The 106,301-nt window shown below is 35.5% G+C and overlaps 3 protein-coding genes, 1 long non-coding RNA gene and 1 pseudogene across 6 annotated transcripts; 1 reads left to right on the top strand and 4 right to left on the bottom strand.

The window, feature by feature from the left end:
• Positions 1-10,921: 10,921 nt before the first annotated feature.
• Positions 10,922-15,745, bottom strand: LOC115974646 (tryptophan aminotransferase-related protein 4-like). The gene is made up of 5 exons (XM_031095088.1): positions 15,462-15,745; positions 14,998-15,292; positions 12,958-13,259; positions 11,976-12,256; positions 10,922-11,112 (listed from the first exon to the last, which is right to left on the bottom strand). Exons 1-5 carry the CDS (start codon positions 15,743-15,745, stop codon positions 10,922-10,924), a joined length of 1,353 nt encoding a protein of 450 aa, XP_030950948.1.
• A 10,946-nt stretch (positions 15,746-26,691) lies between these two features.
• Positions 26,692-41,216, bottom strand: LOC115975509 (S-adenosylmethionine carrier 1, chloroplastic/mitochondrial-like). 3 transcript variants are annotated; one of them, XM_031096304.1, is made up of 12 exons: positions 41,047-41,216; positions 40,234-40,341; positions 39,442-39,524; positions 38,845-38,921; positions 37,690-37,780; positions 32,229-32,282; positions 32,048-32,143; positions 31,756-31,845; positions 31,375-31,430; positions 28,141-28,222; positions 27,980-28,060; positions 26,692-26,996 (listed from the first exon to the last, which is right to left on the bottom strand). In XM_031096304.1, the coding sequence occupies exons 1-12, from the start codon at positions 41,084-41,086 to the stop codon at positions 26,862-26,864; spliced, it is 993 nt and encodes a 330-aa protein (XP_030952164.1). In that variant the 5' UTR covers positions 41,087-41,216; the 3' UTR covers positions 26,692-26,861. The 3 variants fall into 3 exon arrangements, with proteins under 3 accessions (XP_030952164.1, XP_030952166.1, XP_030952167.1); XM_031096306.1 differs by having other exon boundaries at positions 28,141-28,202; positions 31,379-31,430; XM_031096307.1 differs by having other exon boundaries at positions 26,913-26,996; positions 28,141-28,202.
• A 6,132-nt stretch (positions 41,217-47,348) lies between these two features.
• On the top strand, positions 47,349-51,027 carry LOC115975508. Its single transcript, XR_004088124.1, has 3 exons — positions 47,349-47,563; positions 49,726-49,792; positions 50,701-51,027. It is a non-coding gene; the product is annotated as an uncharacterized LOC115975508 (long non-coding RNA).
• Positions 51,028-57,917: 6,890 nt separating this feature from the next.
• Positions 57,918-61,452, bottom strand: LOC115974120 (annotated as a pseudogene).
• Positions 61,453-72,366: 10,914 nt separating this feature from the next.
• Positions 72,367-73,441, bottom strand: LOC115977872 (transcription repressor MYB6-like). The gene is made up of 2 exons (XM_031099897.1): positions 73,312-73,441; positions 72,367-73,094 (listed from the first exon to the last, which is right to left on the bottom strand). Exons 1-2 carry the CDS (start codon positions 73,439-73,441, stop codon positions 72,367-72,369), a joined length of 858 nt encoding a protein of 285 aa, XP_030955757.1.
• Between the last annotated feature and the right edge of the window lie 32,860 nt (positions 73,442-106,301).

Below are 106,301 nucleotides of genomic sequence, written 5' to 3'. Positions count from 1 at the left end.
TCATAATAGCTAGGTTTGTTTCATAGTCAAATTTGAGACGTGTTGGTTGCATGTCAATTATAATTTGATAATTGCTTTGTTATTTTCATTCTTGTTTTGTTCTCATAAATCAATTCACACTTCTAATCATATTATCTAGAGAATTATCAGCAACTTGATTATGCTAGTTTTCCCCCAGTAGTTCTGGATATTCAGAAAATTTGAAAATCGATTTTTTTTTTTTTTGCTGAAAATGATGGAAGTTAAGTTGGAAACACGAAAATCATTTCAAGGTACCTACTTTGCATGCAAAATTTCTGCAAACCCTAAAGTAATATTACAAAAAACACTTTAAGAAAATATATAGAATTTCCTATATCTACAAGAAATCTGGATTTAGGCGACGTTTTTTTTAGCGACGTTTTTAAATTCGCCACTATAAATAGTATATTGTGACGTTTTCCAAAAACGCCGCTAAAGAGTGATCCTTTCGCGACGTTTTTCCAAAAACGTCGTTGTAACCCAAAATAATAGCAGCGTTTCTTAAAACACCGCAAAAAGTACAGTTTTAGTGACGTATTTTTTGTTTATAGCGACGTTTTTAGAAAACGTCACTATAGTTTTTAAAGAACTCAGACCATATTTTTTGAAAAATTTTGGGGAAACAAATAGCGACGTTTTTGAAAACGTCGCTATTTGGGGAAAAACGTCGCTATTTGTTTCCCCAAAATTTTTGTCCTTTTCCCGTTCAAAATTTCACTGAGTGGGAAAGTTCCCACCGTTTCTTCTTTTTGTTTTGGATAAACATATAGCGACGTTTTGGATAAAGATATAGTGACGTTTTCAAAACGTCGCTATATGTTCCCCATTCAAAATTTCACTAAGTGGGAAAGTTCCCACCATTTTGTCCTTTTTTTTTTTTTTGGTCTCCTTTCCTTACACGTTTTTTCAGTCCTTTTTCTTTCTCAAACAAACTTCCCTTCCTACTTCCATTTCTCCCCCCTCCCCCCCCCCTATCACTTCTTCACACTTAGCCATTGCCGCCACCGCCAACCCAATGATGTACGAGTTCTTCCCTCTCTAGCCACCACCCACTGCCACTACCATTCTTTTTTTCCCTCTTTTTTGGTGTTCAAGTTTCTTTAAAGTGTAAGTCTTTGTGTTTTGGCTTATGGGTTTGCTTTGATTTGGTTTTTCTTTAATGGGTCATGGAGTCTTTGTATTTTGGCTTATGAATTTGCTTTGATTTAGTTTTTCTTTAATAGGTCATGAAACTTTTGTGCTAATTTTTTTTGTTTGCTTGTTTTGGTTGGAGTTTGGTACAGAAAACTCTTATTCAAATTTGGATTTTTGAGCAAAAAGACTTGAGCATCAAAGGCTAAATCATTGTAAGTTTATGTACAAGTTTGTAAATCTTGTTTTTTTTTTTTTTTTTTTTTTTTTTCCTACAATTTTTCTGTAGTATGTAGATTTTGAATTTTTTTTGTTATTAGTTTTGTGGTTTAGCTAGCTTGAAATTAATTTTTTTAAAAAGCTCACTACCCACTAATGTGTAAATAATCTCAACTAAATGCTCTTTATATGTGTGTGTATATATATATATATATATTTTTTTTTTTATTATTGTTACTAAATTCTCAACCACCATGACTCATTAACATTGGACATTTGATATTGTGGAATAACGATGATAGGTCTATTTGATCTATTACAAGCTTATTGCAAGCATATGTTAGTTATTATTGCATTTTCAATAGTTTTATATAGCATTTTTAATATTTTTTTTTTTAAAAAAATGAGTAGGTTTTGCGACGTTTTAAAAACGTCACTAAAAAGCAAAAGGATAAATGCTTTTGTGACGTTTTTGAAACATCGCTATTGGTGTGATTATTTGCGGCGTTTTATAAACGTCGCTAAATGTAAGAATAAATGTATTTTCTTACATCATGAACGAAAACGTTATATTATTTAGTGACGTTTTATAAAACGTCACTAAAAGTTTCTGAATGCCACTAAAGAGTACCATATAGTGACGTTTTTCGAAACGTCGCAATAGACCTATAGCGACCGTTCTATTGCGACGTTTTCGAACGTCACAAAAAAAAAAAGTCGCTGTAGGCCATTTGTGGCTATAGTGACGTTTTTTGGGTTTTTAGTGACGTTTTACAAATGTCGGCTAAACCCAGATTTCTTGTAGTTATATAACATGGCTAAGTCACTTAAAAAAAAAAAATTGTTTGCCGTTTCATAGATTAATACAATCATATATTTTTTGAACTTTTTAATTGGGAACCTAAGGTAAATTATTGAAGGAATGTAACTCAGTTCTTGAGATTGCATCGTGTAGGTGTTTATCTTAGGTTTGACTTTTCCCATGACTTATTTATTGATAATGCTATATGTAATTGATTTTTTTCACCCAATAAAGTTTGACTCATTAACATTGGACATTTGATATTGTGGAATAACGATGATAGGTCTATTTGATCTATTACAAGCTTATTGCAAGCATATGTTAGTTATTATTGCATTTTCAATAGTTTTATATAGCATTTTTAATATTTTTTTTTTTTTTAAAAATGAGTAGGTTTTGCGACGTTTTAAAAACGTCACTAAAAAGCAAAAGGATAAATGCTTTTGTGACGTTTTCGAAACATCGCTATTGGTGTGATTATTTGCGGCGTTTTATAAACGTCGCTAAATGTAAGAATAAGTGTATTTTCTTACATCATGAACGAAAACGTTATATTATTTAGTGACGTTTTATAAAACGTCACTAAAAGTTTCTGAATGCCACTAAAGAGTACCATATAGTGACGTTTTTCGAAACGTCGCAATAGACCTATAGCGACCGCTCTATTGCAACGTTTTCGAACGTCACAAAAAAAAAAGTCGCTGTAGGCCATTTGTGGCTATAGTGACGTTTTTTGGGTTTTTAGTGACGTTTTACAAACGTTGCCTAAACCCAGATTTCTTGTAGTTATATAACATGGCTAAGTCACTTAAAAAAAAAAAAATTGTTTGCCGTTTCATAGATTAATACAATCATATATTTTTTGAACTTTTTAATTGGGAACCTAAGGTAAATTATTGAAGGAATGTAACTCAGTTCTTGAGATTGCATCGTGTAGGTGTTTATCTTAGGTTTGACTTTTCCCATGACTTATTTATTGATAATGCTATATGTAATTGATTTTTTTCACCCAATAAAGTTTGAACCTCACAGCATTCAGCAAATATAAAAAAAAATAAAAAATAAACCTCACAGGAAATACGAGAGCTCTTCAAGAAAAGGAAGAAAACAAAAACCTTACTAGAGGTTTGTATTCGTATTCGTATTCTGCTTTGTTCATATTAACGTTCCGCCAACAGTGATAGACAATGTTTTTTTAAGTGAGCTTTGAGTTTTTAAATTAGTGATTTTATTCTTATTATGGTGTAAGAATTTCACAAAAATGTTGTAGCTATTAATATATTGTACGTTCAACATTTGTGTTTTTATGGTATTATTATCTCTTTACATCATGATAATTGGGTAACGTATGTTGTCACAACTCTAACGATGGTTTTTTGGTTGTTGTTGGTGTTGCAGGCAATGATGGTTGTTCTATGGTAGCTGAATCCTTGAATCCTATTAAAAACCTTTCCTGTAACCCCTAAAATACACATCTATGTTAAATTATCTATTCTTGAACATCGATTTGCTGTAGAACTCAATAGGTTTTTGCTATAGGTTTTTTGAATATTGAATTTATGTTTTTGCTTCTACTCTCTTTGAAATTATGTTAGAGTATTTAAGAGGTATTTTGAATCTACCACAAGTTTAAATTTATCGTATCTAATTTAATTTTTTTTAATACTTATTCAATTTCTTCATTATGTATTACAAGATTTGTTTCTTAAGTGTGATTACTATTTATGATATTTTGTTCTTGTTAAATGTTTTACAATTTTTTGGTGCTTGTGATTACTACTTTCTAAATATTGGAATTCACCTTAAATTTCTGTTTTGACTTTGTTTTAGATTTTCTTGATGCAGAGGAAATTCAATTCCTTATGAGAAGTAATTGATATTACATGTGAAAGAGCAAATATTGTGTTCCTTTGTCCACTAGGGAATAAATATTGGTGCCTTATATATTTATTGATAGTACTTTAATTAACCAGTTTTAAGGTTGAGTTGTTAATTAGATCTATTATAAAATGCCTTAGGTTAATCAAACAAATATCAATATCATGCATAATGAAATAGTAAATAAGATATTACTTAGGAAAACTAATGAAACAAACTAGTTTCATAGTTGAAAACTTGGGCGAAAACCTTCCAAAAGGCAATTACTATAATAAAAAGAAGTTTAAGAACTAGTGCAAACCTTTGTCTCTAGACTCTACAATACCAGTAAATGAACTTACAATAGAAACCTTTTACCCCTTCAAGACCTTTGAATTCATTAATATATGAACACTCCATGGATGACGCACACATAATCACAATTGGAACTTTTGACCGACTCCAAAAACTTTTTGAAAGTTTTCTTCACGACAACAAATTTGTGGTGGTTGCTATGACTTCAGCTTCTTCAGTACCAATTGAATTTCATATTTACTTGAAACTCACTAGTATGGTATAATTGAGATAACTTGGTTACAAAAAGCCTAACCGAAAAAACAAACTATTTCTCTCTCTAAAAAGCCTTCTAATAGATGACTTGTAATGTCCTTTAAATGTAGATTCAAATGGATCTCAAATCGAGCTTGAAAAGGACAAGTTATGAGCTTTTTTACGTTGTTGATTTTTGCGGAAATGTGAAGCTCGATAGATTGATAGGTATCGAGGAGGTATCGAGCCTACTATCGAAGGGACAAAAAGTGGTCTAGAAGGGGCTTGAGGTATTGAGTCACATGCTAAAAAATCTCTTTTCTTGAGCTGTTTTTGAGCAAACTTTGTGTCTTTAACTTGATTTTCAATTACCATTTTAAAACACATTAAAACTCAATAAAAGACACATAATTTGGCACGGTTTGACAACCCTAAAAGACCTTACAATTGTTATAATCCTTGTTAAATATAGTAGACTTGATTTGTTTCTCCACGGAAATTGAAAGGTGGGAATTTATTTAAAATTACCTCAAATTTATATTTTAACTTGGTTTAGAATATTTAGATTCTATTGATGTGAAAGGAAAGTCTACTGACTATCCAAGGGTACTATTACGTGGAAAGCAAATTCGTCTTTAACAACAAGGACATTAGGGGAAGTTCTAGGCCAAAATTGGCAATTAACATTGTTTGCCAAACAATATAATTAATAGGCACTGTTTTCAAACTATATTTTTTTATCAACATCTCGAGTTTAAAAGACTCAATTTAGGGCCTATAAATCGAGTCTCAAAGACTCGGTTTCCATGGTCTGATCACGTCTAATGTGGCATTTTTTCCATGTGGTGACCACTTGGAAATCGAGTTTCTAAGACTCGGTTTATAAGCCCACCCTGAATATTCGGCCTCCTTACACACATGTTCAACTTTCTCATGTACAAACCATTCCCCCCACCCCACCCCACCCCGCCTTCTCATCAGACCATGGCAAACCCCCACGCCACCACGCAGACCTGACCAGAAGCCAAAGAACCCACAGTCGCCCGATCCAGCTAGACCACGCCACCATCGCACCACCGCACCAGACCCACGCAGCGCGACCCAGGCATCAACCCGGCGAGGTGAGGTGAGCTCTCTCTCCTATCTGATTTGGGTCTCTAGATTCTTTCTCTTCAATCTAATCTCGGTCTCCTCAGATTCTTTTTCTCTCTGATCTGATTTGGGTTTTCAAGTTCAGTTTTTAGTCAAAATAGAAAAACCTAGAAAAATTGTTTCATTGTTGAATAAATAGCGAATGTGTTTCATTGTGCTGGGATTGTTGTGTTTCTGGGATTTCTTAAATTTTTTTTTGGGTATTTCTGGGAATGGCTTGTACATGAGAGACTTCGACTTAAATTTTTTTTGGCTTATAAATACAGTCTTAGAGACTCAATTTCCAGGTGGACGCCACGTGGAAAAAACGCCACATCAGATGTGATCAGACTATGGAAACCGAGTGTTTGAGACTCGATTTATAGGCCTAAATCGAGTCTTTGAGACTCGAGATGTTAGTAATATATATAGTTTGAAAACAGTGCATACTAATTATATTATTTGGCAAACAATATTAATTTCCAATTTTGGCCGAAGTTCTACTACTTGGGATTTAGTACGACTAGATTATATCACCCAATTACTAAAATAAATAAAATATCAAGAAAACAACGTCAATGAGTGGTGTTTATTATACATACTCTCACATGCACACTCAAAATGCACAGAAATTGTGAATTTTTATTACGCACTCTCTCACACGCACACACAAAATGCCCAGAAATCATGAATTGAGTTTATGATTTTTGTGCATTTTGAGTCTCTGTGTGTGAGTGTATATAATAGGGTGTGTGAATTAGTTTTTACCTAATGTGAAATTGCCTCTGAGTCTCTGACCACGTAGAAAAGTTGCAGATTGCAATTAAAAAAAAAAAAAAAATGCATGCAATGGCACTAACTAGATCAAATCATAAAATTTAGACGTAGTGAAGCTTATTTGAGTACGGCTAGTCTCTATGAAGAATCACAATATCAGCTAACGGTTAGATTTATATTTAATAATTTTAATTCAAACAGAAATGAAAATGTACAAGTTCAATATTTTAATTGATTCTAGAGTTTTGATGTCCCAATTCCAATATAGTAACCTAAGAAAATGAATCTAAGGAGAAAGCCAACATAATGATTGATGATGCACAAAATCGTCAGTAAATTAATTATCCACATGTGCAGTGACTAAGGGTACTTGAAGAATGAAAGGTGAAAAACTTACAGAGAGTATTGGTAGGGTGCGGGCCAAAGACCTTTCGAAGGTTAAGTCAGTGACTGAATGATCTTCTATAACTTTAAAGTATGAGAGCTAGGAAATTCTTCATAGACCCCCTTACCTTTTTTTTTTCCTGGTTGGACCTATTACAACGCTTTCCAAGCGCTGCTGCAGGCCTTGTGTTTAAAAATGCCGCTATAAACCCTTAAAAACGCGACTATAGACCTACCCTATTCCAGCTCTCCTAAAGCGCTGCTATAGGGGGGATTTTAGCGGCGTTTTTTGAAAACACTATTAAGAAAAAAAAATGCCGCTATTGCCAGTGTTTTTTTTATAGTATATGGACCTTGGAGAAGATGGGGCTTGGTGCTTATATAGCGATATAAAGCAGACTAAGATCCTATGAATGTAGACTCTTTCCTTAGAGGGAGAGTATGAAGTTAATGCTCTGAGATCCTCAGGCTTAACATCCCATATTTGGAGGATAAGAATATGTAGTAGATTTTTTGGGCGTGGCATGGAAATTCTTTCCATATAAACATACTTGAGTGGAGGGCACGTAAAAGATGTAGAGCTAAGGCTTGACAGACTCATCCATCACATGACATGGCGTCAGGCGGATTAGTGTCTGACCGCTGCTCTAGGAGTCACTAGATGCATGGAAGGCTTGACTATCCTTTATTACTTGACTAAGCCAAGGAGGCGTGACGCTCCTTTAGGTACTTGACGATGCCTTAGTCCTTGATGACTCTAGGGTGTTAGACAAATTTTGAGATGGTGAAAATCTTCTCTATCAATGTGTTAGGAACCTGGTGGTTCCTAATGGAGATGGATAGGAATTATAGGGGAATTGATGAGAATTGTAGGGAAATTGACTTAATTTGAAGTAGTCACCCTCCATAGAGGAATATTAAGAGAGAGAGAGAGAGAGAGAGAGAGAGGGGAAATGCACTAAGCAATGAGTTGGTTTATTCTTCATTGATATTTAATGTTGAATTACAATCATGTATTTATAGGAGACTAGTTCTAATGTCATTGGGCCACATGGCTCAAAATAATTGGCTAATTAATTCAACATATGCTCTATAAATTAAGCCTTGTGTTAAATGAGTTACATGTGCTCAAATCCTAACTAATTCATCATAGTTTCAACCAACTAGTTAACTACCTAATTAAAGGGATTACAACAATTATTTCACATTCCTAACACAATGATTTTCTTGATTGATGAAGCAAAGCATTAAAGAATTGCAAGTGAATTGAGCTATTAAGATAAAAAAAAGAAAAAAGAAAAAGAAAAAAGAAAAAGAAGAAAAATCAAATTGATGAGCTAAAGTTGATCTTTGAAAGGGATTGAGACAGCGGGCGCTTTGGGGCAAGCATTTGCCTTGTCCTTTCAAGAATACCAAAAAAAAAAAAAAAAAAAATTGAATCCCAAATTCCTTTCCACAAAACTCTTGGCCAATTCCCTGCAGAAAACATAAAAAAGAATGTCACTTTTGCCAGCTATTAATCTATTACGTGTTATTTTGTGAAAGCTAGGATATTGTATTGATTTCAAAATGTGTACAAAAGATTACAATAAGTCATTGATCACAGCAGGGACTGATATTCTACCATGTTCTGTCTAAACGACAACCGAGAGCAAAATGTTCCTACTTTTTTAGCAGCATTAAACCTGACAGTAGATGACGCAGCCCATGAAATAGATTGGACAAGTCCTTTCTATCAACACGTACTTCCTCTAAAATGTGACCCAATTAAACGAGATACACTAGGAGTTTGACAAGTAATCCTTGATTAGTTGCTGAGAAATTCCTTCCAACGCAATCAGTGAAGATGTGATAAGGAAGGCATGGGATTCGGGTGCTACTGGGACTGATACTTAACGTCCATGAGCTGCTTAAACAATGTGGGGCCTATTTGGTAGTGGAGTGGTAGAGACTTTGGTAATGTGACCGGTTTGTTGAGGGAAAAAATTTGGCAGCAAAGATCAAGGTTGACTTGACTGAAGCATGGGTATCAAAGATTCAAATACAAAGTTCTTCCAGGCATATGCTCTACCAAAAGGCAAAAGGATAAAATTGGATCAAAAAAATCCAAGACAGTGATTCAGTGAAGGTGGGTGGCATGTAAAGTATCATTATTAGGTTAAAGACAACTGGTGTTTGTTTGTGATACTGGAGTATCTCATCATAATCAAGTAAAAACTTAATAAACATTGAACATCACAATATCACATGCATTTGTAAGTCTTAGCAAAACCTTAGTCACGACCACCACTCCATTTAGATAATAAAGATTTTTATTTTGAATTAAATTAACCTTTGGCTTTTGAGAAGATGAATTTCTTCTTATTAAACTTTTTATCTTTTGGTGAATACTATTAGGTTGTGAGTTTCATGTCCCCTATTTTCTTTGATTCTTAATAGCGATGAGAGGAGGAGGGGCTTGTGGGTTTGAGCTGTTGGGCTGCATAATAGTATGTACTCCTAATATTGTAATATTTCTTACTATTCTTAAAAAAAGTGGTGAGAGTTTCTATCTTTTACTTTGTATTTCTTGGTAGGGCAATTTTTTTTTTTTTTTTTTTTTTTTTTTTTTTTTTATTTTTTTTTTTACATTTTGAGTGTGTTCTAGTGTTTCCTATTTACTCTAAAAAATAATGTATCAATTTGTGTCAATTGAATCATCATATAATATTGTACAGTTTAGTTGTTGGATGAAGTGGCTACATTAATTTGCTAGTTAAGCTATTTGGAAGTGTTAGGCTTTAAATGTTTAGAACAATTGGCAAATCGTGAACATAAACTTGTCTAGATATAGATCTTAGAGTCTATAGGTATTATCAGACAATGCTCAAGGTGATTCAAGTCAAGATACAAGAACATACAAGCTGCAGGAAGAAGATTTCATAATCTGTCTGGTTCAATCGATCGAAAGACAGGCTCGATCGATCGAAAGTCATATCTGCAGAATTTTAATTAAACCCAAACAGCAGTTCAAGCCCATTAAGGATTAGGGTTTCTAATCTACTTCTCCCAGTATATAAAGGAAACCCTAAGCACATTTTTATGTGGCTTTTCAGAGAGAAAAGAGTGTGCCTCTTTTGTATTTAGGGTTTTGTTCCTAAAAAGCTCTCTTATATCTTCTACCGGTGCTATTCTTTGAAGAATTTCAAGATCCGGTATTGTAGAAGTTGCTGCCTTCTCTAGTCATCAAAGGTGTTGATGATCTAAACCTTCAAAGGTGGTCTTGGAGTCACAAACAGGAGAGTTTGTGTTGCTAAACCTTTGAGTGAGATCTCAAAGTCACAAACGGGGGTGTTTGTGTTTTGCAAAGGCCAAAGAAAGAAGGAGTCCGTGGATTTGGAGTTTGCACGTGGTCGTGTCAGTAAGTTTTACTGGTTGGTAGCAATAAGAAGTCGAGCGTGGGGGCTTGTAACTTTTATTGTATGAATTTCGATTCTTTCAAGATAGTGGATTCAAGTTTATCTTGAGGATAGCTAGGTTAAATCCTCCCCAGGTTTTTACCGGTTTGGTTTCCTAGGTGATCATATCTTGTGTTATTTATTTTCCGCTACTTTGCATGATTTGATCTTTGTTATTGTGATAACCTAGACTTGTTAAATTGGACTAAGTAACAACTTGGCTAATTACCTAAGTTAAATCAATTGTTTTAAGGGGTCTAAAAATTAACAGGAAGGATTTGGTATCGGATTTAGTATATTTTGGCATATATTGCAAATTACGTTTAAGAATTCATTGTATCAACATATGAAGCTCCCAATGATGTTTCAAAAGGGTATAGCCTAAAAAAAAATTATAAGAATTTACAATGCTAACAAGGCAGCAATTACTTTTCCAGATGCCAGGTTTTTGGAAATAGGCTGAACTGCTGGCTTAATCCAACAAATTCGATGCAAATGGTTCAATGCAGTGTCTCTCAAGAGTATGACCCCAATAACAAGCATCCAACAGCATCGACTGATTACGTTTGTTTTCTCTTGAAACAGATGGAGCCATACTACTTTTGCTAGCATATTACTCAGTCACTAACTTTTCTATCCGTTGCAGTAATAAATCGAAATTATCTTGGCTTCTAACCATGCTGAGACGTACATAGCGGCTTTCAGCACCAAACAAACTACCATCACGGCCAGTGATATGGGCTGCTTTCAGTAACTCATAGCAATGCTTATCTTCTTGTCTCTCACACTTCAGCCACGCAAAAGCTGCATGCAATTTCCATTAGTTTATTAGGCTTGAAATATCATGATTCATCAAATAACAAATTTTTCTTGTTAACTAGCTTCAATATATCTGAATTGAAGGTGGCAGCTATCTTGCATACTTGAAAATTCTCTTAGAATTGTGTTAGAGAGAAGAGACATGGAAATGAATTCTACTGATCTCATGTGGATTTGGACGAGTCAGGATGGACATTTTCCATTAAAAAGCAAATTGAGGGGGTTCGTTTTAGGGTTAAGATATATTATTATTATTTTACAAAGGGAAAGTATTTTTTCATAGTTTGCATCTATTATTTCATACATATATTCAAAACTGATTAAAAAACATCCACATTTTAAAAATGTTCATATATTAAAAATAAAAATGGATGCGAAATAGCTAACGTGAACAAAGTAATGTAAGAAAATAAAAACCCTTTACAAATATAAAGCAATAAATCACATTATTATTATTATTTTTTTTTGAGAAGGAAATAAATCACATTATTTAACATCTAATTTTATCAAATAAATAATAATATTCGTTTTTATATTGATGACCAATTATATCTTAACAATAAAATTTCTCCTTTCCGTTTTATATGAAGAGGTTCATAACACAAGGGCTATTCGGGTATGACAGGGCAAGGAACGCCCATATATATATATATATATATATATATATATATATATTCTCTCTCTCTCTCTCTCTCTTTTTTTTTTTTTTTCCATGTTCCATTAAAATGTTTTTCTTTGCAGTTAAGAAATTAATTATATTAGCAAATTTTTGTTTTTTCTAATTAGGTTACAGTTACTAAGCAGCCACGAGTCGAGTTTAATAAATCTTATGGCTTAAAGAGAATTACCTGGAGAAGATTTCTTAACTTTTCCTGAAAATGAACAATAATGAGGTTCGAGATCCTGGATGGAAAAACGTTTTGACAGTGATACAGATTTGCTCAATTGATCCCATCGGGTTTTCATGGTCTTGTATCCAAACTCATACATTTCCCTTCCTTTCCCTTCGATGACTACTTTTAGCAGCTTCAAAACTCTTAACTGAGTTTCTCGAGAGACACCATAGGTACTTAGACTCATATATGTTAGCATTCTTTGGTATACAGCCTCATCTTTTATTATTGCCCACCTGCATCAGAGAAACCAATGTCATAACTTATTTTCATCTTCTTAATTTCATAAGAGAAATCAAGTAATAAATTTTTGGCCAGAACAGTTCGTGGTAATAAAAATTATGGTCAAAATAATTGTTAGAAGTTACTCCATTAAATTCACTATTTCTTAGTGGTTTAAACTTTTGAGATAGTAGAAAATTTATTATGATATTAAAACATAAGTGGTAATGAGATTCAAGGAAAATTATTAAGTACTTCTGGAGTACTATAAATGTGTACTCTTTCTTCTCACATGAATAGTGGGTCCCACCATGAATTTAATTAATGAAACCCACCATTCATGTGAGAGGAGGGAGTACGCATTTATGGTACTCTGAGAGTACACAATAATTTCCCGAGATTTCAAATTACATACATGGGACACCATAATGTGTATCATTACTACATGAGTTATTACTTGAACCCCTACTGGGTTCCTTTAATCATATAACTATGACCATTGCACACCCTTGGTGCGATGGTTACTTTACAAGTATAAGTTCTTGTGGAGTGTAGGGGGCAAGAGCCGGAGTTCAAGTCTCCAGGAGAGAGCTTTACACACATATACACTTAGATTAGGTTAGAGGAGAATTCTATCTTGTATAAAAAAAAAAAAAATCATATAACTATGTCATAAATAATAAATATTATTTACAAGCAAATAATAATTAGATACCCGAATCGACTGCCAGCATGACCGGTGAGCTTAGAAAGTGTAAATATTGTGAGATCTTCATCCGCTGGAGCAGGGATAGCTGTGAAATGTGGCCAGTAATAGGCGAGATCATGAATCGTCTTAACAAATGGCCCTCTAAGAACTGCCTTCTTCAACTGACCATCTGGATTGTTGGGTGAAGTCACAAACTCAATAAAATTCTGGGAAGATGAGGAGTCTATAGCACTGCTCTTCCACAGCGAAGTATCTCCGCTGAACTTATAATCCTTAGAGTTCAAAAACTCGGTTTGCTCTTTATAAACCTAGATGAAATTTTAATTTAGAGTTAACATACAAGCTCATGTAAACATAAATTTTTTTAAAAAAATAGAAATATTATTTCCTAGAGGCTCAAATCTATTGTAGAGCAAGCACACTAAATGAAGATTAGTCTAGGGTTAATATAGCGTTCTTTAGTTTATAAACCTATATTAAGTGTAAGATGAACAACTCAATAGCAAAGAAGTCTAAATATATTGTAGACTCATGTATTTATAGAGTCAGCACATTAAAACTAGGTTAGTCTAGGATTAACTGATGGTTTTTTAATATATAAATAATCAGGGGTGGCTTTGCTGCCAGCCCAGGGGGTTCAAATGAACCCCCTCACTTGGGCAAAAAAAAATAAAAAAAATAAAAAAATTTATATATAAAATTTTTATTTAATTTTTTTTTTTTTTTTGTTTTGATCCCCTAAAATAAAATTTTGAACACCTAGCTTGAACATAAATTTTGTTTAAATCTAGCTGAAATAAGCTTGAATATGCTTAACTTAGTGATTCTTTCACAATATTTTCATAATAATTTTAAGATAAAGGTCAAGTGGTAAGTTGTAATTGATTTTATCTACACTCACAATTGACATCACTTTTTTACATACCTTTAACAACTTGTTATCTAGATTCTGTTGTGAATGTGTTGTGTAGTAACACTACTCTTAAAATTACTCATTCATTTTAAAATAAATAAATAAATAAATTTTATCTAACTCTGGCTTACTTTATTGTTGACGGCGGAATGAAGCTATTTTTCCTTGCAATTTTCTTCTTCATCAGCAAAAGATTACACCACTTTTAGTAATAAAAAAAAAAATTACACCACCGCTACAACAAACCTATTTGTATCTGTGATTTTTTCCTCATTGTCTTTATCTTTCTTTCTCCCTTTTATGTTTTCTTTTTGTCTAATCAAATAGGTTGATAAATGCTTTATAGATTTCCAAGTCCAAGAAGTTTTTTAGTGCTTGCTCCAATTCCAAGAGAATGACCATGTATATGATTAAAAAGTCATATACTTCAAAAACAAAAACTTATATCAATTACTATTTTTTTTCTTAGTTTCACAATTACTCTCAGACCAAATCTTATGTGTGTTACTAATCTTCTTTATCATTTTTTTTAATTAAGTACATATAAATATAATAAATTATTATAAATTTGGAATTTTTTTTAATTAGTTATTTAATTATATTTATTTATGCATTCAATGGTTGTAGTCTTATCGATGTTTAAACTATTAATAATTTTTTAGACTATTGTACAATACAATTTGTATACTAAATTGTATTCAGAATACTATTTTAGATTATTTTATATAATGTGAAAGTTGTATATACAAAAAAAAAAAAAATCATTTTATTTTTTACTCCTCCCACAACAAATTTATAGCTTCCACACTATTGACTCCTTTGAAAAAAAAAATCCTAGAGCTGTTACCGTAAATAATACATTGAGTTTATCATAAAATGAACACTTCAATTGCAAAGATATAGCTGTTAAGGGTTCCCTTTTTTTTGGACATAGGTTATATATATAGATCGAACTACTCATTAAATTCTTGCTCCCACTTTTTAATTTTTTCCTCAATCACTTAACAATTTATCTTGGTAACTTCGGTTAGGATGCTTACATGGACATACAATAGATTTGAGGCTTTCAAACATATATAATATCTTCAACTAAAAAAAATAAATAATTAATAGTAAGTGTTAAATAAATCTACCGGGTAGTAAGGGGTTGAAGCCACAACTTTTCCTGGTGAGGATGAACCCTCTGGGGAAATAGCACGCACGGCTGCGTTAAGAAGTTGGGTGGCACCAGCACCAAAAATGATGAATCTTCCATCTGTAACTGCATTACCAACGATGTCATGCACCCGTCTTATATGTGTTTTGAGCTCTTCTGAGATGAGCGAGCCATCGTTGAACTCATAGCTCATACGATGCCATCCAGCCATCACTATGGCACTACTAGCCGCATGCTGCTCCCAAAAGGGCTCCAAGAATGTAGGATCTCCGCTGTTTGCAACAATATCGAATTGAATCAAACATTAATATTATTAATTTCTACAAAAGTATATAAAAGAGACATATATGGGAAGGGAGATTGAAACCCTAGACGTCTTTGATGTTTTGTACTAGTACTAGTTAATGTAAAGGTCATTCGCGTGTGCATTTGGTTTATTACCTATCAGCATCTACCACACAGTCAGACAAGAAATCCGAGCAGTCAGGACCGGCGAAGCAAGCATTACACTCGCAAATGGGTTTTCCATTAACAACTAAACCATCCAAGAAGGCCCTTCCATGGCCCGAACATGAAATAGATGCCACAGTTTCAGCTTCTGTGGCTGCCATTTTTGTCCAACTTTGCTCCCACCTAATTCGCAAAAATACATTGGCAGAGAAGAGATTTAGAATTATGGAAGAAATTAAGATCAGTGCATATTTGAAGCTTTGAACCGTAGCCATTGTTTTTCCTTAGGTTCTCTCTATCACTGGGAGAATACCTATGCATATATATAGTACTGAGGGGCTAAGAGTTAGAGACTAGAAATGGTGGTACTGATCATAATAATATGAGTAAGTCTTTATTTAAGACTATCCTAAAACAAGTTAAACAACTCGTGTCAAAGGAAAAACTACTTCTATATTAGTGGGAGGATGAATACAAACATGGCTCCAATGGGAATACGCGGAAAGAGGACAATTCAAATAGAGATGAACCCGAAAAAAAAGAAAGACTTATAATCAGTCAATTTAAAAAAATGCTACAACTAGTAATGAATTGACTTAAAACCATGTGAGCCCCGACAAGGTCCAGAAATCCCCGTCTTGTTTCCCTGTTGGAAAGATTTTAGGCTTATACCTTTTTTAATTTTGTTGAAAATAGACAGTTATTTTCTGTTCTAAATTTGCAAGTTTATTCAGAAAATGTAGTTGTTCATTTTGTTGATAACATCATACTAGTCAAGACTCAAGTCTTTAATAATTAATATATCCTAATCCAAGTTCATTGTATTAGGATTTAATTCTTTTACAACCAAAGTAATATTAATTAATCCTAGATTATAATTAAGTATTGTAATTTCCCCAAATTTGTACTCTAGGTTTTATTCTAGGTTTCCTGTGGGGGATATTTCTAATGTCCAATCACGTATTCTCTCTCTTTTATTTATTTTCTTAATTTGTAATAATTTTCATACCACTCATCATGTGTCAAAGTTATCTTTCACATCAATTTTTATCACTTTTAAATGCTTAATTAGATTATGCTTATTTATATAGATGATCCTACAATTTTATTTATTATTAATTATATACTAGTATGTAACCATGCAAACGTATGGATGCATTTAAAGTTAAACGCAATTTTTATTATAAAAATATAAATAATTAGTCAAATTACTAAAAAAAAAAAATAGTATGTAATATATGCATACATATAAATACATTTAAAATTAAACATAATTTTTATCATAAAAATATAAATAATTAGTCAAATTATTATTTTTTTTAAAAAGTAAAAGTAATTAATCACATATTAAAATTCTTACCTAAATTCTTGTGACCTTTTATTTATTGAATTTTATTTTGTACCCTAAGAAAAAATTCTTAAATCCACTGCTACCTCGGACGAAGCATATATATATACATACACACACACACACACATATATATATATATATATATGAAAGTTTAGATAAAAAAAAAAAAATTGATTCTCTTATAAGGTTTTTGTAATAAAATATAAGATGATCTTTTGAAGAATTATTTGATTTTTTATATTGAAAGTGAAATTGTTGTAACATTTAGTATAGAGTCAACCATAAATAAATTTATTTATTTATTTAGAAGAATGTCAAATTCCATTTTGAAATATCACAAATTAATTAGTACGTAGGAATACATTAAGAAATAATCATTTTATATCTTTTCTTTTTTTAGATTTTGTTATTATTGAGTAGATGCTAGTGTTATCTTTCATTTATTAGTTTTTTTAGGTGAGTATATAGTTTTTAGTTTTGAATGGTCTTTTCTTTTCCCCTGCTCCCCCCTTCCCTAAAGAAAAACCCGGGTTTAAAAACTGATATGCATGAGACTCAAAAGTCAAAACACTGCATTTCTGTATTATGCAGTTGTTCTAAATTCTCAAGGTTTTATTCAGAAGAAGCAGTTGTTCTTTTTGTTGATTTGATGATAATAGTAAGCTAGGGTTATTAAATTAACCTGGGTTTAATAAAACTAATATGAGACTCAAAACACACTTAACTACACAACTGTCTCTTTGACAGTCCAAATCCTTGTATGGATTTGTGTGGATTTAAACTGTAAAAACGTTATGTAGGCATGCGTCGAATCGCATATCAAACATGTATTAAAGTCGATCTAGGGTATATATAAATTATATATAGATAATTACGGAAAACTCCAATTATGACCAACCACAGTTTTGGAGTGTAGGATAGATTTTAGCGTGTAGTCTAATGGTACCTACTAGTATTGACTGACGTTCAACCTTAATTTGTTTATTAGCTAGCCGAATATGATGACATAAGATTGTTATACGCAAGAAAGAAGCATTGCTGTGCAAGTGGCTCTCAATAAGAAAACAAATACTAGTATTCTGCGGACTTCATTTTCTATTTTTGTTTTGGCTATAAAAATCAGGTGAAGTAGAACATGCATCCTATAAACTAGCAAGTGAATGTAATTTCATGGAACAAACGTCTGTCTTAAGATTTAGGACATTTATATAGCTCTAGCCATGAATCCATCTTTTACTTTCCTATTTTACTACGTTTCTTATTTTTTCCCGCTATTTTACTTGTTGAGGAGATAAACACGGAGTTTCTTTAAATAATTAATATAAAAACATACTTTGACTCAAAATGCCTAAACCCAATTGGTATGTACTCAATTATGTTATATTAACTATTTATTCTTCTATGGGTTTTAGTTAGTTTAACTGGTAAAATTTCTAATGGTTGAATAAGAGATTTAGAGTTTAATCCTTGTTTATACCAAAAACTGATTAATGTTTTGATATAATGATAAAAAACTATCATTAGGAGCGGATACCATATGTTGAAACTCTCTCTAAAAAAAAAAAAAAAAAGCTATTTATTCTTCTCATCATTATTCAATGTGAAACTTCACTCATCCGTGTATACCCAACATTACTTTATTGATTACACATGTAGGATTCTTGTGAACTTGATGAAGAAAAAACAGGTACAATGCATCGCTTGTATAAAGAGCCAAGGCCATATGCTGAAAGATGATCAATGTGTGAGTATTTCTTTTTTGTGTGTAATGATCAAGTTCTCAAATTAAAAGATGATCAATAAAATAGTATCAAATCATCAAATAGCCTTTATGTCATAAGAAACGTCATCTTATCTTATATAATCAATATAGCTGAACGAATATGGACTTGCCAGTGTATAATTTCTTTTAATTAATGACAATTAACTTTTCAAAAAATTAACTTGAAATGTATTGTGTATGATGTATAAGATTATTGGTGAAGATTTTTGTAATCTGTACAATCTAATAGTGAAGGAGATGTAATTGGAATTACAACTAAGGCAATGAGTTCAAGCAAGAAATAGTTATGGAGGAAAAGAGATTTGAGAGAGTTTTATCAAATCTAGAAAATACTTTGCTTGAATGAATAATCTCATAGTTACAGAGTATATATGCTATCTATCTTGACACTCATCAACTGAATAAAATATCTAAATCACTTCTTACAACCATAACAAACTTTCCCACTTTTTACACTAAATAATCTGAGTTATAACTAACTTTGAAATCCAACGGCTTCTTTAGGAACGATTCCGTTTATCAAATTTGGCTTTGTCACTTGACAAAACTTTACCATTTAGAAAGAGCTGCATACACATGAGAAGATTAAGAGGAATGACATCGTTTTAGCTTATTGTCTATGGACTAGCTGAAATGTTGTCGTTTATCTCTTCTAGTTTAACATCCCTCCTCAAACGAATGGGGGATGAAACCGCCATAAGTTTTCTTCTAAGTAACAGAAACAATGGTGAAGACAAAGGTTTGGTGAAGATATTTGCAAAATTATCTTTCCCAGAGACAAATCAGACACAAAAATCATGACATATAACCTCAATGTGCTTCCTCTTGGCATGAAAAACTGGATTAGAGGCTAAGGTAATGGTAGAGACATTATCACACCAAAGAATAGGCACATGAGAAAGAAATGAACGAAGCTCTTTGAATAAAATCTGTAGCCAAGCCAATTCAGCTGTTGTAGTGGCCAGTGCACGATACTCGACCTTAGTCGAGGAGCGAGCAACAGTAGTTTGCTTCTTAGAAGACCAAGAAATGGGATTAGAGCCCATAAAAACAAAGAACCCTATGGTGGACTTTCTGTCTGAGGAGTCCCTAGCCCAATTAGCATCAGTGAAGGTTGATAGAGTAAGAAGGCTTGGGGAGAAGTGAAAACCATGGATGAAAGACCTCGAATGTATCTAAGAACCCTCTTGGCAGCCTCTAAGTGAGTGGTTGTGGGAGTATGCATAAACTGACATAATTGATGAACACTAAAGGCTAAGTCAGGCCGAGTGAATGTTAGATATTGCAAAGCCCCAACCATGCCTTTGCATTCAGTTGGATTAGAAAGCATAGTATCACTGTAAGGAGTAAGTCTAGAAGAAGGATATGAAAGTGTTTTGGTGTGTTTAACATTATCCACAAGAAGATGATGAAGAATATACATTGGATTAGAAAGTATAGTATCACTGTAAGGAGTAAGTATAGAAGAAGGATATGAAAGTGTTTTGGTGTGTTTAACATTATCCACAAGAAGACGATGAAGAATATACAAGGCATATTTGGTTTGAGATAATGGCCATATTTGGTAGGAGTGATAAGGAAGTAGTGTAGAGAACCAAGATCCTTAAGATCAAAGCTGTGACTAAGAGCTTGGATAAGATTGGAAATATGGGCAGAACTATTGCCTGTGATGATAATATCATCAACATAAACTCAAAGGTAAATGATGGTATGAGAAAAGTGATAAATGAAGAGAGAAGAGTCTGCCAAGGATGCTATGAAACCTACATGGAGCAATTGAGAAGTGAACCTATTAAACCAAGCCCTTAGAGCTTGCTTCAAGCCATACAAAGATTTTTGTAACTTGCAGACATGATGAGGATGATTAGAGTCAATATAACTAGGGGCTTGTTGCATATAGACATCCTCCTTGAGATAACAGTGGATAAATGCATTAGATACATCCGACTACCTCATGGACCAATTATAGCTCACTGTAATTGCTAGAACCAACATGATTGTAGCTAGTTTAACTATTGGATTAAATGTCTCAGTATAATTAATACCCGGCTATTGATGGAACCTTTTAGCTACAAGCTTGGCTTTGTATTTGGAGATAGAAACATCACTATTAAGCTTTAGTTTATAGACCTATTTGCAGCTGACTAAGTTCACATTAGAAGATAGAGGGACAAGTGACCAGGTTTGTTGTTTTTGTAAGGCTTCAAACTCAGCATCCATGGCTTTACACCATTGAGGGTATTGAGAGGCTATTTTATAGGTAGGTGGTTTAGTGTATGTGTTGTCAAGTGTAGCTTTGTAGCAAAGCTTTGATTTGGAAATTCCACTTTTGGATCTAGTTTGCATAGGATGTTGATTAGACACAAGTAAGGGTTAGGAACATCATGCAGTAGGTAATGTAGGTGATGATGTGATTGTGGATGTAGGATGTGATATAGAAGGTGATGCACAAATGGAAGGAGGTGCAGAAGAGGATGGTTGTGGTGATTCATATTGTACTTGGACATTAGAGATAGTAAAGGAAGAAGAAGTAGAAGAATGATGACTTGACAAAGGGTTGAGACAAATCTGGTGAATGATGAAAAAGTATGAACCAATGAGAGATAAATTGTAAAATTGTAGTAGACAGAAGATTAATGAGATAGAGGGCAATATGAATAGTTAATGTCTAGTAGGAACATGGTAAGGCAGCTTAAGATAGAAGGTTTATTGTGATTTCTATGAGATGTATGTGATTCCTTTCCACTAAACCATTATGTTGTGGCATATAAGGACATTAAATTTGGTGCATAATTCCATTTGATGACAAAAGAGACTCAAAAGCCTTTGAAGTATACTCCCCCCACCCCCCCTCTCCCCCATCTGATCTAAGAACTTTAATTTTAGTTAAGAATTAAGTCTCAACCATAGCTTTAAAAAGCAAGAATTTGTCATAAACTTCAGATTTATTGACAAGCATATACATTCATGTAAAATGAGTAAAATGATCTATGAATAAAGCATAATACTTGAATTCATTTATTGAATTTATAGGTGCTTTAGACCTCAAAGGTCTGTATGTACAAGTTCAAAAGGAGAAATAGCAATAAATTGTGAGTGTGTGAATGACAATTTATGCATTTTGCCTTGAAGACAATGTATACAAAAAGAAGTAAAGTTTGTACACTAATTATTTGCAAGAAACTTAAAACTTGGAAAAAGAACTTGGTTTTGTGTGTGACCAAGTTTGTTATGCCAAAGGTACTAGCTTGATGAAGTGGAGACTGTGTTACAAAGTTTAAATGAAAAAGAAAGCTTAGAAGCTTTGTGAGGATAGATTGGGTAGACACTTTGTTTACTCTTGCCCTGGTAAAGAACATTCCCCATAGCCAAGGCCTGAATAGAGATTATGTTTTCGTCAAAATGGCACCAACATTGATTATCATGACAAATTTTGTGCACAAATGCTAGATTAGAAGCTATGGATGGAAATCTAAGAACATTGTTTAGATGCAATGTAGAATGATGAGAAAGAAAAGTGATATTACCTATATGAGTAATTGGTAAGTGTTGACCATTGTCAACAGTAAGGTGATCTTGACCAGGGCCAAAATTGGAAATTAACACTGATTTCCTAACAATATAATTAGTAGGCACTGTTACAAAACTATATTTTTTACTAACATCTCGAGTCTAAGAGACTCGATTTTGAGCTTATAAATCGAGTCTTTGATTGTTCTGATTTAGCTGATTTGGCATTTCTTCCAGGTGGCGTCCACCTGGAAATCGAGTCTCTAAGACTCGATTTATAAGCCCATCCGAAACAAGTAAAATGTTTTATTACACACATGTTCAGCTTCAAAACCCCACAACCACAACCACGCTTCACTACCCACTTTCCCATATCCTCCTCCCTCTTCCAAACTCCTCCTCTAAACCCATCATTACCAAAATCGAAAAGCTGGGACCAAGCGACCGGAGCTCAATGTCCTAACTCTCATCCTCCACTTGCACCCAAATGACATTTTTAACTCCCCAAAAGCCTTGGACTTGGTTGACAAGGTCATTGCCAAGTGGGTTCATGTTGTGGTCCTCACTGGTGATGAATATAGTGGTGGCAAGCTCTACGAGGCCGCGCGTTTGTTGAAATCCGTGGTTGGTGATTGCGTGTATATGCTAATTGACGAGTGCTTCGATGTCGCTGCGGCTGTCGGTGCTAGTGGGATTCTGCTCTCTGATCAAGGTTTTTTTTTTTTTTTTTTTTTTTTTTTTTTTTTTTTTTTTTTTTTTTTCAATTACATCAGATTGGTTTTACTGACGGGTCGTGGGTTTTGGGGTTTTTATTTTTTTAATCTGGATTTTAGGTGGTTGTTGGGGGTGGATTTGGTTGGATTTGTGCTAAATCAATGCTCGGATTTGTGGGTTGTATTTGATTAGTTGCTGGTCTGTGCTTGTATTTGATGGTAGTTGATCTGTGTTTGTGTTTTGTACTCCAACACTTGGGAAAATCTTTTCAATGCATTTTACAGATACAAATTGAGTATTTAAGCATCGATATATAAGTTGAGTTTCTAAGACTCAATTTTCAGGTGGACAAAGTGCCACCTTAGACCTGATCAGAACGTGAAAACCGATCCTCAAAGACTCGATTTATAGCCCAAAATCGAGCCTCTTAGCCTCGAGATGTTAGTAAAATATATACTTTCTAAACTATGCCTACTAATTATATTGTTTGGAAATCAGTGTTAATTCCCAATTTTGGCCTTTTAACTAGTGTAGGGCTTAGGAAAAGGAAGATTAGTGAGGTTGGGAGTGACATGGTCAGTTGCAGTTTATGCATTTTTCCATGAAGACAATGTATACAAGAAAGAAGCATAGTTTGTACACTGATTATTTGCAACAAACTTAAAACTTAGAAAAAGAACTTTAAGAACTTGGTTTTGTGGGTGACCAAGTTTGTATGCCAAAGGTACAAGCTTGATGAAGTGGAAACTGTGTTGCAGAGTTTAGGTGAAAAAGAAAGCTTAGAATCTTTGTAATGATAGATTGGGTAGACACTTTGTTCACTTTTACCCTCGTAACGAACATTCCTTGTGGCCAAGGCTTGAATAGAGATTATGTTTTCATCAAAATGGCACTAACAGTGATTATCATGACAAATTTTGTGTATAGATGCTAGATTAGAAGCTATGGATGAAATACTAAGAACATTGTTTAGATGCAATGTAGAATGATGAGAAGGAAAAATGATAGTACCTGTATGAGTAATTGGTAAGTGTTGAACATTGCCAACAATAAGGTGATCTTGACCAGTATAGGGCTTAGGAAAAGGAAGATTAGTGAGGTTGGGAGTGACATGGTCAATTGCAGCACTGTATGCAAGCTAGGGTTGATCTTGGATAATAATTCAGTTAGATGCTGTAGCCATAGTTGCCAATTTTGTGGGTGGATGCTTTCCTTGATAAGCATAATCCATATAATGATAGCAATCCAAAGCTAGGTGACCAATCCTATCACAGATCTGGCATGTAGGTCTCTCAGATCTAGGAATTAAAGTTTGATTTGGATTCTATGAATAATGACTGAATTGATTGAAGGATGGAGATTGTGAAGTTGAGCATTTTCCTCCTCTTTTGTTATTCCCTCAACCTCTACCTATACCAACGATTGATTGTAGTTGTATGAACTACCATAGCAAAGGTCTTCTAAACATCAAGAGAGTCATTCATTGATTCCTCTTCTGCATTCAGCATTGTAGTAAGCTCATCAAAGCTTAACTGTGTGCTTCTAGTGCAAATTTCAGACCTAAAGGCATTGAACTCCTTTGGGAGGCCTTTAATTGAAATGTGCAACAATTCTTCGTCATCCAAGATCACACCAACAACCGTTAGTTTATCCCTTAGGACTTTGATCTTTTGTTGATAGGTATCTATAGAATCAGATCCCTTTTGAATATTATGAAGTTCTCCTTTGAGATTCATAATATAAGATCATGAAATAGAAGAGAAATGGTTCTCAAGAACCTGCCACACCTCCATTGCTAAGTGACATCCCATTGTTAGAGCAAGAATTGAAAGTGTGAGTGGAATTGATGAAAATTTGAAGAGCTTTCTCCTTTGAATTTTAGATTTGATAACTTGGATTGAGAATGGTAGTAACATTTCCTGAAAGATCCTTAAGCAACTTCTCATAAAGTAGTTGAGCTTGATCGAGTAACTCGAACATAGAATATGTATCAAGCACTATAGTAATTTAGTGTTTCCACACAATGTAATTGGTGCTATCTAGTTTGACTGGCATCATGTTAGCCATATTGGACAACAGTAGAAGAGGTTGATTCATCAGATTTAAAGGAGCAGTTGAAGTTGAAGGTGCCATTGTTGAACTTGAAGAAGTGGATGCCATTGTTGAAGACATTGAAGCTGAAGTTGAAACAGTCGATAGCTTTGATACCATGAAGATTTTTGTAATCTATACAATCTAATAGTGAAGGAGATGTAATTCGAAATTGCAATTAATGCAATGAGTTCAAGCAAGAAACAACTATGGAGGAAAAGGGATTTTGAGAGAGAGAATCAAAGAGAGTTTTATTAAATCCAGAAAATATCTTGCTTGAATGAATAATCTCATAGTTATGAAGTATATATACTATCTATCTTGACGCTCATCAACTGAATAAAATATATATCTAAATCACCTCTAATAACTAGAACAAACTTTCCCACTTTTACACTAACAGAATTGGAGCTATAACTAACTTTGAAACCCAACAGATTCTTGGGGAACGACACTGTTTATCAATCTTCACTTTGTCACTTAACAAAACGTTACCGTTTAGAAAGAACAGCATACGCGTGAGAAGATTAAGAGGAACGATATCGTTTTAGCTTCTTGTCTGTGGACTAGCTGAAACGCTGTCGTTTATCTTTTCTAGTTTAATAGTGTGCACCATTCATTATATGTTTAATGACCAAATATATAAAGGGTACTTTTTGTGACAGTGTTATGTACTGTTAAGCTTAAATATTTAATATCTATAATAATCATTTGTTCATCTGGTGGTCAAAACTCAAAGGAGCAATTTTTCTTGGATGAAGTTTCTTGTTTGAGCTAAATTAATATTATTCCCAGTTTTAAAACTCAAGGAGCAACTCAGCCCCTCTCTCTCTCTCTCTATTGGAGCTTTTGATCGTAATCCATGGCCGATAAAGCCTAGCCTCTCTCTCTCACTCTCTCCAGATTAGAGTTTCTAACTAAAGATGATCTTAGATCTCATATCCCAAGCCATTGGCTCCAAGATTCTAACAATTTGTTTTTTCTTTTGTTTATGTGAAATTTGGTATGGCTTTTGTTGGAGTAATATGTTTTTACTTATTTTTGGTAGATTGCAGCTGTTTGGTTGGTGAAAAAGTGTGGGAAAGTTCAAGGAATTTGTTTCATTATTTATGGATCTTAACTTTGGTTGGTGAGAAAGGGGAAGAAAATAAAATAAAACTATGTTCAATTATTTTGAGGTTTTTGAATTAAAAAATAAATTTTTGTTTAGTTATTTAAAATGATATTTTTGGGAGTTCATTGAAAATTTGTTAATTATTTTTGGAATATTAGGAACCAATCAAATAAAGAAAACAATACATTACTATGATGTGATGAAAGTGTAACTTAATACCAAACATAATAATGATAAAGAGTTATCATCAGGAGTGGACGCCATAGGTTAAAACTTTCTAAAAAAGAAAAAAAAAAAACATGATAATGATATATTGCTGTAATGTGATACTATGAATCTAACATTTTAAGAATGTAACATTACAACTTGATGTGATATCAAACCATATACCCCCTTAAAGTAATAAAATATCATGAAAATAATTTCAAAATGCCTTGCAACTCTAACCACGCACAAGAGCTGCAGATTGCAAGTTAAAAAAAAAAGAAAAAGAAAAGAAAAGAAGAAGGCATGCAGAGCCACATGATATCATAAATTTAGACATAGAGAAGCCTATTTGAGTAGGGAAAGTCTCTATAAAGAATTACATCATTGACGAACAATTATATTTTATTTAATAATTTTAATTCAAACAGAAAAGAAAATTTACAAGTTCAATATTCTAATTGATTTTAAAGTTTTGATGCTCCAATTCCAATATAGAAAACTGAAAACTGAATCAAAGGTGAAATCCAGCAGAATGATTTTCTTGATAGATGAAACAAAGCATTGAAAGAACAGCAAGTGAATAGAGCTATTAAGATGACAAAAATAAATAAAACTGGTGAGCTATAGTTGATCTTTGAAAGGGATTGAGTTTTGAGACGGTGGGCGCTTTTGGGCAAGTATTTGCTTTGTCCTTTCAAGAACACCAAAAAATATTGAACCCCCAATTCCTATCCACAGAACTCTTGGCCCAATTCCCTGCAGAAAACCAAAAAAAAAGTAGGGTAAAATCTGTTACACGTTGTGTAACAACCACCACCCTAAAGAATCACATTTTTGCAAGCTATTTTAGTTGTCTGCTACGTAACTTTCACAACCTTTTCCTATACACAAAAATTCCTATTTTTGTTCAAGTTTTGATCAGTTATCAGTGTACTAATATACAACTTTCAATTTCTAATAAGTAACATATACCACAGTTTTTTTTTTCACCATCAACTCAAGGAAAGATCCATAAATTTCACATCTTTTAACTACATATAGCAGTCCAACTAAAGTGCGTCATTTATTTGTTTGTAAATGATCTGAAAGAACATTTTCTTGTCCATGTTATAACTCATTTTACTCTTCCTTTCACTCCATTAAGATGGCATGACATAATTGGTTTAATATTCTACAAAGGTTAAAAAAAAGGGAAAAAAATCAGAAATAAATTTGGTGGCCTGATCTCTGCCGAATCTTGGCGAAAATGTGTTAAAACCGTCTTTGGCATGTTCCAGCACTCTCAAACATTCTAGTCTATACTGCAAAAGTTTGGCATACAGCTACAAGATGACCATTATATCATTTTGATGAAGGGAGCATTATATTTACTCAGGGTATTAGGAAGAAGACTGGCATGTGCTATGCACTGTCAAACACAAGATATGAATTACATATTTCATTTGGATCAAGTTTCAATGTGATGAGCATAAGAAAGAAAGTGAGGAAAACACTGAAATAGTAAGATGAAAATAAAGGCTTTAGAACTGCCAAAGCTTCAAAAGCAAAGGGATTCCATATCTCCAGAGTTTTTCTATTAAAGGAATAAATTTTTTAGTAACTCTGACATATTAAGAAAAGCAATTGAATAATCTGAACAGAATTTTCATAATTTCTCTGTAACAATAGAAAAGAAACGACTACTCCACTGTAATATCATAATTTTGAGACACAAAAAGAATGAAAAAGATTGGTCAAACCTTCAAAAGAGCATGAGTTCCTTCTTCTTTCACGATGGTCCTAACACAATCACAAATCCCTTTGTACTGATTTGCTGATCCCTGCAAAGGTTCACAGAGAGAGAGAAACTCTTTACTAACTTCCTTCAGAGAAAAGAAATCACGAGACAGATTTCCAGTACCTGAATCATTAATCTTGTTTTTATCACATCCAGAGGAGTAGTTATAGCTCCAGTTATTGCACCTGTAGTAAATGAGATTTTACTAAAAGCAGAGCAGACCATATATGCATGATCAGTAAAATTTATACACGAGGAGACTTTTATTTAAATACATCAAGACTTCTTTTATTCCAATTATATAATGGAATAGGAGAAGATACTGATTGGTGCCTTTAGATGAGGTTCCATGTTTTATGATTTTAATATTGCTAATACTAAGCTATGGTAAATTGTGCTGAAATTCTAAAATTCTTGTGCTTTAAAACACAAGCATGCAGTTTCTTATCTGGAGAACAACCACTGGGTAGTGGTCTCGTATGGTGTTGAAGAAATAGCATAACATGAATCAGATGAGGCTGCTATATCTAAATTATTATCTGGAAAGTAGCAATCAACTGAAAAACAAAGCCACATATCATTTGAAGAAAAGTAGAACCGTAATTACAAAAGTACCTAAGTTCTCAGGCTGTGTGCACAAGTACCACAAACTTGGCGTTTTTCTTGAGTAATAATTTTCACAAAATAAGGGATTTCCAATATTATTTTTAGTATCTAACTTTCAAATTCTGAATGAATTCCAAAGGTCCATTTGTATTCATAAAAATAACATTAGTAAAGAGATGTATCAAGACTGGATAAGGCACCTACAACATGATTGTTTGAGATTGTTGAGAGATTGTCATACAAAAGTTGGATATCAAGTTTGTAGCCATTTACTAGCCAAAAATAAAAAGGGGATAATTACAAATTACCTACTTGAGGTTAGGCCCGAATTCACGTTGCCTGCCTATAGTTTAAAAAATGTCACTTTACTCACCTAAGGTTAGTTCCATTAGACAACTGTAACCTAGAAAGCATGGACGCGACTGGGAGGATGCCGCACCTGAGTCCGACGTAGCCTGATGCGGGACATGGAGTCCGATGTGGTTGCCCACGTGTCAGTGCCGCGTCTAAGATTTTTTTTTTTTTTTCGAATTCGCGCCAACTCGGCTCAATTCACGCCGACTCGGCTTCGATTCATGCTGAACCGGGCCGATTCGGCCAGAATCGGGCCGTATTGACCATATTGGGTTGTATCGGCTGGCGACCAAAACGGCTGAAACGGACCGAAATAGGCCGAATTCGGCCTTGAATCTAGCCGGAACAGCTGAAATTCCCACCTCAGAGGCATAGTAATGTGTTTCTTGCCTTCTTCGTTCTTTGTTTGTGAATCAAGGCATAGTAATGTGTTTTTTAAGAATATTTTAATAGTAAAAATATATAGAAAATATAAATAAAAATATTTTTAATAATTTTTTAATCGTCGAGTCCTGCCACACCCGCACCCGCACCCTACTTTTTCAAAAATTACCAAGTCCCACACCCGCACCCGATTCCCGAAACGCACCTGTGCTTCATAGGCCATAACCCACCTCACTCTTTTCCATTAGAAAAACAATTTTAAGACATAAAACATAAAAGAAAATGGATCAAAAAGAAACTCAAGAAAAACTTTACCTTACCATTGTGAAATCCAAGATTGTGACCCCAAATTCGTTTGATTGAAATTTTTGGGCTGTATTCACTCAAGATTTAGGGATTTATAATTGTTACGAGCAAGAAGATCCAATTTCTATAGACACGTATCTCACAGGTATGATTGTGTTCTAGGGTTTGAACTTTTTAGAAAATTGATGCCAATGAGAGAGATATTCACCTTGGGGATTGAGAATTCAGTCATTTTCAAGGAATGTTTGCAATCTATGGAAGATTCTTCACTAGCTCTGTTTGCAGTGCAGTTCAAAAGAGCTCCAACAATGTTTGTCTGAAACTTGATTGTATTTGATTTTATGACTAAGTTATTGTTTTTGGCTGTATTTATTTTTTTATTTTTAATTTGGCTCTGTACAACAAAATCCCACTATAACTTAACCAGAATTCCACAAATCTTGATAAATTTCAACAAAATTCCAAAAGATTTCAGCTGCGTTTAGTTGAATAATGTTGGAGCTAAACACCCCGATCCCAAACCCAAACGTTGGCTGCTTCATACACCAAACTATTTTTTCTTTTTAAGTAAGATATAGAAATATTATTATGACGAAGAAAACTATAAGATGTTACACAATATTCCGCAACATTGGTGGGGCTTCCCCCAACCATGTTTGCTCAAATGAAGTTAAAAGACCCCATTAATTAGCAAAGCATTTGGCTTCTTGATGCATGGGCTGTTAGCAGTATGCCATTGAATTGATTGAAACTTATCTTTGAGGTCCCCTAAATCCTCTATCTAGGGCTGGCCCAACATAATTTGGGGCCAACGCGATAAATTTATGTGGGGTCTTTTATATGTAAATATTAATTAAATAAATTTATTTAATACTAACCATATCAGGGTTAATTTGATGCATTAAATACATAGTGTGATGAAATAATACTAACTAAACCAAGGTCAATTTCATATAGAAAACTGGATATCATAATTAATGAATGTTCAGATATAAATTCATGGTACAATTGTGGGAATTGGGCTTGCAAAGAAGTATTGCGTTTCTCTGAACATTGGAATTGTCTTGCCACAGTTCACATCACTTAAAACCCTAGCTCTTTGATCCATTTTATATTATGTTTTATGTCTTAAGAGTGTTTGTCTAATGGAAAAGAGTGAGGTGGATTATAGCTGTTAAACGGAATTAACCTTAAGTGTAAAGTGATATTTTTTAAACCATGGGTAAGCAAAATGAATTTGGGCCTACCCTGAGGTGGGTAATTTGTAATTATCCCAAAAAGAAAAAAAAAGGTTTGTAGCCATTCTAGATTGGGGAAATTGACCAACTAGAAAATGTAAAGGAAGCTGTTAGGGTTTGTGCAGTTAAAGGTGAGAAAAAAACGAAGGGGGGGGGGGGGGGGGGGGGATATACAGGTGAACTGTGAACATGACCTTATGTCCTCACCAATTTATTGGCAACCTGGGCAATTTTGAGAATTTATATTTACTTCAAAGCTCATGATAAGAGACAAAGATGTTTTTTTTTTTTTTTTTTTAAATGATGTGGAACCTCACCAAAGCAGGGGCCTTTGGAATAACAAAGAAAGATCTTATATTATCTCTAAACTCTAAAAAGGAAATAAATATGAGAATAATCAAGTCAAACAGAAAGAACAAACGACTGAAGAATCATAAAGATAAACTCAGAAATTTTTTGGGATGTATACCTACCAGCAAAAGCACCAATTATTGCATTCTCAGGATCATTCAGATCTCTTCGTGCCTACAGAAAAAGGTAAAACTAAATCACTTCTATGGATAGATATCATGTACTTCTATGCTGACCGATTAGCAGACCACAAGGGAAAAGAAAATGTAATAGAATGAAGTTAATTATTTTGGGCAATGTTCAAAAATTTTGTACCTCTAAGTTTTCATTTTGAGGTTTTTTCACTTTATATAATCTTTTTTGTTCTCCATAGCAACACATTTGTCTAGCCTTTTTGGATGCTTTTAATTTTCTTTATTTTGTCTAATAAAATCCATCCCACCAAGCAAAGAAAATCCATCTAGGAGTAGACCCAGTTGGATGTATATGTTAAGCTTACCGCTAGCCTATATCCGATCCGGATCTGCTCATAGATGCAGAACTGGATGGCATCAAAAGGCAAATCTCGCAGTAAGAAGGATCCATACCCCTACAGTCTCAAAAAAAAAGAAAAAAAAAAGGGCGGGTGGGGTGTCAGTATTTATGCATGAAACAATTCATAAATTAACAGCATCATGCATAGTTCTGCATAGTATGTTATCCCCCAGAAGAAGTTTGTAAGCAAAAACCATATAGCTTAGAATGAAGACTGGGATTGCAGATCTTAAATTAGAAAATTGAGCATAATATACCACATAAAGGCCTTTAAAACCCTCCTTGGCAACAATGAGGCGGACTGCATCAGGGGCTGAAGCAAATTGCCCAGTTTGCAACCTTTGTTTTACGACCTGAGAAAAATTCTAATAATCACAAACCTAGAAAGCAAGAAGGGATTCAAGGGAAGATGGGGATTAAAGAAGTAAACTCAACTACCTCCGTTGGGACACGGACAAGAGAAGAAGCAGCACCTCCAATTGCACCTGCAGTCTGAAAGAAATCTAAATACCTATTAAGATAACAAGAAAGCTCTATCCAGTACATTGAAAGTGAAAGTTCTCTCTATTATCTCTTTTACAAGCAAAGGAGACTGAAATGCGGCAAAATGATTCAACCACCTAACTAACCAATCAAATAGTATGTTTAAGCATGTTAGCAAAAAAAAAAAGTATGTTTATGCAACTATAAAATCTCTGTTAGCACTTAACAGGCCAACTAATAAAGGCAAGAAATCAGCATGAAAATAGTTAGGACTGCTAAAAGCCTTTAGTGACTGTTCACTGACCCTAGGATAACAAATGAGAAAACAAAAATGGAAAGAACAGATAAATATTTGAGCTTCACCTTCCATAAGACCTTGAACACTAGCATGCAGTAAAGTGACATCCAGTTAGGTCTCTAGGGGTTGAACCAAAGACACAAGACTCTTTCCATCATCAGGGTTGAGCCTTTATGGACTGTAGGACAGAATATGGGATAACTTGTTGTCATTTGCTAATGCAATTTTAGGATTTTAAAAAAGAAAAAAAAAATTTATTTTATAATTTTTAATTGTTTTAGGATTTACATAGTCAAAACAGGGTCCTTATGGTAGTATATTAATTAGGATATATTTGAGAATATTCTTCTTGAGAAATGGGTTCTCTAAAGCCTATAAATACGCCAGCAATCTGTAAAACTAACATAACAATTCATCTTTCAATAAAATTGAGATTTTCCTTCTTTTTTGGATGCCAAAGTTCTTTTGCTTGTAAATCCAAGGAAACTCTTACGGATTTAAGAGTTTGCATCTAGATAGAACAAAATCTCAGCACCAGTTTGTATCAAAGAATCCTGATATCAAGAAAAGAAAAGATGAAACAACCATCCAATTGACAGTGATTGTGGGGGTGCAAGCCTTCAAGGCAGAAATTCAAGCCAACAGTGAGAAGATGACTCATGGACTCCAAAAGTTTCCTGACATGCCCATTAATCTGGGTTTAAATGCCAATAAGAATCATGAAGATGATAGGAGTAATTATCAAGGATATTATACTTACGGCCAACCTATTGATCAATGTGTTTATAATTTAAATGATATTCAATATTTTGATGTGTAAAGAAGATTTTATTAGTTGGATTCTTGATCTTGAAGAATTATTTGATCAAAGGAAGATCCTGAAGATTGGTATAACTTGTATCAAGCTTGAGAGAGATACAACTAATTGGTGAAATGATATAGGGTTTTCCACAATACAAAGACATAAGTCTAGATTTTCTTAACAGTCAAGAACGAAAGGATGATGGTAAGTTTTTTATTCTTCATGATTATGATGAAATATTGTTTTATACAATCATAAACGTGTATAACTGTTGGCAAAGGTTTTGCCTAAAAATATGAAAGGGGTGCTCGATAAACTTATTTCAAAGGCACAAAATGCTTTTGTAGGCAGTAGGAAAATCCTTGACTCGATCTTAACTGCAAATGTATGCTTGGATAGAGTGAAATTTTGGACAGATCGGTGGTGTGGGGATCTTCCTCTTCGTTTGGCTTTTCCGGTCTTATACAGTATTGCAACTAATAGAGCGGCCTCTGTTGACTCTTCTCTGATAAGGCAAGGAGCGGGGGACAGGAGAGGTTGGGATGTTCGTTTTATTCAGAGTCCAAATGATTGGGAGGCGGAGTTGGTGGATGATTTCTTTCAATTTTTGGCAGCCAATTTACCTTCAACAGATGATGGTGATCGTATGAGATGGAAGTTGATGAAGAATGGGGATTTTAATATCCGCTTGTTTTATCATAAGTTGCGTGGTTCTCTTTTCATTGTTTTTCCCTAGAAAGGTATTTGGAAGGTTAAGGCATCCCGGGTGTGTCTCTTTCTTTGTTTGGACAATCGCTTGGGATAGGATTCTCATGGACAATAATTTGCAGAGTAGGGGTTTTGATTTTGTTGACTGGTGCATCATGTGTCGTTGTGGGGAGATAGTGGATCATTTGTTGCTACATTGTGGGAAGGCTCATCGTTTGTGGAGCTTTGTCTTTAGAACTTTTGAGATTTCATGGGTTCTCTCAAGATCGGTTGCAAATTTCCTTTTTGGTTGGTGGAATTGGTTGGGGAAGCATTCATCTATCATTTGGAATTTAGCTCTATTGTGTTTGATGTGGACTATTTGGAGGGAATGCAACCCATGGACTTTTGAGGACTTAGATAGATCCAATGACCAGTTGCTTGCTTTTTTCACTGGTTCCCTTTTTGACTGGTCTAAGGCTTGGGGACTCACATCAAGTGAATCTATTTCTTTGTTCCTTAGCTCTTCTATTTTTGCTTCTCTCTTTTTTGGTAATCTTTGATATGCTTTGTGCTTCTTTGCATAAAGTAGTTTTTTGAATATACTTTTTTCTTACTTGTCAAAAACAAGAAAAAGAAAAAAAAAAAAGAGTAAAATCAAGAGTTGCACTCCAGGGTTGATTTGTAAATTGGATATTGATAAATCTATGACCATGTTAGTTGGGACAGGGTTCTTATCTGTTTGGCAGGATGGGGTTTGGAGAGAAGTGGAGTTGCATTCATACTTGTATAGCTACGGATTGGTTTACAATTTTGGTAAACAATTCACCGGCTGGCTTCTTCAGTAGTTCACGGGATCATATTCTTTTTTTTTGATAAATAACGTAAGAATATTATTAATAATAAAATTGCCAAACCGAGTACATTGGGGATGTACTATGGGGGCACAAATTAAAAAACAAGAGAACAACGATCAAGAAAAACAGAAAAGGAAGAACAAGAAAAATGAGAAAAAACCACACTCCATTCAAAGAGAGTGCGTAAGAAAAAGGATTTAATCTCCAGCAAAGAGCGTTCGCAACCCTCAAAACTTCTAGCATTCCTTTCACGCCAAATGCACCAAATCAAGCAGTGAGGCAATAATTTCCAAACATCAATATGACGATGTCGCGCAAACTTTCCTTGCCAAGCCTCAAACAACTCAAGCACAGCTAGGCTTTATATCTCCCATCTCTTATTTGCTAATGATACTCTTTTTTATTTCATGGATGCAAATGCTGAAAAATTTCTTTACATAGTGTTCAATTGCTATGAAGCTGTTACAGGTCTAAAGGTTAATATGGGTAAAAGTGAAGTGGTACCAATAGGTAATGTGAGTAACTCAGTAACATGGCAAAATTAGCAGACATCCTTTGTTGTAAGATTGTGAGTTTACTGATGACATATCTTGGGATGCTGCTGGGGGCTTCCTTTAAGGTGTTGTTTATTTGGAATACTAATTTGGAAAAGATGGAACGCAAACTGTCTAGTTGGAAGAAGATATATTTGTCCAAGTGAGGGAGGCTAACGTTGTTAAAAGGTACAATTTCTAGCTTACCAACCTACTACCTCTCATTATTTACTATTCCCATTGGTGTGACAAACAAGATGGAGAGGTTGCAGAGGAACTTTTTGTGGGGTACTTCAGATGAGGAGTTCTAGTTCTCCCTGGTGGCCTGAGATACAGTTTGTTCTCCCATTGCAGTAGGTAGATTGCGGATCCGAAAGATAAGAAGTTTTATCAAGCTTTATTGGGGAACTGGTTATGGAGGTTTGGGAATAAGGCCACGCATCTTTAGAGACGGGTAATCACTATGAAGTATAGGGAGAATTGGGGTGGTTGGATTTCAAAACCATTTAAAGGGACACATGGGTGTAGCTTATGGAGAAGTATTAGGGCAGGTTGGGATAATTTTCTTCAGTTTGTGTCTTTCAAGGTGGGGGATGGCACCTGAGTAAGGTTTTGGAAGGATATTTAGTGTGGGAATCATTCTCTAAAAGAGTTGCACCCAGATTTATATTGTTTAGTGAACAAGAATGCCCCAGGTCAATCAGTCATAAATAGTTAGATGTGGTGGCGTGAAGCTATATCATGAGATTTTGTAGAGGTTTTCGTGACTAGGAATCAGAGCCAATGAATTATCTACTCAAACATCCCCAGGTGGGAACGAGCCGATAGGATGAGATGGCAATTGAAGGGGGATGGTTGCCTTGATGTTTGTTCCTTTTAAGAGGCTATCTGAGGTAAAAAGAAGCTAACTCTTTCCCTTGGAAGAGTATTTGGTGCGTTAAGGCTCCGAAGAGGGTCTCGTCCTTCATTTGGACAGCAACCTAGAGGAAGATTCTAACTTGTGATTCATCAAGCAAGGTTTCTCTTTAGTTGGTTGGTGTTGTATGTGCAGATGTAATGGGGAGATGGTGGACCATTTGCTGATCCATTGTGAAGTTGCATATGCATTATAGTGTAGTTGTTAGAGCCTTTGGGATCCAAAGGATGTTACCATGGAAGGTAGATAATTTCTTGTTTAGACGGAGGAATTGGAATTGGTTTAAAAAAACTCATTGAATATTTGGAATTTTGTCCCGTTATGTTTGATGTGGCTATTGTGGAAAGAGCCAAATAGTCGTACCTTTGATGATATAGAAAAATCACAATCTTAGTTGGAATCATTGCTGATTCAAACTCAATTTGATTGGTCTTGTGTGTAGAGTCATACTAGTAGCATTTCCATTTTAGATTTCATAGAACCATTTCATTCTTGTGCATAATTCTTTTAGATTATGTTGTGTTCATCAACATGGACAAAAAGTAATCTCTTCTTCTAATAATAAATAAATAAAAAATAAAGGTCAAAGAGAAAAAATTTCAAGTTATTCAAGTATTTGAAGTAACTTTTATTTGGAGCTAAAGATTTCAATTTCCAACTAAAAACTATAGGGCAAGTTTCATTGAATTGGAGGGATTATTTGTAAAAGCAAAATATTGAGGTCACTTTTTGTAATTTGTTAATTTTTATGTTATTTTTGGAGTTTTAGGTTTTCAATTTTATTTCGTTATTTTTAATTGCTTTTAAGGTTTCCTTAGTCAAAATAAGGTCCTTATATGGTAGTAAATTAATTAGTTTATATGTGGGAATATTCTTATTTGGAAAAATAAGTTTTCTAAAGCCTATAAATAAGCCTGTAATCTGTAAAACAAAAATAGCAATTCATATTTCAAAAAAAATGAGAGTTTTCTTATTTTCAGATGGATTCCAGAGTTTTCCTCCAAGTAGGTTCAAGCCTTCAAGGAACCTCTTACAGATTAAAAAATTTGTATTCAGTTAGAACAACATCTAACCCTACCATGCTTTCTATTCTGCAACAAGACACTAGGGAAGGCTACCCTCATTACGTAGCCCATTGTCTCCCTAGCTAAAAGGGCAAAACTCTGTATTTATGAAGTTATGGAAAGGCAAATTAATGAAGAACTTTTTGCCATTATAGTCTAGCAACATGAAAATTGTCAGATTAATGAAAAGCTTTGTGCCATGACAGTCCGGCTACATGAAGATTGTCATTTTGCATATATGGTTAATTTAAAAACTTACCAAATGAGCTACTGCACTAAGGTTTTCAGGAAAGGACTTCAGCAATTTTTGCTTTGTAGGTTCATACACACCAACAAATATGGCAGAAGCCCTGAGCAGAAATAGAAGTTCATCAGCCATGTCCCACATAATAAGAAGAGGTATGCATTTAATGAAAATTGGGGGAAAAATTATAAAGAAATGGTGTTCTCATAAAACTTATCAAGTATTACATAGATTCATATCAAGCACTTTTTCAAGCATTTGGCTTAAAGTATTAAAAAGTTAAGGCTCAAACGTGGGTTCCCAAGTCCTCAAGTAAGAGGCAGACAATGAAATAACCAAAACTGTCTCTATTGAGAAAAACAATTCATGAAGAAGATTGAAAATTCACTAAGAATCCAGCCTGCACAGAGGAAAAATCAAATAACATCAAAAATCTTATGAAAAGTTTGAGTTGGAAGAAAAGTTGATGATTGGAATATTTATTAATAGGATTTTACTCAAATAGACAATGTAACAAAAAAGATTAAGCATATGACTAAGCTGCCTTGCTATATACAAACAAACTCCCATCATGGATAACTGATTTCAAAAGTTTATTATGCACTTAAAGTAGTAGGGACAAGGGTCTTAAGATGAATAGGGAAAAAAGATTCTTGTATCAACCACAAGTAGTTAAGATACGCATTCCTCAGTTTTGCTTATCTTGCATAACACCTTCCTTAGCTTGTGTTTATCATCCACTAAGTGTTCATGTAGCTTTGGCCAAAAAGTTAGGTTTTGAATTGTCATGTGTGAAAACATATAGAAGAAATCAAACTACATTTGTTAAAATTTTAAATATTATGGAACATGAATGGAAGATGAGAAAAGAAGAATGGAAGAGATTAAAGTGGTTCGGTCGCATACATCTTTCATTTACGTTATTGTAACACATTGGAAACCCATATTTTTAATAGAATTTACAGAATTTGAAAATAGGTCAACTATCAATTTATTACATGTATATTTTAAATTTGAATTTCAAATCAATTTATTTAATTGCTCCAATCCCTTGATTTACTCCAAGCAATCAATCCCTTGCTTTAGTCTTCACGGTTTGGAAAGTGAATCATACTTTCCAACATTCATGCAAATAATGAGGAAAAGCATATATGCAACTAATTTACTCACGGTAAGACACCAGCAAGGTTTCCAGCCAATCCAGAATAGAGACCCTCCAAAATAATTTTTCCTCCACCTTGGGCAGCCTGACAAACAAATGAATGAATGGTTAATTGCAACAATTCAAGCAAGAACAAGCAAGTCGATGCATTGTAAAACATCAAGATTTTATATTTAGACTACGAGCAGGTTGACAGCAATAGTAAAATAGCCATACATTTATGAAGGAAGGATGATAGAAAGCAAAGGAACAAAAGCATGAGTTGGTCCCATACAAAAGAGTTGTATGACCTTTAATCTAATGCACGTCATCTTTGAAGGATGAACTGTGACCAATAGGAAAATTCTCAATTTAACTAGCAATGCATGTTAAGCTGTATGGAATGAAACAAACTTTGTATAACAAAGAGTATTTCGTCATCCAATAGTAGAAAGAAAACAAATTCTAGAAGCAAATGCATTCTATAGAAGTGTGGGATCAAGACCGTGTCAGCACATATAGTGGAACAGTCCTCGCAGTAATAATTGTTCTTCTTCTTCTTCTTCAAATTTAGTTAGCAACATAATGCAATAGATAAACAAAAATATTCAGTATACTTGACGTGCCTGTAGTCGAGTTTTTATGGTATCAATTGGATATAATGCTGCTTCCACAACAACACCAGCAAAGCCTCCAGCTATGAAACCTTCTGCAAAACCCATGATTTTGCTTTGTGATTTTATTGTTTATAGTAAAGATACATCTTTATGAATAACCCATAGCCAATCTGAAATTACATGACTGGAACCCAGATCAAGAGTGATAGTTTTTCCTAGAATTAAGATAACGAATTGTCATTTTTGAATACAACATGAAACAAAACAATGAAATATGGTTGTAAATTATAAGTGGTAAATGGCTGATTATGGTTTTAATTTTTAAATTTTAAAATAGCTAGCCAACCTTCTGCAATATGGACTGATTTTTCTTTCGTGGTCTACTATGAGCCTTAAAATACAAGCCAGTCATAGATTATTGACACAGAAAATACTTGAAAAATATATGGTTTGAGTGATCTGTTTTGCATCTGATCTTTAAAAGGAAAAGCTCTTTGTACCTTGAACTTTCATTACAAAATTGGAATTTCGTAGCTTCTGTGTCCTAGGCAAAACATTTTGCCAATGAGACATTTTGGATTAGGGCATGAAACATCAAAATCACTACTTCCTTGGCCAAATCATCTGACTGTTAAACATCAGAATCACTACTTCCTAGAACAAATTAAATAAAGGATCTTTAAATTGTCTGAATATTACACAGGCCACAATTGAGAACAGTCATCCATCAGATCGCTGTAAATTCAACAATTAAGAAATGCATCTAACCTAATTTCAACCGCATCAAATTACATTACATACCGTAGAAATTGCGTAAAAAATCAGATGGCTTGTTCTCTCCTCCTGCACTGAATGAAGCAACCTTATTTGGCTCCTTTTGAGAGCTATGCATTTTAAATGTCAATGCATCTGTAAAATGAAACCATTAGTTCAAAACAAGTTCCATTGGGCAACAACTGCTTTTAATTATCCCAAAAAAATAAAATAAATAAATAAACAAACCAACTGCTTTCAAATAATTTTTCCTCAAAACTCAAAAGGAAAGTAATGGAAAACATCCAGGGAGAAGAATTAGTTATACATTTGGAGACACTTCTGTAGATAAAATCCCATATTTCCAGACACTTCTTCAGAGGTTTCTCATTTATAGCTTTAACCGTCTCATGTTCGATTTTTTTTTTTTCTTTTTTTTTTTTTAATTGGTGGAAAAGATAGTAAAATGGGTAACTTTGATATCAACATGTGATCATCAATAAGATTAGATAGCAACCCTTTGCCATGCATGATCAAGAGTTCTTAAAAGTAATTTATGAAAAAATTAAGAGAGAAAATTTTGGTCTATGAAGCAATTCGACCAAATGGGAAACCATTTCTTCATCAAATTAGTTTAGTTATATCAAAACCATCCTCTTTTTCAGCTCTCATGTAACAACCCACTAACAATTCTAAAACTGTGCCACAAAAATGAAGCATAAAAGACAGCAAATGAAACCAAAAACAAAAGTTTCTATGGCTTTTCTATGAGTTTTTCAGCTACCCATTAGAGCATATAAATTACAAATCTTAACCCCCAAAAAAATAATAATTAAGAAGAGAGAGTAAGAAAATGAATACCGAGTGCAGGTGAGTCTTTCTGAGAACTTTTGGCATGCATTGGCAATGTAGTTTACGAGGTCCAATAATAAATCTCAGTTCAAGTGATTATAGAAAACCAAACCTTCGAGAGAGCACTGTGTCGTGTCTATCGCTATGTTTACATCCAAATCAACGACTAAAAGATTTGCACTCACCGTCTTTTAGCTTAATGGAATTTTACTTAATTAACCACCTTTTTCTTCGTTAATTTTTATATTTTACCAAAAATTTGTTTTTTGCCTCTCACTTTAAAAAGTTTGTTTTTTTCTCATTAAACTATTGAAAAGTTTTTTTTTTTTTTTTTCGACTCTAACTTATTGAAAAATGTTTATATTTTTAAACTTTACTAAAAGTTCTTTTTCTTTTTTAAACTATTGAAAAGATTTTTTTTTTTTTTTTTATCCCTATTGGCTATTTGTGTCTCTAAACTATTAAAAAAAATATTTACAAAATTTAAAGATGAAAATCAGAACTTTTAAAGTTGAGGGACAACAAACAAATATTTGGTAAAGTTTATGGACTAAAATAGCATTTTACTCATTTTTCTTTTTCCAAAAAAAAAAAAAAAAAAAAAATTTAAACACCATTGATTTTCCATCAAGTTTTTTTTTGTGTGTGTGTGTTGTTAAATGATAAATTTTATTAAGACAAAAGGGTCAGCCCGAGCCATCTGCCATATCTCACTTTAGAATATGGGCATGATCCTTGTCTTTCATTGATTATAGTTTTTCTCATGTACATAGGTTTTGTAATACTGTTGCACACTCACTTGCACGAAGAGCTATTCACTTCTCCCATATGATAGTCTAGATGAAAGATATTCCACTTGACGTTGTTCTTGTTCGCTAGGTTGATTTTTACGGCCTCCCTTAATAATATAAGGTACTGTCTTCTTTTTAAAAAAAGAAAAAAAAAATATATATATATATATATATATATATTTATATATATGGGCACGAAGATTGGAGATGAGAAGAACCCAATATCGTTACAAAAAGGAACTTATGCTGCAAGGCCATGAGCAACATAGTTGACTTGCTTAATTACAATAGAAAAAGAACCAGAAGAAAAGGAGCGGTATAACCATAAAAGGTTGGTGTCCTCAATGATAGATGAGATTGAACAATGCGTTGTGATTGAGGAGTTCTGTATGGGCTCAATAACATTCAATCAATTGCCTTCAAAGATAATGTTGTTCGATCCCATGCTATGTGTAGAGGATACAGCGAGGATTGCAACTTTTGCTTCGACCCAAATAGGCTCTCCATTGACTTCTGTACCTATTCGTGCATAGATAAATTAACCCCAAGAAATCACGACAATTAAACAGCAACAAGGAGGGAATTATCTGTTTTGATTGCGGCATCAAAATTGATCTTTGGCAAGCCAAAGGGCGGAGGAGACCATGAACTATGAGATGGTTTTGTGTTTTGAATGTATGAGAAGTCCCATGCTTGCTTTCGGAAGAGAAATTTTTATATGTCTCGTGTGAGTAAATAGGGGGAGGGGTGTGGTTGTGGCCTTGTAAGTGACTCTTATTTAACTTGTTTCTATGTAACCAAATTTGGTCACATGCAACAGCCGAAAAGAGCAAGAATTTTGGAGTCTTTTCAAGAGAAAAGTTTGGATAAGTACTTGGATTTTTCAAGAGCCTCATATAGTTTGTTGTGTTAAGTACGAGAAGTCTATTTAGTTGGATAGCCCAGGAAGAGGAAAGCTAAAGCGATTGGGTAAGGGGGCATTGTGTGTTAGAAATATTAAAATCTGTAGTATTGTATTTCATAATGAAAGAATATACATGAGTGTCTTTATATAGGAGGCATATGTGTGCAGTACATATAAATATGTGTGCAATACAAGTAAGAGTGTAGTACAAGAATGTGTGCTATATAAGTAATCTAGTTGGGCCTAAAGCCCATAACATTATACACGTTAACAGCCTCTCTCAAACTCAAGGTGGATGTGAAACCAACTTGAAGTTGTCAACCAAATCACGAAGGCGTCCTTTAGGATGTGACTTGGTGAAGATATTTGCAAGTTGATCTTTGGAGGAGACTAAGAAGAGCTTGAGAGCACCATGGACAAGATGATAACGGATAAAATAACAATCAATCTCGATGTGTTTAGTCCGTTCATGGAAAACATCATTGTGAGCAATATGAATGGCACTTTAATTGTCACAATAAAGAGGAGTAGCAGAGGATGTGGACACATTTAAATCCTTAAGAAGCCATCGTAGTCAAAGGAGCTCAGATGTGGTATTAGCAAGGGCACGATATTCTGCTTCAGTACTGGAGCAAGCCACAAAGATTTGTTTCTTACTTCGTCAAGAAATTAGAGAAGAACTAAGGAGAAAGTAATAACCCGTAGTAGACCTGCGATTAGTAGGTCTTTTACCCAATCAGCATCAGAGAATGCACGGAGTACAAGAGGAGACTGAGCTGAGTAGAAAAGGTCATGGAAGAGAGTGCCCTTCAAGTATTGAAAAATGCGCCGAACAGCAGCATAGTGAGTTGATCGTGGAGCAGACAGATACTGGTTCACTTGATGAACATCATAGGAAATGTCTAGACGAGTAACTGTGAGATAAATTAGACTGCCAACTAATTGTCTATAAAGAGAAGGATTAAACAATGGTTTTCCCCTCGAGGGTGTCAGATGCGCATTAAATTCAATTGGAGTGTTAACAGTCTTGTTGTTAATGAGTCCAACTCGAGACAAAAGGTCAGAAGCATACTTGGCTTGAGTAATATAAAGATCATCTGTGGAATGAGTAATTTCAAGACCCAAGAAATAGCTGAGATGTCCAAGACCTTTCATCTTAAACTGCTGACTGAGAAAATCCTTGAGTTCTTGAATGTCACTGAGGTCATCACCAGTTATGATCATATCATCCACATATAGGAGAAGCAAAATTTTACCTTTATCAGTGCGACGAAGAAATAAGGCAGAATCATAAGGACTGGCAGTGTAACCCAAGTGAAAGATAGTGGAGCTAAACTTGGCAAACCAAGCTTGTGGAGCTTGTTTAAGGCCATAAAGTGCACGTCGAATGCGACAAACCTTGTTTGATTCAATAGAGAGACCAAAAGGAGGTTACATATAGACTTCTTCACTCAAATCCCCATTAAGGAAAGTATTTTTAACATTCATTTGAAAAAGATCCTATTTACTAGCAGAGACAACAACTAAGAGGGCATGAACAGATGAGATACGAGCAACTGGAGCAAAGGTTTATTCATAATCAATCTCATACTCCTATGTAAAACCTTTTGCAACAAGACGAGCCTTGTAGCGCTCAATGGACCCATCAGAGCGAGTCTTGATCTTATAGATCCACTTACAACCAACCATAGGCTGTCTAGAAGGGAGAGTAACCAGATCACATGTATGGTTTTTAGTTAATGTATCAAATTCCTCTTTCATTGCAATCTGCCATAAAGGGTCAGTGGAGGTCTCACGATAGGTGTGAGGCTCATGGAGTGTAGTAAGGGCAGTGTAACAACGATAGTCAGGTAAATGTGCTGGAATGGATTTTACCCGGGTTGAGTGGCGAGGTGGAATGTCTTGAGGAGGATCTCCAAGCAAAGCAGGAGTATGGGACCCAAGCTTAAGGTGGGGTAGCTCGTCATCAACCTGTTCATTTTCGACCTGTCTAGGAGAAGTATAAAAAATATTTGGAGGTTGGATAAAGAAGTCCAAAGGAGGATCAAGAGTATTTGTAGAAGGAACATGAGACTTATCTAGAAAGATTTCTAAACAGAGGAGGTAGTCAGGGAAGAACGAAAGTGAGAGAGTTCAACAAACAAGCAGTGTTCTCAAAAAACAACATTACGGGAAACACGAAGACGATGAGAGATAGGATCATAACACCGATACCCTTATTGAGTTTCACCATAACCAAGGAAACAACAAAGTCTAGATCGAGGCTCAAGTTTGTTGTGCTCATGAGGCTGAAGAAGAACGAAACAAGCAGATCCAAAGGAGCGAAGGTGATGATAGTCAGGGGGTGATCTAAAAAGGCGCTTATACGGAGTCTGATTATGGATGACAACGCTTGAAATGCGATTAATAGCATGAATAATATGAAAAGCAACTTCACCCCAAAATGGGGTAGAAACTTTGGCAGAAAGAAGAAGAGCACGAATAGTGTCAAGAATATGAAGAAATTTTCTTTCGACTCGACCATTTTGCTGAGAGGTACCTAGACAAGTTAGATGTACAGTGCCATATGAATGTAACAGAGCTTAAAAAGCATATTGAGTATATTTAAGAGCATTATCAGATCGAAAAGTTTTGATACGTTTGGAGAATTGTGTTTCAACCATTTTTGCAAAGTTACTATATATTGGTAAATTTTCATAACGAGATTTCATAGGAAAGATCCAACTATAACGAGAATAATCATCAATAAAAAAAATATATATATATCGAGATCCACCAATACTAGCAACAGGAGAAGGTCCCCAAATATCAGAATGAATTAACTAAAAAATACTATTAGAGATAGATTCACTGTTATTGAAAGGCAAAGCTGGCTGTTTTCCTAACTGGCATGAAGTACAATCAAAATTTTTTTTGGACACAGAACCCAACAGACCCTTAGAAGCTAACTGTTGTACCTGAGAAGATAGTGCATGTCCAAGACGAGAATGCCAAAGTGCGAGAGAAGGTAAGGAAGAAACTGCAGTAGTTGTAGCAGCAACAGAAACAGGAGCAACAGGTGGAAGATGAAGATTGTCCTTAGGAAACATACGCCTAACTCTAGGATCGGTCCCAAACTCTTGTCCTGTCCTCGAATCCTGCACAATACACCCAGAATAGTAAAAAATAAGGCGATATCCTAGTTCAGCTAATTGTCCCACAGAGCACAAATTATAGGATAGGTCAGGTACATGGAAGACCCTAGGAACAGAGAGGTTGGAGGTCGAAACAAAACCTAGACTATTCCCATGCATGGTGAAACCATCAGCTATATGAATATTAAGAGGATGTGGTGCAGGGTCAAGTTTGGAGAATAAGGATGAGTGAGGTGTCATGTGATTGCAACAGGCAGAATAAAAAAGCCAAGTTTGAGACTTATTGTGTAGAATAGAGAGAGTAGTGGAAAGAGATGCATTACCAGCCATACGAACAGCTTGAGCTATGATATTCTATAGTTCAATGGGGGGAGAGGTTGATAATGGATCCAGAAGACTAGGACTCAGTTGAAATGGAAGGCATCGGCAGAGTAGGCTCAGTATTAGCAACAACAGCAGTAGATTTGTTGCAATGGTAACAAGTCTCAATGGTGTGACTAGGATGCTTGCAATAGTTATAGAATTTTTTGTTGGTTTTCTTGCAACGATTACTAGAGCCAGAGGAATCACCTGATTGCTGAGGTTGCTTTATGGGTGGAGAAGGAGTAATAGCCAAACCATTGAGCTTATTCTGGGCTTGAAGGGTTACAAGACGAGCTTCTTCTCTAACCAACTCATTTAACAGCAGTATCAAGAGAGGGAGGAGGATTGTGATTAAGAAGTTGATCTCGGATGGGCTCAAAGTCTTTATGAAGTGACATAAGGAATTCATAAAGACAAAATTCATCTCTAATGGTAGCATATTGCTAAGCATCCTTTGAGCATGCCCAAGTTGGATCAGAAAGGTCAATTTCATCTCAAATGAAGCGAAGTTGATCATAGTAGTCATTGATGGATTGCTCTGGTTCTTGCCTGAGTTAATGCAATTCAACCACTAATTGATATTTCATGGATCTGTGAGTAGTGGAGTACCTTTCGGCCAACATATCCCATGTTGATTTTGCATCATCAAAGCTGCCCAATAGATTGGAGATGGAGGGAATGGAAGTGTTCTGAATTTGTGTGAGGATCATGTGGTTGTGACTATCTCATTCAATCATGCGACTGAGGAAGGCAGCATCTTCTTCACTTGCCCCCTTGACAGGTGTAACACCCCACCCTAATTGCCTAATTAAATTATGTGTTTATATGCATGTCATTATTTTAATTACTTTTAAGTGCATGGAACTTTGATTTTGTGATATTATAGAACATATATGTTATTTTAATGTGTTAGATATAACTTTATAAAATTAAGGATATATATGTGTGTGTGTGTAATGTGTTATTTATTCTTTGTAGATAGGTGTGAATGCAAAGAAAAAGGTAAGTGTGAATGCAAAGTTTATATATATATATATATATATATATATATTTAAGTGTGAATGCAAGAAATTTGGAACAAGTGGATGTGATATTGTTTTCCCCTAGCCATACACGTATCCAAGCCCCAAAAGTCTCCTTACTTTTCTGATTTTCTTGGCTGTCTCTGAAGTCCAGCAGCTATCTTTCTTCTTTCTCCATTTCCCCTTTCTTTGTTCTTTCTTCTTCCTCCTTACACGGCAACATCTCTCCCTTCCTTTCCCACCAAAAATTCTAGTTTCTTTAAAGAAGAAATCAAACAATTAATCCTAAGGTTTCATCTTCAAAGTGTGTAGGTAAGTAAGTTAAACCTCATCTGATTTTGTGTATTGGGATAGTGTAATTGTTGGCTTAATTTCCCTCTTTGTTCTCTACTCTGTTTCTGGAAGTTGAATGGGTGATTCTGTTTTAGTTACTTGAAATATTGATGATATTGTGGTCTATTGAATGCTTATTAGGGTATTTTAATATGTATACAATAGGTATAAAAATATCCAAATGAAATTAAGACCTATTGCTATTTGTTGATGATTTTGTAAGAATATGTACTGAAACTGACTCTGTGACAGATTTGTTGTTCACTAAAAGAAAATTCTGTATTAAATTGTATTTTGTGAGTTAGGATGCAAGGAGTAGTTTGTATGAATTCTAAGACACATATTGTTGTTATAGAAGTGGTCTCACAGTATTTGGATGAACATAAAATTATTGGTTTAATTTGAAAGTTGCAAGAAATTCTGTCAGGACAGATTTGAGTTTACTGTCTTGTGTGATTTTTAGTAAATCATGGGTTAATGCTTTGACTCCGAAATTTTTATGGTTACTACTGGACATACAGGGGGGTAGTCCTGTAAAATTTCATCACAATTGGAGTTGTGTAGACAGTCCGTTTGTATTTTACAAATGGAGCATACGTGGCTGTAAAGAGCAGTGAACAATATATGCTACACCTAACTTTGTGGATTTAATTCTCAAGTTAGGTTGTATGTTTTGAGCTATAATTTTATACACTCATCCTTTGGTGTGTTTGAAGCATGGTTTTAAAAACCGGAACGGACAAAGAACCGGAAAAGAGACTGATTACCGGTTTTATGGTCCGACCGGGGTCAGACCGATGGTCGAACCGATGATGTCATAATTAATATTATTTAAATATTTAAATAATATTTATATAAATTTTGATTTTAATAACTTATTTTAAGAAAATATAAAATATTGAATTTTTCTTTTTCTTTTTTTGCATACTACCTTTTTCTTTTTTTCTAGTCAGTAATTATTGACAAAAAGAAAAATCTATTATTAAGGTTTTATATATTTATATTTATAAATAATAGTCTAACTTTAACCATTTATCTATTAAAAAAATTTTGTTTAAAAAAATACCACAAAGTCAAATGATTAGACAACTCACTGACACAGTGACATACCAATTAGTATGACCAATCTACTTTCCCACTATATCACTCCCCACCACACACGTACACCTTTCTTTAATGAAAAAAAAAAAAAAAAAAGGAAAATGGCAGGGAGAGGTAATTTCGGAGAAATGTAGCTCTAGTTTGGGAAGCTGGAAGTGGATTTATGTGGCCGTGCACTTTAGCACACTTCCATTTCTTTTTTTCTTTTTGTAACTTTCTCTTTCCCACGTTCATAGAGAGAGAGAGAGAGAGAGAGAGAATAATACAGAAACACACAGAAGCAGTAAACCCAACTCTAGCACCCCAACAACCTCTCTGTTGTCAATCTAGCACCCCACACGGTTTACTATCAAAAAGTTTTATTTTTTCAGTTCTCAGTGTTTTGTATTTTGTCCTCCAGTACCTCTCTCTCTCTCTCTGTGTGGAAGTTAGATCTCCATCAGATCCTCTCATTCACTGCCTCACCGAAGAGCTGTGGTTTCAACACCAAGCATGAGCATTCAGTAATTTTCTCCCTCTCTCAAGCATAGCAGATCTGAGGAAAAAAGAAGATTTTTTTAGCAAAAAATCTGTCCTTACCCACTTAGACTGGCAGATCTGAGAAAAAATAAGAATTTTTCTGCAAAATAAAGCTCCATTTCAGATCTCCTTCATCAATTTTGCAAAACCGGTTCAACCATTTCGGTTTCCGGTTTTTCCGGTTGAACCAACGGTTACCGGTTAAATCCGATTTTTCTTACTTTTTCGGTTTTTAAACATAACCGGACCGGATTACTGTCCGGTTCCCGGTTGAACCGGTCGAACCGGACGGTCCGGTCCGATTTTTAAAACTATGGTTTGAAGCATATATAAATTTTATGGATTGGTTTTTCTGTGGTTTGGCTGCAAAATGTTTTTGATGATTGTATTATATGTTTTGGGGAACTTTATGTGATGGGAATTAGGATTTTCTTGAGTTTGAGAGTTAGGTTGTGATTTAGGTATAAGTTTATATGTTAGGAAGAGTTTGTCCATAATAAGTTTTGGTTCTTTTCGTTTAGGTGGCGAGAACGAGAACACGGATACTTGAGCTCCTCGCGTACAATCTCTCGCGCCTTTTGTTTTCAGGTAAGGGACTTGTGACATGTGCTTTTGATAAGTATAAAAGAATTATTTAGAAAAATATTATGTATTAAAGCTCTTAACTAGAGATATTACGTATATGCATGATTTAAGTAAAATACGTGTTCGTGAGTTATTCAATATTACATACATAATAGTTTTAGCATATTGATGCTATGTTATATGTTACGAACATATTATTTAAAAACGAAGTGGATATGCTACTTTGTGAAACATTTATGTATAAGCAAAGTTAATAGAAAAATGTAGTTTCGAGTTATTCCATTGTTGTGTTCTGAACTCAGCCAGTAGGGGTTATAGTACTGGCATTTCCATGGAAATTCTGATTGGCCATTAAAAGTGGGACTGGCTCTGCTGTACCCGCCCTTGTTGGTAACAGCCAACTTGTGGAGGATGTCAACCTACCCCCATGGTTGAAAGTATGTATTATGATATGATTCTGGAATTACCTGGCATTGTGGGGAATGTTGGATGCCCGGCACTCTGTGTTGGAAGCCTCCCAAAGTAGTGACAGACTTACAATTGGTTTAACTAACCTGTATTATAAACGAGGTATAAAGCTATTTGGGAAATTATAAGAAAGGTATATTGAATGTGTTATAAATCTGATGAGAAGTTATGATAAAGTATTTGATAATCTGTTCAAAGATAAGATTACTGAATTTATAATTAAGTTCCTTATTATGTCATTTTATTTATTATATGAAAGAAAAATGAAGCATTCTCATCTGAAAGTTCTTAAGTTATTTTTAAGAACAATATGAACAGTATGAAGGCTATTTTATTAAATTTTGGCATATCCATAAACTTTTTGATTTACATGCATTCTTATTAAAGGCCCATGGAGCTTTAAAACCTTACTGGGCTTTGCAGCTCACCCTATTATATTTCAGTGCACAGGTTCTTCCTGGAAGCAGCGAGAGTATTAGAGGTGGCAAAGATTCTGTGTTTTCTCGTTTTGTTAGAATGTAGAGTTTTGTTGTATAGCAGTTAGCTCTTTTGTTGTATATAAGGAATCAAGATGTACTTGATCCTTTGAGCACAAATGTAATTCGGTACTGTAGTTTGTTTTGAACCCCAGTTGTATGCCTTGGGGTTAGGTTTGTAATAAGAGTTTGCTAAATGTTTAGCTATGTAAATTCTGACTTGAATACCTTAAGTTTCAGCCTGGTGGAATTTTTTCCAAGTTCGAAAGAAATGAAATTTTAGGGTTGCCATCATTTTTGTATATATTTGGCTTTTCTAAAAGAAAATAAGCAGGAATTCAAGAAACAATTCTTGATAAGTACCTTCAGATTAGGTTGGTTCGTGTTAATATTGAGACGAACTTGGTATTAACATGCCGGTCATGCTCTAAACTCTGAAATACAGATTTGGGTCGTGACAACAGGAGTAGTGATTGTACTAGTACAATATTGCCATAGCATGTGACCCATAAGAAAACTACGCATAACTTGAGATCAAGATAAGTAATTCTTATTCCCTTCCAATATAGTATTGATAGGGCGAGGAAGAAAAACATCATTTTTATCCATTTAGAGACACAATATGCAAAAATAGACTGCAAAAATGGAATCTACACGAAAAACTAGGTAAGGAGAACTTGGACTACAAAAGTCAACCTTAGAGAAAAGTCAACTGTCAAAGTCAACGACCCGGTCAAAGTCAATGGGTAAACGGTCAAAGTTAATGAGGTCAACGGTCAGCAGAGATGACGTCAACAAGATGACATGGCGCTGACGTTAGCAGATGACTGGATGCTGACGTAAGCTAGGGTTGACATGGCATTGATGACATCACGAGTGATGTCAGCCTAGAGCTGATGACGGCGTGTGGGGTGCATGAGCTTTGACGCAGAATCTTTGGGCAGCGCGTGCGGTCTCCAATGGCTGCGAGGCTTCCACCAACATGTAAATCGGCGCAAGACGATCTCAATGATGCCTGCAGAAACGTAATCAGAGCAATATTCATGGTGGTGATGCACATGTAGTGGTCTATGCGATGTAGGACTCCTCAACGACAGCAGCTGCAAGCCCGGAACCCAAAGACAATGATTGGAAGACGTTGGAGGTTCAACGGCAAGAGGCTGCGGCAACTGTTGCGATGGCAGAAGTGATGCTGAGAATAGAGTAACACCAATAAGACAAGACTGCTAAGAAAATGTCCATGCAGTGTTGATGCGACTTCTAATGGTGGCATGACTATACCGGAGAGTTTTGACGGCAGCAGTAGGAAGCCAAAGAAGATGAATGCAGTGAAAAAAAAACACCAAGGAAGACAAAGATTGCTCTTAAATATATCGTAAGGACAGAAAACCATGGCCACACGAAGGTAGCTCTGATACCATGTTAGAAATACTAAAATCTTTAGTATTGTATTTTATAATGAAAGAATATACATGAGTACCTTTATATAGGAGACATATGTGTGTAGTACAAGTAAGAGTGTAGTACAAGAATGTGCTATACAAGTAATCTAGCTGGGCCTAAAGCCCACAACATTATACATGTTAACAATGTGAATAGGTGAAAAGTTGTCTCTTCTTCAACATTACATAAGATACAAAATTTGTCTATGGATGTGGTTTGAGCTGCTAAGGGAGAACATCCCAGGAAATCTTATATAACATCAATTTAAATCTAATACAAAATTTTGCATTCCTAATGGCATTCCAATTTTTGTTTGTGAGTGAGCTATTGGAGTCAAGATTTGGATTTTGGTATGAGATAAGCCAATTTTGTTGTGAATTTCCTTGAGCTATTTGGAACCCAAATGTGTTCGTATGAGGATAGGTGGATTTTGAAAAAATTCATAGTTTTTTATGTATCAAAATTTGAGGAAATTCCCTCTGTCACATTGGAGGGAGATAGAATTAATTAGGTCTGAAACTCTATGGATGCCATGGTCATTTTGTGTAGGGGCAGTGGGGGTGAAGCCTTCAAGCATTGGTATCCATGGGTGATCCCAAACAGGTGCGTCTCCCATTCCCTAGAATATAGAATTCCTTTCCATTGCCATTAACAACTTGTGGTTCTCTTGGCATGCATGAATGGGGTGTGCCTTTCAAGTATTTTTTTTTTCATTAAAAGGGATGCCCATGTTCCACCCAAGTTTGGCATTGAGAGCTTTGCTAATGTCTGTTGTCCTGTGGAGTCCTGGACCACCAAGGTTTTTAGGCTTACATATGGGAGACCAAGATTTAAGGCACATTGGTTTTTTTCTCATGTTGGAACCTAGCTACCAAAAGTTTTTAAGAGTGGAGTCAATTTTGGAGCATAGGATTTTGGGATTGAGTAGTATTTATTATACACAAATTGTAACTTGAAGCCTTTGGAATTTAATTTAAAATTTAAAATTTTATTATCTCATAAAAAATTAAATATTGTAGTATCTCTTAAGTGGTTATAACACAATAATATATTAATATTTAAGGCATGTGACTAAGGAAAATTTATTGTGAAATCCAAAATAAAATACTTATTTGGTATGATTATTAAATTTTTTCTAAATATTTTTAGATTTTGTCTACCTTTTTTTTTTTTTTGAGAAGAAGGTTTTGTCAAGAATGCACTTTTTGGAATGTGTGTGTGTGTTTTTATTTATGATCTTTTGGAATGTGTGTTTAAGAAGGTTAGTTTTTATAATTTTCCTGAGTCCTCAAATATTGTTTTCTTCCATTTATTGTTATTTTTTCTTATTTTGTTATTTATTTATTTATTTTTTTGATATAGGAAAAAGTGCAAAATCACAAGAGATGTTAGTTGAAAAGAAAATTAAGTTCTTCTAGAAATTAATTGGAACGATAATTTTCTAAATGATTCTTCATGTTGTATTGCTTTGTTATTTGTGGGTCAATATATAAAATAAAAATTATCTCATAAAAGACTAAGAATATATTATAAATAACATATAAATACTTGATTTTTATTTTAATTTTTTTATATAAAATATATAGATTTCAATCACTCAATAATATGTAACTTATTTAATTTTATAAGAAAGATAGTATCTCAACAAAACTTATTATATTGAAAATTTTGAATTAAGAATTTTCTTGTTATTTTGGTTAGTTATCACTCACAAAATATTAAAAAATTACTCATATTTCCAAGAATAACAATCACATACATAACTATGCGTACGTGTGTGTGATTTGTTGATCCTAGAAGTTGATCCACCCCCTAAGAGACGATTTCTAGCTCCATTCCCACTCATATAAATCTCAGCTTATTTGCAATAAGATTTATCTAAATCCCTCTCTCTTTTTTCTTTCCTTTTATTTTGTGGAAAAGGTTTCACAACATGTTTTAGATTTCATAACTGGTAACCTAACGAAATTGCCAGACTTGACGCCACCTAAACCAAAACCAACTCGATCTGAGCAGGTAGGTGGTCAATGGAAGATCTCCGGCATCAGAAACCAAGGAGTGCAAGTCAAGTGATGGTTTTGGGCTTTGAAACCAAACAGAAACCAAACCGACCAAATCCAAGCTTACTAGAAACTGTCATCCCCTTTAATGCTCGCCCTCCCTCTCTCTTAGTCTCAAATATGTCAAGATCCGATGAGATCTAGTCGAGATCCATCAAGGTTTGGACCATATCGGATGACGCCCCTCTCAGCCATTACTTCGTTGGTCTCAAATCCGACTGTTGTCCACCCAAAACAAAAACTACTTGACTCGTGGTTAGTGGCGGTTGGCGGCATGTTTATTATCTCTCCACCTAATCAGGTTAGGTCGGTTGCAAGTTGAGCCTAAACCCGATCCAACCCAACTTGTGGACATCCCTACTTTGCATGGTGACCTCAATGGTTTTGTACGGGACAATTTTGCCCATGCCAATAGTAGAATTCACAAGTCTACAGTGCTTAGTTAAAGAAAGAGAGAGAGAGAAGGATATGGATGTTTGCATCATCTCCCTTCCCCTTATTTCTTGATTCTTCTTTGACAAAGAGAAACATTGTTTATTGTAGCTTTTTTTTATGTTGTCTTATTTTAGAATTATTTTTTTTTTGGACTTTACTTTACAAAGTTAACGCAAAATTTAAGAAAATTTAAAAACTACTCATTTACTTAAGGGTTCTGTTAGTGGATTGATGACATAACATTATTTGGATTATTTATTATAAAAAGGAGGGTCAAGATTAAAGTAACTCTATTTGGTAGAGTACTTAGGAATTCTAAAAGATTTCGGTCCGTTAAAGGGTCTAGGGTTTTGAGAATGTAAGGGTTAGAATGGTTCTTAAGGTGCTTGATAAGAAATATTTATGAGAAGGGAATTATGATTTGGAAAAAAATGATAACCAAGGTTTTTGTTATGCATGAGAATAATAATTAAAGCTTACCGAAACATACTAAAACCACAACAATAAAATATAAAAAATGCAGGAGAGAGAGAGAGAGAGAGAGAAAAGGGGAAAACGTATTGATCCAATCCTTGTAGCAAAAGATATGTGGCATGAGGTATAAACAAGAGTGCGAGTGAGTCTTCTTGGCGCTTGGCGTGCTCCTAATGGCTTAAATAGAAATCTGAAGATCTGCTTATCTTTCAGCCATTGTTTGGTGAGATGAGCATGTAAGAGAAGTTCAAAAAAATTAGGAGATTGCAATTAGAGGAAGCAAGGAAGTTGAAGAAAAGAGAGTGGAGGAATTCGAAGAAGGCAAATAGAAGGGAAGCAAACAGTTAGTCAGGAAGGAGAAAATAAATGAAAGAAAAGTGGGAAAGTTTAAAAGACTTGGTCTCATAGTTATCAATATAGTACAATATGTGATATGTATTGTGTACAAAAGGTTTTGTATCAGATGCACTTTAAAATGAGTTTTATTATTAAAATTTGTACTTTTATTTGAATAAAAGACTTGATTTTAATACAAAATTATTAGGTTACTTAATTGAGCCCAATAAAATAACATGTCCATTAGTGTTTTTTTTTTTTTTTTTCTACAAAATTTGGATTACACACTTGACACTTCACTTTTATATTTTGCAAATTCCTTTCTATACTATGAATAAAATATTAAATGACAATATAATTATTTTTATTTTTATTTTTGTCATTATTATTATAAGTCTAAGAAGTCATAATACAAAGAAGAAATAAAAAATATATATTATTAAAATAAAAGAACAAAAAGAGATAGAATATGTTGTTGATGATAAAGAAAATTTTAATGAAGAAATAAATTGGCAAGATGATGAACATAATGATAACATTAACTAAGATGAAGTGATTGGGTAAGATGATAAAAGGAAATTATTATTTTGGGTCATTTGTCATGCATTATTACTTTTAAGTTTAATCAATTTGAATAGGTATGTTATAAACACATGTTAATTTGATTTATTTAGCTTATTAAATATTATTACATAAGTAATGATTTAATTAGTCATTAGCGGAATATATTTTGGATTTACAATGAATATACCATTTATTTATGTATATCTATAATTTTTTATAAATTTTATTAATTGTTTGTATTTCTTACTATACATGATACATAATACAGAAAAATAAAAAATCGGTTCACAATACAATTTACGTTTTGACAACTATGCTTGTCCTAGTTTAGTTAGAGTTGGAAAAACTCTAAGTTACATTTAGTTCAAGACTAAGGCAACAAAAAAAGTTCAAAAACATCAAGAATAACTCAAGCCAAAAACAAAAAAAAAAATTATAAAATTCAAGAAAACTTAAAAAGTTTAGAAAAATTGAAAAGTTGAAAAATGCTAAAAATTCAAAAGGTTCAAAGACTTGGAAAAATTCTAATAAAAATTCAAGAAATTCAAACAAAATCCAAGGAAAAATGAGAAAGAATGCAAGAAAGATTCAAAAAGAAATTAGAGAATAGAGAAACCTAAGGAAAATGTAAAATTTCCCCAAATAATTAAATTCAAAAAAAATCTGCGAATCTCACATCTAAAGCAGTAAATCTCAAACCCAAAGAGATCAAAGCCAAGCTATGATAGGAAAATGACATATAAGTAAGAACTGGAGAAACATGGGTAAATCTACCTAAATCAACAATGAATCTCTTAAGTCAAGCTAAAAGATTATGACAAACTTCTTGACAGAAATTTAAAAGATGACGATGAAAACTCACCTAACCCCTGCTCAGTTATCTAGTGTTATGACAAGTGTTCATAACACTAAAAATGGTAGTAAGCCAAACACAAATTTTGCGTACAATTACTCTCATTTATAAGATGGATAAATTATCATTGTTCACCTCTATGGCCCTTTACTAGAGAAAGGCCCCTCAATGTGAGGGCAATAATTAAGTGATTTAAAAAAAGTGTGTGAGTTGTGTATTTTTCCTCTACTCTTAAGAAGGCCTAAAAATGGATTAATAGAAATTCAACTCAATCACTGTATTAAGTAAATTAGTTATATTAAAAAGTAAAAATAATATATTTTAAATGAAAAAAAGTTTTATTTTTTTATTTTTTTTTCTCTATATAGAATGTTGATTAAGTATTATTGAAGTGATATTTAAATATAAAAGTGTCTATTTAAAGTTTTCGTCTTAAATCTCAAATTGTATTGAGATGACTCTGATAACCCCAAACAAAGACATACATGCTAAATAGCCACCATTTATTCCAAAGTGTTTGTCTAATAAAAACTCTCCTTGTCGCTGCTTAGTTATCTAAAACAATTGATTGAATGAAATAATTATGCCAAGCCTTTCTAGCATGGTAGTATAGCCAAACACAATTTGAGTTCAATTCCTGCCATGTATAAGAAGGATAATTGATCAATTAATAACCCCACAAACGAAGACATACATGCAAATTAGCCACCATTTATTTCAAAATGCTTACCACCATACATATTACACAAAAGCAAGTATTCATAGAAAGATATCCATGAATATTCTTAGTCTCGTATGATCTGATTGTCACTGACCCTTATTATCAATAGAGAAACAGCTAATAACATTGTGCCAATCATTGTTTAGGATGTCTGAAATACCTTTCTCGGCCACTTAGCTAACAAAGATAAGTGTAGTATATGTCCTTTTTATGTTTGGAATGGGGAGAAATGGATGAGAGAAGAGGGGAGGGAGGGGAGGGCAGGGTGGCTGACATATACTAATATTCCAAACATACGTTAAAACACTTTGATTGGCACAAGGTTAAGAGCTGTTTTTTTATTGGTAGCAATTCTAGGACCAACTACCTCTTCCATGTTGATATCTTCTTCTTTCATCCCATAGGGTAGTTTCCAATTGAAACAATATAAAAGATTTGCAAGTGCAAGCTCAACTGCTGTTGTTGCCATGTACATCCCAAGACAAGTTCTTCGACCAGCTCCAAATGGCAATAATTCAAAATGTTGACCTTTATAATCAATGGAGTTATCAATGAATCTTTCTGGGATGAATTCTTCTGGGTTCTTGCAGTATTTAGGATCTCGTCCAACTGACCAAGCATTAACTTGGAGTAACGTTTTTGGGTAAATGTCATAACCATTGATCTTAAAGTGTGACATGACTTCTACTCTTGGAAGAAGCAAGGTGGTTGGAGGGTGCAATATGAGAGTTTCTTTAACTATCATCTTGAGGTAAAGAAGGTGGTCAGTGTCGCCTTTAGTGACTTTTCCTTTATTTCCAATGAAATTTCTAATTTCATCCTGTGCTTTCTTCATCACTCTAGGGTTCTTAGCAAGTTCCACTACAAAAAAAAAGGTCCTATAGCTGTGTTTTTAAAATGCGGCTATAGCTCTTGAAAATGTGGCTATAGGTCAATTTGGCCAATAGTCGCGCTTTTACAAACGCGACTATAGGTCAAGACCAATGACTGCATTTCTAAAAATGCGGCCATAACCCTTTTGCTTTTTTTTTTTTTTTTTGAATTTGGCTATAGCTGCTTTTTTAAAACGCGGCTATAGTTTTTTTTTTTTCTCCTGGCCAGATGGCAAAATACATTGGATATATATGTATTTATGCATTGGATATCATAGCAGCTTAGATATGCTCATCAGTTTTTCCAAGTTCAACCACAACCTTGGCTGAGAAGAATACAAAAGTTCAAATGTCAATATTTTTCTTAAGCAATAAAATGCTATATTGTCTAAAATGTTAGAAATTTAGAATTGATAATGAAACTGCAAAAAACAAAATCTTCAAGCAATGGTTTTCTTAAGAGGGTGCTAGTTCAAAAATGAAGAGTTAATCAGAAAACTCACCACCTTAGCAAAAGCTTGCAGCCCCAACTGCAGAATTCTACCATTGCCCATATCAAGGTAGTTGTGACACTGTCAACCGTGCCTACAAACAAAACCTAATAAACAAATATAATAGGTAAGTACTTAAGAATATAACACTAAGGTCGCGTTTGGTATTGACTGAAAAAACTAACCTTTTTTTATTATTTAGCTTATTTTAGCTACTATTCAATTTATTTTTATTATTATTCATGGATTCCATTGCACTTTTTGGTACTATTCATGGGTTTCATTGTATTATTTCAGCTAGCTTTTAGCTTTATCTACAATACTTTTAGCTTTATTTATAGTACTTTCCGCAAAAAGTTTTTAATTTCAACTAAATAAGCTGTTTTCAAACAGACACTGAGTTTGGGAGCTTATAAAAGAAAAGAAATATTGAATGGAATGAAGATAATTTAGAAAAAAAATGGGAATGAATAGAAATGAATTAAATAGTTATCTCTCTTTTGTTTGGTTGTTTGAAAGGAAAATAATATAATGGAATATAATCTTTGTTTGAGAGTTAAATTGAAAAAAATGGAATGAATTATTTATAACAACATTACTATTATACCATTTCTTTAATAAAAATAAGGGTATAGGCATTTAAAAAAAAAAGAGAATTATGGAAACTTCATTAAAAATTTAATTAAATCATATTTCATTTCCTTTTATTTTTCTCAAATTTGGAGTGATAAAAAAATGAGCTTATAAGGGAAAGGAATGGAACCTCCTATTAAACTCCCAAAAAGAGAATGAAAAAAATATGGATAAAGTTTAGCTACAAAATTAATTGTAACCTTAGACTACAACCTTATTCAATATTTTTTTATTAGAGGTGAATTTTGACAAATTCACTATTGGAGTACATCTTTTTCTTATATTCTCTATGTTTGCAAAATTTAAAAAAAAATTAAAGATCACTAACTATGTCATCAATAAATTTTTTAAATTGCTAGTTTTTGTAATTTAAAATTATGCATAAAATATAAACTTATAGATTATATAGTAAATAATATCCGATTAACATAAAATTTGACACGTTTATTAAGAGCGTAAAGAACATGCAATTCAATGGTTATATTTTCAAAATAAGTATTAATATTTATTTTACTGAGTGAGTTTGTAGCTATAAGCTACAACCAATTTTATAATTAAACTTTTTCAAAAGAAATTCTTTGAAAATTCAATTATTTTCTTTTCATTCCAACTCCTCCCTCCTAAATAAGATTTTTGGGGTATATTTGTAATATAAAGATATGGGAAAAGAGGAGAGAAGGAGGAGAAAGGTGGTAGGAAATCGTGAAATCTTATATGGCCGTAACCTTTCTCCTCTCATCTTGTTTTCTCTCCATTCATATGCTCCCATCTAAACATAGAGTTAATTTGATGAGATAAGCAAAATATATGACCTATTATCACTTATGAGCACTAAACACAAAAACATTGGGATCAATAACCATGGGGCTTTTCACTTTTATGAATTCCAAAAAAAATAAAATAAAAATCCATAGGGCAAAAGATTGGCAGCTACCATGAGAACTGCCTTAATGTTCTACTTTGTGAACTGAGCATCACCAGACTTAATTTTTTCCCTTTCTTTTCTCAGTAGCACATCAATAATGCCTTCGTGCTCTTGTTTTGTTCTATCAGGATTAAGATGAAGATCAATGACCTGTTGGAAAAAGTTATCCAACTCAAGAAAAATCCTTTCAAACCTTTGGAATCTACGAGAGAACTTGTCCATAATCCATCCCATGAAAGGAAAGTATTCAGATGGATTGAAGCTTCCCAACATGGCTTCAGTCTCATGAACCACTTCTCGAAACCTTTCAATGTCTAAATCACTCCCGCAGGAACTACCAAAAGCCATTCTAGAAGATACATTTGCAGTGAAAGCAAATAGCTTCTTAGAAAGATCAATAGGGGTTGCGGAAGATGAAGAGTGACATATGGAATTGACAAGTAAATTGACTTCTTCTTCCCTAATGAACTCATTGGACTGCACTCTCTTCACACTAAAAAGCTCAAGAACACTTGTTTTCCTCATCTCTTTCCAATAATCCCCATAAGGTGCAAAAGAAAAGGCTCCATAATTGGATGAAAGTCTTCTAGAGCTAGCAAAGGTAGGTCTACTGCAACAATCAAGATCATGAACTTTCAAGGCTTCTCTTGCAGTTTTAGCAGAAGATATTATGACTGTTGGTATGCCACCGAGTTTAAGGAGCATTACTAGGCCATATTGTTTGGAGAGTTGGCACAGAGATTGGTGAGGCAATTCACGAAGTTGGTGCAAGTTACCTATAATGGGAAGTTTAGGAGGGTTTGGAGGAAGGCACTTGTTTTGACTCCGATCATCCATCTTCTTCTTCATGAGCAGCAGAAGAGGGAGTAATAAGAGAAGAGGAAGCCACACGGGTATGTCATCAAGAGCCATTGAAGCTATATGATCTATGTCAACTGAGATGAGCTTCCTCCAAAATTGTTCTTCATTTATAAATAATCACAGCTACCAGCATGAACAAAAATATCTGTATTCTGTCCCCACTAAATTGTATGATATACTTAATACGTTAGTCTATTTTGTAACCTGTGTCTAAAGTTAGTACTCAAATTTTTCAATCAAGATTCATTATATTGTTCGATAAAATAGCATATTCTTGTGAGTTGTGATCCCAGTGAGGTGTTGCTAAGATCCATTCCACTCATAACTTTTTTCTAGACAAGTAGTGAAGTAAGCAAATATGAGGAGTGGATGTAGCTTAACTAGGGTTAGAAAAAAAAATCTAGTAATTCATATTTTGACCTCTAATGAATGTTCAAAGAATTAAGTCAATCAATTGTTAAAAAAAAGGGCCCTATTAACAAAGTTCAATCTTCTTATCTCACAACATATGCTCCACTCTATGTACCACTAATTAAAAGATGCCACGCAGCTACTTATTTCTTTCTCAAACTAACAGAAAAGCCCAACGTTAATGCCTCAAGTCACCTTCCTCCACCAACTTTCCCTTTTCCCACTTGTTCTCCACAGCTCAAAGATGAACTGAACTGTTCTGTTTTATCAATCTTCACATCCCCAATTTTGTAAGTTATGGTATACCCATTTCTTCTTGTTTGAGGTTTTGGGGTTTGCTATGGATAATCTCTTAATTTCTTCTCTTTAGGGATTTTTTATTTTTCACAGCAAACCCCAAACCCCAAATTCCCCAAACTGATTTGAAATTGATAGATTTACCCATCTTGATGTCATAGCATGTATAAGATCTATTAACGGCAATCTGACAACAAAGGATGAGGCCAGGATTAGAGAGTGACTTCAAGCTGTGGTTGCACTTCATCTTCGAAGAAAACATTGATTTCGTAAATATCCTAACAAAATTAACAAATGGTTACCGTTTAGCAACCTGGTGGGAGTTGTGGATGGCATGGCACTAGTAAAAGACATGGTAGTGTTGTAATGGTATTGTGGATCTGTGGACGCATGAAGGTTATTAACCTATAGCTAAATTTGTTTGGATATTGAGTTTTTGATTTATTTTCGAATATGGAATATTTCAGTTTCAACTTTCAAGTACTTTCTGGGTTTTTTTTTTTTATTTTTTTTTATTTTATTTTATTTTTAAGAAAAATGATGTTTCCTATTTATTTTGTTAGAGATATTTTTGTTTCTAAATTTCTGAATTCATGTCAGTATGGATTTTTTTTTCTTCTTCTCTTGTGATTGTTTCTCTGGCGGTGGTGCAGTCTTTGAGAAAGAGAGAGAGAGAGGGGGGGAAGTATGGGAGGTGGGAGGTGTCAATGACTTGAGCTTGAGGCATTAACTTTTGTTAACCTTGGGCTTTTCTGTTAGTTTGAGAAAGAAAAAAAAGTAGCCACATGTCATCTTTTAATTAGTGGTATATAAAGTGGAGCATATTTTGTGAGATAGAAGATTTAGACTCCCGTTAACAGGTGCTCTTAAGGTAATTATTAACAAATCATTTTAGAAACGTTTTGACACCATTTTAATGAGAAATATAAAAAATTGTCAAAACATTAATTTTTTTTTTTTTCATAAAAACTTTCCTGAAATGATTTACTAACAAATGCTCTAACATTTTCCTACAGAAATATATCTAAAAGATATTTTTTATAAATTATTTTCATTTTCTTTTAACTGTTGAGTGTACATAGGTTAATGATTAATAAATACTCAATTATGAACTGTAACACATTTTTTCAAAAAATAAGATACACATGTTAATGATTCAATTTATTGTGGATGTGTGTGCTTTCTTTGGATATATGTGTATAGACTATAAAGTCCAAGAGACTACAGTTTGACTTTATATATATATATTACTTATTTAATAAAGCATTTATTCCCCAAAGCTTAATTAGTGTTAGTGATTAACCCACTTGATTTTTTTTTTTTTTTTTTTTTTTTTTTTTTTTTTTTTTTTTTTTTTTTTTGTGAGAAAGAACCCACTTGAAATTAAATTATACTTCTCCATCACTATCGCAGGATGTTGCTAATCCCATTTACCATGCCCCCCTAATATTGGCAGTTGATACGGCAATATTGGTTCCATTCTAAAACAATTTGCAATCTCAAACAATAATTGCAAATTTGCATTCATCGTTGCAAGTGGAACACAACATTTTTGAGAAACGTCATGTAAACAGGTGTCTTTGAGATATTTGTTAATAGACTACTATAGGAAATTTTTTATACAATTTTTATGGAAAATTAAAATAAAAAATGTCAAAAAAGTCCATTGCTTTTTTCTTTTTTCATAAAGAAATTTCTAAAAATATCATAAACTAATATCCTTAAGACATCCATTAACATTTATTAGTGGTTTTAATTACACACTATGTATACAGTCTACAGGACACATTATATCGTATCAAGTGAAATCGCATTTTAAAAACATGATTTCACAATTATAACTGGAATCATGTTGTTAAAATATGATTTCAAACAGAGTGTGTGAAAATATATAATAAAAAGTGTGTAACAAAATTTAGCCATATATGTATAAGTCAATAATTGCTATCATCAACGACCGAAGGTCCCCAAGTGGAATGCAATATTTTCTTAAAATTAAGATTCAATGGCAAGAATTTTAGACAGTTTGGCCATTCATATCTTTGGAAAACAGATTCATTTCATCATTCGAATTTTCCTCTACAATAAATTGATAAGTTTGATGGGGAGGGGTAAATTTTGCTTTGGCAATCTTTTGGGTTCTTTGTCTTTTCTGACCGCATTTGCTTTACCATTAAATTGATAAGTTTGAGTTTTCCAAAGAGTGTTGTCACTTAATTGATACTTCCCGATGTTTTTACCTGAAATGTCTAGGGTTCAAATCACCCATTGCATATCATAAATATTGAATTATATATATATATATATATATATATATAGGGGTGTCAATGTTTGACCTGACCCATGAACACAATACAAACATGATATGGGTTTTTACAGGATAGGTTTGAGCCTTACCAAGTTTAGGTCATAAACGGGTCGACTGAAAAATAACATGATAAGAAACGTCTTATAAGCGGGTCAACTTGTGTGACTCGCAATTGATACGTTTGACATGCCAAATTATGTGTATCAACCTAAAAGGGCCCATTTAACACAACTCGTTTAACTTGTATAACAAATATATATTCATTTTATTTTAGATTTTTCAGATACATTTTTATATTCAAAGTATATTTTAAACATAAAAAGAAAATAAGAGAGACATAAACTATGTTATATTTTTTATATTTAACATTTGGCGAGTTTTGTGAATGTTATATTTTTGTTGAACGACGTTATTTTGAATTTGGGTTGAAATGTATGCACTTCTTTTAAGATGTAAAAAACTTATTTCTAGATGGATGGTACTACATTATAGACTTAATATTTATTAAGTACTTTAATATTATTTTGAACTTTTGGACGAGTGTTTTAAGTATTTGATATTATTATTAACTTTCAAATTGTATGATTAATAGGTATTTTGATGTTATGAGTTCGTATTAAATTTATAACAATATTAATTATGTGCTTTTTTGAAGTGGGTTAAATGAATTAAATTTGTGTTAGTTTTAAACCCCTATAAAAACACTATATTTAACCAGTTTTGAATCCTACAAATGTCTCTACATAAACCTCTAAACCATGACTCCAAGACCACCCTTAAAGGTTTTCTCCAACATAAACTTCTAGTCTACGACTTCAAGATCACACTTGAAAGTTTAGATCCAACACTCTTGATGACTGGTTTGTAGCAACTTTAGATCTACCTATATATTCAGATTATGTATAGATTGATTTTCAGTAGTGACTTTGAAAAGAGAAGGCACATAACATTTTAGATCTCAAAACAGCAGCTCCAAAGTCTTGAAAAATGTGACTTAGAGTTTTCTTTATATAATTATTGAAGTAGGTCTAAAACCCTAATCATCTGATGGGTTGATGGGCTGAATTTTTGATTCTGCACATATGCATTTCGATAGGTCGAACTAAAGTTTCGATGGTTGAAATTGTTAAAATTTATGATCCTTGAATCACTTGAAATCTTGTTCTTGCACAATGAATAGCGGTACTTTGAGCATTGTCTAGACATTCTTATAGACTCTATGAACTATAACTAGACAAGATTATGTTCACGTATTTGCCAACAAAACTATACAAATATAGAACTTAACAATTTGTATCAACCTAACCTGTTTGATATTAAGCGGGTTGATATGGGTCGTGTCACATTTATGTCAACCCAACACGATCCATTTATTAAGCGTGTCAAGTGGATCATGTTGTGTTAACTCACTTCATTAATAAGTCGCGTTAAGGTTGAATGGTCATGACACAATTATTAAATCAGTCAAGTTCGGGTTGAGTCATTTAGCCAAATATCCCTACCTTGACACAACACGAACACGAGACGCTAACGTTATATATAAAATAAAAGATAAGATTTGAGGGTTTTTTTGTTTTGTTTTGTTTTGGATTATAATAGGGAAATGATGTGGTCAAATGGTAACCATATATTATAAAGGAAATATGGTGATTTAAAGAACTCCATATAGTAGAGTTCCCTATAAACTCTAGAGGATACCTCTAGATAAACATTTATAATTTTTTTTAAAGAAGAATATTTAGATTTTTAATATCTAATTTAAATCATGAAATTAACCAATTTCAAATGGAGATAATCATTTTCCTATCTTTGGGTTGTTTCATTTAGACTATATCATAGTGGTGTACTATTCTTTTTTATAATTATACATGCCAAAGAATGCAAGAAAGATTTAGAAGAAATTCAAGAACAATGAAAACCCTAGGAAAATGGCAAAGATGTCCTAATTCAAAAAGTTGTGCGAATTACTTGTGTAAATCTTGAACCCAAAGAGATGGAAGCCAAAGATAAAATTGGACAGAGACATATAATTCAGAAGTGAAGAAACATATATAAGTTAATCTACTTAAATCAATGACAAATTTCTTGACTCAAAGAATTTTTCTTTCATTTATAAATAATGAGAGTTAGAGATACCAAAATGAGCAAAAATATCTGTATTCTGTTCCCTCTAGGCTATGTATGATAAGTACGTAATAGTAATACGTACGTTAGTCTATTTTGTAACCTGTGGCTACAGTTGAGTTAGAAACTCAAGGCATGTTTGGTAACATTGTTTGAACAACAGTTTTCGTTATTTAAATCACATAACATATATTTTCACAATATTTTTTTGCCTACACATATTTTCACAATACTTAAGTAATGTTACTAGAACAACATTACCAAATGGCCCTCAAATTCTTCGATCAAGATTCATTAACTTGATTCCTACGCTTTCAAAAATAAAATTCATTATCTTGTTGTATAAAATAACATATTCTTGTGATCCAAATTCTTCAATCAAGTACTAATTGCTAAACCCACTCTACTAGCTAGAAATTATATTATATTATATTATAATAATACTTCTCCATCGCTCTCGCAGGCATTATTTTATTTGCCCGTTGATAATTGCATATTTGCAATTATTGCATGTTAATAATACAAACAATAATTGCATATTTGCAATCATCAACGAGAGAGCAACTTGTTTCTAACTTTTTTTTTCTTTAAATAATAATCATAATCTATATATCTATATAAAACCGAAGCTTTTAAAACTTCTACAATTTTCCATGTTAGCACAATATTAAAATAATAATAATAATAATAATAATAATAATAACAAAACTTTTCTAAACCCTAAACCGGATGCTCTGCTTCTCTATATTACATAAAAAACGACTAAGAGAGAGAGAGAGAGAGAGAGAGAGAGAGAGAGAGAGAGAGAGATATAAAGAATAGAGAGCTTTTGTGACCGTGAAACACAAAAAAATCTGATACGATGCAAAGAGTGTTGGAGAGAGAAACCAGAGGGAGGCCTCTTCACTACTGTTAGACCGATCTCCCTCCATCTTCTAGTTCCACACAGTTGTCGGTAAGTTTCAGTTTCAGTTTCATGTTCTGTTCTATTCTATTTTGTTTTTTATTTTTATTTATTTGGCTTGATATCTGGGTTATTAGACAAGAAGGTAGTGGAGTAAATTTCAAATCCACAATGTTTCTACTCTCTCTCTCTCTCTCTCTCTGAATCTTTCTATTATTTGCCTTCTGTTTTTTGGTTTTTGATCTTAGTTTCATATTCTAGGGTTTTTAGGTTTATTGTGTTTATGCGATCAAAATTTGGGTAGTCCTGATTGATTTATAATCTGGGTTTGCTTTCATTTGATTAAAAAATGGGAAATTTCGTTGTTTTTGTTGGGCAATTTGGGTTTTAATCTATGACTTATTATCTGATTTTTGTTTTCCTCCTTCCTGTTTGTGCTTTTGATTTTAATCCTATCAGGGGGTTTCTCTACTTGAAAAAAGGGTCAAAATTAATGAAGTCCTTGCTTTTTATGAATACAAGTATATGACCTTTGTTTTGACGCTGAGAAGAAATGCAAGCTTTTTGTTGTTAATTTTCTGTTCCAATTTTGTTTTCAGCTATTTAATTTTGATTTCCTTTTTTTTTTTTTTTTTATTGTGCAGAGAGAGTTGGAGAGAGAGAGATCTATGGGAGGCCCTTCACTACTGTCAGACCGGTGCCCTCTAATACTGATGAAGAGATTGTTGTATTAGAGGGCACAACCAGATGAAGCATGGAGTTGAATATTATGTATATGAGATTGTTCTGGTATTGGACAGATTCTTTTTCTTCTCTTTTAGTTTTATACTCTTGCACAGATTGTTTGTTCTTCTCTTTTCCATTATTATTATTATTTTTTTATCTGAATGCAACCAAATGACCAATCTTTGGAACTCTGGCATATTTTTTTATATATGTTTTATTTAATTATTAGGTGTCTATGTGTTAGGAGGAACTGGAGCATGACTATAAGAAGAAGAATGAAAAGCCACTTCAATCTGCATATTTTATAATTTTAATGAGAACCAAAGCAGTCACAATGAATCTAAGAGGAGATATGAAAAACTTGAAATCTTTGACTTTCAATTCTTTTATTCATTTGTATGTTATATGACTAAACATGTACCAAACATTGACTTTGTTATCATGTGATTGTTCATAATTGTTGGCTCATTCTAAGAAATCACAATGTGTATCACTATTGCACTCTTTTCTCTGTAAAAAAAAAGGGGGTATTTGGTATTGGATGTTGATTGAACTCTTTCCTCTGTAAAAAAAAGGGGGGGGTATTTGGTATCAGATGCTGACTGGTAAAAATAAGCTGAGTGAATGTGTTTTGTTTGATTAAATGATGGAGATTACTAACAAATTGTTTCTTATGATTTAGTATTTATTTGTGTCTTACACATTACAATTAGGTGTTGGATTTTGAAAATTTTCTTGGTTTTAATAATTGAAGGATGGGAAAGAGGAAGGTGCTAGACAAATACTACTCACTTGTCTTCAACCTAGAGGCTTTTGAGGGGTCAAGCATGCATGATGCTCCCCATAAGTAGATGTTATTGGTGACAATTATTTAGGTATTCGAAGGTTCTGATTCTACTTCAAATGTACAGATTCTTTGCTGAGCTTACCATCAAGACTGACCCACCAAATTTCAACCATATTGTTGAGTCTGGTGCTACCAAAAATTTTGAACCTGTGTGAAGAGGATGAGGTAAAATAAAATAAATAAAAATAAAAGTCTTGCAATCTTTTGTACATATAACATGGTTTTTGACTAAATATTTTGATTATTCTTTTAATTCATTAGGCAGCAGCGACAATAACCATAAAAGAGAAGTTGGAGAGATGGAAGATGCAATGAAATCTTTAGAGAAGAAAAGCCTTGGATTTGAAAAGAAAAATGGACATCATTACTACATTGGATGGGATGAAATCTATGAAGGTATTATTTGCTTTACCAATTCTATTTTTATTTATTAGGGTAGGCTATCATCTCACAGTGCCACAAATGGAATCTTTAAGTCTCAAATAGCCTCTGTAAAAGATTATATGATTATAGATCAAAGTAGAAGGCCATGAAGGTTGTCTCTGGCCTTTCAGGTATAGGTTTTTATTTTTTGGGATGCTCTTCAAAGCATATACTTGGTTATGTGATGGCAATGTTTCTTTTAAATTTTCCTTCAAATTCACTCACTTTCTTAAAGTAATTTTTATTTTCTTTAGTTTATAATATCTGGGTCTTTATTTTTCGTTCAACTTTTATGGGTTCAGTTCTTTTTCTTTTATTTCATGGACTTAATCGGCAAACAAGGTACCCCCATGTGGTACTGCTCTTTCTTATCAATTTTCAGCTTCAATCTTCTTGGGTTTAATCCTTATTCAAATATGTTAAAACTTTTAAGGTTTTTGTCTTAATTGGTGGTAGTTGAGACTTGAGTGAGGATCTTGCAAAATATGCAAAAGTGTTAGTAGTAGGGGCTGATGGATTGGGCTGTGAGCTACTAAAAGACTTGGCTCAGTCAGGTTTCCAAAATCTCAAGGTTATAGACATAGATAGGATTGAGGTTTACCAATTCATGTTTTTTTTTTTTTTTTTTTTTTTTTTTTTTTTAAATCATCACACCCATGTCATAGGTAATTTAGAAGATGTTACCATATAATAATAATAGAAAATTAAAAAAAAAAAGGGTGATTTGGAAGATGTTCTTTATTTTCCGCACTTTACAATGATATGATATATTTGTGTTAACTTAGATTTGATAATTTGACTAAGTAATCACTTGGCTAATTAACTAGGTTAATCTGGTTGTATTTTAAGGGGTCTAAAAGCAAACAGTACAATGTGATTATCAAAAGACCCATGCTCAACCATTGGAAAGCAGCAACGTCTACGTACTACCTAAAGGTAAAATTCCCAATTGAACATGGTATAGGCGAAGTCAAAGGAGACCAGGTGTTAGCCAGAGAATGCTACCAAGTTGTTTAAGCCATAAAGGAGAACCACACCTGGATGACTGAGAAGGAAGAGAAAGAGAACGTGGAAGCACTAGAAATGGTAGAGTTGGTAGACAGAGAACCAAGGAAGACGACGAAAATAGGGACAAACCTGAATGATTGAATGAAGAACTAGTGCAGTTTCTTAAGAAGAACCGGACATTTTCACATGGAGTCACGAAGATATGCCTGGCATAGTGACAGAGGTTATTCAGCATCATCAGAATGTCGATCTAGAAAAGAAACTCATCTAGCAAAGACGACGAGTCTTCACCCGTGAACGTAATAAGGCCATCATGGACGAAATAGACAAGCTGCTTGCAGCTGGCTTCATCCGAGAGGTTTATTACCCCGATTGGCTGGCCAATGTTGTCTTAGTGAAGAAAGCAAATTGGAAGTGGAGGATGTGCGTGGACTTCACTGACCTAAATAGTGCCAGTTAACTAATTTTTTAAAAACCCTACAACCAAACTTCTTGAACCCTACGTTATAGAATATAATTTTTTTTATTTCAAAATCTTTTGATTATGCGTTAATTTATTTTTTGCTATTATATATTAGATAACAACAAAAAATTAAATATATATCACCATATGCCACACTCATACATAACATTATGTCCTGGTGCTATTCAAACTCATAAATTTATTTGGGACTCTAATTCTATCATTTAATTTTTTTTTTTAAATAATATAATTTTCTATCAGATATATATATATATATATATATACATATATATATATATACGTATTTCTATTGTTTCAATAATTTATATGCTCTGAATCATTCGATTCTTTAATTTTATTTGTTGGCATTTTGAAAGTTTTAATATCTACATTTTTGCGTTAGTTATTGCAATATCTAAACATGTTTAGTAGATTTCAACGGTTATACCATGAATTATATATTCTTTTAAAGATAACATATTTTTCTCTTGTATTTCTTTATTGTGTAGTCATATATATATATACATATTTTGTTTCAAAATTTTCTAAGCAGTAAATCTTCTTATTCTTTAATATTTTTTGGCATTTCGAAAATTTTAATATCTGAAACCAATTGGTAGATTTTTCACAAGATATTGCACGTTCAAACAATGACTTTTTTATCAAATCGTAATAAAAATTGAAGTGAAACAGGAGAAATTCATGAAATAGTATAATTTCTTAATCAATTTTAAATTTTATATAATTATTTTAGTCTATCACACAAACAAGTAGGTTCCCGTGCATAGCACGAGTTTGCGACTAGTTATGATTAATTTTGTGACTTTTTGTGATAAGTGAAGTACATAATTGCATAAATAGTGGTTCCACTTGTACAAAGTACAAACCACTACATAAATAGTACTAAGTGAATTACTGTGCACGAAGTTGCCATTTATAGTAATTCCCTTTGCCTTCAAGTGTACACTCTACTTTCACTGCAAAACTAAAACAACAATAAGTCTATAGCACAAATTTTTTTACAACAATTGAAGTGACAAGTTATTATTAATAGGTAAAAAAAAATGATAATAATAATGACACAGGCGAGAACCAATAAAAACCACTAATAATCAACTCAATTGATGTTAATTCTTTTTTAAATGATTGTCTGTAATATTAATCAAACTAAAATACTAGTATTTGGTAGAAATAGCTGGGTAGTCGGCATGTGTATTTATGTGCATGTAGATCGAAAGGGTGGCGAGTAAAAGAGGAAGGTAAGCACGTGAATGATACAAAAATACAAACACTAAACATACCATAATCCGCATGATCGATGAGCTAATATATAACTTAATAAACACATGACGTTGCTCTTATTTTTAGTACAGCCAAATCCATAATAAACCTAACTAGATAGCGCTACTTCCATTCATACAATGGAATTTTTTTTTTTATTAATTAGTATACAATCAAATCAACAAGGATTTTACAAATGAGTCCAAAGGGAGTTCATTTTCATCCTCTAGAAGCTGCTGATATTCCTCATAAATCTTGTCAAGCATATTTTCTGTGGTCTCAGAGTAGTTTTGGCATGAAAAGTAACATGCATCATCATAATCATTCACAAAATCACTATGGTTATTTTCACAAACCAGAGCCTCTCCACCATTAATATCAGCATCTTTGTGAACAGACCAAAACCAAGGACAATTCAGAGCCTCTCCATGATCGAGTCCATTATTATTATTATTGTTTCCATCTCCATTACTAGATGAACCACTTACCATGCTTTCAATACTATTATTCCTTGTAATTGCAAAAGGTGAAACCCTCACAGCCTTTGGTTGATGAACTTTTGTCTTTATTATCATTTCTCCATTAGAACTATCTTGATTATCGTTCTTCTTCTTTCGCCTGTTTGGAACTTGAACACAATTTGATGCTCCTTTGTGGTCGTTTTGGACATTCTTTGCTGTGTTCTTGACCTTTTTGCTTAGATGAGAATTCCAATAATTTTTTATCTCATTGTCAGTTCGGCCAGGCAACCTTGCAGCAATAAGAGACCAACGGTTGCCAAGAAGTGAGTGAAGCCTGATAATTAGGTCTTCTTCATCAGGAGCAATGTTTCCTCGCTTTATATCAGGTCGAAGATAGTTCAGCCATCTTAGCCTGCAGCTCTTACCGCATCTAAGTAACCCTTCAAGCACAAAAAACACCAAATCTAGAGTAAAAACAAAAATTCAACTTGTTTTGCTTAATATCTGATCATATACTTAAATCATATTATCAAAGTTATGTTGAGATTTTTTTAACATGTTATTTTTATCTTTCTAATTATAACAAACAATTTATCTCTATATATTAAGAAACAGAATGCAATTAGTCATACATTATTGTAGTAGTAAACGAAGTACCTGCATTTTTAGGCAAAGATCTCCAATGGCCCTCACCATGAGCCTTAATATAGTTCATGAGCAATGTGTCTTCTTTGGGAGTCCACGGACCCCTATTCATACCAATTTTTGAACATGGGGCTCTTCCCATTTCTCTCTTCTCTCCTAGGATATCACAGAATCATGTGCATGTAAATGACTGAGAGAGAGAGGAAAAAGAACACGAAGATGAGAACCAGCTTTTCTACTCTTTTATAGTTGGTTTGAGCTTGAACCGTGATGAACACTCTAGAGTAAACTCGTAGAGCATCTTAAAAACACATAACTATTAGATTACTTAATTAGTATCATGTAAATAAAGTAACAAAAACAAATGAAGTGTCTAACACGCTGGCGGCTCCATGTCGAGTGCAGGGTGGACACAGGAACACCCTGAACTTGGAAAAAAATTAATAATTATATGTAAATTTTAAAAAATTTATGATTTTTTATCCTTAAAAAATATTTGGGACCACCCTAAATTTTTTTAGGCTCAACATAATTGTACTTTAGACAAAATTTAGCAACAAACTTGATTGTAGATTAAGACTACAACTCTACTCAATCTTTTCTTATTGGATGTGAATTTTGGTAAATCCACTATTGGATTATATTTTTTTCTTAAATCCTCTATACTTGAAAATTTTCAAAAAGATCAAATATCAATAGCTATGTCATCACTCAAATCTTTAAATTTCAAATTTTTGTTGTCTACAATTATACATAAAAAATAAAACTAAATAGTAAATAACTTCTGATTAACATGAAATTTGACTTGTATTTTAAGAACATAAAGAACATACAATTTAATATTTAAATTTTCAAAATATGTAATGGTGGGGGCCAGTTACTCAGAAAGTATTGTTAAAAGCGGTATTAACTGAGCCTATGGCCTTATCCGAGGATGTTGGACCATCCGAGGAGGCCCAAATAAGGCTATGAGTAGAATGAAGTTAAGAGAGGTGTAGAGGCAATGTGAGATGGGTCCAATAAGTGTCCGAGGACAAAAGTATCCTCGGCAACATGTGTCCAAGATGAATCTGAATACCTTATCATCACGAACTTACTTCAGGGCTACGTCACAATTGAGAGTAGGACATTGGACCAGGGATAAGGATAAAAAGGCAGACAAATATCTTCAAAGGCTGCGACCTCCGCATTAATTGCCTCTCAACCAACTCTCTGGCCGCATTAATGTGGAAGTGATGCCTGAACAGTGATCAAGCAGCCTTACAGCTACTGGTTGATGGTTCCAGGAAATGTTGGATGGGACAGGAAGGAATCCCCCTAATCTAGCATACACGTGTGTGGTAAGGATGACACGAAGGTTGCAGTATATAACCTGGAAGAATGCACTGAAAGCAGGGATTGGAACTCTGATACAAGGGACTTCTTGAAGAAAACCATGCATATGAAACAAAATAACATAGTTGGTTCCAAGGACAAATTCGATAATCTAGTCTGTGTCATATCATCTTGAATCATTAAGTTTAATCGTTTTTCTTCTGGGATAAATCTAGTACTTCTATCCATGCTCTACAAATTTATTGTTTGGGTCGTTAACGTTTGAGCCCAATCCGATTTTGGGATCAATACAATTTCAGTCCCTACAGTAATCATGTTAATTTGTTTAGTTAGAATTGTAGCAAAAGCCCAAGAAAATTTTTATGAAACTAAAATTTTGAAAAAGATATAATTTGCAGTATTGATAATGAGACTACCATGCAAAAATTTCAAAATAAGAAAATTCAAAAAGGAAATTGTAAGACTTATGTCTTTGTGTGTATGTGTGTTTTTTTTATGGTCAATATATGAAATTCTATTTTTATTAAATTTTGTATAATTTAAGTTTCTTAATGACCACTCTGAAAAATATTTTTGAAGCCGCCACTAGTCTAACACAAATGATATAGTATTAGTGTGGGGTATTTCAGTTCACTACCGCTACGATGTCTAAAACTAAATGGGTAGGTTATATTTGTTGGCAATATTGATGACAAGTAAGAAGAAAACTCCACTGCCATTCTTCCCTCTAATCTGCCCTTCCTCCAAGCATTGACCATTGACCACATCCCTTGCCTATTGTTTCTACGGCATATGTTTATACTTATGATACTAAGGTCAATATACTCAATCGTTTCGATTAAAATATGGTAGTGATTTTGGAAATAATCATTAAATTATTTTAGAAATTATAGTAAATTGTCACGTTTGGTAGGTTGTTGTTTTCAAGAATAATCATTTTTGGGATACAATATTTTTTTTTCCGTAACTATTGACATGCAATTACTAATTAGTGTAGGGGTGTGCATGGGTCGAGTTAAGGGGATTTTTTGACCCAACCCACCATGGTGGGTTAAAAAAAATTTAACCCAACCCAACTCATCACATTAGTCCAACCCAACCCACATAGGTCGGGTTGAACCCATTGGTTGGGCAATTTTTTTATTACTATTATTATTAAATTGAGCAAAAAAAATATAAATATAAATATATTAAAAAAACTCAAAAATTAGTATCAATGTAACTCTTTAAAGGCAAACAACACTAATGACTAAACAACAATAATAATTTACTAGAGTTTGTGTGAACTAATTGGCTTTTATATAGGATAGGAAGAGCTGGTTATTTAAAAAAAAATTATTAATTATATAATATATTTTAAATATATGGGTGGGTCGGGTCGGGTTTGGAATTTTATAACCTGAACCCAACCCAACCCACCAAGCCCTAAAAACCAACCAAACCCGCCAGGTTGGGTTAGGTTGGGTTAGTTTTGGTGAGTTGACGGGTTGGCTGCACACTCCTAAATTAGTGCATAAAACAAGTGGTTTCATGCACTAGAAATTATTGAAGACAATCAAGTTTGATAGGTGGTTGTTTTTCAAGTATAATTGTCGGACTATGTGCCTTACCAATCCATCCAACTACCAATTGGTGAAGGATGAGGGGGCACAAATTTTTTATAGCATTCGATCGCAGACCAAGCCCATTGGTATTGGAGTGAATTGTGAAATCCCTCACAATCCCTCCCTCACAATGCGGCTCCAACGACTCAAACCTATGACCGGGCTCTAATACCATTTGTCGGACCGTGTGCTTTATCGATCCATCCAACCACCACTTGGTGAAGGATGAAAGGGGCACAAATCTTTTATAGCATTCAATCGCAAACCAAACCCATTGGTATTGGAGCGAATTGTGAAATCCCTCACAATAATAAATTTAGGGATAAATTTTTTTTACAATTGCTAGGATAACACCTTCCGATTAATGCATAAAACAAGTGGTGTTAGTGATTTGGTTCATATAAAAAGTGATATAGAAAACTATTAGCCCTACATGCATGTGAATAAGTTACGAATCATAACTTGCTCTCTTGGCAAGATTTGAAAAAAGTTATGTTCTTAGGATTTTTTTTTTTGAGTTTCAATTATCTTTTTTTTGAGGAGATAAATTTGATAGTTACAACAGGAGAGGAGAGAATTCAAACTCTGGAGGTTTTCGTTAGAAATACCAAAAAATATCAATTGAGTTATATGAAACTTAGAAAGTTTATTTAATTATCCATTCTAAGGAATAAATATTTATATTGTACTTTTACATAACCAAACAATAGAGTGACGAATTCGATTGTTAAAAACTATAAATTCCTAAAGAGAAGAATGTTTTGTTTTCATTTCTAAAAGTGATAAATTCTCATTAAATCCTAAATGTTTTTAAGAAGTTCTAGTTTTTCAAATTTGTCAAAAACCCAAAACAAATAAAGCACAGATCAGAAAACTCACACCACAGTAGCAACAAAACAGCCATACCCAACCTCTACCCCTCAAATTCAAGCCAAAACCAACAAGTTCTTACAACCTAAAGAAAACCCAACTAGTAATTCAACCAAAGAATCAAACAATGGGTTTCGTTCATAGATGAGAAGAGAAAAAGGGGAAAATAAAAAGAGAAAGAGAAAGGGAAAATAAATAATAAAGAAAGAGAAGAGAGAGAAGTCAAAAGCCCACCAATCGTGGTGGTTGTCTTGGATGGTGGCGGTGCTCATGGGGTTTGGCTTTGGTTGAACTAGAGATGTGAGGGAGAGACCGAATTCCTTTGTTTAGATCAAAGAGAGGGAAAGGGGATAGATTTGGGAATGTTCAAATCAAGGTGAGAGAAAAAGGGCAATGGGGTTTGGTTGTGAGAAATGAGGGAACCACCGCCTGGATTGGTGGTGGTATAGAGTGGAGGCGAAGAATTCTGGGTTGCTTGACCATGTTCAGATCGAGGAGAGAGATAGGGAGAGAGAGAGAGAGGATATTGTAGATTGTTCACTAGACTTAGAGTGTTTAGACAATTTGTGTTTTTGTGTTTGGTAAACAAGTAAATCTAGGAATGTTCTTTTTTTCCCTATTTTTAAAATAGAGAATTAAAAAAAAAAAAAAAAATTGTTTTTGATTTTTTATTCATTTTTATTGGGTTCTAAGACTTTAGGTTTAAATGTATTAGAACTTCATTTTGTAATGTTGGCAAACCATGATCAAAATGTTAAGTCTTGTTTTAGACTTACTCAAAGTATATTTATGTGTAAAGTTGGAATCGAGTGTATTGTAGGATTTAATGTGTAAATCTGCCTGGCTTGATCGATTGAGAATTAGACTTGATCGATCGAAGCTCGTGTAGATTGTTTTTCTGCAAAATTTTCCAACTCAGCCCAAGCCCGTTTAACGTGTAGGGTTATATATTTTGCCTTAAATATAAAAGGAAAAATCCTAGCAACGTTTTGTAGTTGTTGTTTATGTTGTGCATGTGAATCTCTTGTGAGATCTAGAGGTGTTTGCCTTCACATATACTTAGGGTTATCAAGAATCAAGATTATGTCAAGAACTTGTTGATCAATTCGATTGCTGCATAAAGAGCTTAAAGATACACAAGTGGGAGTACTTATGCTTGCTGTGAATCCAAGAGAGAAGTAGTCCGTGGACTCGGAGCTGTCACGTGGTCGTGGTAGTAAGTTTCCTACTTGAGGTGGCAATAGGATGTTAGTGGTCTAAGTCGCTATTGTGTAAACTTCAATTCTCTATAATGGATCTGTTTTACCTTGAGGATAGCTAGGTTAAATCCTCCCCAGGTTTTTTACCGGTTTGGTTTTCCTAGGTTATCATATCGTTGTGTTATTTATTTTCCGCACTTTACAATAATATGATATATCTGTGTTAACCTAGATTTGAATAATTTGACTAAGTAATCACTCGGCTAATTGACTAGGTTAATCTGGTTTTGTTTTAATGGGTCTAAAAACGTACAATTTTAAATGATGATGGTAAAATTTTTTTTAATTTTAATAGCCACGTTAGTTTTAAATGTGTCAACTGTGCACTTCATCTATCACGTAAACTATTTTCGTGAGTGAGATAACGGTAGGGACCAAAACGAGAACGCTTCTTGATTTTGGGGACTAAAGATGGTAAAATTAAAAAGTAAGGACCAAAATGAAAATAGAGTCAAAATGTAGGAATGAAAAATGTATTTTTCACTTGTGTTATTTGACATCACAGTTTTTTAAATTAATTTTTATGGGATAAAGTAAAGTTTAGCTCCAATTCAATTTAAAACTATTTTTTTCAACTTCTTAGAGAATTTGTATTAGACTAACCAAACTAGCTTGAGGTTAAATATATAGCTAAAGACCGACAAAAAAACCCATGTATCAACCTCACCAAACTAATCCAAAAAATTTAACAATCAACGGTGCTCACCAGAAGCAACAAGTCACTACTCCTCACTATTGTTAAAAATAAATAAAATTATTCCTTCTCTCACCATCTCTCGTGGTTGATTTGTTTGGGTTGCTGGTAGTGCGAGGTGGTGGAGCTTTCCTGGTTCATTCTAGTAGTGATGCGAGGTGGTATGGTGTTGTGATTTGACCAGAACTGAATCATTGGTAGGCAACGTTCAAGGAGTTTCCGTCGTCCAAGTCCAATTTGGGTTGCTGCTGCTATTTTAGGTGAGTATCGTTGATGTTCAAATTGTTCAGGACAACAAGATCTTCAATTTGTGTGTTAAATTTTGAACTAAAAATGGTTTGGAGATTTCTAATTTGGTTAAAGGATGGGTTTTTAACATTTTGGGTTAATTTGGTTGTGATTGTGCTGGTTTGTGTGATTATCAAATTTGTAAGAGAAATTTCTTTTTCATTGAATGAATCATAATTGAGGACTCTGATGATGCTGAGATCATCAGTAGTAGGGTTCATCTAGAAGATTTCCAATACTAGTTCTTCCAAGTTCCTGCAAGGTTAGTGAAAAAATGGGGATCCTCTCAAGTGGTCACCAGTGTGATGCCGGCCATAAAGTCTCCGATGGTAAAGTCAACGAATGGAGCTCAGAGAAGAGAGAATTCAGTAATGAGAGTAAAATGATTAGTGTGAATATGTACCTTGTCTAGGATTTGGTAGGTCCTATAAATAGGCTCTTCTTACTAGCTATTGTCTTTCTTGAATGGTGACTTGAAGGCTTATTTGGTAACGTCTCTCGCCTACTTAATTTGGCCTTAATGGAGGTCCCAACGGTCTCATCCCTGATATGTAACCGTCGGGGTATTAAGTATCCGTTTTTATGGTGTTCTTGGCCTTAATGGAGGTCCCAACAGTCTCATCCCTGATATGTAACCGTCGGGGTATTAAGGATCCATTTTTATGGTGTTCTATCCTCATCCAGGCTGTCTCTTCTAGATGAGGATAATTGCCTGGTATATCAGTTGCCCCCCTATTTTGAGATTGTCTTTGCATGTGATGACGATCTCGAGAATATGAAAGGTCATTTGCTCAAATGTGACTCTTGAGATTTCTGTTGTGTCTGTATTTAATGTGGAGTGGTGGCACCATACGTGTCATGGCCACGTGGTGCACTCTGAGTGGTGGATAGCAACATTTTGTTCGAGGGACTTTTGGGTTTTCTGCCGATTTTCAGTTTTCCAAGTCTAGCTTTTTAAACCACTTAGCTTCTCTTCTCTTTCTTTACTCTCTCTCTCTCTCTCTCTCTCTTGCCATTGTTTCTCTGCATTTTTCTCTTAGAACATTTTGAATTCCCTCAAATTTTTCTATTCTAAGCTTGGTTTTTGGAGGTACGGTTTCTCTCCTTTTTTATTTTTTTATTATTTTTTTATAGCCAAATTTATCTGCCTTTCCTTTTTGGTTTAAGGATAGAAATTCATACCTTTTCTTTTGATTTCCATGGTCGAAAGCTCCAAGGTTAGGCAACTTTGTCCCTTTATTTCATTTTTCTTTACTCGTTTAGGGCATCTCTAGGCTCCTTTAGCACCCATTGCCCCCCAATTGAGGGTTTTGTACCTAGTGGCAGTAGTTTAGGTTTTGTGGTGGCTGATTTGCACCATTTGCTGCATCAGTCTCTCAATTGGTTTAAGGAAATGGTGGGTGAGAGGGAAGTAGTGTCTGAAGTGAGGTCTAGTGAGCTTGGGACGGGGTTGTCATCTAGTGATGACCTCGTCGAGGCGGAGGGAGATACTATTGCGTTTGGCCGTTTGTCGTCTGGACGAAGGGAGATTAAGCCCTTTCATTCCCTTAGGGAGGAGAGTGCCCTAGACGTTGACACCCTCTTTAGGTTTAGAGACAAATTCTAGTTCCTTAAGGAAGTCAAGATTTGTCTTCCTCGAGAAGGGGAAAAAGCATGTCATTTCTCACCTGTAGAAGTGTGCTTCTACGAGGTTGCTTTCCAGTGTGGCCTTAGGTTCCCCGTCCATCCATTCATTATGGAACTCTTCAACCACTTCAAGATCGCTCCAAGGCAACTTATGCCTAACTCATGAAGGATAATGACTAGTTGTATGGAGATTTGGATGGTCATCACTGAAGGTGACATGATTAGGTTGGACAAGTTTGTTTACCTATATTGTTTGAAGAAGTCCAAGGAGTATGGGTACTATGAGCTTGTGCCATGGGTTAGGAAGGTGAGGATTATCACAAATCTTTCTTCTTCTTTCTAGTATTGGAAGTCTAGATACTTCTTCGTGTCTGGAGATGGATGGAAAACCCTTTTTGATGACTTCTGGGGTGAGGTTCCTAGATTGCTTTGTCGGTGTAGGTATCCAAGGCGAGGTGCATCGTCTTTTGTTTATTTTTTGATAGTTCTTTCTCTTTTCAATTTGATTTGTCACTGACCTTTGCTTGTTATGCATTTGCAGTTAAGGAAAGCCTCAGGCTCAAGAGTAGATATAAGGAGCGTGTCCAGGTGGCCACTGAATATGCGAAGATGATCGACGAATTTGATGACCTTGTCAATCCCTGAACTTTAGCTCATAATTTCCTTGGTTCGGAGCCTTCCCCCCTCATCCTGCGCGCTATCAAGATCGAAGAAAAAAGTAAGTTTTGTTTTGAGTTTTCCCTCTTTTTTATTATTATTATCATTATTATTATTATTATATCTTCTTTTTGTCACATAGAGATGACAACCAAGTTTAATCTAGAGATGTACGCTGGGATGAAGGCCAAAAGGAACGAGCCTCTTTCAAGTTTGGGAAAGAAGGTGGTTCGAGTCATTGAGAAGGGGACCCCGATCACTCTAGCTACTTCCGTCCTGAGGCCATGAAGACGGCCTCTCCCACTACTTCACTGGAAGAACTTACTCCTTGTCCAAAGAGGCAGAGGACTTTGGCAAAAAGGAAGGAGAAGGTGGGCTCCTAGACATCTAGCGTTTGGGACGATGCTGGCCTAGCCTTGGCGAGGGCCTATTCTGCCATCATTGTTGAGGACCTTAAGGTGCTTTCTAGCATCCCTTCTCACAAGGTTGTGAACCGCCCATATTCACAAGCTCGTTTAGGTAGACTTCTTTTCATTTGATTGCGTAACTCATGAGTTGGGATGGTTCTTGATGCTTATAACTCTTCTTATCATTTTCAGGTGCTGGGGGAGACAATTCACATAACTTTTGAGTACCTGAGTCACAAGGAGAAGGCAGTGGTGGCTAGGTCCAAGGTGGAGGCTCTAGACACTGAGATCGAGAAGCTGAAAAGGGACCTTATTATAGTCATGGATGAAGCTAACTTAGCCAAGGAGAAGGCTAAGGCTTTGGCTGACGAGCTTAGGGTCGAGAAGCAACTGACAGTATAGAAAGACGAACAGCTTCAAGCGGCAAACTAGAAGGTCAAATCCGTGGCTGCCAAGGCTATTCAAGCTTTTCAACTGACTGAAGAGTACAACACCGTGCTCTTTATTTGGTATTACAAAGGCTTTGAGCTCCTTAGGCGGCATTTAGTTTAACACCCCTCAGGAGTAAACTTGGAGGATCTAGAATTCGAGAAGGTGGACAAAGAGATGGAGGTCGATAAGGCCGCCCAAGCTACTGTCGCTCCCGAAGAGAATGCTCCAGAGGACGACATTACTGATTCTGAGGGTGCTCCTGATGGCACAGCTGGAGGGGACGAGGCCACCACTTGAAGTGCTTATTTTTGCTTTTGTTGTTTTTTTCTTTCCTTTTCTTTTTTGTGGTGCCTAGTATGTTTTTGGGCTTTAGATAGAAACTCTGTAACAATTGCATTTTGCAGTTATATATATATCATGTGCTTGTTTATTTTACCTACGATGGTCGTCTCTACTAGCTGCACAAGCTTTTTGTTTGCCTTTCGCCATGATTCATACCTTTGTTAGGGGTTGCATCATTTGCCATGCTTCTTTGGTAGCTTGCATTTGTCCCTTCGTCAATGATTTATGTCCAGTTAAGGAATCTTATAACTTAACTATTTTAGGTGATTTACATCCATTTAAGAAATTTTATCACTTGGCTTCATCAGTGATTTACATCCATTTAAGGAATTTTATCACTTAGCCATTTAAGGTGATTTACATCCATTTAAGGAGTTTTATCACTTGGCTTCGTCAGTGATTTTCATCCATTTAAGGAATTTTGTCATTTTGCCATTTTAGGTGATTTACATCCATTTAAGGAATTTTATCACTTAGCCATTTTGGGTGATTTACATCCATTTAAGGAATTTTATTACTTGGCTTTGTCAGTGGTTTCTTTGTACACAATTTTCGAGAATGTTTGCTGAATAATACTTTTATTGCTTTATTTTTGTCACAAAGGATTTCTTTCATGATTACAATGGTAATTTGTCTCTAGTGATGATACCTCTTCAAATGCTCAATGTCCCATGGACGTGGCAATCTTTTCCCATCCATCGATTCCAGGTGATAGCTCCCCTGTTTTGAGTAATGGATGATCTTGTAAGGCCCTTCCCAAGTTGGTCTGAGTTTTCCTTGTGCTGAATCCTTTGTTGCTGGTGTGATTTTGCATAAAACAAGATCTCTTATGTTCAGTCTCCTGAGTTTTACTCTTTTGTTGTAGTATTCAGTCATCTTGGATGCTTCCTCCCTTGTTTCGTCCAGGCAGTCCAGGTTGACCTTCAGCTGATCGTCGTTGCTACTTCCTTGAAAGAATTCTCTTCTCATGCTGGTAATTCCTATCTCGATTGGTATTACTGCTTCCGTACCATAAATGAGCCTGAATGGTGTCTCTCTAGTTGGGGTTCTAGCGGTGATTCTATAGGCCCACAAGACATTTGGTAATTCTTCTGACCATGCACCCTTTTCCCCTTCCAAACAAACTTTGATGATCTTTAACAATGTTCGATTCATCGCTTCCATCTATCTGTTGGCTTGTAGGTGTCCTGGTGAAGAAAATTGGTTCTTGATTCCGAGTCCAAAACAAAAGCTCTTGAATTCTTGGCTGTTGAACTGACGACCATTATTTAATATGATCATCCTTGGTATGCCGAACCTGCAGAATATATTTTTCCACACAAAGCTTTAGATCTTCGCTCTTGTGATTGTTAACAAAGCTTCTGCTTCTACCCATTTAGTGAAATAATCTATTGCAACTAACAAAAATTTTACCTGCTTTTTACCTTGGGGTAAAAGGCTCGTGATGTCGATCCCCCATTGATCAAAGGGCCACAGGGAGGTTATGATCATCATCTTTTCTCCAGGGACGCGTTGAATATTCCCAAACCTCTATCATTTATCACATTTCTTCATATATTCTTTTGCATCCTACTGCATGGTGGGCCAGTAGTAAACTGTTCTAATAATTTTGCTAACCAAGGACCTCTAGCCTGTGTGGTCTCCACAGATTCTTTTGTGGACCTCCTTCAAGATGTTTTTGGCTTCGTCTTCCTTGACACACCTCAAGTAGGGCATGGAAAAGCTACTTTTATACAGAGTGTCATTCAGGATTGTGTACCTAGCCGCTCACTTCTTGACCTTCCTTGCTTTGTCCGCACCTACTGGAAGGCGTCCTTTCCTAGGAAAGAGAGGATTGGATTCATCCAACTATTCTGGTTTTGGATCACGAAAGTGTGGAGTTCTTCAATACTTAGATGCCTTTGCACTTCCACTTTCAAATCGGGTAAACCCGTTCTTTCCTCTAATAATGCTTGCCTTGCCATTTCATCTGCTTCTAAGTTCTAGCTTTTGGGGACTTGCGTGAAGTCCACTTGGTCAAACTCCTGGATCAGTTGGTTTGTCAACTTGAGGTACTTTTGCATCCTACTTTCTTTTGTTTCGTATTCTCCTTTTATCTACCCTATCACCAACTTAGAATCGCTTTTGAGGAGTAGGTTTTTGGCTTCCAAGGCTTTCCTGATCTTGAGTCCTATCAGTATGGCTTTGTACTTTGCTTCGTTGTTGGTGGCGGGGAATTGAAGTCATACTCCATACTTGAAGGTTTCCCCCTTAGGAGTATTGATGATAACCCCAACCCCTCCTCTTTTTTGAACTGATGATCCATCTGTTAATATTCTCCAGCTTTCTGATTCGTCCTGTGCTTTTTCGTCGTCTGATAAGGTGAACTCAGCGATGAAGTCAACCAATGCTTGAGCTTTAATGGCTATTCTAGGATGATATTCGACGTCGAATTGACTTAGCTCAATCGCCCATTGTACTAACCTCCCTACCGCTTCGGGCTTGTTCATTGCTTTCTTTATGGGTTGGTCTGTTATCACCAAAATGGGGTTAGCCTGGAAGTAGGGATGAAACTTTTGCAAGGCTACGATTAAGGCGAAGACGATCTTTTCCAGGTGTGGATATTTGGCCTTGGCTCCTTGGAATGCTTGACTCACGTAGTAAACAGGGAGTTGTACCATATTCTCTTCTCAAATCAAAGCTACAATCACGGCCATGGTTGACGCTGCGAGGTATAAGAACAAATCTTCCCCTTCCTTTGATGGGCTCAGGAGGGAAGGACTGTTCAAATAACGCTTCAGCTCTTGGAAGGCCTTTTCGCATTCACTCATCCAGGCAAAAGCCCGCTTCATGGTTTAGAAGAAAGGCAGACATTTTTTTGTAGCTTTGGAAACAAACTTATTAAGGGCGACGATCCTTCCTGTTAGCGTCTGTACCTCCTTCACTATCTTTGGAGAGGTCATTTCCAATATGGCATGTATCTTCTCTGGGTTGGCTTCTATTCCTCATTGAGGTACCATAAACCCGAGAAATTTTCTTGATGACACTCCAAAGGCGCATTTTCCAGGGTTCAACCTCATTTGGTATTGTCGAAAGGTCATGAAGGTCTCTTTAAGGTTGTCCAGGTGTGTGTTCTCTTCCCTACTTTTGACAAGCATGTTGTCAACATATACCTCCATGTTTTTTCTGATCTGTCTACTGAATATCCTATTGACCAACCTCTGGTAAGTGGCTCCTGCATTTTTCAACCTAAAGGGCATTACTTTGTAACAGTAAAGCCCTTGACCAGTTCAGACACTACTTCCCTCTCACCCACCATTTCCTTAAACCAATTGAGAGACTGATGCAGCAAATGGTGCAAATTAGCCACCACAAAACCTAAACTACTGCCACTAGGTACAAAACCCTCAATTGGGGGGCAATGGGTGCTAAAGGAGCCTAGAGATGCCCTAAACGAGTAAAGAAAAATGAAATAAAGGGACAAAGTTGCCTAACCTTGGAGCTTTCGACCATGGAAATCAAAAGAAAAGGTATGAATTTCTATCCTTAAACCAAAAAGGAAAGGCAGATAAATTTGGCTATAAAAAAATAATAAAAAAATAAAAAAGGAGAGAAACCGTACCTCCAAAAACCAAGCTTAGAATAGAAAAATTTGAGGGAATTCAAAATGTTCTAAGAGAAAAATGCAGAGAAACAATGGCAAGAGAGAGAGAGAGAGAGAGAGAGTAAAGAAAGAGAAGAGAAGCTAAGTGGTTTAAAAAGCTAGACTTGGAAAACTGAAAATCGGCAGAAAACCCAAAAGTCCCTCGAACAAAATGTTGCTATCCACCACTCAGAGTGCACCACGTGGCCATGACACGTATGGTGCCACCACTCCACATTAAATACAGACACAACAGAAATCTCAAGAGTCACATTTGAGCAAATGACCTTTCATATTCTCGAGATCGTCATCACATGCAAAGACAATCTCAAAATAGGGGGGCAACTGATATACCAGGCAATTATCCTCATCTAGAAGAGACAGCCTGGATGAGGATAGAACGCCATAAAAATGGATACTTAATACCCCGACGGTTACATATCAGGGATGAGACCGTTGGGACCTCCATTAAGGCCAAGAACACCATAAAAATGGATACTTAATACCCCGACGGTTACATATCAGGGATGAGACCGTTGGGACCTCCATTAAGGTCAAATTAAGTAGGCGAGAGACGTTACCAAATAAGCCTTCAAGTCACCATTCAAGAAAGACAATAGCTAGTAAGAAGAGCCTATTTATAGGACCTACCAAATCCTAGACAAGGTACATATTCACACTAATCATTTTACTCTCATTACTGAATTCTCTCTTCTCTGAGCTCCATTCGTTGACTTTACCATCGGAGACTTTATGGCCGGCATCACACTGGTGGCCACTTGAGAGGATCCCCCTTTTTTCACTAACCTTCCAGGAACGTGGAAGAACTAGTATTGGAAATCTTCTAGATGAACCCTACTACTGATGATCTCAACATCATCAGAGTCCTCAATTATGATTCATTCAATGAAAAAGAAATTTCTCTTACAAATTTGATAATCACACTGACCACCACAATCACAACCAAATTAACCCAAAATGTTAAAAACCCATCCTTTAACCAAATCAGAAATCTCCAAACCATTTTCAGTTCAAAATTTAACACACAAATTGAAGATCTTGTTGTCCTGAACAATTTGAACATCAACGATACTCACCTAAAATAGCAGCAGCAACCCAAATTGGACTCGGACGACGGAAACTCCTTGAACGTTGCCTACCAATGATTCAGTTCTGGTCAAATCACAACACCATACCACCTCGCATCACTACTAGAATGAACCAGGAAAGCTCCACCACCTCGCACTACCAGCAACCCAAACAAATCAACCACGAGAGATGGTGAGAGAAGGAATAATTTTATTTATTTTTAACAATAGTGAGGAGTAGTGACTTGTTGCTTCTGGTGAGCACCGTTGATTGTTAAATTTTTTGGATTAGTTTGGTGAGGTTGATACATGGGTTTTTTTGTCGGTCTTTAGCTATATATTTAACCTCAAGTTAGTTTGGTTAGTCTAATACGAATTCTCTAAGAAGTTGAAAAAGATAGTTTTAAATTGAATTGGAGCTAAACTTTACTTTATCCCATAAAAATTAATTTAAAAAACTGTGATGTCAAATAACACAAGTGAAAAATACATTTTTCATTCCTACATTTTGACTCTTAAGTAGTTGGTTTCCCCATAGGCTTGAGTCCGAGGACCATACAAGGCCTTGGTTCTGTCCAAAACTTGTGTCTTTTCTGTTAAGTTGTTAGTTTCCCCATAGGCTTGAGTCCGAGGACCATACAAGGTCTTGGTTCTGTCCAAAACTTGTATTTTTTCTCTTAAGTAGTTGGTTTCCCATAGGCTTGAGTCCGAGGACCATACAAGGCCTTGGTTCTGTCCAAAACTTGTATTTTTTCTCTTAAGTAGTTAGTTTCCCCATAGGCTTGAGTCCGAGGACCATACAAGGCTTTGGTTCTGTCCAAAACTTGTATTTTTTCTCTTAAGTAATTGGTTTCCCCATAGGCTTGAGTCCGAGGACCATACAAGGTCTTGCTTGACAGAGACTTGACTCCACCGCCACTTGTGGCAACATGCAAGCCTTCCCACAGACGGCGCCAATTGTAGGGTCACGATTTATTTAACGACCCAAGAATGACGTTGGGCTCGTAAGTAAAGGGCCCTAACAATGTAATTTGTAGAGAGTGGGCTTGAAAGGCAGAACCTTAGTCATCGGTCAGCGGTTTAGTCGTGGTTTTTATGGAGGCTTTAACATGGGTGGACTTGGCTCGACTAGTTAAGCATTCCATTGGTATGGGTTGCAGGATATAGGTCCTCGGATTACGTCCGAGGAGCATAGTATCCTTCCCCTTCTTCCTTTCCTAGGATTTTTCTCCACCTTCCGGCCTCTCTCCCTTTTGCTCTCTCTCCCCCTTTTATACTCATGTTCACTTCCCTTTTAGTGTCCACGTGTAAGTTTCACTTTCTGGGATGCAGACCTGTCCTGTCAATCCATACCTAGAGTGGTTGGGGGGTGGTTGGAAAAGTTAAATAGCATGGTTTGGAGTATGGGCCTGTCAGATGCAGGATTCTGTACTACGATATTGGCAGCTTTATCCCTTGTCCTGCCCCTGTACTGAGTTTGTCCTTTTCTTCAGGCGTTTTGTGAGGTGCTGAGCATAAGATTTTCCTCGGCCATATCCTTGGGCCTTTTTTGGGCTTTCATTATGCGTTCTCGGCAATAGCTCTCCTCGGCTTAGGCCTTGGACCCTAATGTAGAGTGGGCTTGGGCCACGAATTCTCTGGCCCCACATTATTAGATTGTTATTAGAATTTTTTTTTAGTTTACGTTAAAGCTAATAAATATTAGCTTTTTGTTATTTATTCCAAAAGAAAAAAAATTTGAGAAGAAAAAATAATACTTTTAAATTTGTTACTATATTATTAGGAAATAAATGAAGTAGGATAAATGTTTATCCAAAAAAAAAAAATACTAACATAAGTTAGTAAAATATTTTTTTTATAAGATAAAATTAAAAAAAAGAAGAAGAAGAAGAAGAAGAAGAAGAAGTTCATTAGAACACTTATTGTTACTTTATCCAAAGAAGTTGATACAGATCAAAAACTTTTTGTTTTTATCTAAAATCTTAAGTGAATTAATTTATTGAAAAATCTGAAAATCTTTTTTTTTTTTTGGCAAGTTAGTGAAGCCATTTGGCTCAACCACAACTTCTAAGTTCAACTTTTATTATATAATAATATATGATTTGGCAAGAATTCAACCACGTTTCCTCATTCATATCTTTGCCATGTCTTTTATATTTTACTAGTCGATATCTTATGTGATGTGTATGTATGCTATAAGTTTATTTTGTAATATTTCATTAAAAAAAATTGATGTCTAATTTATAATACTTATTGAGTATTATAATATTTGAAGAATAAATTTTAATTATTTACAAGCTATTAGAAATGGGAAAAAGTAAATCATGTATAAGCATATTTAATGATTGATTCTCAAACCATAATCATATAATACACAAAACCTATTCAATTTGATGGGGGAAAAAAATTAGAGTAAACAAATACATACCTACAAGGTTGTAGGTAGAAGAAGAGAAAAATAAAGAAAAAGAACAATATGGTAGGTGAAAGTTCAAAAACGTGTAAAAACACCTTTGAACGTTTAGACCCCCAAAAACCAACTTAACTAATTCAAGCAATATGTCAAACAACTAGTGTGCGGAAACTTAACATATACTATAATATGAAATTGGTTAAAAACTATCTAAGCCATAACAAAATAAAATCCACAGCAGATAATAAAAAGGCAAAGATAGAGAGGAAGGAAGATGCAAACACAAAGACAACACGCGATGTGTTATCGAAGAGGAAACCGAAGCCCTCGGCGTAAAACCTCTCCACCGCCCTCCAAGCGGTAAACAATCCACTAGAAAATACAGTCGGGATACATGGACAGCAATAGACCCTCCAAGCCTAATCTACCCAGTGCACCTAAGCCCTCCAAGCTTCTTGCTCCAACGAGGTTGCGCCGAACCTTTTTCTTTTCTAGCTTCCCGGATTCCGCTACTAGACCATAGCATCAACCAATGAAGATTGGTTCCTTCCTAACTGCTTCCCAGAAATCCAAACAACTGTCTCACAGTGATGATGATTGTGAGAACCAGGTTTGGTATAATGCCTTTCAAGGATTTGACAATGGAGAGGAAGAGAGATGAGGAATTTGAAGAGACTCTAAGGTATAGATTGTGGGTGAATTAATCTTGTTTTTCTTTAGGGTTTCTCTCTCAAAATTCTCTCTGGAAGCTCTCTTTCAATCGTGGGTAAAAGGGGTATTTATACTGGAGTGGGAGAGGAATGTGAAACGTCAGGTTTAACAAAACAGGGGTGGCTCGCGGCTTGACTAAGTCGCGAGATCCAGTCGCGAGATAACCGTATGGCCAGTTGTCCTATAGTGCTCCAGCTTGCATGACTGTTTACCTTCCAGCATGCTTGGCACGTGTGCTGCGTCTGGCGGCTTGCAGCCGCGAGTCACCCGCGAGTCCCAGCCGCGAGTCTCTGTTTTCTTGCACACTCTTGAGCAATCTTCACTCTATCTCACTCACTACCCTTACATCAAACCCACCTAAATACAGGGTTACTAAATGCTGAATTACAAGCAAATTTGGCATGGAATAAAGCCAATTTGATGGTTGAATAAATTCAACCTTACAGTAGGTCTTCATTACGATATATATATATATATATATATACACACACATTCTATATTAAAAAAGTTGATATCAACAAAAAGTCTAATGTTAGTCTAATTTGTGGAGGTGTGAAGTTTAAATCTAAATCTTAAAAAAAGTGGCGTGTGAACAGGAAATCCAAAGAAAAAAAAAGTCACGGTGGGTGAGTGAATAGAAAATCCAAAGAATTTAGTGTTTTATTTAAACACTAAAACTAGTTGAATAGAATTTTATAATAGACATTTTTTTTTTACGTATACAAAGTTGCTGTTAAAAAAAAAAAATTACGTATATCAATATAGTTTAAATAAAAAAATAATGATTAGTTGGACTCTTTTTCTACGTGTATTATGTTTGCTTTTTTTTTTTTTTTAGGTATAGTAATATAATTTAAATAAATAAAAAATAAGGATTAGATGAAGACTTTGGATTGTTAGGATTTTTTTATCAACTTATAAATTAAATTATAATAAGAAAAGGATTAGACGAAGAATATGAATTTTAATCAAATTAAGATTTTTATCAACTTAAAAATTTAAAGGAGAAGAAAATAAGAACAAAACAATTTAATTTATGCAATTTGGTAAAGTTACTTGGTGCAACCACAGTTTCGAAATTCAACATTTATTATATAGTATATGATATGATATGATATGTTGTAATATAACATTTCAAATGACATCATTTTGCCATGATTCAATTATTTTCATTTAAAAAATATTTTGGGATTCAAATTGTTGGCTGTAATTAAAGGGGTTTTAAAAATTATAATTTGTTTTGTAAAGTAATGTCGTTTCAAAACCTAACAAGTATTTTTGGCTCAATCCTTGGGTAACATAAATGGGGTGCATTAAAAATTCTGATTAGAATACCCATTTTATTTAATTGGATGTGAATTTTGCAAATCCACCATCAGATTACATTATCTAAGTATATTCTCCATACTTGCAAAATTTCAAGGTGATAAAAAATTAATAGCCAAGTTATCGACTAATTGTTTAAATTCAAGTTTTTGTACTATATAGGCAAATGAGATAATTGCCTTAAGAGAAATGATATATCTACAACATTTTTACAACAAATCCTAGGTGGCAGGTTGTTATTGTTAGGGCAAAAAAGTAATCTTAGTGTTAGTTTTAAATTTGAACCAATAACAACTAACCACCTGTGATTTGTTGTAAAAATGTTGTAGACGTAGCATCTCTCTTGCCTTAAGCTCCTAAATGTAAAGGGCCCCAAAGTATTAACCAATAAGGATGTATCTTTACTTGTTGAGTATTAATTAAGCCTCTATTAGTCAATAGATATAAAAAAATAAAAATGTTAAAATTACTACTGTGGGGGCTGGTTAATCAATAAATATTAAAACCGTGTTAGCTGGGCCTGTGGCTCATCCGAGGACGATAAACCATCCGAGGAGGCCCATATAAGATTATAAGTGGAACCAAATGAAAAGAGGAGTAGATATCACATGAGATGGGTCCAGTATGCGTCCGAGGACAAAATCCTTCTCGGCAATATGTGTCCGAGGACGACCTGGAGGCCATATTGTTACAAACACACTTCGAAGCTATATTACCACTAAAAGTGGGACATGAGACCAAGGGTAAGAAAGAAAAGATAAACAAATATCTTTAACAACTGCTACCTCCGCATTAATTGCCTTTCAACCAACTCTCTGGCCGCATTAATGTGGAGGTGATGCCTGAACAGTGATGAAGCAGCCTTACAGCTGCTGGTTGAAGGTTCTAGGAAGTATTAGATAGGACAGGAAGGGATCCCCCGAATCCAACCTACACGTGTGTGGTGAAGATGACACCAAGATGGTAGTATATAACATGAAAGAATGCATTGAGAGAAAGGGATCGGAACTTCTAAACAAGTGATGCCTAGAGGAAAACCTTATGAAATAAAGAACTTAGCTTGTTTCAAGGAGAAATTGATCATAATATTTGTGTTAATCCATCTAAAAATGTTAAGTTTAATCGTTTTTCTTTTGAAGTTAATCTAATTCTTTTATATCCACGCTCTACAAATTTATTGTTTGGGCCTTTAACGTTCGAACCTAATACGAGTTTGGGATCGATACAAATTGAGTCCTTACAATTGGCGCCGTCTGTGGGAAGAGCTTGATTTAGATTAAAAGAAATCCGGTTCAATGTTCATGATGGAGGAAGCAGGTCCACATCACTACGCAGCAGGACCACATCAGGTAGATGCCAACCTATACCAAGCAGAGTCAAGAGGATCCCAGCATGGTAATCCGTACTGGAGTCCCGAACGGAGTGAAGGCCGTGAGGGGAGTGTGCGCACAACTCATACCACCAAAAGTCGCTCTCGTGGGAAGAGTCATGTTTCCCATGCAAAGAATGACAGGAACCTGCAACGTGAAATTGACGGGTTGAAAAGAGAGTTGCGCCACGCTAGGCGGGGACGTTCCCAGCCTAACTCCAAACCATCATCCGAGGAGACGGATGGAGCTAGTTATAGGCGGAGATCCAGAACTCCGTCTAGTGAGACTTTTTCCTATGAAGAGGAGCACAGCCGTCGACATAAGCGCAAAAGTCCGCCTAGCAGGGGCTTAGGGAACAACGCCATGAACAAAGCGTTAAGCCAAGTCTTCAAATCACCCTTCACAAGGAATATAGAAGATGCGATTCTTCTTCGGCGATTCCACTAGCCTACATTCACCCTATATGATGGCCGGTCAGACCCAGTAGAACACGTTAGCCATTTTAGCCAAAAGATGGCTATCTACTCCAAGGATGAGGCCTTGATGTGCAAGGTCTTTCCATCAAGTTTGGATCCGGTAGCGATGAGATGGTTTAACTGTTTAAGGGCCAACTCTATTGAATCCTTCAAAAAGCTTACTCGGGCTTTTGGTGCTCGATTTATCACTTGCAGTAGGGTTCCTTGGCCTTTGGGATCCTTGCTGTTTATGTCCATGCGAGAGGGTGAGACTCTCAAAACTTATTCAGATAGATACTGGGAAATGTTTAATGAAATAGAGGGAGAGCATGATGATGTGGCCATAAGTACTTTCAAGGCTGGTCTTCCAGCCGAGCATGATTTAAGGAAATCTTTAACTGGTAAACTTGTTACCAGTGTACACCAATTGATGGATAGGATTGACAAGTACAGAAGAGTAGAAGAAGACCAACTTTTGGGAAAAGGAAAGGCTAAGGTAATCCCTCAAGAGAGGAGGGATTTCAGGTCGGATCGTTACAATAGTAATTGACCTCAAAAAGACTTCGTTGGGCAATCAGGTTCTGCTGATACCTAGGTGGTTAGTGCAGTGTTTCGGGAGCCAGTACAGCAAGTATTGGAGAAGATAAAGAATGAGCCCTTTTTTAAATGGCCAAACAAGATGGCAGGAGAGCCTAAGAGACGCAACCCGAACCTTTATTGCCACTATCATCAGAATCATGGGCACACGACAGAGGATTGCAGGAATTTATGAGACCATTTGGAGCAACTGGTCCGAGAAGGGAAATTGAAGCAACTCTTGCATCATTCCAGTGGTAGGGTAGGCCAGGTAGGCTCAGAGATGCGTGGGGACGCTTCTTTAAGACTCCCTTTTGGCACAATAAACGTTATTTTTGTTGCCCCAGGGAGGACTGAATCTTGTCCTTTTAGGGTACTGTCGGTGTTCCAACCTCCGGTCGAGGATCATTGCCAAGCGTCAAAAAGAGTCAGGGTGGACATCCCCCTGATTTTGGGCTTTTCGGATGAGGACAAGGTTGGAACCATACAGCCCCATGATGATGCTCTGATGGTCACGCTGAGAATTGGTGGGTACGATGTAAAAAAGGTGATGATTGATCAAAGTAATGCTGTTGATATAATGTACCCAGATTTGTATAAGGGGCTAAGATTGAACCCTGAGGACTTAGCAGCCTACAGTTCCCCTCTGGTGAGTTTTGAGGGAAGGATGGTTGTTCCAAAAGGACAAATCATACTACCTGTGCAAGCCGGTATAGATGTGGTGGAGGTGGACTTCATTGTTGTGGATGTTTTCTCTCCATACACGGCTATTATGGGCAGACCTTGGCTTCATACCCTAGGAGCAGTCTCATCTACTCTACATCAGAAAGTGAAGTACCCATCTGGGGGCCAAGTATTGGAGATAGTAGGAAGCCAGGTTGCAGCTCAGCAATGCCTGGTAGCGGCTATACAACATCGGCCAGAGGTAGAGACCTTGGCTACCGTCGATAATGGATTATAACAATTAAAACCCCCAGCATTACCCTTAGATGAACCAGCCGACGAGGTAAAGTGTGAAGATTTGGAGAGGGTAGTTGTTGCTGATGATCCGGAAAGATTTTTCCAGGTTAGGGCTAAACTACCTTTGTAAGAGAATGAGCGATTGCTGGAATTTCTCAGAGAAAATGTAGATGTGTTCGCATGGAGCCCATATGAAGCCTCAGGTGTAGATCTGAATTTCATTTGTCATTGACTCAACGTGAATCCTTCCATTATTCCCAAAAGACAGCCACCTCGGCAACCATCAAAAGAGCACGTTGAAGCTGTCAGAAGTGAGGTGGCCAAGCTCAAGCAAGCTAGGGCTATCAAAGAAGTTTTTTACCCTCAATGGTTAGCCAATACTGTGGTGGTAAAGAAAAAGACAGGAAAGTGGTGAGTGTGCGTAGACTTCACGGACCTCAATAAGGCTTGTCCCAAGGATCCTTTGCCCATGCCGAAGATAGACCAGTTGGTGGATGCAACCGTTGGTCATCCTCGGATGAGTTTTTTGGATGCCTTTCAAGGATACCACCAAATACCGCTAGCGTTGGATGATCAAGAGAAGACAGCATTTGTCACCCCTATTGGAAACTATCATTATAAAGTGATGTCCTTTGGTTTGAAAAATGCAGGATCTACCTATCAACGGATGATGACTAAAATGTTCGAACCGCAACTGGGTAGAAACATTGAAGTCTATATCGATGATATGGTAGTAAAGAGTAAAGTGGTGTCCGAGCATGTGGAAGATCTTATGAACATCTTTGGAATACTAAGAAAGCATAAGCTACGTCTGAATGCTTCAAAATGTTCCTTTGGTGTAGGCTCCGGGAGGTTCTTGGGATACATGGTGACTCATAGAGGAATTGAAGTGAACCCAGATCAGATTAAGGCCATCAACGATTTACAAGCACCTCGGAATCCAAAAGAGGTGCAGAAACTGACTGGAATGACTGCTGCTTTGAACCGATTTATCTCCAGGTCGGCCGAGAGGTGTCGTCCCTTTTTCCTTCTACTGCATAAGTGGAAAGGATTTGAATGGACCGAGGAGTGTGCTGTGGCGTTTCAGCAGTTGAAGGAGTACCTATCCAGGCCGTCTATCATGTCTAGTCCTAAGGTAGATGAGGTGCTATTTGCTTATCTGGCAGTTGCCCTTCATGCAGTTAGTTTTGTCTTAATACGAGAGGACAGCGACGTCCAAAGACCAGTTTATTACGTAAGTAAGTCCTTTCATGAAACCGAGGTGAGATACTTATCATTAGAAAAGGCCATCTTGGCGGTGGTCCATGCAACACGCAAACTTCCACATTACTTTCAGGTCCATACTGTGGTTATCTTAACTTAGTTACCTCTCAAGGCCATACTTAGAAGTGCAGATTACACTGGGAGAATTGCTAAGTGGGGCACAATCCTAGGTGCTTTCGACATCAAGTATATGCCTCACACCTCTGTGAAAGGCCAAGTCCTTGCCGATCTGGTAGCTAAGTTCGCCGAGTGTCCAGAAGAAGCTAACATGAAGCAAAGTGACATGGATGAAAAATCGGTTGGTCTGATATCCACACAATGCGGTTCCTCCTGGAGGGTATATGTGGACGGAGCAGCAAACCAACGGGGGGCAGGATTGGGGCTAATTTTGATATCCTCTAAAGAGATCATCATTGAGAAATCCTTGAGGTCGGGATTCTCGGCTACTAACAACGAAGCAGAATACGAAGTTTTGTTGATAGGAATGAGTATGGTCCAGAAAATGGGCGGAAAGGTAGCAGAATTATTCTCGGATTCAAGATTGGTAGTCGGCCAAGTGAAAGGAGAACTGGAAGCTCGAGATCCAAGAATGTAAGGGCATTTGAGTCAAGTTAGGCGTATACAAACGAAATTTGAATCTTTCGTCTTGTCGCATATCCCCCGAGGTGAAAATACCTATGTCGATTCCCTGGCAACCCTTGCCACCTCTTCAACACGGAGTTTTCCTCGGCTGATAATCGTCGAAGATTTGTATACACCCACCCCACTAGACGTACGTCAGGTTCATCAAGTCAATCTAGCGCCGAGCTGGATGGATCCCATATTGAAATTCCTCGAAAGTGACATTTTGCTCGAAGAGAAAATAGAAGCTGAGAAAATACGGAGGAAAGCTCCTCGATTTTGGTTATCCGAGGACAAAAAGTTATACAAACGGTCCTTTTTTGGGCCGTACCTACTTTGTGTACATCCCGAGATGTCAGAGTCACTCCTAGAGGAGTTGCATGAAGACATTTGTGGAAGTCATACGGGGGGAAGGTCCCTATCACACTGGGCCATTACTCAAGGATATTGGTGGCCAAATATGCAGAAGGAAGCGTAGGAGTATGTTAGAAAATGCGACCAGTGTCAAAGGTTCGCTCCAAACATCCACCAGCCTAGAGGAATTCTTAACCCTCTATCCAGCCCTTGGCCTTTTGCTCAATGGGGGCTAGATATTTTCGGCCCTTTTCCTAAAGCCTTAGGAAACAAAAAGTATCTGCTAGTCGGCACAGATTATTTTACTAAATGGGTCGAAGTTGAACCTTTGGTTAACATCAGAGATGTAGATGTTAAGAGGTTTATTTGGAAGAATATTGTTACGCGATTTGGAACTCCGCGCACTCTTGTCTCGGATAATGGCCTTCAATTTGATAGTAAGGCCTTCAGGCAATACTGTTCAGACTTAGGTATAAAGAATAGATATTCCACTCCGGCCTATCCTCAAGGGAATGGGCAAGCTGAAGCTGTTAACAAAGTAATAGTCAATGGACTTAAGAAGAGACTGGATGATGTAAAAGGAAAATAGGTAGAGGAATTGCCACATGTTCTCTGGACCTATCGAACAACGCCTCGACGATCAACAGGAGAGACTCCTTTTTCCATGACCTATGGAGCCGAGGCCGTCATCCCTCTGGAAACTGGATTCCCAACGTTAAGGACTAGTACATTTTCCTCGGTCAATAACGATGGGCTGTTGGGGAAAAGTTTAGACTTGATTGAAGAGCGAAGGGAGAGTGCAATGGTCCAATTGGCTTACTACCAGCATAAACTCAAGCAAGGCTATGATACTAATGTAAAGCTGAGACCGTTAGCGGTAGGAGATCTGGTGCTGAGGAAAGTTCTGGGAACCACCAAGAATCCAGCTTGGGGAAAATTGGGGCCTAATTGGGAAGGGCCTTATCGAATTACTTCAGTGGTCGGAATAGAAGCCAATTATCTGGAAGACCTGGATGAAAAAGCTTACTCCATCCTTGGAATGTAAATAATCTCAAGAGGTATTATTATTAATAAAAGTAATCTAGTTTGGATTTTCTTTTAATTTATGCTGATCATGCATCTTGTGTTTCCACATCTAATGACATCTATTGAAGTATTAAACAGAAACTAAATTATGTCAAGTCCTCAGACCATAAGTTTAGTGGAAATTAATACCCTATGACATCTTATGAAGTATTAAACAGAAACTAAGTTATGTCAGGTCCTCGGACCACAAGCTTAGTGGAAATTAATACCCTATGACATCTTGTGAAGTATTAAACAGAAACTAAGTTATGTCAGGTCCTCGGACCACAAGTTTAGTGGAAATTAATACCCTATGACATCTTGTGAGGTATTAAACAGAAATTAAGTTATGTCAGGTCCTCGGACCACAAGCTTAATGAAAATTAATACCCTATGGCATCTTATGAAGTATTAAACAGAAACTAAGTTATGTCAAATCCTCGGACCACAAGTTTAGTGTAAATTAATACCCTATGACATCTATTGAAGTATTAAACAGAAACTAAGTTAGGTCCTCGGACCACAAACTTTGTGAAAATTAATACCCTGTGAAATCTATTGGGTCACTAAGTGGGTTCCTTGGAAACTAATACAGCCTCTTGCTATTAAAATGCTAATGCCACTTGGGCTTATGCATTCCAGAATAAAAAAATTTCAAATATCGTCCTAAGATCATAGGATTTTTAATTATCTATTGAAGATATAAACCCCAATAAGCCTATGAACATCATCTAATGTGCAACTGAAGTACTATAGACCTAACTTTATCCAACTTTTGAACATTCCCTTAAGTTTCAATTGATTATAAAGAATACATATGTATCCAAAATGTCTCCCTGAGACCTCATAGTATTAACGTTTATCACCCATTTTTAATCGCCAATTGTTAATATTTATAAGTTATTTTTTCTCTTGCAAACGAAAGATAGTCAAAATGAAACCATTCAAGTTAAGATAACACAGTGAACAAGTACAAAAATAAGATAAAACGGCAACAATAATAAGCAAATAGACATAAATATCCTTACAAAAGTCCTAATTAAATTATAAAATAAGTCCTATTTTTTCAACTTAATTTGGAGCTTGGGAGCTTGGTTGGCTGATTTATCTGCCTCCGAGGTAGTGACTCCCTCTTTGTCCTTAGTAGCTCCCCCACCTAGCATGACTATGGAAGCCAAATTCTGTTGAAAGCCTTGAGAGGCTACCTCTGCCTCAGAAGCTGCTGCAGTCTTGTCCAAGGGGGCTTCTGGAGGGGCATTAGTCTCTTTAGCTGGTTCTAGTTGGCCAGGAGGAGGAAGATTTTGAGGCAAAACCTCCTGATTAGGATTAGTGGTTGAGGGAATGTCTTCAGCTTGACTGGATGGAGGAGCCGAGGTGCGGATTGCTGTAGAGTAGAACACATTCTCTGCCTTCCTTAACTCAGATGAAGCCTCAACCCCAGCTTGGTTAAGGGCTTCATCCTAAGTTTGGTCTCAGTAAATGCGGCACACCATTGGCACCTTTGCCCTTAGTGTCTCCTCCGTCTCAGCCACCCCGATTTCATAGCCTTTTTGTTCGGCCTCATTCGTTGCCTGTTCGGCCTCGGCCTTTGCCCTCTCTGCTTCCTCCTTGGACTTTTCAGCTTGCTCCCTTAATTTTTGGGTTTCCTCTAGGTGCTTTTTAAACTGCCACGTGCTCTCGAGTAGCCTTCAATTCCTCATTTGCTTCGCGCAAACGCTTTCTCTGGTCCTTAGCTTGTTTTTGGAAACCCTCTAAGGCCGAGTCAGCGCTTTTGCGAGCTTTCTCCTCAGCGACTAATTTCTTCTTCGCAGCCACCAAGTCTTGCTCGGATATTGTCAAAGTTTGTACAACCGATGCCCGTTTCTTCCTTTCATCGTCTAGCTGATTGTAGCAGTTATTGAGCATCTCATCCAGCCTAAAAGTGTTTTGGATAACCTAAAAGGAAGAAATTAACACTATAGTCAGTAAAGAGTACACATCAGTGAGTAATGATCACAAAAAGAAAAAGAAGAGAGTTAGCACTATACCATTCCCAAATATCTTTTATTATTGAGGATGAGTTCATTCTTTCTTGCATTCTTTATTTCGGCCATGTCCTTTGGGAGTAACAAAGCCTCCTCTATAGCCGAGGCTATGTGACACCCAACGCCACCGTTGAAGTCCCTAATAGATGCATCATCTCATAGGGGCTCCCCACCGTGCATGGGTGCTGGCAACCATGCTTGTGGCTCAGGAGGTTGAATGTCAAACCTCTCCTGGCCTCGCTGAACAAGGTGGCTAGTTTTCTACTGCTTTACAGCTCGTTGGGCATCCTCCTCGCGGGTCGGACGAGACTTTCCAGCATCCACCACATCCTTCCCTTTCTGCTCCCTGCGCCTTTTCAACTCGGCAGCATCAGCTCTGACTAGCTGGGGAGGTTGATGAGGAGCAGGAGGAGGAGACCTAGTGGGAAGAGAAGGAATCTGGGATTGTGTTGATTTTCCAGGTGCATTCTTCCCAAGCTGATTCTCAATCAACTCCATTAGACTTCTTTGGGGCTTCCTTTGTATTCCCATCTCGTTAAGATCTTCCTCGGAGCGTATAGGTTGACTAAAAATCCAAAAATCTTCCGAGGAGCCTGAGAATTCTACGACTTCCCTGAGGGCAGGCTAGGATGAAGAGGCTCCTGTTGAGATAGTGGCAACAAAAAGGGGCTTAGTGCGGGAGGTGTCCTTAGGAAGTGGAACACCTTCTAGAACTATAAACCCCTTGTAGGCAACGCTAATACGGTGAAGCCGAGGATCACGGGCTTTGATCACGCACTTCGGTGCTTGGAAAGAAAATGAGAGGGGGGTGTAGCCGAGGATTAAATGGGCTGCCCGGAGTTGGCCGTCGGCTTCGTTCACGTATATCTCGGCTTTCAATACCCTGTCCAAACTTACTTTGTTGACTAAACTAAGTTTGGGCTTGGTAAAACGTCTATTTGCAAAATCATTGAATTAAAATGAAGCGTCATTAGAGATAAGAATACTGAGACTCAAAAAAAAAAAAAAAAAAAACAAAAAAAAAAGGGGGAAAACATGTATGTATAAACCGAACGTTATGAATCTATGACTGCATTCCCACCTGGTTCTCCTTCCTCCATAGGGCATGGCAGACCATCATGCCATTCCCCAGAAAAGATAAGGAAATCCTCCTTTAGGTTCTTGTTTGAAGTGGGAAGGCACTGAATTAGCCTCACTGCGGGATACCTCGACTTGAGATAATATCCCTGCCCTTTCAAATGGTTGAGGTTGTACACCTAATTCACGTCATGATGGGTCAGGTTTAGGTCCATCCTCTCATTCAAGGCTTCTATGCTTCCTAGGACCCTAAACATGTTTGGGGCACACTAAGTTGGGGATAACCTAAAGAACCTAAGGTAGCTCCTAGTAATCTTACCCATGGGGATGGTCATCCCGCCTTCTATGAAGGCAATCATGGGAATAACCATTTCCCCTGTTCTTCCAGCGCCAGCCCATTCCCCTTAGGCTGCGTACCTCATACCCACTGTTGAGGGAATCCTATACTTAGCGCGGAAATTTCCCATACCTTCCTCAGACTCAACCAGACATCGAAACTTACCCTCTTTCCCCATTTTCCTAAAGGGTTTAGTAAAGAAATTAATGAGTTTAAGATGAAAGCGGTAAAGGTTTTGAGAAGACTTACAGGTTTGAAAGAGGGTCCTAGGACAAGATTTTAGTATTTGTAGATGCCCAGGAAAACGACGAAAAATGAGAAAGACGGGTTCACTGTATAAGCTCTAGAATTGTGTGATCGCTGAAGGTAAGAAAGAGAGTTGATTTGAGAATTCCTTTATGGTCGTGCAGAAGTTATGAGCGGGAAAGTTCCTGCTCGCAAAATGAGACAGACCCCCCATCGTTCAATTTACATCTTACCGTTGAACGTGGGAGACAGGGACGTCGCCAAAATTTAATGCTGCCGCGCTCGGGACGCTGAAGCATCAGGAGCATGCCCAAAACATAAAAGGATATGGGCTTGTGACATCAAAATCAATCTTTTCTCCCGAGGAGTCGAAAAGCAAGATTTTGAGGGGCTATTGTGGGGGCCGGTTAATCAATAAATATTAAAACCATGTTAACTAGGCCTGTGGCCCATCCGAGGATGATAAACCATCCGAGGAGGCCCATATAAGATTATAAGGGGAACCAAATGAAAAGAGGAGTAGATATCACATGAGATGGGTCCAGTATGTGTCCGAGGACGACCTGGACGCCATATTGTTACAAACACACTTCGAAGCTACATTACCACTAAAGGTGGGACATGGGACCAAGGGTAAGAAAGAAAAGATAAACAAATATTTTTAACAACTGCTGTCTTCGCATTAATTGCCTCTCAACCAACTCTCTGGCCGCATTAATGTGGAGGTGATGCCTGAACAGTGATGAAGCAGCCTTACAGCTGCTGGTTGAAGGTTCTAGCAAGTGTTAGATGACAATATTTGTGTTAATCCATCTAAAAACGTTAAGTTTAATCATTTTTCTTTTGAAGTTAATCTAGTTCTTTTATATCCACGCTCTACAAATTTATTGTTTGGGCCTTTAGCGTTCGAACCCAATACGAATTTGGGATCGTTACAAATTGAGTCCTTACAACTACCATTTTTATTAACCACCTAATAAATGATTTAGCATTGATCGTTATTGGTACCCCCTATCAATTTTTTAAAAAAAAATTGGTGACACATATCACTTAAAAAAAAAAAAAAAAAAAAAAAAAACAAAAAAAATCCCTTCATATAATGTATAACTGATGGTTGGTTTTCTCTATACGAGAGTTTTAGAGTGTAGAATTCATAATCTTCTACACACAAAAGCTAGAAAATCACTCTCTCTCTCTCTCTCTCTCTCTCTCAACCAAAAAAGAAAAAGAAATCAACAGATAAAAAAAGGTTTCAAACCTCATTGCTTTTTGGTACTTACTGGAAACTTTTCCGCTCTCGAGTCTCTACATTTAAAGCATAAAAAGTAAAAATTTAAAGCTTCTTTTTAGCTGCGTTTGGACTTTCTTCTCCGCTTCGCAATCAATAATCTTTCTATCAGCAAACTTGGCTATCATGACTGTTGCTACATTTGTTTTAGATTTATTTTTTTGTAAGATATCTTATCATTTTAATTGATATGTTTATTGAATCTTCTCAGTCACCAACTTGGTAAAGAAATAATTTTTCCTTCTAGAAGAGGACATTTAACTCATGTTGAAGATTCAGAGGTATTTCAGTCATTTTAAAGCTTTTAGTTGCATTATTCATAAGTCTGGAAATTCTTCATCCTTTGAAGTTTCAAATATTCCCTCTCACCCAGCTAAACATCCCTCTGAAGTTGTAGATACCAGTCGACTCCCATTGCAAGTTCTGACAAACAAAAAACAAGCAATTGATAAAGATAGTCTATGTCTCTCTATTCTATTGGTGGGGTTACTTTTGACCCCCTCCTCCAACGTCCAACATGAAAATTTTAAGTCTTAATTGCCGAGGGCTTGGGATCCTATAGGCAATACAATAAAAAAGGTCCCAAAAATTCTCTTCTTCTTCTTTTTTTTGTTGGAAACTTGGCTTAATAAGGATGGTTTTTGCCAAATTAAAGAGTGTTGAGGTCTAAAAAAATCACAGTACCCAAGTCCAAAGAAATAAGCGCAAGGAGGCCACAAAAAAGAGAAGAAATGGTAAGCCCAAGAGGTTTAAAGCCCAAAAAAGCATCAAGAGGGAAAAAGGGAAGCCCAGGAGCTTATGAGAAAAGAAGAAAGAAAAGGAAAAGAAGCCCATGTCAAAGGATTGAAGAAGAAAGCTGAGCCGGGATCCTCAGAGACCACCAAAAGGCTCGGATCCCCCTAGGCGTGTAAGCACAGTCAACAAAAGGTTAAGATAGTTCGAAAGAAAAAGACAAAAAAGAAACACAAGAAATAGAGGAGAAGCCACGTCCTTCTCAAGCGCCAAACAACCCAGCAAGAAAAGAGGAAAGAATCAGCGACCTCTCATGGCGCAAGTGGGAAGCGCCTCAAGAAACCAAAATAAAGAAGTATAAAAAAGGGAATAGCAGTAGAAGGCTTTCAAACCGGCAGAATGGGATTCCGCCCGTCTGAGAAAAAAGATAAAGAAGAAGAACTGCCAAAAGATGGATCGAGAAAGACGTGACCTCAGCATGTTCCGAAATAGGTAATCAGCCATAGACTTTCAAAGAAACAAAACTAAAAGGAATGAAAGGATGAAGAACTGGGAAACGGAACCTGCTGAGCGATGGGCACAATACATGCTCTAGTGACCAGAGGACAAAACAGGGGAACCATCTGGTGACCAGAGGACAAAACAGGGGAACCAATGGTTCCCTTAGGACTCCAGAATATCACTATAAAAAGGGGGGAAGGATTACGAAGAAGGGCAGAGAATTTGGAAACAGGAGAACTATTGATAAAATTCTGTCAAGAGGAGAAAACTCAGAGAAAATTAGTAAAACTACTTCCCGGTATCCTAGAAAAAGCCACTATAGCACATACTTAGATTCAAAAAAAAAAATCAAACTTTGCAAGTCTTAAAGGTTAAAATAACCATTCAAGACTGTAATTTTTGAGTTTTCTTGAACCTTGTATCACGTCTTAGTGAGCGTACTGTAATCATAATAAAAAAAATTCAATGAAATACTTTCCACTGATTTAAGGATCCCTAAACGCTACTTTGTGCTTTTATTATTTTGTTCTCTGCATTTACTTTGCTATTTTGATTTGTTGTTCAATACAAATATCCTTGTTTGTTAGTTTATATGTATTGTAGGAAGCATGCCCTGTGCACTACTTGATTCTTAAACAGCCTGTTAGCTGTGGTGAATCAAGGCCCGGTCCACCAAACTACAACTATTTGGCCCGGGATCCTTGGGCCTGAGTGTTACGGAAAAAGCACTCTCACAAAGAGGAAATTGGTTTTGACAAAAGGTTTTGCAATCCCAAGAATTGGTTTGGGAGGTGGGGTTTGGTTTTCTCATACGTAACAACAGAGGTGATGTGTTTGCTGCCTCATTTGTACGGGTAGAGAAGAATTTGAATGCCTTCTGTACAGCCACTCTAGTGATGAGGATTGCTTCACAATTTTGTCAAAACACTTGTTTTTATAAAGTCACTGTGGAAAGTAATTTGCTAAACACATTGATCCCGTAAATTCTGATAGACCTTGCTCTCTTAAGTAGGGATGGCAATTGTTACCTGATCCGCAGGTACCTGACCTAATAAGCAATAGGGTCGGGTCTGGATTTTTAAAATAAAACCCGACCCGAGTCCAGGTCGGGTCCAGGTTTTGGCAATACCTGCCACGAACTCGAACTCGACCCACTTAAAATTAAAATTACCAAAAAACCCTAGTATATATATAAACTTATAAACCCTAAACTTTTTCTCTCATTTCACTTAGCCAACCACCCTAGCCGCCCCTCCCACTCTTACTCAATCTCCTCTCCCACTCTCACTCACTCACTCTCAAGTCTCACACCGTCAGCCACTGAATCTTAGCTGCCCCTCTCTCATGCTCTTAGCCTCTCGATCTTACTCTCTTCGCCGAAGAAGATGAAGACGACAATCTAAGGTTCTCGTCGCAAAGCCTCTCTGATTTCATCCACTTTCATTCAATTTTACTCCCT

Source organism: Quercus lobata, chromosome 2 (assembly GCF_001633185.2).
Source record: "Quercus lobata isolate SW786 chromosome 2, ValleyOak3.0 Primary Assembly, whole genome shotgun sequence".
Taxonomy (NCBI): domain Eukaryota; kingdom Viridiplantae; phylum Streptophyta; class Magnoliopsida; order Fagales; family Fagaceae; genus Quercus; species Quercus lobata.
Note: the sequence above shows the minus strand (reverse complement) of the source record. Positions and strands in the feature narration are given on the sequence as shown.

Excerpts from the sequence above, each read along its gene's own strand:
- LOC115974646 (XM_031095088.1), bottom strand. The coding sequence starts at position 15,745 with ATGGCTACGGTTCAAAGCTTCAAATATGCACTGATCTTAATTTCTTCC. Across the intron at positions 12,257-12,957 it reads CATGCTGGCAGTCGATTCGG|GTGGGCAATAATAAAAGATG; the intron begins GTATCTAATTAT and ends TCTCTGATGCAG. Across the intron at positions 11,113-11,975 it reads AGTTAAGAAATCTTCTCCAG|CTTTTGCGTGGCTGAAGTGT; the intron begins GTAATTCTCTTT and ends AATTGCATGCAG.
- LOC115975509 (XM_031096304.1), bottom strand. The coding sequence starts at position 41,086 with ATGCATGCCAAAAGTTCTCAGAAAGACTCACCTGCACTCG. Across the intron at positions 38,922-39,441 it reads CCATAAAAACTCGACTACAG|GCTGCCCAAGGTGGAGGAAA; the intron begins GCACGTCAAGTA and ends TTTGTTTGTCAG. Across the intron at positions 26,997-27,979 it reads GAACTCATGCTCTTTTGAAG|GGAATTGGGCCAAGAGTTCT; the intron begins GTTTGACCAATC and ends GGTTTTCTGCAG.
- LOC115977872 (XM_031099897.1), bottom strand. The coding sequence starts at position 73,441 with ATGGGAAGAGCCCCATGTTCAAAAATTGGTATGAATAGGGGTCCGTGG. Across the intron at positions 73,095-73,311 it reads ATCTTTGCCTAAAAATGCAG|GGTTACTTAGATGCGGTAAG; the intron begins GTACTTCGTTTA and ends TTGTGCTTGAAG.